At 41.8% G+C, this 144,179-nt stretch overlaps 1 protein-coding gene and 1 long non-coding RNA gene across 2 annotated transcripts; both read right to left on the bottom strand.

Annotated features, from left to right (window-relative positions):
* Positions 1 to 33,198: 33,198 nt before the first annotated feature.
* LOC143694465 (uncharacterized) lies at positions 33,199 to 74,483 on the bottom strand. Its single transcript, XR_013182950.1, has 10 exons — positions 74,395 to 74,483; positions 72,892 to 73,000; positions 72,119 to 72,292; positions 71,250 to 71,431; positions 70,749 to 70,849; positions 64,254 to 64,362; positions 57,383 to 57,525; positions 50,199 to 50,298; positions 42,253 to 42,313; positions 33,199 to 33,983 (listed from the first exon to the last, which is right to left on the bottom strand). It is a non-coding gene; the product is annotated as an uncharacterized LOC143694465 (long non-coding RNA).
* A 5,728-nt stretch (positions 74,484 to 80,211) lies between these two features.
* Positions 80,212 to 112,074, bottom strand: LOC143694464 (uncharacterized). The gene is made up of 4 exons (XM_077180928.1): positions 111,298 to 112,074; positions 87,751 to 87,899; positions 83,317 to 83,354; positions 80,212 to 80,386 (listed from the first exon to the last, which is right to left on the bottom strand). The coding sequence occupies exons 1-4, from the start codon at positions 111,524 to 111,526 to the stop codon at positions 80,374 to 80,376; spliced, it is 429 nt and encodes a 142-aa protein (XP_077037043.1). The 5' UTR covers positions 111,527 to 112,074; the 3' UTR covers positions 80,212 to 80,373.
* Between the last annotated feature and the right edge of the window lie 32,105 nt (positions 112,075 to 144,179).

Genomic DNA, 144,179 nt, shown 5'->3' with positions numbered 1-144,179 from the left:
TGATTCTGTTCAGCAGGTGACATTTCCAAGGCCCTGGCAGAGATAACTGCATTATCCAGGGGATGACACCTGGATCACAGCAGCCCTATGACCAGAGCAGGAGGTCTGGATGACAGAACTTGCTCAGAGCAGTCACAAGCTCAGATCAACACCAAATTTTCCACCGTGACTCATTCCGTGGCATTAACACTCAGGCAGCAGGACAGGAGGGTGTCTCCTCCTTCTAAGAGGTTATTTTTCCTTTTCTTTTTGACTTCTTCATTTTATTGCAGCTGACTTCAAGGCCAAAAGGTTGTGCATAGGGTGTTACAACAAAAACGAGGTTGTAACACTCGGACTTTTAGGTTAAAGTGTTCTTTGCTTATCACGTGTTAAGATCTTTCAGAAATGATGTAATGCACCAGGGACTGTGGTGCTACATTTGCAAACCACCTTTTTTTTAATCATTAATTGACATCATATAATAATGTCCAGCTCACTACTCCCAAAGTGATGGCAATTAATCTTGCAGGGAAAAAAAATGACATTTTTAGCTTTTAGCATAGAAAGGTCATAAACAGGTTGTCTTCGGTTTGACTGGATTTTAACCATCTGATCAAACTTTTTTTTTCTTTTTTTTTACTTTAACATTTCTTGAACATTACCTTGTTTTTTCTAACACTTACATATTTAAAGATTGCATTTAGGAGAGATAGCCTCAGCAATTTGGCAGCATTTAAAAGCACACATGTTATTGCAAACAAGTGTGTCTTAGTTACAAAGGAAACCTTTGCTGTTCTTCCATGACCAGCACTTTTCTTTTTTTACGTCTTCAGAAACTGTTTGGTGCACGATGAGTGACGGCACTGAAAAACATTGATTTTCTTTTTCTTTTTCTTTTTTTCTTCTCTCATTTAGGAGCAGGGTTTTGTTCTCAAACAAGGTGAACCACAGGGAAAAATATCATTAAATATTTTCTCAGTACTCCAGCTTGCCACAGACCTGTTAAGCATCCTGTCTTTGTACTGATCAGGCTGCTTGCAGTTTTCATGTGATTGCAAATCCGTCTCCCTCCTTGGCTCCTCGAGCAGGGATGTAAAGGGCTGTGAATTGTACAGAGTCTTCCCTGTGAAATTGTACAACCAAGGAAGATGCTGAGGGGTTATGCTGTGCATGCCAACGTCAAGTGTTAGCTGGAAAGGGCTGGATTACCGAGGAAAGAGAATAGATCAGGATATTAACTGCCAGCTATCGAATGATCACAGGATATTTTGGTAGTTGCTGCAGCAAAACTGAGCAGACCTTTTTAATATTCTGTCTTGTTTTCCGTGAAAGCTGTGAGGAGCACAAGAGGATATTTGATTTATATTTGTGCATTCCTGTTTGGACGAGGACTGTGAGAACCCAGTGGTTTTTGGTTCATGGGAGATCTGGCACATCGCTCTCTTGGTTTGGATTCAAGCGGGTTCACATCCCCCGAGTTTCACTTTGACTTTTGATTTTGAACAAATCCAAAAAAAGGCAAAACAAGGCCCTGATCAACCAGATAACTTTCTCATGATTTCCACCCAAAATTATAAACTTTGCCCCCTTCGCAAGTGAAAGACTGTATTCAAAACTATAGGCTTTCCAAAAGCTGTTAACTGGAGCTATTTTTATGTCAGCAAGGAAGATAACCCAAATTCTTCTGATTTTTCCAGAATGAGGGGCTCAAATATCCAAGTGATCTTCTCAGAAACCCTATTTACCAGAGAGGTAGTTCTGTGAGTAGGAAAAAATCAGAGTAAGAGCGTGAGGGCTCTCTTGGCCCCTTTCTTGAGAAAACACGAACGCGTTATTCCTACCTCCACCCTTAAATTCACTGCACTGGGCATTTCAAGAACGGGTTAAGCACAGCAGAATTTCTGGATATGACTCTGGCCAGAAGATGCCATTCCTCTAAAAGAAAGCTCTCTCGCGTTCCATGGGGTCATCTAAGATGGAAGCTTCACAAGGACTTTTGGATGCTTGTCAGGACCTTCTTGTAAATGCTGTGTCCTTGGCCAGTTCCAGAATGCCTCCCGTGTGAATCTATCACAGAAAATCATGCACACGGTTCTGGCCCTCGTTAAGAAAAACGGAAAAAAAAAAAAAAGATAATGAAAAGCAGGGAGATCTCTGAACATTCAGGATTAACTTTCTCAAATGTCCTCAAAGGAGAATCACAGAAGAAGGGTAGGGATCTATGGGGATCTTCTTGCCCAGCCTCCAAGAAGGTTCCATAGCCCAAATCAAACACCTCTGAGACCTGCTTATCCCAGTGGGCCCCTTTTAAAAAGTATCAATGCATAGTAAAAATGTATCATATAATAAAATCATTTTTAAAAAAACGCTATTTGCCATTTTCAATTTCAATTTGTTTCTGGTTTTATCATCAGGCTTTTCTCAGCTGATTGGACTCAAATAAGAGTTACATTTGTATTCTTTATTCTTTTTTTAACATGGGATTTATGGATTTGCTCAAAAAAAATTTTTAATGCTTTTCACAGTGGGAGTTTTTTATTCACCTCAACTCCCTCACCATTCTTTGCTATAAAACAATACGGCTGCATTTGCTTTTCCTATAAGGAAATAGAGGTAAACCACCTCACAATTTAAGCATCAAACTGCAGTGTTTGGACGCTTTTTCTTCCTCCCTCTCCTTATTTTCTCCTTTAGATTCCCTTTCCTTCTTTTGGCAGATCTGTCTTGGTAACTTCAGGGTGTTTGGTTCTCCCAAGCAAAAAATTACAGCATCTGGCAACTCTACCCAGGTTATCTCACCCATCTAACACTGGATTTTCAGCTGACATTTCACAGGGTGCTGGAATGTGCTCTATTATCTCTGTAGAAGCACTTTGAAAATTTGGATGGGATCCAGTTAGGGAGCCAAGAACAATACCGTGGAAATTACCTGACCAGTCAAGTCTATAAAAAGTGAGTTACAAACAGCATAAGCTAAAGCCAATAATTCTAACAAATGTTCCTTGGGAATCCTGTAAGTTAAAATGAGAATAATGAGGACATTATAATGCTTTAACATGAATATAAATAGCAAAAATATTAGCTCTCCTTGTCTGAAAAATCGTCAGATACTAATACTCAAGCCAGGTTATTTGTAAAATTGTTTGGGATCGTGGATGCTGGCAAGGAGAGTGTAACTTTGAGCTGGACTCAGGAACAACCTCGTGGATTATGAGACCCCCAAATGCACCAGGCAGCCCTGAGCAGTGCTACTGGAGCAGACCTCAGTTTGTGTTCCCATGACACTCAAAGGAGGCAAAAGAGGCACATTTTCCACAAGTTTGTAAACATAACAGCTTCCAGCAAAAGTGCTGAGAAAATTTCAGGGATTTGGTGGGGTTTTTTTTCAGTCACTGGTGGGAGCTGGGAAAGTGACTGTTGCAATAAAATGGACCATAGGCTCTTTATAAAACAGGATGAAATGTTTATATTTGGCTATTATGGTGATGGATGTTAAAAAACAAAGATAAATAAACATATTAATTATGTGTCAAACCGCAGGACATCTCTTAGGACACTGTGATGGGAAGACTCAAATGCTAGAGATAACTTTGCTTCATTTCAGTGTATTTCTTGATGAGCTTTATTAACCTTTAGGGACAAATTAATCCCAGAAACAGTATTTGTTACTGTGACCTTCTGTATTTCCTCCTTATACTTAAAGGCAGAATGATTCCATCTAGAAAAGAATCTAGATGATGGAAATATATACCATCCCAGTGACTTAAATATATCCCTGTGCTGAGATGGACCCAGAAATTAGTGTCCCCTGGTTCTAAAGTGCACTGGAAGCTATTTAGTTAAAGAAGGACAAGCATTTAACTCCATTCCTACTCCTACTGAGAGAATTTGAAAATCACTCAGCTCATTCCCCATAATTTCTCTCCATAGCCCAATAAAAAGGATAATCTTCTGTTTCTCAAAACCAAAATTCAGAGAGAAACTGCAGCCACATTAGAACAGCAGAAATAACTTTCTTATTCCTCGCTCCAGCGTATAGACCAAGTCCTTTAATTAACGCAACTCTATGGTCAGGCCAACACTTCTTTTTATAATTGCCGTCTCCTGACACTCAGTAATTTATTTTATTTTAATTCTTCAGGGTGTGTGAGTGTTCCAGAGTGCCCCAAACGAAGTGGGGGCTGTCAGAAGATGCGATGCTGCGTCACCGCGGAGCCGATGGCCACGAGCCAGCTCTGTCAACACTTGGCTTTGTACTGTCCGGGGGAGAGAAGCTGATTCTTCAGCAGTGCCTAATCAGTTTAAAACAAATCTGGAAGATGTTACTAGAAGACAAGATGAGATCCAGGCCGCAGCAGCCTCTGCATACAAAGGAGTGGAGGATTTTCGTTTGAAAACGAAATTAAAGAGGTGGAAACAACTCTTGACAGTTTCAACGGGATTTTAACTGGGGGTAAGAAGGAGTGAACTACTGGTTTGGGAAATGGGGCTACTGGTACCTAGAGAAAGGACCTTGTTCTGTCACCTCTGCTGCAGCAGTGATATCAGGGGAACAGATCTCCCAGTAAGCAAAGGAAAAGTTCCTGTATATCCACAGCAGCATTCCAATAAACAAAGGGGACTTCCAGAAGGTGGGAGAGTGACTTCCGCACAGGCCTGTAGTGATAGGAGCAGAGGAACTGGTTTTAAATTGAAGAAAGGAAGATTGAGATTAGAGATTTGGAAGAAATTCTTCCCTGTGAGGGTGCTAAGACCCTGGCACATTGTCCAGAGAAGCTGTGGCTGCCCCTGGATCCCTGGAAGTGTCCAAGGCCAGGCTGGATAGGGTTTGGAGCAACCTGGGATAGGGGAAGGTGTCCCTGCCCATGGCAGGGGTGTGGAATGAGATGAGCTTTAAGCTCCTTTCCAACCCAAACCATTCTGTGATTCCATGATTCATCATAGCCTGGTTAATTCTTGAAAGGAAACCAAAGTCAAATAATTTGGAGGGTCACAATGACAAGAAACAGTTACCTAATAAATCACAGGAGGTGTATATAGAAAAGGTAAATACGCACTTTTGATTTATGGAACAACTTCCATCTGAGTCCTTCAAAAGGTTTCAGAAACTAAATGTTTCCATATCCAGCACAGATATCAGAGAGCTCCACATTCATCTTTCAGTGCCTCATCTGGAAACCTCCTAACAGCCCTGGATCACACAGGTATCCCTGCAAAAGAGAAACTCTGATGGTTTTCTTTGGGATGTGTTTTCTGGAAAACTCTGTTTCCCTCTGACACCATGCAGTAAAGGAATGAAGGTAGAAAGCCAAAATTTCTCTCCTGCCTGCAGGCACCTGACCTGGCCCACAGAACATGACCAAGACACTTTGCCCTTGTAGGATTCATCTGCAAGGACTAGTGGGTCACTTCAGTACCCAGAAAGGGAATGGAAATAGTTAAGAAAGTGGTAGAGGAGCTACTGGAGCCTTCTCTTCCTGCTACAGAGAAGATGTGGCAGGGGTAAGAGCAGGATGTGTTTCTGGGAGAGCTGAGTGCTGGATTTAAAGCAGAAAACAGAAAAATACCTCCCAACATTAATTTAAAACCAATCAGATAAGGTGTTCTATAAAACAGCTGTTACTGGGAAAGGGGAGGGGGGCTGGGAAAGAGCTGTAGATCCACAGGAAATTCCTCCACCAAGCTGAAGGAAGCCTTTGGTATCTCTCATGATTGCAAACTCTGGGAAGGAGTCAGGAAGGAGCAGGAATGTCCTGCCTTTCTCACAGCTGCCCAGTGGGACCTGTGAATTGCCATCAGCTGCACCAGTACAGATAAACACTCAGGAGTCCAGGCCTCTTCAACCCCAAAAGATGCAACATCACCCCTTTTCATTTCCCCCCTCATCCAACATTTTAGGAAGATGAGATTTAAGTTATTTTCTTATTATTAAAGGGGAGAAAAACTCATAATGAAAAGAGAAACTTTCCTTATGGCAGGAATTCAGAGTACCAGGATGTGTTCCTCTTTTTTATCATTTCAGAAAAAAAACCCAAAAACAAACAAAAACAACAAAAAAAAACCCCAACACTCCTTTTTCCCTACAATATTCTATCCTTGCTGTTTTTCTTCTCTCAGAGATCTCTTCCCTCATTCCCATCACTTTGATCCCTACCCATGTTTTTGGTGGCATGGTCATTGGCTCCAAGGGAGAAGAGTTTATCTCTTGCCCTCTAGGGCTGCATCTATTAAACCTCCCCAACTTTATTCAAGTAAAGCCTGGTGAAACATTCCTTTGCTTGATGTGGGAATTAACCCAATATCTGAGTTGAGACAAATTCCTCCACCTCTCTGTAATTCATCTTTTTCACTTTACATGAGGATTTTTCTCATGGTCTGTGAAGCAGGTCAGATTACCTTAGATACTTTGTCAGTAGCTGAATGGATAGGGTATTATAAACTCTAATTTACAGTCTCCTGTAACTTACTGTATATAAAATACTGGAAGATTACAGATCTGCTTCAGCTAAACCCCTAAATGTCTGCAGCTTAGCCAGGTTTGGCCATAGAATATTTGCTTTTAGGGCCTGAAGGAACTCTGGCCTGGTGTCCCCTGAGCAGTGTGGGCCACAGTTTGAGCAGTTTGAGCTGCCCCTGTTCACCCAGCAAGGTCCTGGGTCACACCTGGATGTTTTGGGTTCTTGAATTTTTCTCCTTATGTTTCCTGAACCCACAGAATGTATTGAAGTCTATTAAAGCAACCTCTGCAGCCACTGCATGCAAGCCAGTGCTCAGGTTATACATGGGCAACCAAAAAATTGGTGCTCTTGCACCATGCTGCATTTTTTAATTAACACAGGGAACTAGAGCAGCTTTTAATAATGGCTTTCAGCCTCTTTCCTTTCCTAGAATCATGGAACGGTTTGGGTTAGAAAGGATCTTCAAAGGCCATCCCGTCCAACCCCCCTGTATTGAACAGGGACATCTTCAGCTTGGCCAGGCTGCTCAGAGCCCTGTCCAAACTGGTGTTGGATGTTTCCAGGGATGGGGCATCAACCACCTGAGGGGGACCTTTGTTCATTCCTCCTTGCAAATCAATCATTTCATTTTCCTCCTTCTCTTCTACTCTTTTCCTACATCGTTGTCACATCAACTTCAATGGACAGGAAGATCTGGAAGGTCTGAAATCCTCTGTTCACTCTCAGTTCACTCCCATCCCTTCACCCCCATCAAGATTCCTCATTGCCTACCACAGAAGACTCCCATAATAAAAATTAACACCACAACAGGCACTACCCTTGTTCCTAAACTAAATTAGATCACATCCCTGGCTGAGGGAACGAGGAGAGAGCAGACACTCATTGTGGCAGGAAAACCCTTGGCGGCTCCAGTTCATCTCATCCCAGCTCTGTGGCCGAAGCCATTCCAGCTGCACTGCTTACCTTGGGAAGAGGCAGAGGGGATGCTGCAGGCCTAGCTGCACCTCTCAGTTTGACTTCCACATCTCCTTCATCTCTGGGAGATGATCCCAAGCAGCTGCTGAATTCTCCATGATGAGGAGGAGCATGGGCTGATTTATCCTGCAGTTCCCAGCATGGAAACTGGTCTGTGGGTAAAGACCTGAGTCTGCAGCATCTTCCACCAGCACAAAGCATACAAGAAACCTTTTCATAATCATGAGGAAAAAGAGAGAGAGAGAGAAAAAAACCAAACAAATTCTTAAACATATTCAGACTCAGCTGGAATTCGGACCAAGAGATGGACTAGCTACTTACTTATCCCTGAGGCACATTCACCCCTCTCTATAATTAAGCTCTTGGGCTGTTTTGTTAGTGGTGAGAAGCAGGCTTTGCCAAAAGTCATCTGGCTTTCCCCCTTAGAACACTGACAGGTTTTTTTCCCCCTCCTTGCTAAAGAAAGCTTTCAATTTTCATTGCTTATGTGCTTTAGGTATAATTATTTTTTTTACCTTTCACGGTGTTTTTTCCTTCCCATAAAATTATACAAAAATGGTCATCAGTGAGCCTGCTGAAAAGACCATCCACCATACATTACAGAGAATAACCTTAATATTTATAAAAAAAAAAATAAAGACCATATTTCTTTTAAAGATCTTGCTCTAAACAAACTGAATTATTCATGCATAGAATTGTACAGCATTAGAACACCTGTTTTCAATCATGCATAATGTAAAATCACTCATTACCTCACAAGAGCCTCTACATCTCCAGCAATCAAATGGCATTGAAACAGAGGAACAGGTGCTTGGCAGGTGGATCCAAACAGATGTTTTAGGCTTGGTTGTCTTTTCTTGTACAGGTGTGGTGATCTTGTTTTCAACGGCATAATTGCTATTTGAATAGGTGATATTTAATTCTTACGTGCTTTAATATTTATTTTTGCTTCTTCAATTCCTTTTTTCCCCACTCTGCTAACTGCACGGGCTCAAAGCAGCTTATGAGATGTGGGAAAGCTCTGGACTGATACATCAGTGATGCAATGGAAATTACAGCTCCTCTTACTCCGACCTTCATGCCACAAATTCTCAACCAGGAGACGTTGTCCTTTTTCTAGACAACTTGAGCAAAACCACTGCAGAGACCTCTAGACTCTCAACCAGGGTCCAGCATCCTCTTCCTGAAGGATATTTGAATGTTGGATATATAGAGATAGGATAAACCTTCATGAAAACAATGAAACAGGAAATGGAGAAGATCCCTGCATGCTTTCGAGGGTTCAATTATGCACAATTTAAATGTGCGTAAAAACTCCAGCGGACTTAGTACACTGATATCATGAAGGAAAAATACATCACTGATGGAGAGCAGGGTTAGATTAGAAATTAGGAAGAAACTTCTCCCTGTGAGGGTGGGCAGGCCCTGGCACAGGGTGCCCAGTGCAGCTGTGGCTGCCCCTGGATCCCTGGGAATGTCCAAGGCCAGGCTGGACAGGGCTTGGAGCACCCTGGGACAATGGAAGGTGTCCCTGCCCAAGGCAAGGGGTGGAATGAGATCATCTTTAAGGTCACTTTAAGGTCACCTCCAACCCAAACCATTCTAGGATTTGATGGTTCCAAACCTTGACTCTGCTTCTCAAACTCCTGATTTTCTATGGGAGAGGGATGTGGACTAGTGGACCTGGCACTTTGCAAAAGCTGCAGGAGGCACTGAACCTGCAAGGCAAGGAAAAAAAAAAAAAAAGGTAAAAATTTGACATCTTCCCCTTGGAATTTAGAGAAAATTAATGAACAGTGGCCAAGAAGTATTTTGGTGCTCATCGCCTTCAAGCACCGACTGCTGGTTGGCCGAAGCCGATGTGTTCCCACTCCTGCTTCAGTTTCAACAGCAAAGTGGCAAATCATTAGAAACAGCTTTAAACTTGGCACCCTGACCAGCATCTCCAGAGAGCAGCCAAGGACTGAAAATCCAGGGTGGCAGCTTATTGCTCTGACAGGTCACCTGCCCTCAGCCTGTGTCTGCTCCTCGTGATCCCACACTGCAGGTGCAGAGGGATAAGCAGGGATGCAGTGACCTGGATGGATGCTCCATCCAGGTGTGTCCAGAGCAGAACAACTCTTCTAATCAACAATGATTAGCATGTGATGCTTGCAGGGTGTAAACAACGGATTTGTTTTGTGTCAAATCATTTTGTGTGTCAAGGACCAGAGCAGTAGCGTTTTTGGACCACAAAGTGCCACCACTGAATTCTTCCCTGTGAGCATGGTGAGACCCTGACACAGGGTGCCTAGAGAAACTGTGGCTGCCCCTGAATCCCTGCAAGTGTCCAAGACCAGGCTTGGAGCAACCTGGCCTAGTGGAAGGCTTCCCTGCTCATGGCAGGGGATAGAACGAGATCTTTGAGGTGCCTTGAGCCCAAACCATTCAATGATTCCAGGATTTCAGAACACAGAAAATAATTTGTGCAAACATGTAGTTCAATTATTCTGCTCCACTGTACCATATTATTTCACTGCATTTTTCAGTGTAAGAGATCTCATTGTCCTTTGAGTATAAGCATTTCCCAGTATTTTTAAGCAGGAATGGCAAAAGAACCTGATTCCCCTGATCAAGGGATTTATTCTGGATTTACCTCACTGAAGTAGGTGTTCATTTGAAGTGCAGAAAGAACAGTCAATGAATCTGTCCTGAACCAAGTATGACACAATTTAGATGACACCATCACATTAACAAGTAGGGTATTGAGACTGATAAGGACACACAAATATGTAGAAGCATTTATCTATACAGTTCACCCTTACAAAGACAAAAAGTACCTCCAGCATTCATTTACATGCTTATTCACGTGTAGCAATTAAAACATACAGGGAAAATATCTGACAAAAAGTTCTACTAGTCCATGGTAACTTACCTGTCCAAAGTCAGCACATACCTCAAAACAGAAACTTCCAGAAACAGCAGGTGCCTACAGTGATTTCTTTACCACCTCCTTCACTCCAGCACTTGGTCCTTCTCCTGGGCTCTCTCTGTAGTAACCAAATGGGCAGGAGGCTTCATTCTCAGCTGAAAAGCTCCAGAAAACTTCCCTCCAGCACACTTCCTCAGAGGCTGTGAAATTCTTGTATTTCTGGGTCAGATATGTGTGACTTCTGGTAGAAGTTACTTTAAACACAAGAACAGCAAAGAGAAACAAAGGATGTATCAGTGTATCCAGGATGAAATTAAAGCTCAGCAAACGCTTCACATATTCCATCAGGGATTATTTTCTGAACATTTTTCTTTCTTAGGAGAAAACATAAACTCTTACCTTTGACACAACAGGTCCATCTCGTAGCTCCAGCACAGCCTCAGCATCTACTGATGTCCCACAGTGTTCCTCCTTTGACCTCCCATCCAGCCCCAGGTACTGGAGCTCATCTTTAACCCAGGATGAGGTGGTTTGGGTTGTTTTTGAACATTTCCACAAAGAGCTGTTTGATCTGGAGTGCCTGCCTTCAGGAAACAGAGCTGCTCTCGTCCTCCTCTTAAGAACTTTTGACCACTTTTTGCTGCGGGATCTTTTCCCACATCCTTGTCTCCATGACCAGGCTTCAAAGGACACCGTGCTCTTCCCTTTGACAGCCCTCACCAGCTCTGCACCTCCTGGCTTGGAATGGGTCTGTGCAGCTTTTCTCCACGATACATTTCCATTCATTCCTCACATTTAATTTGTGTCTCAGCTGATCACAGAGGCAGCATGGATTGGCCTCTCCAGGATGCTTTGGATCAATTTTCTTCTCGCATGAAACATAAATTATTAACACCAGGCACTCAAACCCGACTTGCTCCCGGTTTCCTACAGTTTACAAAATACCTAGATGGATTAATAGCTCCAAAAGATCAGTGAGTGTGAGCTGTGTAAATTCCAGGTGAGAGGGGAACTCCTGAGATAAAGGACTAGTAATGAAAAACATCTTTTTCATTTATGGGCCGGTAACAGCTCTTTTGTGTCAAAAGCCTAAGAATCATTTAATATTGCTGTGGGTCTGCATATTCACCAATAAAATGGTCCTATTGCTCTTAGAGAGTTGTTACAAGGGGGTTATAAACAAAGAGGAGAAATTAAAAGGATTTTTCCCAGGTGCAAGGTGCTCTTGGTATCTTGTTTACCTGAGATGTGCACCCTGCAGTTCTTTCACTCAGCAGTGCCTCTGGAGCATGGTGGGCTGCACACTCTTCCCTAAGGGTGAGCAAAGCACCAGCTCACAGATCACAGAATTGTCAGGGCTGGAAAAGCCCTCTAAAATCATCAAGCCCAACTGTTAATGTAACACTGCCAAGCCCACCCCAAACCATGTCCCCCAGGGCCATATTATGTAGTTCTTGCTCACGGCCAGGTTGGATGGGGCTTTGAGCAGCCTGGTCTGGTGGAAGGTGTCCCTGTCCATGGCAGGGAGTAGAATGAGGTGAGTTCAAGGTCCCTTCCACCCCAAACCAGTGTGTGGTTCTGTGATTCTACCAGAGAACACAATTGCAAATTGCTCAGAGGAAAGATACAGCATTGCAAAATTGCAGCAAGCCTGTGACATCGTGGGGTTGATAAACTCCATTTAGTCGTGTTTTAGACTCTCTGACTGCAACAGAGTGACTTTACCTCTTCATCAGCATGGAGGGAACAACAACCACATGGAGACCAAACCCAGGCGCTGCAAACAGTTATTCCAACTGCTTAGGTGTGCAAAGATATGTTTAAACACATGTGTGTTAAAATATATATATATATATATATATATATATATATATATATACACATACACACATATATACAGAATCATGGAATCATGGAACAGGTTGGGGTGGAAGGGACATTAAAACTCATCCAATTCCAACCTCCTGCCATGGGCAGGGACACCTCCCATCAGACCATGTTGCTCTAAGCCCCATCCTGGCTGGCCTAGAACTCTTCCAGGGATGGGACAGGTCCATCTTCTCTGGCCAACCTGCGCTAAGGCCTCCCCACCCTCTGAGCAACAAATTTCTTCCGAATCTCCAACCCAAACCTGACCTCCATCCTGCAGCCATTCCCCTTTGTCCTGCTGGCAATAGGACATTCTCTACAAAAGCCATGAAAGCCATGTTTTTACACAGAAGGGAGCACAGTGTTGGACACCACTCCCCGGTTCCCCCGACGGCAGCGGGGCCGTGGCTGCCCTGGCAGCTCCTCTTTCAGCCCGACAGCTGCAGATCCCAGGTGGTCTGACATTTGAGAGAGGGGCTGCGGGGGAGATTGGAGGTGTTCTAGGGGAGAAGGAGGCTGCGAATAACACCGAGCCCTCATCCAGATGGAATCGTTCACGGAACAACCTGGGATACTCTATTACTGTCCATATGCCTCCCAGGTCTCCAAAGGCCACACTCCATTGATTTATTAGAAACCTGCTTCTTTTCCCCCAGCCTTGGTTCTTTCCCAAACAGGGCATAATGTGGGATTTACTGCCATCTGAAATGCTCCTTTTTTAAAAAATCAGTTCTTCGCCTAAGCTGGGCTTCAGAAATGCTCCAATAAACACCAGATTAGAAAGCATTTCGGGACGGGAGCCCCCTCTTTATGTAGCCTTTAAACAAATTTCTTCCTGCCACAATGAGTGATAAAACATTTTATAGGGCATTTCTATGATAAGTAAATGGCTGAAGGCATGGCACCAGTAGAATTAAAGCCACCAGATATAACTCTGCTAACAGTCTGCCTTACACTTATTTCTTCCTTTGCATATAAGCCTGGAAGAATTATTTTATTGTTTTAGCACTGCAAACAGTTGTTATTAGTGTATCTTATTTATAGCCAGTTCTTTGAGGCACTATAGTAATATAGAAAAATATCAGTTATTTCATCACACTGGTGAATTTAATGAACCTGAAGGTGTGTGTTATTTTAGCACTTGCTGCAGCTCCTGTGAAAACCCAATGGTGCTAAAATCTGTAAACCTGTCACTGCTTAAGTAATAACCTTGTTAAAAGCATCTTCATTTAACTTATTTCAGCTTTTGCAGAATGCAGGTTTTATTTTATCAGTGCAGGGAATAGGTGTTTCTAACCAAACCACTTATTGTAAATATAGTTAATTGTAGTTCATTAATTTATTCTCAGTGTTATTGCTTTTATTTTAACACTTAGTTTAAATTAAGTGTTGTCTAGAATTGAGTTCCCATTTTCGATTTTTTTTAAACAAACTCTTAATTTATATAAAATATCTTTGGTTAGAACAGTAAATTTTATTCTGCAATATGGAAAATGCTCTTTGCATTCATTAATATCCCTTTATGCTGCAAGAAATGAGCTTTCTTCCTTAACAGCAGACAGGAAAACAAAATGAGATTCTTTTTTTAATCTTACCACTGTGAAATTGGGCTCCTTCCTTTCATTTAAAAATATAGAGAAAATGAAATATTGATGGCATGTGATCCAAATTATCAATTGATCCCTGCAAATGCACATCTACAATTATCGAAATCCTGGCAATAGAAGAATGGGAACTCCCTGCTATTTAGCACCATTCAGCAGAAAGAGAAGTGTAATTTGCACCATCACTTTTTTTACAGCACCAATGATACTTCCTATATTATTACACCATGGAGTTGTTTGTGACAAATGATAAAAGTATCAGGTTCCCAGTAAATTATTACAAGGTGGGCAATTATCCACCCATTAATACTTTTTGGTTTTGAGACCTGCTGTGCTCCCTGGTGCTCCCTGGCAGACACATCCCAGGGGTACAGACCTCAAAACTGATGTTGGATGCCAACAGGGCCCCGAGCTCTTGGTGGCAGAGGGGCTCCGGTAAAATCCCAAATGTGTCAGCTGCTACAAAGAATTATCAGAATTAGCGATCCAGGATGCTTCCATTAGATTTTCATTTGATTGGGGGGGTCATTTATTTTTTTTTCTCCCATAATTTAGCTCTCCTTCTCTGTGTGTTTCTGTTTCAGAGTTTATTGATCCATGCTCCAGAGTAGGGCTGTGACAAATTTAAATCAGGGCATCATCATCCAAGAGGGTGCAACATCCCCAGCCAGGCACAAAGCTGGCCTGGGTTATTTCATTGTCCCTCACTACAACTTTCTTCCCTAATCAGTCCTACTTCACAAACAAGCTGAAAATGTAATTACCTTCATCCTTTCTTCCAGTTTTGGTGCCAAAACCCCTCATGGGATGCAGACCCATACCTGGATGTTAGAAGCAAGGTTGGGTGAGAATGGTCAGCAGGCAGCCCCAGAGGTGGGAATGAGGAACTGAATTGCAGCTGAAGGCACCAGCATCCCCCAAAGCCTTTATCAGCATCTCAAAACCAAGGTGGGAGCACCCAGGTCTGGTGTCCAGGATGGAACACCCAGATCTGCGCTTTGGTGCTGCCCAAAGAGGTGAGGGGTGGGAGGAGGAAACACACACTGCCTACGTGCTGTGTCCACAGCAGGGCCATTCCACCAAAAATTAGGTTTTGTCTCAAACCAGAAGAGTGTCAGTGTGCCCCAGGAGCTGCAGCAAACAGAGGAAGAGGAGGGCAGCCAAGCTGCCTGTGCTTCCCCACAGCACCAGGACTCAGGGCAGAAGTTAGGATGCTTCAAATCCCAACAGCTGCAGTGTGTCTTCAGGATCTGAGAAACCAGACCAAGCAATTGAAAAGGAATCCAGTTGTTTAAGCTTAGGCTGGGATTGTGTTTGTATTTGTTTTGCTTGTAACCTTTCGTTTCCAGCCTTCCAGCTAAAAGCCTGACCTTACGTCTTGCTTAATAAACCTTTTGAAAAAGCTTTATTTTATCATCCAGCCTGGTCTGTGCTGCAGGGAAGATGGATGGGAGGGAATAGGTGAAGCTGTGGAGGTGCAGAGGCACATCCCAAGGGTGCAGGGTGGGAAGCTGGGGTGCATCCTGCCCTGAAATGCTGTTCCACAGAGCCACGGGCACTCCTGTGAAGGGTTAGGCAGTCAGGAGAGATCCTCTGCTAAAGCTTCTCACAGCTCAGAATGCACTCACTGGAAAGAATACAGATGTCTGAGAGTGTGCATAAAAGGATTTAGCTGATAATGACCAAATGCAATTGAGATATTAAAGCAAATTTGAAAATGCAAGGGTTGTTTTGGAGCCTTGGGAGCTTCCCTGTGGCAGAGCTGGAGGTCCACGAGCCCAGCTTGGTTTGGGTCAGCATCACACTTCCTCTGGAGCTGCCACCTAACTCTGCTTCATTCCTCCCTGCTGTGCCTGTGAAACTGCAGCACGAACTCCTTCCTGCCCTGGACTCAGCTATGAGTGTGGGTAGAAAAAATTTTGGGCCTCTTCTGCTCCAACACAAAAAAATGTCCCATATCAAACATCCGGCCTGTCTGCAGGGGCCCTGCTCTTTCTCCTGACATCCTGTGCTGCCACAACTCACAGGGAGAAAAGACAAACCCAGCACGCACAAGATAACCCCAAATTTGATGCTTAGGTGCTGAATTGAGCAGTGGGAGGGAGAAAAGAGGCAATACCAATATCACCCTTCCTCCAGGCTCTGCAGCACAAAGCTGGGAAAGGGGGATTCTCCTTTCTGAGAACCAGCATAACCCAGCCCAGCCATGGGGTTTACACCCATTTACACTCTATTGACTTTGCCTGGTTTATAGCTAAGCTACAGTATTTATCCCCAGTGCACAAAATAATTCCAGGTAGGATTTCACATTTTCTTTTCAGAATCTAAAGCCAGCACAACACAGTTCTGTACCCACTGCTGGTACCAAACAGGAGTGAAGTCAATATTATGTTTATAGTTGTAGTGCTAAAAATGTAAGATTAAATTTAAAATTATGGAGCAGAAAATTTGAATTTAAGAAGATTTTTCATTAAGCCAGCATACATTTATCCCTCACACTGACACAACAGTAATAGCAATTTGACCCACATAACTTTTTTGTTTCTTAAGTTATACTATTACAGACCAATTACACGTTCTTTAAAGAAATGTTATTAATTATTGAAACATTAAAAAGCTGAGGTCATTGTTTTTCTGCACTTAGCATAGCTTTTAAGACAGATTATAGGGAGAGAATCTTTTGGTAGATAGTCTTAAAATATTCACCAGAGCTAGAACAATTTAATGAAATTCACATTTATTTCAAGGATTTTTTTAATTAAATCTATTGGTTGTTGGTATCCGTAAACCCTTAAGAATAAACACCTGCAGTGTTTTATTATGTAAAAAGGTAGTTTAATTGCATCATATTTATCACAGACAAATCAAGCCCTATTCAGAAGATAATAATGACACAGTAATTGGACCAGTAATTGGTTCAGGATGATTCAATATTGTACTAATAATCATAAATACAACTGTCTCCTGCTTTGGTACAAGGCTGACACGATATTATAGATTGGATTTGGTGCAATAAATATCCATGAACTGGGTCCAGTAGTGCCCAGGTCTTTAGTTCAACTGCCTTAGTAAATAACAGGTATCTAATAATGCAGCCTACGTGAGGAATCATTGTTTCCTGGAGGGGAACACAGGGAATTCTGCTTCCTTCTGCATCTGGGAATGGCTGGAAGTGGCATCCCTACAGGAAAGCTTCCTTTGGCTCCCTGTGTTAAGCATTTGCCTCAGAGATGATTCCACTCCAAGTAAACCTGGTCGTGCTCAGAGCCAGTTGTAAAGTAGATCTGTGTGGTGGAAATCTGGCTTTTCTTTGGCTTTTCACTTATTTGTTTGCCTTCCTGACAACTGGAGAAACAGCACGGTCCAAAGAGGAACAATTTTCCAAAAAAGGCCCTCAAACCCTCCATGGAGAACAGGATAACCCAAAACTGGGCACCCCAAACTCCACAGCAGGCAGGAGATACACACGGTGTGGTTCATCCCCAGTGGGCCATAGACTCTGGGGATGGCCACTGGTGAACCCCTGTGGGCCACCAGACCCCTGGAATCTCTTGTGTTCTCCACAGAAATCAGTGCTGCTGTTCCTTGCTTTAACTCTGCCTTTTCCCTGCATTTCCTGTACTTTCCCTGTCTGATCCAGAGCACCACCATATAAAGTGAGGGGTTTGTCTACTCCCTGCTGCCCGCCTGCCACAATGGGGGTCTTGCTGCAGCATCTTGTCAAGCCACGCTTCCTGTTTCAAATGGAAATGGTTTTCCCTTATAAAACCAAGGATTTTTTTTTTTATTTATTTTTTGCTTAGGAAAACACCCATTGAAAATAGTAATGATAAAAAGGCTGGTTTTGGTTCCTTACTCTCACTGAATGTGACATGTGACACTCAGGTCAGAGCTCCCCAAACACATATATTCTAAAATAAAAAAAGTTATTGTATTCATATTTCAGCAGTTAAAAAGAGATGTCAACATTTCAAAGACTCCACAACTTCACCAGATTTCACCGGAGTTTCGACCACAATTTTCCACTGTTTCCAAAATTTTCCAGGTAGACTGTCCTGATATGATTTGAGTACCTGGTTAATTTCAAGATTTCCTTGTTGTGATAATTAAAGCATTATTTATGGTATGACATAAATCAGCATAGTGATACCCAGCTTTAATCTACTTTTTTTTTGCACTGTGCATGAATATAGAATTTTTAGGAATGGGGAAATATTCAATATATAGAAATGGAGTATGGGAATAGATACAGAAATTTAGACGATATTGAAATTTTAGGGGAGAAGGAGGCTGCAAGACCCGTGGCATGGCTCCTCTGCCAGCACTGGGACCTTTCAGGGAGCCAAAAAGGGCTGGAGGCTCAACCCCCAAAACAATGGTCCTCATTCACCAGACACAGAAACTTACTTTTCATTGGCATGGAGGCGGAATGGAGATAACACAGCCCCGTTATTGCCAGGACAAAAGCTCAGGGTCCATGCCCATGGCTCAGCAGATGAATTGTAAGAGTTTACCTTTTTGCCCTTGATTTCTCTGCACCAGAAGGAGGAGCAGCCAGGCCCAAGTACCAGCCCAAGGTGGGCAGTGTGATTCTGACTGCACATTTCCTTGATGCCCCGACCCACTGGCTGATGCCTCCACCCCAAACACGGCACCTGGAGAGAAGGAGGGACGTGAAGAATTCAGTGAGTGCAGGCAGAAGAAGAGAAAACTCACATTACAGGAGACACATAGGGAAACCCTTGAAGATTCTATGGCAGAGCAGGCCTGGCATCGGCACTAAGGCTGAAACCAATCTGTACAAATGGAATTCCATGGCAGAATGGCACCAGGGGACCAGTTACCTCCTAATGGAGTCAAAGGGATGGAGCCCAAGCACACCAGTAAGGTGGCAACCAGGGGAAGGCACACAACACCCAACCATCCCTTTAAATTTTTTTTCCCCTTGGTGCTCCATATCCAAGCCATTTTTTTTTTTCCCTTTTGCCTGAGTCTCTCTTACCTTAGCCTTGCTCAGGGAGGAGGGAAAGGTGAGAAGACAGGAGAGCTATCGCTGTGCACAGCCAGGCAGGCAGGCAGCAGAGGTAGATGAACAGAATGTGTTGAAAGCATCATGATCCAGCGCCAGGAAATAACAGTTAGCATATCCCTGAATGACATTTACAGGAAACCTATGTTTCCTTTTCAGGGCCATAAGCTTCAACAAACTGGTGTGTTCAGTCAGCCCTTCCCCATGTACAGTATGGATGCCACAATTTTCTCAGCATATGCTCAGCTGCGTCCTTCTGATGGCATCCATGTTGGCGCCTTTCCATCTATAGGCATGGAGGGATGTCTTCATCTTCTGCAGGAGTCTGGGGCTACTGCCAAAGGCAGGGATCCAAGCACCGCAGGCAAGGAAAGTGGATCATTTTGGTTCCTGAATAAGGATTAGGCTCTGCAACACCTGAGCAGTGAAAATCCTGCAGAGCCTTGGTGGCCGGAGCCAGGAAACGCCGCGGTTCTGCGGAATATTGCTGAGCAGAGCCCTATTTAACCAAGGTGAATGTTTGCTGAAGAGCAAATTAGAGGAAATTTAGGAAACAAATGGCAAATAGGCAGCCACATGTAATGTCAGTATAAAGGCTCTGATGGGTCTGGCTCTGGTGTTTTCTCAACTGTAATAGATAACACCTTCATTATCTTTACTCTCCTCCAGCCCTCACCTAAGGAAAAACCACACAGCCTTCACTCCAAGAGCTCCTCTACTTATGTGAGGCAGAGATCCCTTTGATCTTTTGTCATATATGCTGAGGAGCCCAGTTATACACCATCCTAAGCACCAGCACTAGTCAAATCCCTTTATTATTTACTTCTTTATTTTTAATCGCAAACTGAAAAAAAAAATCCTTCTATTTTCCCCCTGAAGCTTATCCATTTCTTGTCTTTTCAGAGTATGGGCCAAAATGTACTTTTCTGACTTGAGAAAGGAGGATTTCACTGAAGTAAACAGGATACTCAGAATTAAGGGCAGGATTTTGTCTACACACTGTTTTATCCAATCTACATTTTTCGTCTCTAATACACTTAGGAGAGAAGAAGGGAATTTATTTGGATATTAAATGGCCCTGGAAATCATTCTCAACAAGGAATAAAACATTTCCTTTACATAAAATCACATTATAGAAAAAGTGTTCAAGTTAATTTAAGGAGAAAATTTAGAAAACAAAAGCCAAGTCACAGCCACACACACAGAAACTCTCCTCGCTCCTGCCTGGGGAAGAGAACTGAAATATTTCCTCTCCTCCTCCCTGGCCAGCTCATTTTACAGAAATGAGAAGGTAACCTTATCGATCAGCAGTGCATAAAAGCCAGGCATACACAAAGCAGGGAGAGGTGGGTGATACAGATGAGAATTTAAAGTGTTTTTATGGCTCTGCACCTGATCAGGAAAAATCTTTTTCACCTCAAACACATGAAAGTTGTCTCCTACTCTTAAGCCATTTTTCACCTCTTTCATCAAACACTTTGCCCAAAGAAATGATGACAACACATGGCTAATTAACAACAAAGAATAATTGAACTATGGCTCTAACTATCTACCTTTAAATCAAAGGAAGAAGGCAACCAATACTAAAATTTAATCTGTCCTCTGGGGCTGGAGACAGCTTACAGGTTCAAGTCAGATAGCAAATGTAGCTAAATGGCAGTCAGAAAAGATCATGTGACTGGGGGCTAAAAACTAATTAATCTCCATAAAGCTGTAAGTGAGGTAGGTAAGATGACTTGAAATCTGATTACATTATTGCATTTAAGGAGGGAAAATGCAGCATGTATTTTTCATGTTGATTTTAACCACCTGAGCCCTTAATGACATTTTGTACCTTGAAAGAAAACTCGTATTTCATTTATATTTTAAAAGACTTACAAAGATGCTATTGTCATCTGCACAGAATTTACAAATTTAGTCTAAATAATGCTGCCATGAATCACAGAGAGTGCATTTCTAAACTTTTTTTCCTGGTGTCAGCCAGAAGATTCCATGTAACTATGGGAAGCCATAAAGCCAATCATTTAACAAAAGCTGAAATAAATCTAAGGGAAAGAATAATTTTACAACATACTCAAATAGAGGAGGAAAGAAAGACCCTGCATTTCAACTGACTGCTGAGGATGCACATGCATTGCTCCTTTAATTTGTAAATAATCTCCAACACTAAATTTTGAATTACGTGGGAACACAGCATTGATTATGGTTTCTATTATTTATAAATTGCTACACAGAAAAGGAAAAAAGAAAACAAGAAAAACCCAAGACAAAAAAATATTCTAGGGTGAGAGAGCTCAATTCAATGAATTTAGTCAAATTTTGCATGGAATCAAAAAATTTAAATTGAATATTTTTAATTGTATAGGACAGATGTTAGAATACAGGAAAGGAAAAGGGGAAATGGTCTCAAGTTTCTCCAGAGGAGGTTCAGGTTGATATTAGGAAAAATTTCTGCACTGACAGGGGGGTTAAGCAATGGAAAAGGCTGCCCAGGGTTGTGGTGGAGTCACCAGCGCTGGAATTGTCCAAAGCATGAGGAAATGTGGCACTTTGTGCACATGGTTATGCTTGGTCCAAGGATGAAAACTCCATCTTGGAGGTTTTTTCCAACCTTAATGATTCTAGGAACAAAAAGGAAGAGAGAGGGAACAGAAAACTGCAACCACGTACCAAGCTGAAACCAACCCTGAAGTTAATTTTGGAGGTTTTAGTCATGGCTATGGACCGCTGTGCATAATCTCTGCTACTTGTGCAGCAGCATCCATGTTAATATTGCAGACTGAAAAACACCTCAGATACACCAAAAAAAAAAAAAAATCAAACTAACCTAGAAGCAGAGGCATTATCAGACTCAATTACATGTTTTGAAATTCAGTACCAGCAGTACCTGACAGCCTGTGCAAGGGGCTGAGGCAGGGACAGTTTTAGGTGATAAAAACCTGTACTTTTAAAATGTTCGTAAAATACTTGATATACACTGCTGAACAAGTATATAGTGGCAATAAATAAACAGCATTTAACTTAACAAGCACACATTTATAGGTATAATAATGGCATTTTGCACTTCTGCAACACCTTTGATCCCAGAATTTCCGAGTTTTTTTGCAAGGATTAATTAATTAAGCTTCAACACGCCCCTGCACCAGATGTCATTAAAATACTTTTTATGGCCTACAAATTCCACGAAAGACACGCTTGTATTTCATGTCTTATTGTGCCTCCTACCCAAAGCAATTGCTTTTCTCCTCGCTTGGCTGTGTGGTGGATGGGAAATGATGGAGGGGTCTCTTGCCCCACTGGGCTGGGAGGTTCCCTGACACCTCTGAGTCTCTTCTTGATGGTCAGGGAATTCAGGAGGTTCGTCCCCCTGTGAATTTGGGGTGTTCATGCCATGCGCCCTATCCTCAAGCAGCTTTGCCTGTCTTGCTCCTAAAGCCTCAGGTTTTCCTTCCCCGCCTCCTGTGTTGCTCTTTGCTATGACTGATCTCCCTGAAATGCTAAAGGATTTTGCAATTTTGCTATTTAGAGTTAAGAAGACATTTTTCCCGCATGGTGAAACTGCCATGTGGCTGTAAAGTGCCCCCACACTCCCCCCTTCCCCTGCTTCTTCTCTCAGGAACCAAATCATGACACTTCTTACATCTTTATTCCCGGTTTTGCCAGAACCCAACATGAATTACAGCTCAAACCCTCCTTGAGAGTGATTTAAGGTAGAGCAACTTGGCAGTAAAACTCTCAGGGTGAGAGCACGTGTTTGTAAAGTCTGGCACAGATGGATGCACCTCCTTGCATGAACCCTTAGCCTCCATGGGAAAAGGCAGAACATGGGAATCAGCTCCCAAACCTCATCCTCTGCTTATCACGCTTATCTGGAGCTGCCAGTGCATCTTTTCCTGGATTCTGATTAGTGAAAAACTCCCACACGGAGCAAAGTTTGGCTCCATGACTTATTAGACTTAGGAGAAGTCACACAGGCGGCTGAAATAAAGATTTTGTTGCTGCTGGGCTCTTCCTATCACCTTTCTCTCCTTCCTCCTGCTTCCAGGTACCTGAAGAGATCACAGTGCTTGTGAGGTTGTTGATTCAAAAGTCTTCTCTAACTTATCTATTATTTATAGAAACAGGTTGTGTTTCCTGGCCAGCAATCAAATTTAAGCAGAATTTGGCCAATGAGTTCAATTACTGGACATGCACATCACCTCCTAAAAGCACACCTGATGGAATTTCAATGTCACTTATGCCAGCCAACCTTAGGCTGATTGTCTCCAGACCTATTTATATTTTATCCTGGAAATAAAACACTTATGAGGAGCTTAGAAAAATACAGAGACTTACTTTTTAAACAGGCAGATAGTTACAAGGCACGGGGGATGTTTTTGAATTAAAGAGGGGAGATCTGGATTAGATGTTAGGAGGAAATTCTTGACTGAAAGATGTTGGAACAAGTTGCCCAAATTCCTCAAAGCACCAGGAGAAGGATCTCATTGAGATCTACCAGCCACAAACACTCTGATGGCAAAATAACCCTCCCAGAGGGACAGGTCTGTGGCCACAGGTGGTTTGGTGACACCTTGCACAGCTATCCAGGACACTTTTACCCTCTCACTGATAAATCACCAAGCAGGTATGTTCCGACATTTCCTGACCTGTACAATTATTTCTCAGGGTGTTGGGCACGGCCTGAGAGTTCCCTTTACCTGAGCTATGTTTATTTTCTGCTGTAGGAATGGCTCACCAGAAAGCAGCTCCAGCAGTCCTGTGCTACCCTCCAGACGCTGAGCACAGCCCAAGCCACTGCTCCTTCTTTCAGCAGATGTGCCGTCCATCAGGAGCTGCAGCTCAGCATTTCTCCTGTCACTGTGCTCACTTACTCAGGCCATAAAGAGGAGCTGCCTGACCACTGGACAGACACAACTCAGCCCTAAGCAGGGGTTTGTTTGGCTTTTCTACAGCCCTGTGCCATAACGTTTTGTCACTTTTGAGCTCCAGTGCAACTGCTTTTGAGCAAAGCCCTGCTGCCCAGCAGAGCCTGTTCCTTAAAAAAAGGTACTTTGTGCATTCCTTTTTTGGGGAAAATTAGTTTGTTCCTTCCACAGTGGAGTGAGAGGGAATCTCTAGGCCAGACTTCAGATTCCTGGCATAATTCTCCACCTACTCAACAACAGAACTAGCATGCTCCCAACACAGTTCGAGGATGTTGCAGTTCCATGTGCCTACAGAGAGTAAGAAAGGCAGGACTTCCCACAAAAAAAAGTGTATTTTCCTTAAGAGAAAAGAATCCTTTAAAAATAAACCATGGTTTTGCCTTTTTCAGGTCACTTAGATAATGTATCTGAGTCCAGCTGGGCAGGAGAAGTATTTGTACCATACGGAAGTTGGTACCACAGCTCTGCCTGCTTAAATATTTAATTCCACTAAGGTACTGTACAACCAAAATACCTTGGCTTAATTTAGGTTGCATCTGGAAACATGTCATTTGAGATGCCAAGAGGTATCTGTCTAATTTTTTGCTTCTCTCTACTCATGAATCTGCTATTTCTACTCCCAGGTTTAAAGTGTGTAAAAATTCAACTTTTTTCAGGTAGAAAGATAATGTTGTAATCCAAGGGTTGGCTCTTGGTCTGAACAGCCCTTGGTTTTACATACTGGAGCCAAAACATTAGATACAAATCTATCTGAAGGCTCCTTAAGAAGAAAGATGGCAAGTAAATTCTGGTTTAATATAAAAGCCCATTCAACTATTAATCACGATTGCAGATGATTCCTAATGCGGCATGATATCATTTAATTCCCAAAACCAGAGGAAGTGACAGCACACATTTTCTTGAACCCATGTAATGATATCATGTAAAGAAGTCCTTTCTAACCACTTCTGTGCTCAGGTCATAAATTACCAACCAGACACGTAGATTCCCCCTTTAATATTTTAAAGTCTCATTTTTGTGTATTCTTTTCTCTTGTTCATGCTTTGTCTTAACAAATACGCTTGGCCATAATGAAAATAAACCTGCTGAAGTCTCTGTGGCCTGAGACAAGCTATAACACATTTCTGCACCACGGGGTGGGCTCATGGGATACCTACTGAGAAAATGCATCCCCTCTGCGCATGCCCAGACTATTAAAATGAATTGACATGTTAATGCTGACAGGAAAAGAGCACAAGAGAGCTTGCTAAATTACTGCTCAGTCAGGCACTAGGAATTCCTGAGTGGCTAACTCCTGAGCAAAACCTGCAGCAAGGAGACAAGGAAGGAAAAAAAAAAAAAAAAAAAAAAAAGAGAGGAAGGAAGGAAGAAAGAAGAAGGGGGGAAAAAGAAAGGAAAAAAAAAAGTGGGTAAAAAAAAGAAACTTTATTGTCAAATGCAACAAAACAAACGAACACTAAAGGTTTGTCATGTTAGTAATGCACCTACTCATAAATCATATGGATTTTAATCATACCTGCCACCTCAGCCTGCTTCTCCCCTGAGAAATTGTTTTCTTTTTGCTCCCTCCTTCACTCGCTTTCAATTATCTGGAAGCTGTTTCTCCTGTTTATTTATTTATCTAAAGTTCACATACAGTATGCATGCACAAATTTCCTCTGGGGGCCTGAGCCCAGGCAGATCATACAGGGATGCGGTGGAGCGTGGCAGCTAAACATCTCAGATGAATGTACTCAGCCTCTGAAAACCTGCTTTGGACCACGGTGACAAGAGGAGGGGAGGACAGAAAGTAATTAGTGTGTGTACAATGATGGATTATGGCTTAATATTCAGGCATTTCACCTTTGCACTGCCATAGGTAGGCCCACAAGATGACAAACCAAGTCCGCATTCTTGCCAGTGAGGGGAAAAAATAGAAGAAAAGGTGTGTGTGGGGAGGGAAAAAATACCCACAGGATTTTCACTCCTTTGGCCGTGTCCCCTGTTCAGTGAATAAATTGCCTTGGTTGTTTTAGTTACCTCTCAGACCTTTTACAGTTTGGAAAATGCCAGATATGTGCACATATGCATCCATGAGAAACCTGAGGGGCAGCTGCTCAGTGGATTTCTGACAAGCTGGCACAATATTGTTCTTGTGTCTCACAGCTTCTATATGTAACTTTAGTACTACAGAGAAACTCACTCTTTCAAATTTTAAGGAGAGAGTGAACTGCCAGTGACCTTTTCTCAGCTCTGGGAGGTGAGTGTACAGCACAGATCCATCATCAGAGGAAGATCTTATAGACAACTTTAGGGGAAAAAAAAAAAAAGCATCAGTTTTGCAAGCCAGATTGAGAGAAAAATAGATGAGGAGATTTCAGTAAGGAGTTACAACTACAGGTTAAGTAGAGTTTTAACTCCAGAAATGAGTTTAGAGTCTAACTGAAGCTCTGTATGTGTATTAGGTCTATTGTAGCTTTTTCAGGAATGTTTGAAACTATAGTTGCTATGCAGGGTATTGCTCAATTAAAGGGACATCTAGACAGCTCTTCCATTTGGAACACTTGTAGAAATTAAATGGATCACGTGCAGTTTGACATTTTGCAAAATAAAAGAATAATTGGGGCACTGTATTGTTTTTGCCTTTTAAAGAGAAGAGTCAATGTGAATCTTAGCTGGAACCAGGATCTGGAATCTGGGTACAGATTTCTTCCCCCCACTGCTTTCTCAGAAAACTACTGATGCTCCAGTTAACCCTTGCAACACCACACACTCCCCACTGGATATTTAATACACCTCTAGCCTGATATTTTGAAGTAGTCAGAACTTATTTAGTCACATTCACGTGAGGGGAAGTAGTTTCCTGCTGTGGGAGATTCAGCTCAATATTTCCCGCTGAAGGCCATGACCTGGTTTTGAGCCAAGTCCTGTGCTCCATGTCCCTTGAATAAAGACTTTTTGGAGGATTTCAGCTACCTGTCAATGTGAGGAGTGGGATGAGAGTTGGTTTCTCAGAACCCCCAGCCTGTCCTGCAAAAGCCAAGCAGATCACAGACTTCCACACGTTTTTTGTTCCGGTGCAAACTCTGCCAAAACCAGAAAACCTTGAGATCAAGGGGTTTCTGGTGTCCCGTGGCACTTCAGCCCTCTCACATAAATCAAGTTCATGCTGTGGTCAGGGCAGATTGTTCACCAACTGAGGAGTCACAAACACTTCTGTGTGTGCCATCTTTTAAACATTTCAACAGCCCCGTTAAATGTTGTCGCATAAGCTAAAAATTAACCGTGAAGACACTTTTCCTCACATTCACTGCAGCTGAGCCTGAAACCAAATCCCAGATGTTCCCAACAAAAGCCATCTTGAATCACTACTTTCCAGAAAAGCGTTTCAGGGAAATCCAAGGAGGTGTCCCTTGTCCTGATTTCATGGGCACCGCCAGAGGCTTCAGTGGCATTTGGGGACCTTCAGTCCAAACTAACCCAGGGACATTCAGTTGAACTCAAGACAGCCACTGTCATGTGTCTATACAAGAAAAGACTTTGGGGTGATCTAATTTCAGCCTTACAGTACTTGAAGAGAACCTACAAGAAAAATGGAGACTATTTACAAGGGGCTGGAATGATAGGACAGATAGAACATCTTCAAACTGAAAGAGATCAGGTTTATGTCAGATATTAGGATGAAATTCTTCCCTGTGAGGATGGGCAGGCCCTGGCACAGGGTGCCCAGAGCAGCTGTGGATCCCTGGAATTGTTCAAGGCCAGGTTGGACACTGGGGCTTAGAGCAGCTTGGGATAGTGGAAGGTGTCCCTGCCCATGGCAAGGGCTGGAATTAGATGAGCAGAGTCTGTTTCCCTCTGTCTCTCTGAATTACCTGAGCCAGAATGAATCCCAGGTGGTTTCCTGTGATCACAACTTAGTTTTTAAATGCCATGAGCACTTTCAGACTGTGGCTTCTCCCACCTGAAGATCAAAGCCCTGAATGTATACAGTTCACCCAGAAATGCCATCTTCCTTGGTATAAACTACATATTGCACATTTGGTACAACTTTCATTTCATTTTGTATTTTCATTTGCAGTCTCAGATATCAAAGAAAGCCAAGCTGACAAAAGCCAGCTTGTAAACCCAATCAAGTGGAGTTTTCCACGGTTTACAGAAATCAACCCATAATCCACTTTATTTAAACCTCTGAGTGCATTAAAGTCTGCAGGTTGTCAGAATAAGGCAGAAGCATAGAAACACAGAATTGCTTAAGTTGGAAAAGATCCTTCAGATCATTGAGTCCATCTATTCTCCAGTGCTGCCAAGGCCATCACTAACCCATGTCCCCAAGTGCCACTTTTACACTGCTTTTAAACCCCTCCAGGGATGGGGACTCCACCACGGCCCTGGGCAGCCGGTTCCAATGTTTGACCACCTTGACAGTAAAGAATTTTCCCCTAATAACCACCTAAACCTCCCTTGGCACAACTTGAGGACATTTCTGTTCCCATCAGTTGCTTGGTCTGGTGTCCCCCTGCAGGGATGGAGAGTGGGTCTGAGGGATTTATTTCAGCACAGCAATCCCCCACAATGGAACACCCAGAATTAATTGGGACTTACCTCCACAGGTGTTTCTTCAATCTCTTTTTTATTTGGCTATGAGCTCTTCTACCAGCTGGTGCTCCCAATGTCACCCTTTTTTGACTGTTTTGTCTTCATGAATCTATAAGGGGTTGTTAGTTATCAGTCACCCAAATTTTTGCAAAAGAAGCATCTCTAGCAACTAGTCCAGGTATCACCAGCAATAAAATTATACAGCCTGGGACTTTTATGAGTTACATGGACCTAGATAGAGTAAAAATACCTCACCCTCAATTTTTTGTTACTACAATGCCAAAGTTTTGACAGACCCTAAATAAAAACAAACAACAGACAAAACAAACAAACAAAAAGTCAAACAAAATCCCCAAGCTCTTTAGCTTGCTTCAGTTTCTCCCAACATTGCAACAATGTGAGGTTTCCTTATGGTTGGGTGGAAAAATGAATAGTTACCATGGAAATTACCACAAATCTTCTTCTTTCAGCCCCCTTCAAGCTACAGAGCGCGTTTATAAAGACACTCATAGAATCTACTTGTCATTAAAGAACTTAGGCAGGAATAGAACTACGTTTTCCCAAGTTTTTACAATGTATTTCACAATAATTTTCTCTGCTCTCGTTCTCATTACAGAGGCAATATTAGAATGATAATGACTTACATGCTCTGTCATAGTTTACTACTCTGACCTTTTCAGTATTCTGCCTTTTGAAAGCTTGACAGGGCCACCTCTCCTGCTCGCTTTAACATGGCAGAGAGCTGGGACCAAGGAAGGAAGGGGATAACAGCAGCAGACACTCTGCCAAATTCTCTTAAGCTTTTAAATACCCTTCCTGCAACTCATCATTTCTGGGGTGCATTTAAACAGATTTCCTGTCTTTCTCCCAGCACTTTGTGCCCCTGGAATTGCACTGGTCATCCAGAACGATGGCTTACCCACAGCAGGTGCATTGGGAAGTGAGAGGTCTACACCCACACTTTGCTACTTGAATATCAGTTTGGCCTTTTGAATTATTCATCAGCTCAAGAACAAAGTCAGATTTTGGTCCCAGATGACCAGATGTCTGTTTTCTCAGCATGTGGAACTTTTTTGTGCGTTTTTTTTTTTTAATGTGCCATCACAGACCCCAGGCCCATCCCCTTATACATACGCAGCACTTACTTTATTTTGTAGGGTAGCAGACTTTTTCCAGCTGCATTTTCTGCTGCCAATTCCCCTGTAAATCATCAGGGGCATGAAGGAAGCTCCACAGGGACCTGCTGCACAGGTGTGGGGTCACAGGTAGACATGCTTGCATCAAGTGGGTTCCTCCCACTCCTTCATTTCCTAGAGCATAAAGGGTCAGAAGAAGACCCTAAAGAGAGTCATGGTCAACTCCCCTTTCCTTTGTGTACCTCTTTTAGTGGTACAAAGTTATATCCTTCTTGAAATGAGGGCACAGAAGGGCAGGAGCCTCTCAAACCAGTGGAAGGCTTGTGATGGAGGAAATAGTTGCTGGGATCAAAGAATTGCAGAATTGTTTAGACTGGGAAAGACCTCCAAGATCATCAAGTTCGACCTTTGACCAAACACCACCCTGGCAACTAATCCAGAGCACTGAGGTTGCTGGAACACCCCTAGGGGCTCCACCAGCTCCCTGGGCAGCCCCTTCCAATGCCTAATGACCTTTTCAGTGCAGAAATGCTTCCTGCTGTCCAGCCATGTTGTGGACAGTGAAAGGAGTTCCTGGTCTCCTGGGATGGTTGCTCCCCATCCCAACCTTTTGCTGTGCAGCACTGAGGAGCAGCCAGGCTGACAGCAACCTCTGCTTTTAGACATTCAAAGGGAGCTCTCAGCCTCCTGCTGCTCGACCTGACCTCCCTCAAACACTCCCGTGATGCTGCTCCCTGCCTTCCTACAGCTGAGGTGGGGATCAAGCCACTTTCACCCTTTCACATCTCCATCTCACATCTGTCCTCTCCAATATTACTTGCAGGTGTTTTGAGAAGACCCACACACACTTCAGGCTGCCTTTTTCCTCCCCCCTTTGCTCTGCTCTGAAACAGGCTGCCCTGTACATTGGACCTGCTCCTCGAGTGCCCCCACTTCAATAAAACCCAGGTGTTCCAGTGGGCTCCTGTCCCACTGCCAGGCATGTGCTCTGCACAACACCCTGACGTGGTGATGGAAGAGTTAATGATCTCCCAGCCTACTGCTGGGGGATTATTTAGCACACCAGGTGCCTGCTGCACTCTCACTGGCGAGGAGAGCCTGGGAACAGAGAGGAATCAGGGCTGCAGCTGTGTGAGAGAGGGGCCTGGGAGCTGCTGAGACGATCGGCATCTCCCCGGGACCCTCTGCTTTTACACAAACACAGGGCCTGAGCTGAGCAAGCCCCGGCCATCCAGCACCCCCTCTGTGGGGGCACAGCTCTGAGGGTCTCACCAGCACCCTCAGAGTCTGCTGGCACTCAGATTTGGGCAGGTGCTCATCACTACCTTTCACCTGTTGCTTGTAAAGCTGTTCTGCTCAAGTACAAACACTTCCCGTGGCTGTGGGGAAATATAAATGTTGCTATGACTTCGAGTTCCTCTTATCTTCACAAGAGTCAGACTTCAAGACACCTAGAAGCTCTTGTTGCTCTTCCTAGGCTCTCGTCTCCACGTGCAGCTTCCTCTTTCTTCTAAAACGGTTTGATTTTGGAGATTTTTTGGTAGATTTTGCGGGGTTTTTTCTCTAAAAAATACATAATTTGATACCATAAGTAACTCTTGAGTTTTCATTTCACGCAGGAAGAGTAACTGGAATTGTAAAAGTCATGGGACAAGGTGTCTCTCTTAGGCACCAACCTCAGGCATGAGAAGCTCAAGAGATGAATCTCAGAACTGTCCCAGGCCAGTGGGACTTCCCATTATCTTTTAATCTGAGTCAGTGGAAAGCTAACCTCTTATCCAATCCTGTATGGTTTGATTTGTGCAACTCATAATGTAAACAAAAAATAAATCTGTAGGGTTTCAAACAGCTTGCCAAAGAAAGGATATTTTTGACAATGAAAGTATTAAAGGAAAACCAATATGGAAACCTCATTGTGCCACTCCCAGGGAAGGAAGGTTTTGATCCATCTCAGCATCTTTCCTGTGCTTAAGTGTATCAGAAAAATCCATAGTGATAAACTCTCTATCTCTAAGAAAGTTTTGCTCTGAATGAGGTAATTCTGTTTTCTCTGGTACATCACCTCTCATCCCAGGGGGTTAAATATGATACACACAGAGAAGGCAAGGCAGATGTCCCTTGCACCAGTGCTCTCATTATAGAGATCTCCATCTACAGCTCCCCTGCCCTGGAGCAAAGACAAATGAATTCATGTCAAGAAAACTGCAAGACTTAGAATCATGGACTGATTTGGACTGGATGGAACCTTAAAGCTCATCTCATTCCAAGCCCCTGCCATGGGCAGGGACGCCTTCCACTATCCCAGGTTGGTCCAAACCCCATCCAATCTGGCCTTGGACTGGGATGGGATGTCACACTTCATCTCCTCTCTTTTTGTTTCCTTCCCTGACTTGTAAAATAAATAATAATTAATATTAAGAAGAAAATCAAAATTAAAAAAAAAAAAAACCACAAACATTTACTCCACTCCAGAGGATGAAAGAGCAGAAAAGAGAGTGATGGCACAAGTCCCCTAGGATCTGCAGTCCATGCAGAGAACTGTGCATACTCTTCCCAAGTGCAGCTAAATGACATTGTAAACACCTTTCTTTTCCATATTGGACACCCCAGGGCAGAGTCACTGCCTCCCCTCTGCCCCACCTGCTGTGACATCAGCTGGTTTCCCCATCCTGCAGAAGTGAGGTAGGTCCTCCCTAAAATGTGCTGGTCCAGCTACTACTGGCACGGAGTGAAGCATTCATGGTACGCCCTAAAGTAATCCCTAAGTGACTCTTACTACCCTGCATCCCATACCCAACTCTTTCTCCTTCTCTGTTCTCTGCTTCATGAGTTTCTTTTCACTTTCCTCAGTGTTTACTGTACTTTGAATAGTTCTGTGGCTACCATCCGTAGGAGAACCATGGGAACTGGCAGGCAATGAATGACTGGCATGCAAAAGGGGTTTTTTGGGTTTTTTCTTTCCCCTTCTTCTTCTACTTCTCCTCCTTGAAAACAACCCTGGCGAGCCATCAGATGAAAAAAATCCATTCTTCTGCCAGCTCCTGCCCAGTGCCAGTGTCAGGCTATTTAAAGCTCTCTGAGAAGTGGTTTGAGGAAAGGTAGCACCACAGCAGCAAATCTAGCTGCATCTTTCCCCTCCATATTAAAAAAAAAAAAAAAAAAAAGAAGAAAAAAAACCTAAACCAGAGGCTGCCGAGCTCTCTTTGCTACCAGGCTTGACTTAAGTTAAACATCCAAGCCCCTGACATAAATGTGCTCTGTAGGAATCTGTAATAAGGTACTGCAGTTAAAACTAGCAACTGCATTTTCGATGCGAGAGCATAATCCCCATTGTTACTGGGGAGTCTGGATCTTGCCACAACAGAGGGCTTTTTGTTATGTTACATGCCTACCAACCAAGTCCTTTTCTTTTACAGCTCCCTATGGTCGGGAAGGGGGAAAAGAGTGGATTTAAGTTTCCAGGGAGCTGTCGGCCTTTGTAATAAGGTACATGGCTCAGTGCTAGTTCACAAAGGGGGTTAGCAGCAGAGCTGTGGTGAACCATTCATCCTGCCAGCCAGCTCAGGTGAACGCGGCGCTCGCAGCCAAACAGGAGCATTGCTCAGCCCCATTCACCCGGTGCCTGTGCAATGTACCACAAGCTGGAAGCTGTTCATCGAGCCAGCGGGAAATTCAGGCGTTTAGCAAGTGCTGGAACCGAAGCTGCTGAGACGGATGGTGAAATAAACACAGGCAGGGTATCTTTCTCCTTTCTCATGCCTTTATTAAAAGTGATCAGCTCAGGTGGGGAAAACTGAAGGGTCCGCGCTCACGCCACCGCTCCCAGGAGTGACTCGGAGGAGGAGGAAGAGTGCAGCCTTGTCCATTGGTCTGTGGGCAGAGCTGAGCATTTCATCCTCACCAGAGCATCGGGAAAGATCCCTTGTTCTACTGCTTTGGTTTGACTCCCAGGATCCTGCCTCTAGCCAAGGTCCTCGGCTAGGGTGAGGGGCAAAGAAAGGGTCTCAGCGTCTCTGCAGGCTCTGGGCTTTGTTCCTCACGTCCAGACATCACTTTGATCTCTTAATTCTGTGTTGGCTCATTGTTTTTGGGGTCTTTTGGTAAGTTTGGTGGGGTGGCTTTCCCGTGGCATGCTGGCTCCGAGGCCATTTGCATGCCCTCTGATGTCCCCTCCTTTCACTGTCCCAGAAGGGTCATCCACCTGGCAGCAGGCAGGGTGTCACTGGACTAAAGGAGGAATTCTTAACCATCAACGACAGGTAGTTAACAAAAATGATTGGTAATTACAATAACAAACAGTTAGAACTCCACCCTGGCAGCAACTGGTCAGACCTGTTCACTCTGCAACTTTTTTTAAAAAAATGGCAGCTTTTTCTACTCATAACAGATGGTAATATCCAGAGCTCTGGAGCTGCGTGGAGAGGCCAGGCCAGGAGCAAGACTGAGATTGGAGAGAGAGGCTGGGAGTCACAGGAGGGTGGGATGAGGTGTTGCTCCTCTCCTCCTCCCTGGGAAACTGCAAGAAAAAGAGATGAGTTTGATTTATTTCCCATTGTGAACTTCAGGAAAAAGAGCAAAACTAAGAGCAGAATACACAAACAAAACAAAAGACTTAACCCTAAGGGAAAGGAAAAAAAAAAAAGAAAAAAGCCTATTCCCCGGGTGGAAATGTGATACTCCCCAGCTTGCCCACTATCAGCACTCTGAGACCCGCTCCCAGCTGCTCTGCATTCTTGGGTTTCATCACTCAAATCGGAATTGCAGGAGAGCGTTAACGCTGCCCGTGCTGCTCCTGCTGCTCCCCTGGCTCTGCCCCTGGGAGCGATGCTCAGCCACCACCAGAGTGATGCAGCCTGGACAGGTCAGAGCCCAGAGTCACACACACCTGGCAGGGCTACTGACCATGGGGTCCCAGACCACACACAAAAAAAAAAAAATTAAATTTCCATCAGGATGAAATTGTGTCTAAAATTGGCCAAACAAGAAGTTGTAGTGTTTATCCCTTTTGAGCTGTTGGGTGCAGGTGGAGAGCAAACCCATCAGCAGCCTTCTGATCCACCCCAGGAGCCCTGAAACAACAGGGAGGAGAAATTGTCCCATAAACTGCAGCTGATCACAACCTTTTACCTGAGATCATAGAATGGTTTGGGTTGGAAGTGCACTTAAAGACCAACTCTTTCCTAGCCCCCTCCCCATGGGCAGAGATACCTTCCACTAGACCACGTTGCTCAAAGCCCTTTCCAACCTGGCCTTGTTTGGTCACATCCCTCCAGTCATTCTTGACACCTCTGCTTCACTTGACAGCTCATTGAAAATATAAAAATAATTAAAAATATAAAGGTTGATATATATTAGTGATTTACAGAAAACATGGCACCCTGCCCTGTATTGAAATGTATATATTATTTCATGAAATCAAATAACATACTATTTGAGGGAACCAAGGCACCCTTGAGTGAAGACCCTTGCAAAGGAGAAAGAAGAAATCACTGCCTATCCATAGGGGGAGTTTGGTAGGAAATGATATTCCTTGTTTCCACTCAGATGCATTCTTCCCCAGCTCCACACTGCCCAAAGCCCCTGTGGTGCTCAGGACTGTTAGTGCAGCACGAGCGCTCAGTGCCAGAGCAAGTCCTGTTGATAAAAGGACAATAAACTGCTAAAGGTCTGCCTGAACCTTCTCCCCACCTGCTGCTCTTCAGGCTTTCCCTGAGGAGTGGGAAGAGCATCCCTGAGGCTTCAGCATCACCTCTTCAGTGATTTGGCAGGGCCACCTCCATCTTCCCATGCCAGGTGAGAGGGGCAGGGGTCACCCAGGCTGCTCATCCCCACCTGACCTCGCTGCCTCTGCTGACACAGCCAGCCCACCACAGCACTTCATGAACAGGGCATAGCAAGGAAATCAGACAGTGACCCAGAGCTGGCAGGGCATGGGGGGAGCACAGCTCCAACTCCAGCCGTGAGCCTTGGCTGTGGAGTGGGATTTACATAATAATTAACTCCGGTATTCTTGGACAACTCACTTTCTGTGCAACAACTGCAGATGATTCCCCCGTACACCCTTAAAAATCTGTCTAGCGAACAGATCCAAAAATCCAACACCTGTGTGTCAGCACGAACAGCTGTACACTTGCCACTGCTCCTCTCTCTGCAGAGGATGCCACATGCCAGTTGCTTTACTTAGAGCATGTGGGGAGGCCAATCCATTAGAGAGAGAACACAGCATAATTAAGAAGCAACATGCTTTCTTGTTCCTGCTGCCCTAATTTTTTTTTTAGTGTTTTTTTTTTTTTAAGTTTTTTTTTCCTCCCCCTACTTACTTTGTTTAAACAACTCCATCCACTTTATTCTGCTGATCTTCAGGCTTGCAGGGGTAGTGAACTTCAGAGGCAGGGTCTGTTTTCCCAAGTTCTCACAGCACTCATCAGCTGGCGTGTCAGGGTAGAGAAGCTTCCAGTTGAACTACATTTTTGCCTCTTTTTTTTTTTTATCCCTTTCCTTTTTTCTTTTTTTTTTTTTCTCCCTTTCCCTGAGAAATATCCTCAATAAGAAAGATCTTCTTGGAATAAATAACGGGAGACACAAAGAGTGCAGAATCTAAACACGCGCATTCCGCACGCTGTACGACGGCAACAAATGATTACATCCACCCTGAAACATCCACAGACGGTCATGTTTGTTTTCATTGCATTCCAGATATCAGTTGCAATCACTCTATATATATATTTCTTTCTCTCTCTTGCTTTGTGTGTGAGTGTCTGTGTTCCCTTTACACATGGAACAGAAGAAACATTTTGCTAAACTAAGCTTTATCTTCAAAACCTGTGCTCTGGCGATGCACACTGTGTATAAAAACGTGAGCTAAAAAGGGGGTTTAAATCCATTTGGAGCCATAATGTGAATTTATCTTCACATGAATAATTTGCACCAGTATTCCTAATTTGGCAAGCAAAGAGTGCAGCATAGCTTCACAAGCCATAGTACCTTTGTGCTCTTAATCCTCATGGGGCTACCTATACTTGTCTTTCTGTACATTGGATCAGTGCTAGTGGAGGTCTGAAAAGCATCTCCAGCAATCTTTAATTCATGTGATTAAAAATTCAAAAGAAGCCCTTGTACCAGCTGTTAAACTATGTTAGTAAGCTGTAATTCAGAGTTCAAATCCCAGCAAATTGAAGGTTAGGTTAACAGGATCATTCAGTGGAACTGCATTATATCGTAGCAACTAGAACAGTAGGTGGACTGTTTTATACATGCTCATTTGCAGAAGATAAACTAAGGATGAGCAAGCTCAGAGCACTGCAAACCTTGCCTTGGATTTATTTTCCCCCCTTTCTCTTTCTGTGACATGATTTTTTTTTAGAGCCTGGCAGATGAAACCAACTGTGGGTTTTGTTTAATCTTTGCACAGATAGAAGCAGAATAAAATCAGCATGAAGTGTTTTGTTTAAGATTATCTGGAATCTGAGCAATGCGTTTTTCATCTCTGGGACTAATTAGTTTAAATATTACAAAGGTGAAATGAGTTTGATGGTCTTAAGTCTACTGTTCATTGTCCTTCAGCAAATACAGAGAAAGTATATGAGAAAAGAAATCCACCTTATTTAGCACAGTTTGATATGCTTATTCTTTGCTCAGACTGGTTCCAAGGTAAACTTGCAGAAAGTCTGGAAGAATCAACCTTAAGTGCAAGTAAGGCTGAAAGTCTTATGTATGATTACAATTATTATTTATTATTAACACCACAATAGTCATTAGACTTCAGCTGAGACTGAAATGCTGTTGTGGGGAGTGTTGCATTAAAAAGTGACATTATTTGCTCCACAGTGCTTACAGGCTCTGCAGCTTTACAGAGCTTGCAGGGAGAAGGTGAGAAACAGGATGTAATTTCATCTTTAGTTTGCAGATGGGGAATTATGGCACAAAGTGTCTTTCCCAAAACCACACAGGAAGTGTGCAGAGCTAGAAGCTGAATCCTGATCTCCTGGAGGCTTTAACCAAAATACCATCCTTCCTGTCTATTGAAAGGATCACACATTATATAATAGGCTGTAAAGCAGACCTTTAAGGAGCCCAGACTTTAGATGTGGCCCTGTGCCTGTGGTACCCAGCAAAACAATTAGCCCAAAATATCCTCATAAAGTCTTGAACTCCATGATCTTAGAGGTGTACTTCAACCCTAACAATTCTGTGATTCACTCTTGTATTTCTGGTGACTTTGCTAAGGTGGGTTTTGTACAATAGAGGGAAACTGGAAAAGGAGACAAGCTGGTGGGAAAGGCTAGGAAGGGTTGATAACTTGCTCAGGATGGCAGGAGGGAGAGGAGCAGCAGACTTTTGTGGTTACAAGGTAATATTGGGGAAAAAATCTTCCCGATAAAAGCAGTCAGGAAAACTGTGTATTTCAAATTAAGAGGAAAAGATGCAAAAGGAGAAAATGCTGAGGACAAGAGTGTCAGGGATTCTGGTAGAGGCAAAGATGAACTGAAGAAACAGGTAAGGAGAAGTTTGGTAGGAAGAAAAGACAGGAGTTTTAGGACTACTCCTGCCAAAGTAGAGGAATTTTTGCATAGGTTACAAAAGAATCCAAATTTAAAAAATATATTTGCAATTTTGCCTGCTTGCTGTTGGTAAGATACCACCTAGTGAAAGCCCCAACAAATTTTGTTTTCTTTCTAGGGAGGCACTGACAGGTTGGAAGAAAGAAGACATCTGCTAATGCGTCTTTCGGCTGAGACGCCTACGAACTTTGATCGAGCAGCTCCTTTTAATTTCCCACCTGAGACAGCATTTCTCCTGAAATAACTGAGAGTCCTGGCCATTCTTCCCAATAAAGGTCTTCAAATAAATTTATAAAAACCAAACCAAACCAAACAAACAATTAAAAGCTGCTTGTGACCAGCAGGATTTCCTGCATGTGGATGATGTGTGGTTGGTTGCTGCCATTAAAACCCTCCAGTGACAAATCCCTCCCACTGTGGGTCAGATGTCATGTCTTTACACATGGCACTCCCCAAACAATTGTAATGCTACATCAAATACAGTGTTTAAAAATAACTTTGTCTAACCAAGGACTGAGTAAAACTTGTGAAGGACTTGGCCTCATAATTTGGAGTCATCATCATCAACAGGCTTTCACTTGGATAGCACCTTTCATTCAAAGATCTCAGAACACTTAATTTAATTAAGCCTTTCAACAATGCCATAATGCAGCCAAATGTTATAATAACTGCTTGTAGAGGTTTGAATCTGAGACAAAGAGAGGTTAAACGAGTCTCCCAACGTCCCAGAACGAATTAATAACATCGCCAAGAAGAGGCTGCAAAGCCTCCCTGCGAGCCATGCTGCTTCCCTCCTTTCCCACCCTGACACGGCTGGGTTTCTGTGCCCACTGGGCTGTGCTGAGGGTACCTCTGGAGTTCCCTCTGCTTCCCGGGGAGCCTGGGAGCAATCTGTGTGAGAAACAAGCAGCGATTGTTCAGCAGGCTTAGCTGCACCCTGACAGGGAAGGTGGTGATGGGAACGTCCTCCCCCCAGGAACAAGATGAGAAAAGGTCTCGCAGTGCTTTCCTGCACGCCACCACTTCCTCTGGGTTACCTTGGGAAGTGGGATTGTTTGCTGTTTTCCCATGGCTGAGAGCTGTGAGATCTTTTATGGTGCATTAATGGTCTCTCATAATCTGATTCCAAAAAGCCACGGCTGGGAGAGTACAGTCACCTTAGCCCCGTGTGGGGAATTGCCTCAGCCCTGAGGGAGGAACATCCTGTCCTCATACCGGCAGAAAACGCTGCACTCTGACTTTTTCTAGGAGGTCCCTTGCATTCAAACGCTGTCTCGTCCCGATTCCCTTAGCCTGGGAGATCTGAGCAGCATACAGGCTGCAGTGGTATGGCTCCAGGCCATACAGCACACACTAAGCATTACCATATGTCACAGAGGCAGCTAGACAAAATCTTCCCTGCAATGCGAAGAGCAGTGCTGGATCCATGTGCAGCTCCACCAGTTAAGACCAAACAGCAAAGGTTTTGTAAAACAAAATCGGTTTGGTTTACTGCTGAGCGTCAGCAGCTGCTTTCAAATTTACAAATGCATTTACTTTCTGCAGAACATAAATGAAAAGCAATTGATTTTCGAGCCACCTGCCAAGACCTGAGACAGGGATTTGTTTTTTCCCAGGCATTGCTGCAGGGTTTCAATCACCATGACCCACAGGTGGAGTGACCACAGGAAGGAACACTGGGACCTGCAGCTCCCACCCTGCTGCCAAAGGAGAGCTGGATCTCATGGATGTCAATAGCCCCAATCTCTGCAGAATTTGCCATTTATCACACCCAGGATTTCCCTGGCATGGAGGAGCTCCAAGATTAAATATTTGGCCCTTTTTGTTCTGGGGACAGGCACAAAAGTAGTGGAGGGGTACTGAAGGGGATGCATCATGCACAGGGAAAGTGGGGTCTCATCAGAAAGGCCACATCCCATATCCTCCCAACTCTACAATCTCACAAACACAAATATTTAATGTCATTCCCAGTCCCATATTTATAAAGGGTCATCTATTATCTGCTTCCAGTGGCTCCAAATTAAGCCATCTCCTGGGCAGGATTGATGCCACTCACTAGTGACTTGATACCTTCAATTTGAGGGTAAGATAGTTATTTGGGCTAATTTCCTAGTGGTAAAGGCCTGTGTAATTGAACAGTGTTGAAAATAAGTGAGGATGGGCAGAACTACAAACAAGGTCTGTGTTGCTGATGGTACCCATTTCACCAGGCCATTTAACCAAAGCCCATGCTCCAGGAATAATATGATGCTTCAAAACATCGACGTTGGCTTTTAAAAACAAGCCCCTGGTCCTTATTATTGAGAAGTTCAAAATGTGTTTACTGCAGAAAAATCAAAAGACAAAGAACAATTCCAATTGTATTTTTGAAATCTAATTATTTGAAGCATGATCTTGGAACATTGGGAGCTGAATGCAACAGTGTAAATTACACACAAATTCCTACAAAAAGGAAATTATGTGGGTTTAAATGACAGTATAATGGCTGAAGCTTATTTATATTAATTAAGCACATCAAAATAATATGTGACTGTTAATACATAAAACAATATTAAAATATAATGGCTGTTTTCTCTTAAAGGTTAAATGGTCTTGATTCTTTGCATGTGCAAATGAGTGTCATTGTCATTAATTGCTGTCATCTTGCTTGCTCACATTTCTTGGAAATGCAAGGCTGGGCACTTTTAGCATGCAAATTTAGCTTTAAACTCTTGGCCACCAGAGACCTGGGTCTCAGCAGGACCCACACAGGTAAAGCAGAGCCTGCAGATGAGCCCTCAGCACTGTGCACTGCGTAGCTCAGCTCACAGGCTCCACAGAAGGCTCTGAGCTCTGCAGATATTTCCACCCTGCCACAGTTCCCAGTCCTTACAGCGCACAACAAAACTCTCATCTTAAATTTATCTTAATGAGCTGAAATCCGCAGCCCTAACTGGCGTGCGCACGGCATGGTTTTAGTTACGAGATAAACAATTCACTCCAGCATCAAGGAAACATCGCTTAGCATTTTACGAGGCTCCCAAAAATGTTTGATAAACCCACCCTTCTGTTTGTTGCAACAGCTAGGGTAAAATAAACTCCCAGCACATCCATCCTGTGGCGGCCAGGCTGAGCTCTTTGTCTCAGCCCTGCTCCCACCCAACGCCCACCAGCTTCGCACCCAGCTCGGCCAAAACACCGCCCTGCAGGGCTCCTACAGGTGTTACATTTTTTGCTCCCCCCAGTGACCAGTTCCACTGTGATTGGACTAAAATAAAAATCTCCAAAAGCAATGTGCTGGCATGGCTGAGAACGTACATATAAGGCCGCTGAGGTCCGCACAGCGAGGATTGCACAATAACCCATTAAAATAAACATTTGCAACCACAGATAGCTGGACCGAAATCTCTGCTCTGATACAAATAACATCTGGACAACTTTTGTATGCATCTTCCAGCATAAAACACCCTTGAGAAAAAATAGAAGGCAAGCTAAAAGACAAAGGACCACTAAAGATTTTATTATGCTATGGGTGTGGTGCCATAAATTTGAGGGGATTCAGGCAAGAGTTGCCAAGCTTGAATTTAAACAGCATGTTGTTTTTAAAAGTTGTAACATTAGTGACGAACAAGTCAGTATTCTTACATAATTAATCCAGTGTGAAATAGAGTGACTGGAAGACATCCAGTGGTTTAAAAATAACTCAATCATCTTTAAGATCCACAATACTATAGGATTTAACATTAAGGCACAGGAAGTGAAGGCATCTTGGTACGGAGCATGCTGTTTTAATTCCACCAAAGCTTTATGAATTCAGCTTAACCCAGCTCACTGTACAACAGCTCTGGGCCATGCAAAGCCAGGGAGGTTCCTCTCAAGTGGATCCCAGGTTTAAGCACCAGGATTCTTCCCTCCACCAGAAAGAATTTTCTCTGGCTGGAGATGCCGTTAAAGAGACAAAAATAGGAATGCTCTTTTGTTTTGCAAAATGGTAATCCTTGACTGGGAAGACTGAGAGAAAAGACAAAGCTATGTGGGGAAGGTAATGAGAGTCTTCAGAAGATGTATAATCATGGGTTGGAGATGAATGGACTTCAGCATCCAGGGTTATTCCTTAGTGGTGTTTCCAGCTGGCAGCCAGCACAAGGGAGTCCAAACTGGAGACACAGCCTGAGTGGGGCTCAGTGTAATGATAAAGAAAAACAGCCAAACAAAACCCTCCTTCAACCTGGAGGCACCACTTACATTTGTAAACCGAGGGCCCGGTTCTTTAAGTTATTCCCATGAGAATCTCCAGCAAAGACACCTGTAAAAGTAAGATATGTCATAGTCAGTGTTCCTGCAGGCTGGATAAATTCTAGTGAAAGGTCCCTGGCCAAAATTGGCCCTTCTTAGAGAGGCACTTGACACACTGCTCACTCTGAAATCACAGAAGGCACCAAACACTTGTCCCAAGTGAATTTCCATATCTGAAGCATCACAGGCCTGCCCAAAACCCCAAGTCTGCACAAGGATATCATGTTCCTTGCAGCACAGAAGTTGGTGGGCATCCAGAAGAAGCTAAACCCTTTATTTGAAATCAGTCTCCAGAAAGCTGCTGGTCTGGATGAAGTAAGATCCAGCCAATTTTGAAGCATGTTTGATAGTGCTGAGCCAGATTTTGGCCAACTCTCCCATATCTGAGTCTAGTTACAAGCAGAGAACCTGTGTCACCTGGGGCCACCAGCCCGGAACCACCACCATGGGTCTAGCTGGACACCTCAAGGACATTTCATTATCCACTGCATCATCCCACTGTAAAAACCTACCAGAACCAGGATTGTTCCAAAGAATTTGTGAACTCCCAATAAAGGGAAATAAACCCTAAATTGGTGATGGAAGGTGACTCTTCCTCAGCAAAGCATTCCCACTTTCCCTGGCTTGACATAGAGGATGAGAGCAAATACATCAAAACTGTAATCTTGAATGATCAAAATAAATCACATACAATTGATTTTGACTAATGTAAAACTAACTGAATACATTTCTGGAAACAGTAGTTATGAATTAATAATAGTGATTAAGATGAATTAAATACACAGACTAAATTCTGCCCTACAACATGCTGACTTCCATGGAAACTGTGCGTGCACTTAGGGGCTGAGTCTAGCAAGTTAATTTTGAATTATTTTTATCTGTTGATTCAAAGTAGTTTGTTAAAAAGAGTTTATGTGACTAAATAACACGCTGTACCTATCAATGTTTATTGAGCTTTGACTATCATTTTCTCAAATTAACAGTGTATTTGCTTAACTATGCAAAAAGTGGCTTTGTGAAACTCATTATTGCAGGACTACAGCAAGTCTTGACTAAACAAGTGTGACTCAGAACAGTGTCTTCCTTTCAGTGGATAGGGTCACTTTCCAAGAATCATTAATCCCATCTCCTGTTTTGCACCTTGTTCCCATTTAGGTACCATGAAAAATTGAATCGACAAATTCTCCCTCTACTCTGATAGTATTATGTCCCAAATCACACCCAGAAATGTGATGAAAACTAAAATTTGTTCATATTTTTTGATATTTTGTTATATATATATCTCTTTTTATAAGCCTTCCCGTCTCGAAAATAGATATACTTACATGTAAACATATATTTTTTATGTATTTTATTTCTCTGTGTATATAGATGTGCATTTTCTCATATGTATTTGTCCGTCTCTATAACAGATTAATTCATTATGACAAACTTGTTCTTGGACTAGAAACTGTGTGAAATTTAGAGAAATGGAGTAAATTGAAATTCACCATGGGGCATTTCCTATGAGGATTAACAGAGGTACATATGGGAAAGAGAAAAGACTGTCTCAAGTTCAAGCCAACCAGGTGGAAAAATGGTGTTTAAGACTGGGCATGAGAACAGAAAGAAGGAAAAAAATCTATGGATGTGGAAGAAAATACAAAATGAGCAGTGTTGCCATATGGGTTTCTGGAAGGTAGCATGTGTCAGGTTAACCTGGTATCAGTTCAGATTAATTCTGATGAGAGCATCTGCAAAGGGGGACTTGTAGGTGAGCAGAGGAGAGCCTGTAGGTGTTGTCAGAGGAGATTAAAGGAGCTGGGCAAGCTCAGCCTGATAAATCAAAGGTTGAGATGCAGTTTCTGTCTATGGATAAACCAGTGGGGTTAAAAGAAGTGGGTAGAAGATTTGTAATTAACCCAAATATGAATGGATATAATCTGGCAATTAATGTGTTTTGGGAGAAGCCTGATAAAGGGGCCTGCAGTGTGAACTGTCCCACAGCTGGCCCACAAGAGCATGGGGATAAGGGATGGAAGAGAACAGCAGCCTCAGAGGCTGCAGGAGATGGGCCTTGACCAATCCCCAAATGAGATTATGAGCTGTGAGAGTGACCGAGTGCCCCTGCTGATCCCATCTTGTTAACTTTTATTTTTTTTGTATGGCTCCACAAATTTTTAACATTTACCAAAAAAAAAAAAAAAAATACAGCCAAAGTGACAAAGTTTATCAAGAGTGATAAAACCAAAATTTTTCCCATCAAAATTCCCCCAAAACATGGAAGGCTTTGGGGTGATCTAATTGTGGCCTTCCAGTACCTGATGGTGACCTGCAAGAAAGATGGGGGGAGACAATTTACGAGGGCCTGGAGTGACAGGACAAGGGGAATGGCTTCAAACTGACAGAGACTAGGTTTAGACTGGATATTAGGAAGGAATTCTTGCATGTGAGGGTGGGGAGGCCCTGGCACAGGGTGCCCAGAGAAACTGTGGCTATGCCATCCCTGGAAGTGTCCAAGACCAGGCTGGGCAGGGCTTGGAGCAGCCTGGGGTAGTGGAAGAGGTCTATGTCCCGTGGCAGGGTTTGTAATGAAATAATCTTTAATACCCCTTTGAACTCAAACCATTCTACTATTCTATAGTGGAAAGGAAAGGAAAGGAAAGGAAAGGAAAGGAAAGGAAAGGAAAGGAAAGGAAAGGAAAGGAAAGGAAAGGAAAGGAAAGGAAAGGAAAGGAAAGGAAAGGAAAGGAAAGGAAAGGAAAGGAAAGGAAAGGAAAGGAAAGGAAAGGAAAGGAAAGGAAAGGAAAGGAAAGGAAAGGAAAGGAAAGGAAAGGAAAGGAAAGGAAAGGAAAGGAAGGGAAGGGAAGGGAAGGGAAGGGAAGGGAAGGGAAGGGAAGGGAAGGGAAGGGAAGGGAAGGGAAGGGAAGGGAAGGGAAGGGAAGGGACGAGAAGAAAAGAGAAGAGAAAAGAAAAGAAAAGAAAAGAAAAGAAAAGAAAAGAAAAGAAAAGAAAAGAAAAGAAACAAAAGAAAAATAATAAAGTAAATTAAATATTTTCTTTTCAGTAGAAAATTCTCTCTTACATTTGTTTCTAGAGGCTCAAGGCAGAAAAGAGGATGCCTGGATGGGATTTATGCCTCACTGTCACTGGCTGGCCTTCTCCAGAGTGCTCAGGACATCACAGGGTCAGGGTTGGCCTCTGTGTTTCTGGTGTTGAACAGCTCTTGGTCTCACCTCTTGCTGAATCCTGAAGACAAACCATGTGGTTGGTATCTCTCTGCTGGATGCTAGCAGGAAAAATGTTTCCTCATCCATAGGGATGTCCCAGTCCTCCTTTTTGCCACAGACTGGACCAGAGCAAGGCCTGGCTCACGGCAAGGACGTTTAGAATGATTTCTTGGAGGTTCTGATGGCTCTTCTCCCTGGGAGCTGAGGGAACGGGTTGGGCAAATGTTGCTCCATGCTCATAGCTGCTCTTACCTTAGGCCAGCTGGGTGCACCAGATGCTCTAATTAGTTGACCATATCAGGACTTTTCCGTCAAAATTACTTTTCTAATAGAAAATGTCCTCTCTATGCAAAGGAAAACAGTATTTGGCTTGAAGAGTTTTCTCTCTATGTCACTAAAATTCAGCTTTCTTTTTAACTGCTTGAATTTTTCAAATCAATTTCAGTTTTATCAGCAACTTAAATTGTGAATTTCTAAAAATATGATATTTTTGGAAATCCTTTCTTATGAAAAATGTTGTGGTTTTCAATTTTCATCCAAGAGTTGGATTAATTTCTTTTCTAAAACCAGAAAATATGTAATGGGCAGGGATTTCCACTTTCTAGCCAGCCATGGCTTTTAGTGGTATTATTATAATTAGTTATTTTCATTCCTTTTATGTAGAACCATTCATAAATACCCTAAATCGTAGCAAGGAGTACACACAAGTAATTTTTTAAAGCACAGGGCAATGAAAAGCAGAATCATATTTTTTAACAGAAAAAAAAAATCAGTAAATTAAAACTTTGGTTTGAGATCAGAACTTGTACACCAGTGAATTTACTGGACAGGATAGAAGGTATTAAAAGCAAAGCTTTATAGTGAAATAATGAGCCTGGAAATAACTAAATGCATTTAAATGTTCCCAGTGGTCCCAACTTTGTGAGTTGCTAACATGTAGCATAAAGAGAATTAAACTTGGCCCTTGGTCCTCATGTCAGGGAAGGTTCTCCCATACAATTCCTAGATGGATACAAGCTGCATCTGACACAGGAGCTTGCTGCTGATTGAGGCCAATGACAAATCAGACAAATTAGAGGCCAGTGACAAATTAGAGAGAAACATCCATCATAAAATCTGGAGTTTTCAGGACTCTGATTCTGATTGCTCCTTGGAAACAACTAAGAAAAGAGTTTGCAACAGTGGCCTGGTATCTGCAAGTAGACACCACAAAGGGACAGCTTGGAATTCAAATTTTTAACACTGACCTGGGATTTAGATGCCAGGGTTCGACATTCCTATGTGGACAAGTAAAAGAAATCCAGGAGGGAGTCCCCAAGTGCAAAAGGCATATTCAGAATGAGGGACAGGTTTGTCGTGGGTGTCTCAGATGTTAATCCAAGTACCCACCATGGGAGCCAGGGACAAGCCAGGTGTTGATGCTACATCTGGATTCCCCTGAGCAGAACATCTGTCCTACAGTGGTTCAGCACACAGTATATGCAGTTAAACATGATGGTCCTGGAGCAGGCTGATAGCTGGCATTAACATGTGTGCATTTATAATTAAAGTTTCTGTAACTCTGTGGGTCCACAGGTTAGATTGACTTTGGCAAAATTAAACTGAGAGCATGTGGTTGAAAGGTTTGCTGCTGAAATATTTCCTTTCCTCATCAAAGCAGCATTAATCTATGGTATCTCTGAATAAAGGTGGTTAATAGCACTTTGAGAAAGGGCACTCCAATGCTGACACTGGTTTTGGTATAAATTATTCACTGAACCTGATATAAGCCAGGAGCTGGTGCTACCATAGTTTGTGCCCAGCAGAGAGGAGTCTTAGAAGCTGGTAGGAGACAAAACATCTTTAGAGGATGAACTAAATTTCATAAAATCACAGAGGAAGCCTTGAAAGGCTTGGGGTGGAAGAGGTGTCAAAGAGCATCTCATTCCATCCCCTTGCCAAGGGCAGGGACACCTTCCACTACCCCAGGCTGCTCCAAGCCCCATCCAACCTGGCCTTGGACACTGCCTGGGATCCAGGGGCAGCCACGGCTTCTCTGGGCAAGCTGGGCCAGGGCCTCACAAACCTTTGAGAAAAAAAAAAACATCCTCCAAACACCAAACCTACATCTCTCCCCTCTTTTAGTTTAAAACTCTTCCCCCTTGTCCCCCCCCCGTCACTGTATGCCCATGTAAAAATTTCTGGAGTAATGAGTGAAGGGGAAAAGTAAAAATGAAAATAGTCCCCAGGATAGAAAGGGGAAAAAAATTCCTAGGTACTATATTGCCTTCACCATTTGCAGTGGGAAGCCACATGAGTCACCCTGTAGCATCCCCATATGCATGTTAAATGTTCTACCCCTAACCTTTGCTGAAATCAGAATGAAGAGAAAAGCTTCAGTCCAACCATTAATAGGAAAAGTGATTATTTGCCTTTAGAGAAGATACCCACTGAAAAATGATGACATTATGTGCTCTTTACAGGGATGCTGCAGCTTTTATAGATGTCTTGGTACAATTCATTTCTGGGAACTGCGTGTGAGAGGGTTTTACCACTGTCATTACACAGAAGTGCTATGGCTGGGCTGGGAAACCTGCAGCATCTTTGGGGTTGAATCCCCTAAATGCAGCTGAAGAACAGCTGAAGTTAAGCTAAAGGCTTGGTGGTGAGAAAAAATTTTAAGAGTGTTTCCACCTGGCTGAAAGTGAAAATCTGAGAGCAGTGGCCACTGAAGGTACACAAAGGGAAATGAACTTGGCTTGGGAATTGGGGTTTGCAGATCAAACCAGACACTGAGCCTGCTTCAAAAATTTCAACAGTGACACACCTACTGCTTGTGCCTGTGCAATCCACGGCTTTGCTTCTTTGAAATAATACAAGCACCCTGTGTTTGTGAATTATCTAAATGCAAGCTTAAAACTGCATATATGGCTTATCCTTAAAACTGCCCAGGAGAGCCATGTAGCTCTTTCTGAAGTGACAACATTTGTTGAAAACATAACTTCATTAGTTACTCATAGTTAATAACCAGAATAGGGCATTTTTCCCTGCTTCAACACTGACATTTTTTACACTCTCAGTTTTCACTAATACCAAAGTCTAGACTTGCTCAGCACAGCTGAGATGAAATATTTCATGTGATATCAGCTTTTTGGCAGCCATTGGATTTGTGTACCCATCAAAACTTCATCTTCTGAGAAGAGAAAGAATTAAGAAAAAGTCATTTACCCAGTTAATTCTGTAACTATCGATTTCAGTGTAAACCCCTTCCTCTTTATAAGATTAATTTAGTTCTTCCCATGCCCCACAGAAAAATCTTGTGCCCAGAGAAAAGCTGCTGTGAAAGGGATACAAATGAATCTACTTAGATAATTGTAATTCCTGTCAGACACTGGCACCATGTAGTTCATGTTTTATCATAAGAGATCAATTTCTAAGGTTTAGCCATCAGTCTAAAGAGTACAAGACAAAATTTCACCCCCGGGACTGTAAAGAAGGCAGGGTTGACTCCAACCAACAAGATTGTACCTGGGACACGCAAGATCTTTGAATAAGAGAGATTTTTTGCACCATGAGAGTAAAAACATCTCCATAATCTCGTGGTGTTAGTTTTGAGCATGTGTTTTTCTATAAAGTGAGGATCTCTTGCCCCTGTGATCCATCAGTGATGGGTAACCAAGGCAGCAGCCATGAAACCCTGAGCTCTGCATTACAAAAGCCTGCCCTACATTTAAGAAGTAACATCAAACAAAAACCTCACCAGTTTCATGCATTATTGTAGTGGAATCACAGCACAAGGATTTCCCCCTCCTCTTTTTTCTAATCAAAGACTGATTAATTAATTCTCATTATCTCCATCTCTGTCACAAAGATAGCATGGTGACACTGTCACAAAGCTGTTGCAGTTTGCCTCAGGCATGGCTGTAATTTGGTGGTGGTTGAAGTGATCACTCAATATTTTTGTGGGTCTCATCATCCCCATGTCCACAAAAAACACTCCCAGAGAAGAGCTGTGTGCACCAGGAAATAGGTGGTGAAACCAGTATGAGCCTCACTCTGCCCAACCTCCAAATTAAAAGAGCAACTCACAGCCTCAGATATTCCCACAATTGCACCAAAGGTAGTGTCAGACCAAGTCAGGGAAGGAACCAGCTCAAAAAGGAAAAAAAATCCCTTTTGCACAGCAAAATGTATTCAGGGAAAACTTCTCAGCAGCTGCTGCTGCTACTGGGACAGAGGGAAGAGTGAATAAACCCTCTCTCGCAGCAGACTGCAGAGCAGCTCCCGCTGAAAGGGACCACATCAGGAAGCAGTGCTCACCACAGCCCCATCAGGGTGAGCTGGGACAACACCACGGCTGTGGGAGGACCTGGAGGACAGCTCGTTACTGTCAGTAGGGGCTGAAAGCATCCATGGACAATTGAAACCACATGGCACCAATCCCCCTCCAAGCCCAAGGTTAGCGCTGATCCAGCTTTCAACTCAGCCAGCTACATAAACCAGACGAGGTGCAGCGAACAATGGCTCACGCGGGTGTCCCAGTTTCCACCAACAGTGTCAGCCCCACTGCTGGTGACTCAGTTTGTTTCCATCATATGCTCTTTAGTGGCCTCTGGCAGCTTTATTTTTCACGCTCCTTTACCAAGTGAACGTTATCCAGCGGCAGCGCGATGAGAGCGCGCACGGAGCTCTGTGTGCAGATCATACCTCACAATTCCAGGTGTGAGGGTTGCTCCTCCTCTTCCCAACCCTTCTGGCTCGGTCTTGGCGCTCAGCTCAGAGCATGACATCGTCCCATTCCGCTGTTCTGTAAAGCAAAATGAACCAATAATAGCCGTGTAGAACATTAACAAAGAAATGGGCCAAAACCAGATATTTATCCTATGTATACATGTACCTGCCTTTTATTCAGAGCTGTGCTACATCATCTTTAGTGTAGAAGTAGCAAAGTACTCAGAGCAAATAAAATAAATGCATATCTGACCTCAGTGAAAAAAAAAAATTCTGCTTTCTCAGTGTAACATACCGTAACTTGAAGTTTGCTCTCCCAGCATTATTTGTTTAATAGAAATATTTTCTGTACCACCTTGTTCTGGCAGAAAGTCAGAATTTGCATTTATATGAGGTAGTTTATCAAATATAACATACAGAAGTCTGTTAAGTACACATTGCATTTTGTTTGTGAGAAAATCTGTTTGTATTTAATGTAGTTTTTAAATTAACCTTAATGAAAGCTTCTGAAAATTGTTGTTCTAAGCATTTGAAATATGCAACAAGAACTAGTGGAAGACATAAACATGTTTTCCATTATATGTTATCAGATAGTCCAAAATTACTACAAAAAGAATGTGGGACTATGTTAAATTAGAAAGATAAGCAAGCATTTAGTTAAAAGGCAAAGGTCTTTAGAAGAGCAAAGCATCTGACAGTTAACCCCAACATCTTGTGATCTCCTACCAAGAGCAGGACAGCACTCTCAGAATACAGTAGGGTGTTTTAACCACATCCATGGCTAAGAGAGAACAAAAAAGAAGTTGTGTTTCACAGAAATCCCATGGTGGGTGTTTGTTCAGTCAATATTTACAGAGTGGTAGCATGGCCATGGCCATTTTTAAAGATCTTACTCAACCACTATCAAATATGGTCTGCCCACAGTATTTATTGTCTTTTGAAAAGAACCAAACATATGAACTTCACAAACGGCCTTAAAAAAGAAATAAAAATGTGTAATCCCTTCAATTATGAAAATAGCATTTTTTATTGTCTTCTGCTGTCTGCTGATTTAATTTTGTCCTTTGACGGGCTGCTTTCTGTTAATAGTCACAAGGGTGGCTTCATGAAGAGCATAATGTAAGGAGCAAAAATCCCATTGGTATTATGGCTTTCTTTCCATCTTTTCCTCATATATCCAATTAAACATATTATAAAGAATAAAAGGGCATTGTGGAAAAATTGCCAAACAAGGACAGGCATCAACAAGACTTTCAACATATCATGTGAGGAGTGAGGCAAGCAGTACCTAAGCAGCTCGTGGATGAGTTGTTGTTACAATAATCATTCAAAAAGCAGCAATAAAACCATCACTGGTAATGATCAAGTAAGGGAAGGAAAATCTGACTAGCAACGTTGTCTTACTATTCTGGTAACCCTTTGCATAGAGAAAACTCAGTCAAATCAGGTTTTAATCAGGGTGATATTTTTCTGGAAACTCTTCCTTCCCAACACATTCTGGCACTTAACCAGTGCTTGAATACCATTCCCACAGCAAGTCTCGAGTCAAGCTTCGTTTTCATAATCAGCTGCTCTGGAAAACAGGGAAATCAAAGGGCTTTTCTCAGAGTACCATTGACTTCTCTGAGAGATAAAAAAGGGAGTAATACGCAGTCACCAACCAAAGTCTTCAAGATGAAAAGTTCTAAGCTCCAGGTGCTGGAATTATGCACGAATCTGTCCAACATAAAGGCCACCTCCACTGAGCATCAGAGGCTGCTCTTTGACTTCATTTCACTTATATTTTGTCACTAACACATTGGAAAATTGGATCATTTTCCATTTTACTTTTGAGCATAATATAGGCAGGTCAATCCAGCTGTCATCTAGGTCATGGAATACTGGAAATCCTGTTTTGGATCATGTCCTCAGTGTCTCGTTTAAAGGGAATGATTTCCTATAACTGAGTTACAGAATGTTGTGCTTGTAGGGTGGTCACAGAACTCCAGCTCTGCTTTGCATTAAAAGTGGAATTTTTAATAGCCAGGGAGGAAAAAGGAGAAAGAATTGAGAAGCTGCAGTATGAACATTTTGCATTAGAGACCAGCCCTAAATGCCACACAGGCCCATTGCCTGTCATGTCCAGGGTTCTGGGGCTCTTTTCAGTGATATCAGACAAAGGGTGGGTTGGAAACAGAAAGTTTGGGAGAGCCAGCCTCCCAAAGCCCTCCACCCTTTGGCTTTCCTGAGTTTTCTTGGAGGTTGTTAACCAGACATTTGCAGCCGTGAGAAGCGATAGAAGCTCTTGGATATTGCAAACTCCTCATTAGGAGGAGAGAAACTCTAAAAACTTACATTTCATGCTTTTGGCTTCCTAACCGAGTCTGGAAGGTTTAAAGGGCTTGACTCAGTTTCCCATGTTTGCAGGCTCCACACTGGAGATGGGATGGGGGATGAACAGAGCTGTTGTAGGAATGCTGAGAAGCCAGACTGGGCAAGGGCAGGACCTCGGAACAATAGCAAAGAACTTGGAGACATCTTCCACAAATAAGAAAGTTCTTGGCATACGCCACAGCCATGCTTAGGAAAGTTTCCTGAGCCTTTCCTAAATAGCTAAAGGAGATTCTTTTCAGGCTTTTTTTTTTTTTTTTAATTATTATTATTATTTTGAGAGCTGGAATGAACAGAATTTGCATACTCTTTCGGACGCTGTGGGGAGAGAGATGGAACCAAGATTTTGTGGATAGGCCAAAAGATAATTAAAGCAATTATATACTGCAAAGGAATATGTTATTCTATTCCTAAAGGAAGACTTTTGGCCAGATAGAACTGATGACAAATATTTATTTTCTTCTTTTGGCATTAATAGTCTTAGTAGGCAGTATTAGGAACACTTATCAGTATTCATATATGGTATTTAGGGTGGCATTTTTTATTATGTTTAGTGCAGAATTTTTTCACACGTTAATAGAACACCCATTTGTTTTAAGAAGATATTAAAGCATGGCTAATGGCAGAAAATAGGAGGAGCAGAGGTTTGGGGCAACTTTGGGAAGATCTGGGGCTGAATCCCTAAAGCCAAACCATGTAAGTTCAACACAATGGGGAGAATTACCTGGGGAAAAAAACCCACTGGAGCTGCAGGGTGATGGCCCGTGGCACAGAGAGGATACAGAGACCTTTGAGCAGGAAGCTATTTGGCAGCCTGTGTGCCTGAGCTGGCAGAGAGCAGCCAGGAGCTGATTTAGTCAGTGGGTAGGAGAGTGAGGAGTTGAGAAAGCGAAGGCGGTCCCAGTGAACTATCAAGAAATACCGATCCCGAGTTATTATGTAACATTAGGGTCAGAACTGCAGATAAGAGGCTGATGCATCACAGCCTTAGCAAACAGCCAGTGTTAATATGTTTGCATAGATAAGGCAGATTTGGCGTGGTGCACGGGCATAAAAATGAGGAGCCAACACGAGCTGAAACGGAGCTCAGAGCACCACTGCCAAGAGATGTAATTCTTGTCTTCATCTCCTTTGAATATCAAGGTTTATTTAGTTTACAAACATATGGGTTTTCAAAGCTATTACAACTGTGACATCGATTTAGAAGCTACAGACATGCAAGAGGTTAAGATTAGAGCTGGCCAGGAATTTTCTTACAAAACAGAATTTTGCTTTTTAGCCAGGATTAGTTAAGACAACTGAGCCTTACAACATCATCCTGCCAGGTGAAAAAATGACTCACTTGACAAGCACAGTGCTGCTGGGATGAGTCCTTTTAAACTGTGTATTTACATAAACATTTATGGGCTGTTATGTTTATTAAGAAAAGATGTGATAGGCAGAATTGCACCTTTCAGTTGCTCAGGCGAGGGGAGGATAGCTTGGGAGCCACTACCTTCCTTGGATTTATTAAAATGGTGAGGAAACTCTTGGTTCTCTGTACAGCAGGGTGGGTTATGCCTTCATGCCATGCCTTATACCCACTATAACCTAAGGTGTTTCAAAAGAGCATCAAAACAGAAAAAATATAAATATTTTTATAACAGAACTTAATCAAAACTGACATCTAGAAACCAAAATACAAAATAAAATAAACAAAGAAAAACTTGCTTCATAAAAAATTCTTTACTGGAACAAATGCCCAAATATTAAAATAAGAGAATCACAGAATCATTTAGTTTGGAAAAGACCTCCAAGACCAATGAGCCAAACCTTAATACTACTACTACTAATAATAATGATAATGAACAACACATCTGTCCTTTTAGCACACTAAAGCTCCTGCTACAAAACGAGAAAAGCAGCAGAGCCAAATCATCACTGCACTCTCAATCAAAGAATTTTGAACTTCAGCTCAATTCACTCAGATGCTGGGGATTATTTGGGCAGAACCTGAGATTACAAACCAAAGAGCACTGAGCAGCACATGTATATGCTCCAGTTATGAAAGCTGCTTAATGATTAAAGTCAGCTATGCTAAAAAAAAAAAATAAAAAACTGCAAAATTGATGTTGAGATCTGAAAGTATGTCTGTGGATTGACAGGGCAGAGGTTAAATCCAGATGAGGGTCACTCAAGCCTGGGGTTAGTCTAAATGAGTTCAGCATTAATGTTGGAAAATCCTGGTGCCGAGCTCACCACCTGTCTGCTGCGGAAATCTGAGGTTCAGCTCAAACTTGAGGGTTTCTTGCATTTTCAACACTTATGTGCTGCTAACCAGGGAGGAGGAAGAGGGTAAATCTGGCTGTTCTTTCAATTGCTGCTGCCATCCTAAAATTACTTTTGTCTGCTGCCTTTTAAAAAGGCACCATTTCTCATTCCAGTGCAACAGGAATCTTGTACTGTGCAAATATGACAGAGAGCAGGGCTTTAAACAGTGAATCCTGTCAGGAAAACACAGCACAACCTTCCCACTTTTGTTGCTTTTCTTTTCTTACACATATTTCCTTTATATTCTTATTTCCACTTTTTTTGCAAAATAGGTCTGTAAAAGCCAAAGGAGAACTGCCAATTTTCAATCCCAGCAGTGATGACAGAGCAAACATTTAGGTCCTGATCTCAACAAGAAAAATGCCTTACAGGCTCAGAACTGAGCTTTGTGTTACATCAAAGGGTTAAAATAACCAACACTTAAAGGAAAGAGGAATAGATCACTTACAACACATATCCCATTATTTGTTGAAAACTTGTAGGGTGGATGTAAGCTCGTTATCATTCACCAGAAGATAAAATTTGCTGCAGAAGGTACACACTTTGCAAGTGCAGAACAGCTAATCTCAGACCACTAATAGATTTAACCTTGTATATTCACAGATATTTAAAAGTGTTATGGTTTGAAGGTCAACTCCACTGTCTCCGAGTACAAGGAAAGAAAAGAAAGGAATAAAAATTAGAAAGAATTAATTCTTCAAAAAGTTTTTACAAATCAAAACCCTGCAGTTTCACACTGAGAACAAAAGAAGCATATTAAACACCAAAGTTTATCAAGACAAATTAGGTCCCAGTTTCAAATTTTCTTTAATCTTTTGCATCTGAACGTTTTTTTGCCTCATGCTGTTTTCCCTAGTTAAATGTTAAAATGAATTCTAGCCAATACCATTGACTTCCTCCCTTAAAAATATTGAGACACATAATAAAAAATTAATTACTTCCCCTAATTTCCGTGTGATTCTTTAAAAAGATGTAAAATTCATTTAAAGTAAGTGGTGACTTTGTCTTTGAAGATCACGACAATTAACATGGATCAAAGCTTAGGTTCTGTAACGATGATAGCTTATTAGCATAATGAAATTAACTTAGAGACAAGAATCTTTAATAGGTACAACAAAAACGCTTTAATAATACTTGAAGAAAATTATGTATTTGCTAGAAGTACAACAGTTTCAGACTTTCTATCCAATTAATAACTTGTTAATTAACTCCTTTTCCAAACAATGTGCACTTTAAGTTAACATCTGCCCATTGGATAACACTTTCCAATGGTATTTTTTTTTAATATACTGCAGAACTGCAACGCTGTTTTACTGGGAATTCCTTGTAGGACTATTCTGATACAGGGAAACAGGACCCAAATATAGCAATATGCTTTCTACAGCCAACCAATTAAAAAAAAAGAGAAGGCTTATTTCAAGGATGGGGAGGAGGAATGGGTAATTCCTTAATTCTGGCTGCATTGTTTGTGTGTAGTCTCAGATTTCTTTGCATTTTCAATGGGAATTATTTTCTGCTGTTTATATTCCCCTGCAAAGTGGCTCTCTGCTGATTAGTGCCTTATATAGACCTGATTTGGGAGCAATTTTCATATCTTTTAAAAATATCTATTTATAGTTCCAGGGTACAAGATTTTACAGTCCTCTTTCATAAGATTGTAAATCAATAACTATTGGTTTTGAAGACACAGAGAAGGAAGGTTCTCCACAAAAAAGTTAAAATAAAACCTTTCACATAGAAAGAGCGTTTTCATAGACTTTGCTTTGTAGTGCAGAATAGTAAGGGCTTTCAGCACTTGAATTTTTAATTAAAATGACATATTTTTGTTTTAGGGGCTTCTGCCTATAGAGTGGTATGGGGATCAAAAATTTCACAGAGCATTTTGCAAGTGGATTTGGAGAACACATGTGACTCTGCACTGCATGGGCTGCTCAGGCCAATGATGGAACAATTAAAGAGGCCTTATTTGAAACAAATGAGTTATTATATTCTGTTGGGTCAAGGATTCATGTTTTAATAAATCCCTAATTACAGTAACTTTTCATTTAATCTGGCGAGTTCTAAGCAAGTTAAGAATTTATGAGAGTTGGAATCAGCAATAAAAAATATGCCTGTCTGCCATTCTGCTCAGGGCCACACAGGTTGAACTCATTTTGAGGAGTTTGGGAGCCAGGAATGCATCTCCTGAACAGGGCACTGTGACATGATTACATCTATGTACACTATGAAATAGTATTGTGCATGTATAAAATAATATTGTGCATGTATAAAATAATATTGTATATTAAATTATGCATAAAATTGCATATAGAATTATTATGTTATAATCGTTATTAATAATAGCCTGGAAGGCCTTCAATCCCTTTTTTCCCAGAATTAAAAAAGAAACAGCAAAACCAACCAAATCCCCAGCATAACCATGAGAGCAATTTTGAGGGGGGGTTATTATTTTTGCTTTGGCAAACTTTCCCACCACCAACCTGTGAGTGCACAAAGCTTTTTGTGCACCATCCAGCCAAAACTCTTCCATCACTCCTGGCTGAGCTCAGGATTTCTATTTCTGATCATGTGTGGTGCTGGCCAGGCTCCTCTCAGCTCCTGGTATATGGCTCAATACGGACACCTTGGAAAAAAAAACCCAAAATTGACTCATAATTAACATTTTCACATGAAATTTTCAGACTTAGAACCTTAGCATTAGGATTTGCTGGTTCAACACCACCTTGGCAAACATTGTCTCCTCTAAAACGACACCCTTATGAGAAATAACTAATTAATACCCAGCAAACAAACATAGCACAGGCTTCACCATCCAATGAAACACCATTTTCTTTGGGATTTAAACAAGGTGCCACCAATAACTTACATGGAAACTGCATCACAATGGAAAGGAATCAATGAAACTGCTGTTTGCTGCACCCAAACAGGCAACACCTCTTTCCAAAGTCTGTGGTCTCTTTACTGAACATGAAATATGGAAAGTCCTGTGAATTACATCTGGAGCTAGCTGAAATTCCTTTTTTTTTGTGGTTGCTTCAGTTTGAAAGTTGCTAGGGTGGGTTTGAGGGGTTTTTTATTGCAAATCAAAATTTAGAATTTTTCAAAGCTTGTTCCAAAACATCTAAGGCTGAAAATCCTTGTTTAGAGACAAAATAGAGCAAGAGCTGAGCAGTGCAAGTTCCTTTTTGGGGCTGAGCTGTTCAAGAGCAATGGGGACAGCACAAGGGACATTGGTTGTGTCCCAAATTACCCAAGGGCTTCCAGGCCTACCTTGTTGCTTGGATCTGGGGCAATTCTGCCACCAAAATTGCTGCAGGGATGAGTAAAAGGAGGAGCCCTGTAGGCAGAAGGTTCACACAGAGGAGGCTGCCCCAGTCCTGGCAGGATCTGGGGCCATGCCCTGGGCACCTGAGCACCAGCTGAGCTCTCCACAGGCTGAGTTCACCCACTTCCAGCAGAATCTTTCTGAAAACAAAGACACTTCCTTTAAACTCCTGGATTTTGGCACACTAGGGTTTTCTGAGGTAAAACGTTTCCAAGCTGTAAATCCATCAGATAACTGCCCAGTTCCAAGTTCCTTGGTATCCAAGAAATATGATACAACCTTGGCTGGGAAGTGCAGTCTAAAGCATATCATCACCTATTGCCTTTCCTGCATCCATCCCATACCTATTTTTCCCTGGATGACTCCCAAGCTAAGTCTCTCTCCTTGCTCAACTAAATCCAGTGTTTCAGCTGTACAAGAAACTGAGTGCAGGCCAGAAACATTACAGGTTCTTCTAAGTAAGACATTATTATTCCTTACAGGAGGAAAAAGAGATCAGGCTCATCTCTAAGCTAAGAAATGCACTCACTGTTCCAAACTTTGAGTCAATATTCAGAGTTAGTTTATACATAAGGCTCTAGTGGAGATTGATACAGTGCCAGAAGATACTAAATTCTCATTTTTAGTGAATGACCACCACAAAGAGTTGCCAGCCGTGAGTTTCCTTTATGATAACAAAGAGCTTGCCAGGAAAACCCTTGGTAAAAAAGTAGTGCTGATAAATACATCGATTTAAAGATAACCAGTACAGCATTTTCTTTGTTCACACATGGTTTCATTTTTTGGTCAGCAGAACATATTTCCCTTGCCCAACTTCTCCTTCCAACAAGGTATTTCAGCCTTTTTCCTGCTTTGGAAACAGAAAAATCTATGACTAAATCAAGAGTAGATGATTTAGGTTGGCCTGATTGGACACACACAAGAGCAGGATTTGGCTGTCGAGAAATGGTGATGTAGCAGGTTTTTTGAATTTTATAATAGCTTTCTTCACCCATCCTACTCCAAATTATCTCCATAGAATTAAAAAAAAAAAAGGAAAGGTCTATTTTCCATTGATTATTCCCTTTGAAATATCACCTTTGCCCATCAATGAGGTGGTGTCAGTACCAGCTTTCTGTGATTTCTCTCAGTTGTGCCCTGGATTTGGGATTCTCTTGATGGCCCTGTTCTTCCAGTGATGCTGCTCCTGTCTGCTTTCAGAATAATTTCTCTTTCACACTTCATTTGCATGTTTTTCTCACTGCATGGGAAAAAAACCCAAACAAGCACAAGTTTCCTTGTCTCCAGCTTCACAGCTGAGCAAAGCATAAATTCCCCTTCCTTCCCATTCCCTTTACCCTGCTGTAGAGTTGGAAATGTTGCTTCAGACGTTCATGTGCAGCATTGTGGAAAACCATGAGCAAAAATCCTGGCTGTGAATTGGGAAAGTCTGAGCTGAATCTCTTTGGATAATGACCTGAAGGTCACACTGCACTAAAAGGACAGAACCCACCCAAGCTTCAGGTGGAGGCATAATTTCATCTTTTTCAATTCACCTCAGTTTAAAACCTTTAAGTTTTACTTGCAGATTTGGATGAATTCCACCTTTGAAACGGGAAGTTTTCTCCGGTACTTTTGTTTTTATTGACAAGGATTTCCTAAATTTCAAGTGCAACACAACAGACAAAGGAAAGAGCTCCATGGTGGGGTCAGCCATCAATTATGGTGATTTTAGTCACCACTCACAATTTAACTCTTTCTTCCTGCAAAAAATGCATCACTCACTGAAAAATTAAGGCAGAAACCACTTTAGAAAAGTTACATCACCCATTTAAGAAAAACAAACCATCTAGAACCTAAGTTATGATGGAGGTGCTCCTGCCTATACCCAGAATTGAGCTGTTACCTGCCCCTCCTGAAGAAGGTGCAGAGCAGGATGAGTCTCCTCTTCTCCAGCTGAACAGACCAAGTGGCCTCATCCACTCCTCGTGTGTCTTCCCCTTCTTCCTTCAATACATTTTAGCCTGAGTTTCACAGGTTGGGGTTTCAGGGTCCTGCCCAGCAGTTTTTATTTGTTATTTATTTGTTATTTATTTGTTATTTATTTGTTATTTGTGTTATACCAGCAAGAAAAAGGCATCAAGAGCCTGCTCCATGTGCACCCCTCACTGCTCAGTTCCAACCCGCAGCATTGCCCTGCTCCTCTTGGCCCTCATTACTGAGCACTCAGCATTCTCACCCCACTTGTCTGCTCTTTAATAAGAAATAAAGTTGTTTGTTTATTTTATACCAATTTAACTTGTCGTTTAAGATTTGCAGAATGCCATCAATCTCTGCCTCGGCACGTTGACCTCGCTTTAATTGGTGGGGCTCTAAATTCTGCACAGATGTTATTACTGTGAATTTAACTTTATATAGCAAGAAATTTGGGGCTGCCATATGCTGTCTTTTATGAGCTTGCAGTTTGCAATGAATACCCATGACTAATGCTTGTGACCCAGGTAAGCCCGTGATTAGGGAAGGTAAAAAGTTTACCCAACTTTATTGCAGCACTTTCAGTAATTTCACCAACAACAAATGAACACATCTCCCCTGCCTCTGCGTTGGTACAAAAAAAATTGCTTAGCTCTTCTTAATATATCTGTCAACATCTAGTGCCATTCTGGGACTCTCATGAGTCAGCCAAAATTTTCTGCATTCATAGATTGCATATCAGAGGGGATAAGATGATTTCCTCTGATATCCAGCATAAATCAGAGCTTTTTATGTTTTTCTAATGGTTTTTAGTTGTGCTTGGCTTTTATTTTGTTAAATGAACTGGGGTGAAACTTTTTGAAGGATTTTAGTAGGATTTAGCCAGGTGCTAAATCCAGAATTCAAATACATCTACTAAGTCTAGACAGAAGTAGAGAAACCAGAGATACATAGAAATTAGGAAAAACTTTATGAATTGCGATTTATCATAAATGTTTTAAATTTAATTCCCCCCAACACAACAGCTACAGTTTAGTGAAGCTCCAAGAAAAACCTGTTCACTGTGAGTGAACTTATTGGTCTCAAGGCCCGGGAGAAGCAAACATTATTTCAGTGAAAGGGAAAACTGGAGAGGAAAAAAAGTAGGAAAAAGCCAGTGGGTTTGAATTAGTCATATGTAAATTTGCAATGCAAAGTAGGAGAAAGTCTTCAATCAACAGAGAACTGAGGTTGTGGTACCTCCTCACTGCAGGAATGGAGTCAGGAAAACCTCACTTATCCCATGATAGAACTTTCCAGGCTTTCAAAAGTGATTACAAGGAGTGCAGCAGCAGATAGAGGCACCTGTGGATCAGAACTCCTTGCCCACTCCATTATTTCCATGTCTCAGCCTAACCCCTGCTGAATACTTTGCCCAGCCATCAGCAAACAATAATAAATTCCTGCTCACTGTCAATAAAATTTATCACAACCAGAAGCATAGGGGAAAAAAACCCCTGAAAATATGAATAAATCTGAAGCACTGAAAAGTTAAAGTTGCTGGTTAATAAGCAGGAATATTTTTGCAGCAGGTCCTGTGTTCCCAGCAGCTCTGTTCACATCTACAGAGTCAGCTCACGAAACAGGAATTGGAGTGTTGCTCTCATGAGTCACTCTGCTTGGAAACCTTTATATATTAAGAAAAAAAAAATCCCCAATCAAAAAAAAAACACCCACATGTTAAAAGTGTCTTAGCCAAGCATGTTATTTCTCTTAAATATATAACAAAACACAACTGTCCTCAAGGTAAATATCCTCTCTTTTATTGCTTTAGATCACTTTTCAGTGCTGTAATCATGTCATTAGGATTGCAGTTCCTGGCTCCAGAAGAAATAACCACCTAACTATAAAATTCTGGTTTCCCAGTCTATTTTGAGGGGACAACCAGAGGTCAGTGGGTCTGAGCCCCTGCCACTGAAACCAATGGCAGGAGGTTCAAGTTCTCCTGCTCCATGGTGTGTCCCAGGGAGAATATTTTTTTTTTTTTCTCAGCTGCAGCTTCTAACAGCTGTTCAGGCAGCTCATGTCATTCTTCTGAACTGAATTAGAGAGCTGTGTCAGGAAAAAAAGCGTGGACAGTCTGTGTCACCCACAGATGCAGCAACGTTGCTGCTGGTACCACCAGGGGCTTCTGTGTTTCTGGTGTTATCTAAAAAAAAACCCCAAAATTAAATGGGGAAAAAGCAAAGCTTCTTCCTTTGCCTTATAGGTGGAAATGAATTTGAACAATAAATCATTGAAATCAGTCTTCTACAGGTCTGTGTGAGGCCACCACAGTGATTCCAAGGATCTTAGCTTTTCCTCTGAGACTTTTTACCTTACTGTGCAATATCCTCGAGGATAAGAGCTCAAAATCTTTGTTTTCAGCCCTATTATAGCTAGAACAGGCTTACACTGTGGGAATTCCGTATTTCATAAGATATTGTAATGTTATGCTTTATTTTCATTACCTCTGGAGCCAGGAAAGTTGCATCTGTCATTAACTTCTGCAAAAAATAGGATTGTGGAGACCAAAGGATAACAAAAAATGATTTCACACCGAGAAGCCTCTCCCTGCAACAACAGCATTCATCAATAATGGTAATAGCAGGTGGCAGCAAGACACAAATGTCCTTAAACTACCTTTATGCATCTCTACACTGTTTTTTTGTCCCATCCTGCAGTCAAGATTTGGATCTGCCTTGTGGGAAGGTGCCCTCCCAGGTGGTCCAGATGTGGGCAAAATCTGCATCAACAGGTGTTAAATAACACATCCATAGACCCAATCAGCTCAGCATAACCCCAAGAGATGCTGAAAGCTACTTTTAATCCCAGGCACCTCAGCTCCTGCTGGGCCTGACCTACCATGGATGTGCAGATGAGGACTCCAATGGCCTTTAAATCATGAATTTATTTGGTTTTTTTTAAGAGCAAGATTGTGAGTATACTTCAATCCCCTTTCAAGGTGATTTTTTAGCACTCCAGTGTATATTTCCTGTGTTTCCTGAGGTCAAATCAGTGGCAGCTTTAATTGCACTTACAAGGAATGCTGCTAAAATGGGCACAGAGTCCTAAACTCAATGTTTTCTTCATTATTTTGCAACTTTGGGAGCCTGCCAACATCATTGCGAGATTTGGCATGCACTTACCTGGAAAGAATGAGGCTTAATATTTCATTTCAGCCTTGCAAGGTTTTCTCCTCCCGCCAAAAAAAAGAGCAAGCAGAGGGACCAAAAACACAGGCAAAAGGGCAAGGCTGGTCCCTCTGATGCTGGCATGGATCAACATGGCTCTGCAAGGGTCTGGGGAGCTCTCCTGGCAATCAAGAGCAGCTCCACCACAAGTGGCTGCACCTTCAGCAGCTGCTTCTCTGCTTTGCAAATTCGTGTGCCCAGGGAATATTTTCGCCTCCTCGTTCCTGGAGGATTGGTGGGTCACAGAATCATTAAGGTTGGAAAAGACCTCTAAGATCATCAAGTCCAAAAATTAAGAGGTGAGAGGTTTGTCACGCTTGGAGGTGCGAACTGCAAAGGCCGGGCTGAGATCCTCACCTGCAGCCCTAAAGCCAGATCTGTGTTTAACTCCTGCTTTAGACCTTTAATGCAGAAAATAATCCTCTGGCAGCTGTTACTTGGTGCTTGGAACCCACAGACTGCTTTTTTGCTGATTACTTTAATGTAAAATGTTCTGACAGCCTCAAGAAGGGGGTGGAAATAAAGCTTACCACCACCCATATCCTACAAGGGCTGCTATCCACCAGCACCTCAGTAAGTTAAGGCCAGGTTGGACAGGTCTTAGAGAAACCTGTTTTAGTGGAAGGTGTCCCAGCCATAGCAGGAGGATGGGAGAAGATGAGATTTAGGGTTCTTTCCAACCCAAACCATTATGTGAAGTGTCTCTGAAGTCAAGCTTCTGCTTTCTTGGGTTTCTTCAATAAGGATTCAACCCAGTCATGTAGGTTTCCTTTTTACTGGTTTAAAACAAGGGCTCCATAGGGCCCCTCTGGAAAATCAAGACATTGGAGCTGGGTTGTTTGTGGCTGGGATGGTACTTACACAGTGAAGGTGCTGCTTGGAGCCAGGACAGTTCCTGAGGAGAGCACCAGGAAAGGGAGACCCACTGCAGTGCCAAGGAGTGGATGCTTCCTCTGTCAGCATGCTTCAGCTGTTGAACACAAATATTTTCCTGGTTAGATTCCCGGAGCTCTGCTTCCCCCATCCACAATTCCCAATTTTCTCCATGCAGGCTGCAAAGACCAACTCCTGACTCAAGCTAAAATAATCTACCAGGCCTACAATTTAAGCACAGCTTATATCAAAACCTTTCTGTGGATCTGGCCTTCCCTCTGCAGCCACCCCACTAGAAGGATTCAGCTATTTGGGAAATGAAATGCTGCTCAGTGGGAACAAGGACGTCAGACACCGCTTCCAAGGGAGCGATGCCTCAGTATATTTTGGTTTAATATTCTTGTGTCAATGACACTGGTAGGAAATGGGGAAAGGTAAAAGCTCTGTGAGGCATGTAAACCAGGAATGGGAGTGTGACAGCAGAGGCTGGCACGGCTGTCACCAAGGCCAGCACAAAACAATCCCGAAGGACCTGAATCCCCACCAGCACTCCCGACCCGAGGAGTTAAATTTTGCCGTTCGCCTCGGCGGCATAAATCCGTAGCATTTTGACTGAATCCCATAAAAGTAAATCAGTGTAAGTGAGGCCAGACTGTGGCCCCACAGTCCTGCAGGACCAACGCTGGGAACAAGGGCCGGCGATGGCAGCTCCCGCCACGCTGGTGGCAGAGCACGGAGCCAGCCAGGGAGCAGCTGGGAGGCAGCCAGATGGGCAATGAAAGGGGCACAGCCAGCGCCTCAAAAAAATAGGTTTTTAATTGTAGGAAATTTTTGCAAGGCATAAAGTTGAGTTATTTTCATTTTTTTGCTCCAGCAGCAGAAATGTAAATGCTGCCGCTTGCAAAGAGAGTGGGGTTTTTTAGGTTCTTGTTGAGAGGTTGTGCTTAAAAAGGGGCTGGCATTAATCATCTCTACGTCAGGCAAGCTCAAAGGAGCACATCAGGCAGCTCCTTGGAGGAGATGATGGACAGGGGTCTGCTTTGCTGGCTGGTGTTTTTTTTCAGAGCTGGTATCGAATGGGTCCACGTGGCATGAACAGAACATAGCTCCAGATGGGAGAGCAGCTCCCATCTCTTGCAGAGTAAATCTGCTGTTTGAGACTATATTCTATGACTGAAATTTTATACATATGACTTTGTTGGAGCTGGGATCTCTTCCTTTGAAAATGTGCTACAATAATAATTGCATTTACCAGTTGCCAGTCCTTCTCGCAAAACGTGGGGGTTTTTTTTGTTCGGATTGTGAAATTAATTGTCTCTAGCTAATATAATTAAAAACAAACACTTCGGATTTCAGCAGAGGGAAAGGGGAAGAGAGAAAGAGAAGGGAAAAAAAAAAAAAGCAAACTGCAGCCCTGATTTTCTATTGACAACAAGAAAGCCCTGCCATCCCTGAACTGTTTAATTATTGAAATGAACTGTAACAGTACACTGGATTGTTGCCGAGGTCACCGAGTAGTGCTGGATGTCAAGAGGAAAGCAGCAGCTCCAAGAGCCCTGCAACGCCCCAGGCTCCGGGTGAAATCCCACACACTTTTTCTCAAGCATTCAGGCTCTGATAGGTAGCCTGATAGCAGGGCTGCTTTGCTGTTCTTACAGAGGTCCAACGGTGCTTGCTTGTTTTAAGAGGAGCCAAGCTATGCTCTGGTGACCACCGTGACGCTGTGATTCCCATGCCCTATCGCATTCCTCTTTCTCAGATCCCAGGCATTTTTTTTTTCCCCTACGTGCAGTCCAGGATGTAGACAAATGAATTCCAAGTGACCTATGTGGGGGTGGACTCTTTGGAAACAAACAACAAAAATAAGATATCTCCTGTCCTCACTTTTTCATTTGCTCGTTCCCTGGATACAGTTTATTCGTGGCAATGAAATACACATTGTGTCTCTAGAGTTAGATCCAGCAGCAACATCTTTACCACCCCCTAACCTTGGCTTTTTTTTTCTTCCTTTTATTTTTTTTCTCTTTTCTTTTCCTGATTTCCTATTTAAGCCTTTACAAAAGACATCTTGTTTAACATTATCTCCTCCTTTGGAAGTCAGGCTGCCCTCTAAAGCCTATCATATCAAGGCTTGCTATTGATTTAAACAATGTTTTTTTTACTGGAAAAAGTTTAGGAAACTGGAAGTTTTGTAAAAAAAAATTCTGTATCTGCACTGACAGGAGGATCTGTTGGCCAAATAATGACTCTGCTTGCAGGGAAAAGGAAAAACTTCTTTTCAATCTTTCATAGTGAAGAAAATCCTGTAGATACAAAAACTGCTAAAAAGAAATAAAACTGCAGTTGAGGAACAGACAATAAACATTTCAGATTGCTTTATGGTGCACTATTACAGGCAACTATCTTGCTTAAGTAGGCATAACATTTTTCACAGTATATATTTAAGGATATTTTTAATGGGGTAGATTAACAGCAGGGACACATAGCTCTTAAAGGGAGGGCAGAAATAATTTCTGCCCCTCCAGTGGCCTGATAGGTCACAAAAAAAATCTTTTAAAAATGGCCAGAAAAATGCACTGCATGGTCAAGCAGGAGCAGCCTCCAGCCCGCCCTGATGCTCATGTTGTGGGCTGCACACTGAGCCCATGAACAGCAAAAGCCAGGAGTGACCCTTGGAATCAGTTCTGGCCCTGGGGAGGCTGCACCGGGTTCCCAGAGCGTTGTTGGCACACCTGTGGAGGATGGAGCTCTGCAAAGTGGTGAGAGCAGCACTGGGAAGAGGTTCCTGCTGTGAGACATCACCCCTCTCCCAGCACCAGCGCCCTTGGAGCATCCACTGGCAGCAGCCCCTGGCTCCTGCTGTCAGAGTCAGCCCGTCCTCCGCACCACAGCCCAGATATCTGGGCCACCACAGCCCCTTGAGGACCTCAGCCATGCTCCAGAGTGGCTCTGGAGGACAGGGAGCTATGCAGTGACATCCCCTTGCCAGCCCTGCTAGACTGAACAATGGCAGGAAGAATAATGGGGAAAGTGCAGCATTGCGCTGGATTCCCCTTGGCTTCGTTAAAATCAGTGATGTCCCTCTGTTCTGGGTGCTCCAGAGCTCTCCTGGCTGTGCACAAAGCAGAGCTCAGAGTGGCAGGGTCTGGCCTGGCAGAGGGCTCTCAGCACTCCTGCCCTGCCCCTGCCTCCATGGCTGATGGGGAGGGTTTGCTGTGACCGTGTTCACAGCGGTTCTTGGATGAGGGAAGAGACGAGGATCTGACCCCATGATTCAGAAGGCTTGATTTATTGTTTTATGATATATATTACATTAAAACTATACTAAAAGAATAGAAGGAAAGGTTTCATCAGAAGGCTGGCTAAGAATAGAAAAGAATGATAACAAAGGTTTGTGGCTCGGGCTCTGTGTCTGAGCCAGCCGGACTGTGATTGGCCATTAATTATAAACATCCAAGATGGGCCAATCACAGATGCACCTGTTGTATTCCACAGCAGCAGATAATCAATGTTTACATTTTGTTCCTGAGGCCTCTCAGCTTCTCAGGAGGAAAAATCCTAAGGAAAGGATTTTCCATAAAAGATGCCTGACAGTTTGCCAGTTCACAGAACCCCAGAAAGGTTCAACCACAGGCAAACCCATGAGGTTTTGCCTGTTTCAAGATCAGTAAATCAAGAGATATTAGAGCAACAGCCCTGATAAGACTCATGGAAAGGACCTTAAAGTCCATCTCATTCCACCCCTTTCCATGGGCAGGGGCACCTTCCACCATTCCCAGGCTGCTCCAAGCCCTGGCCTTGGGCAGTCCCAGGGATCCAGGGGCAGCCACAGCTGCTCTGGGCACCCTGTGCCAGGGCCTCTCCACCCAACAATTCCTTTCTAACATCTAATCTAACCCTGCCCTCTGTCAGTTTAAAACCATTCCCATTTGTCCTATCACTCTGTGCCCATGTGAAAAGTGGCTCTCCAAATATTTAGCTAATTTTTTAACAGTCCAAAGGAAATGAGAGAAAACTGATTTTTATTATTCCCCATGGAGTAACAACTTGCTCTGTTCCCCAGTTTACTTTTACCTCCTTGGAAACACACACTATTTACTCCAGATGCTCCCACCAGTGGCTGGGTCCTCATGGGATCTCCTTCACCTTCCCTGGAATATGCAGAGTTTCAACAGAGGCAGAGGAGCTGATCTGTTTGTAAATTATGTGCACTGAGCTAAACAATTGAACAGTTAATTCCCCCAGGTAGCCAGTGACCACTGAATGTCTCTCTACTTAATTTGACAAATAATCTTTGGAAGGCTGGTAGTCATTTTAAATTTTTTTTTTATCTTAAAAAATCAGTGTGCAACTTCCTTCTGATGAATTTTTATTTTTTCTTTTAGTTTTTTGACATATTTCCAGTGGTCATCTTGTCTACTAAATTTGTTCGTCCTTTTCCATGCATCACTTTGGGAATCAGGGGTGGGAGGGAGGAGGGAGACTTGCTAAGAAATTGGAAAACATTTTACATTTTTTAAGTAGGTAAGATTAAGTGTTTGCGCCATAGTTTACAATGATAATAAAATAAATCTAGAAACTATTTCATGTATGAGAGCATGTGCATTAGAAAACATATTTCTGTAACAGATAACCATCTTCTGAACACCAGAATGTTGGTAATTTGTCAGTTTTTCTTTTAATTAAAACTGTGTATATAGTTCATGCTCTGTTTGATTCAGTGTCAACATTTTGGATGGGGGCTAAAACTGATTTCCTCTTAAATCTTTGCATTTCTCAGGACAACTGCTGAAGTGTGCCTCAACATTAAGCTCATGAACCCATGAGGTTTTGCCTGTTTCAAGATCAGTAAATCAAGAGATATTAGAGAGAGATATTAGAGCAACAGCCCTGATAAGACTCAAGACTTCTAACACTTCTGTAAATGCTCTCTTTACCAAAACTGCATCCATTTTTCCTCTCAGACAACCTGTTCTAATTCATTGCATCATAACCAAGCTGATCCACTGTAAAATGAATTAAAATTATGCTAGTTAGGAATTCAATTCTGAATATGTTTCTTAATGCAACTCATGAAATGTTTAAAGTGTTTAATTTTTTTTCTTTTTGTAACAACAGAAAAATCTGCCTGGTGTTTCTCTAAATAATTAAAAACAATATTTTCTTTTTTTTTTTTTTTTTTTTAATTTTCTGTCTTCCTTTCTGAAAATATAGAAACTTGGATGGTCTAGATTGGAACAGACCTCAAAAATCATCCAGTTCCACACCTTGCCATGGGCAGGGACACTTTCCAGTGGACCAGGTTGCTCCAAGTTTCTTCCAGCCTGGCCTTGGACACTTCCAGGGATCCAGATGCAGCCACAGCTTCTCTGGGCACCCTGTGCCAGGGCCTGCCCATCCTCACAGGGAAGGATTTTTTCCATATATCCAACCTAAATTTCCCCTCTTTCCTTTTGAACCCACCACTCCTGGTCCTGTCACTGCATTCCTGATGAAAAGTCCCAGATCCGGGTGAGTTTGGAGCCCAGCCCTCCTGAGTGTCACACACAGAGTGGAAATAACCACCACATTTCTCAAAAACACACACATCTCACCACATTTAGCTCCCAGCCCCAGTTCCTTCTACCTTGCCTATTTTAATAAATACTCATGGCACTCAATAAAATTAAAACATCAGTGAACAAAACAGATCCATATGAATTTTCCCCCAGGGATTGGGAATGGAGAGGAAGCACATCTGGTACAGGAGAGTCGTGTTGCTAACTGTGCTCTCTGATAGGTGACTACAGTGATAATCTCATTTATCTGCAGTGTACCTGAATGCTTCTTGGACCAAAACCCGGGAAAAGTAAAGGAAAAGACTGAAAAGGGAGAAAGCCCACTCAAAAAAAAAAGATGGCAACTTCCAGATGTGATCACCATGGCAGGGAGGTGCTGGATTCCCTGGGAATTACCTCAAGACAAACACGGTGAGAATTACTTTGGAGAGGATGTGAGGAAAAGCACACCATGAGAAAGAGGAGCAGATGCATCTTTCAAGCTCAGTATTCCTCATGCCTCTAACTTCACATGCCCTTTTACTAATTTTCCTACACTGATAATCTATAGAACCTAATTACACAAAGTCTAAAAAAGCTCCTTCCACGAAAGGCATAATGCTGATATCTGAGTCACGAGCACAGTTAATGTAATCTAACACATATTGCAGGAACCTACTGCACACAGATATTACCAATTAGCACATGATTTTAACAATCAACATTCATGCAATTAATAGAACACTTCATATTCCTTCTAATTTTGAGCTCTGCATGAGCATATGTTATCATGACGGAATGTGGGATCATTTATTTATACTGGAAGCAAGGCACCACATAGAAATCAGAGAGGCTGAAAGTTAGCCTGAAAGTGAAATAGGCTCAGCTTTGCACTGAGGAAAGAATATTATTAGTCTGAATTCTAAAAGTTGAACCTTTACCTCACCTTCTTGTTGATCCTTGCTGTCGGTGAACTTCTGGAGAGGAAACTGCATCCTGATTACAGCTGGGGAATACAGCAATGTGCTCATCAACAAGCACTCCTCTCTGAAATTGAAAGCTATGACATAATCATCGCTCAAAACAAAAAAAAAGTAAAATAGTAAAAGTAAAAAAGTAAATAAGTATGTCTTGCTTAGATATATATATATATATATAATATATATATGTATATATATATATTCAAAGACAGCAATAGACACCTTGTTTTCCATAATTATCTATTATTTTTCTTTACTGTGAACAGGAAAGAATCACTATATTTATAGGACAGATGAAGCATACAGAGATTAATCCCACATCCCCACAGCATTTAGCCACTCACTTTGAATACCATAGGATTTAGGAATTTGATACCTTTAGGATCCAGTCCTGTCTATTTTTATGGCAGCAGAAGAAGCAGGGAACCAAATGCCTGATTCCCAGAGAGGCTGCCAGCCTGCCTTACCTGTCTCTCTTTCCTCCTTGGTGCTGACACCAGTAAGAAGCAATGACACTACTTTAATTAGTGAAGTCCTCAATGTGTTACTGGCTCATTAAGGAGATGAGATGCTCAGTAAAGAAGGTGGTTTTTGCATGTAGGCTTCAAGGACTGACAGTGGCTGGAGCTGCTGCCTTCCCTGTCTGGTTCTGAGGAGGAGAACATCAAAACACAGGGGCTGTGAGAGCCTTTGCTCCAGAACTCCTTCCCATCTCCAGCTGCCTGGTTACAGAGATGTCCCTCATGTGGTTCCTGCCTCTGAGAACGTTCCAGCAGGCCTCCCCAGCCAAGCACATCCTTCAGGACCTGTGCCATGCCAGCATCCCACCACTCCGACCTTCAGGTCTGGAGGATCTCTCCTCTGATCCTGCTCTCAAGAGCTGCTGTCACCAGGGAGTCCCTTTCCCCCTGCAATGGAAGGTGGTGGCTGTCCCCTCTTTGCCTTTCCAGTGGGAACTGCATTAGATCCCCTTGGAAGAGCTCCAAGCCCAGCATGGGGAGGGTGTTGGTGCAGGGAATTCTCCCAGCAGCAGGCACCAAAGGAGCTCAGACTGCAGATGTAGACTCCAAATCTCTGTCTTTCCCTCTTTCAGGACAGGCTCCTGGGAGAATTTGGCTTACCAAACAACTGATGTGTATTTATCAACAGGAGAAAAGCAGCCATTCTCTGGGTAAAACTGTATTTCTAAAAAAATGTCATATTTATGTCTCCCATTGCTGTCTCCCCCCCATTAAGGCAGCCTTCACAGAAATGTTTCACTTTTTGGGCTGCTGCCATTCCAAACAAGAACAGATTAGAGCAACCTATAAGTTGATAAAGAAAAGAGAGATTTCACCTGTGACTACACCTCTCATGTTTATCTCAAGGGCTCTCCAACCCAGTATTGGTAAAAAGGTGGTGAATCCTCTCTGAAAGGATGTCAGCGTCCAGCTGTGCAATATCCACACTTGGAAATAGGGGTGCAGTTCAGTCAGTCCAGATTTCCATGACGATCAGGGCAGATGTACAGCTATAGAAAAATGAGAGGGGGGGGAAAAAAGGAAGTTCTCAAATTCAGTTTGTCTGAGGTAACTTCAGTGAAGGTAATAGAGCAATGTGAGTATCACTGACAGGGAGCTAAACTAAGCATAATGGTTTTACACTGAGTAAACCCATTAACAGTGTCCTTCCTGCCAAAAAGAAATCAAAATATACTTTTTTCCACCAATATCTTCAGTAAACTTCTATTTTTCTTAATCATTATTTTTATTGAAGGCTTTACTGCACAAAGAATCCAGGGGAGAAAAGGAAATCACATAATGGTGCAGGTTGGGGAATTCTCTAAAAATACGTAACTATGGCACCCTTGTCATTACCAATCAAATGTTCTTGATAAAAAGTAAAGTAATTAGCCTTTGAGAGGAGCATAAAGCTAATTAAAAATGACAACTTAGTCATCTCAACAAACAACAGCATGGAACCAGCCCAGAGTTCTAACTATAGCACAATGTGAAAACCTGACCTGCCACAACCACTTGCCTTCAACCCCTTAAGAGAAACCACAGTTTGTGAGAGTGAAACTCTGATAACCTTTTCCTTCATTGTAAAATTTAGGTTCATCTCACCTACCATCCAATATTTCTGTTTGTTCTCAGAGTTTCTTCATCTTTTTCTAAGAAAGTTTTGCCCGACTATCAGAAATTTTTCCAAGTGAAATGATGGAAATTTGTGTAGTCTCCTAAAAGGAGATGACAAAATATGAAGCATGAACATATGCATTGTCAAAAAAATTCACAAGTTGCAAATGAGTTGAGTCTCATAACAAAGTTGCTTGCTCAGAATTTATAAATAATAACCAGAAACAAAAAGAAACCACTGGTCTCTCACTTACAGAGCAACTGGGGTTCTGTCCTCTCACAGGTGGTAATTACAAGGTTTTAATTCAGTTCTATAGAGCAAGAATGAACATTTCTATGAATATTTCTTCATTTCTTGCCCTACAAAAATCTTTGTGCAGGACACATTATCAGAAAATTATTACAATTGCCACAATTTTTTCTTAGCAGGTGTATTTACTCACGTCGCAGGTACTGAAGGAAATGAGTTGCTGCATTTTCATGGAATCACAAAATGACTTGGGTTGGAAGGAACCATGAAGTTCACCCCCTGCCTTGGGCAGGGACACCCTCCACTATCCCAGGGTAATCCAAGCCCTGTCCAGCCTGGCTTTGGACACTTCCAGGGATCCAGGGACAGCCACAGCTTCTCAGGGCCTCCACAGGAAGGATTTTTCCCAATGTCCCATCCATCCCTGCCCTCTGGCAGTGGGAGCCATTCCCTGGCTCCTGTCCCTCTATCCCTCGTCCCAAGTCCCTCTCCAGCTCTTCTGGAACCCCTTCAGGCACTGTTTTTAAATTTTTCTCTTTTCAAATCACCAGGTTCAACTAAATGTTTCCTAACATGAACATATATATAAAATATATAATATATATATACATAAACAAATACATTAACTGCAGCCAGCAGCCTGTGGCACTACATTCCTTAGAGCTGAGAGTTCATTCTCTTTAAGAATTAGAGTTCTGGAATCACAAAATCATTAAGGTTAGAAGCAACCTCTGAGTTCATCAAGTCCAACCATCACCATAACAATGCTGAAGTGTCCTAGCCTAGAGTGTGTGCATACAACAGTCTCCACAAAGTTTTGGCACAGCTCCTAAGCTCATACTCACAAAATTAGATTTAAAAAGGATAAGCCATTACTGTGATGGGCCAAGCCCAAACACTGGCTCCTCAACAGGTCCTGCTGAGTGATGCTGATACTTCATCACCCTGACAGACTTTCCTCAAGCATGCAGGAAATACAGATTTATCCTCAAAACAAAGATTGACTGGAATAGGAAAAGAGGTAGAAGAGATTATGGTTAGGTTTTGAGTATCCCACACTAATCTTTCACTACAGTTTCAGTTCCTGCTTGCTGGGAAGGTCAGAACAGTGACTTAGAGAAGGCCTGAGGCTGCTGCATCGGAAGCACCCCATGAAACAGTGATTGCAAGGCAATGCAAGCAGTGAAAACTTAAGCTCCTTTGACTTACAGAATATATGAATATATGAGAGGGTAAAATACTTACAGATGTGTATCTAGACCAAATAAAAAGGCCTTGTAGAGACAGGGAAATATGTATCTTGTGCCACGCCACTTGCAGTCCTAGGAAAGCTTGAAGCAGAAATAAAATGTTTGCTTATACTCTGAATAAACTTTGGATGAAAAGAAATTCTGAGCAGCCGTGAACCTGATAAAGACCTTGATCCTGCTCTGTAATGCTTGGTAAGACACAGCTCAGGAAGGCCAGGAAGGCTTAGGAAGGAGAGTCTCCCTAAGCCTCCTCCACAGCCAGTGGAGAGAGGGATCATCCATCCCCAGCTGGAGTAAGGAGGGACTGCTCCATTCCAGTCCATGGAAGCAAACCAACACATACAGGCTGAACATCTTAGGCTGGGATCCCAAATCTACAGATCTGCACCTCTCCATAATTATTCACAAGCCAAATGTAACAACTTTCCTGAGCCCTGCTTTACGAGCTTTTCATTGAAAACATTTTCGGGGTGAAATTTTTCCTCCCGCTGAGTTCTCTGTCGTGAATTCGGTGGAATTTTGGGTTATTCCAGTTTGCTTTTTCAATTCTTTAAAGTGTTTTCTCAAAGATTTTTGTAAAGGCCTGTGTCTAAAAAAGTTTTAAAGGCCCTAAAGGAAATGCAGTTTCTTTTCATACGCCTACAGGACAAGCAGGTGTTCTGGTCTCAGACTCTTAGATGTTATAGGACATAAGGGAAGATAAGAGAAGTGCTGCTTTTCTCTTCCTTTTCTGCTTTCCCCAAGCAAAAATTAAAGTTTTACAGGGATGAGGTAGTAATCTGCAACACCTGCAAGGAGCAGGCCTCTACTTGATCTTTTGACATGCCATTTCCTTGTGTAGGGATGCTGGAGATGAAAATGAGGTATTTTTCTTGTTAGGAAAGGAGAAAAGAGTGAAGTCTCCACTTATACCTCTCCTTAGACCCTACAGGTTCTAAACTTAATTCCAAGTTTAACCTGGAGAAATAAATGGAAAAAATACTCTGTAAGGAACAGGACGGTGTTGGCAGCAGAGTGGATTCAGTGCTCTAATAGTTCTTTGTCCAGCTCTGATTTCTTTGATACTATTTATAAAAATGCAAGAAAAATGATGGACCACTCCAAACAAATTGTTACCATAAACCAACAGCAAACAGCAGAATTGGCCCTTTAAGAGTTGTGTGGAGAGAGGGAGAGGACTAATAATGTACCTTTCCTGGTCCTGGGCTATGTTTATCTCCCATATTTATTTAAAAGCAAATCAAAATACTTTTAAACAAGTCGGCTGGTTCCAAATTTAGGAACAATTGAACAAAGAGGAATCTGCTAATTCCAGATGGAGTGCATATAGTCCCTTGGCACTTATTACTTACCAAATGTTTCAGAAAGCAAACACATGACCTAAAAGATTTCGTGAGTGTGGGGTCCTCAAAAAGCTTTTAACAAGTCATGTATTTCCAACCGTATTTACTTTACCCACACACAAAACCCCTACTTCGTTTTCCTTTCCATTCTTTTTTTCTCTTTCTTTTTCTTTTTTTTTTTTTTTTAGGCAGACAATGCTGCCTTTAAAGACTATTTATGGATGATTCAGCTATCCCATCAGGGCAGGAGCTCTAAAGGTGTCTCCTTTGAAAGGCTTCAGCTGTGGAGCATCTGCTGCCTGCCAGGGCCACCTTCCCCGGCGGGTGCAGGTGTTTTGCTAAAGTGGGATCCTCCTGCCCAGCCCTGCAGGAAATGGGCACCCACAGATGGTTTCTTATCTCAGAGAGACACCAAATATTTCTCTGTTGTGGGTTTTTTTTTTTTTTTTCTTTTAAACCTGCTCCCTTGCACACCAAAGTTGTCCTGCAACACCCTGCAAGGCAGTGCCAAGCCACCATCGTGATGCACCTCCAGGCAAATTAATTGAGATTTTATTTTTTTTTTGTATGCATTTCATATGCGTTGCTGAGGTGTTTTAAATTAATTTAATGGGAAAATTAGTCTAATGAATGCAACTTGGAATTTTTTAGGGAGTATTATATTCCGTTATTATAATTGTTTCCTCCCCAAATTAAATACTTCAGGGGAAGAATAAAGTAGAAATTCTTGATTTTTGAGGCAGTTTGATGAAAGTTGGTGATTTTTCACCAGCTCACCTACCCCAGGAGAACAGAGGTGGCAGTGACATTGCCATCTGCGTCTGTCCCAAGCTTCTGGAGCCAGCAGCATGTGCAGGTCCTTGTAGGCAAAAATCCCACCTGGGTGACTGCTTCAGGAGACCTTCACTAAACCCCTTCAGTCTGAGAGGGTAAAAAGGTTTCACTTTCCTAGGTGATAATTTTCATGACACAGACTATAAAAACTTCAACATTTCTGCTGGAGGGATGAGCCCAGTCCTGCAAGAGGGGCAAAGTCAAGGGCAGCAGAGAAAACTACTTAATAAACATTTAATTCTCTATTGAGGTGATTTATTTTTTCTGTTTTTGCTTTCAACATTCTAGCATGTCTTTCCTTAGAAATCAAGTCCCTTCCATGATTCTCAAAGGGGAAAAAATCTAGAGGCAGTGAGTTGTGACTAAGAGACTGGAAAGAGAAATAACTTTTCATGACAGTAAGAACAGGTAGATGCAATTTAGTCTTGAGTTTTAGATGAGTTATACCTCTTCTCTTTAAGCTTTTTAATTTTTTTTCCCCTCTAGCTCTTGTTTTAATAACCTTCCTCCAGTTATGCTGCAACCCTTTCCTTTGGGCTTCTATGGCTGTCATTTTTTCATAGCCACAGACTCAGCCCAGAAAGAAACTGAGGGCAAATATTGTTATTCCAATTTGAGTAACTACAAGGTGAAATTTATCTGCTGACAAAGACTCTTTGTTCAGTAACTCTTCTCTCACTGTGTGCAGTGTGATAGTCCCTAAAGTTTTCCTACTGCAAATCCTTAAGCTGCACCAGCAAACTCAGGCAAACACGTTATTTTACATTTTTAACTGAAATGCTTTTTGTTTTTATTTTAATGAATCCCCTAACTCCAAGTTTAATTAAACTCATGTTTTTTAATTAATTACCAACAAATGCAAATAAGGCAAACTACACAAACATGTATTCACCGTTCCCTGATAGATACGTGGGTGGGGTTTTTTTAATCCTGAAGTGTCAGGATTTAAAAATCTCTAAGTCTTGAGGGTTACAACCCAAAAAATTCTTTTCATTTGGGGCTTTATGAGAATATTTTAGTAGTTCATGACAGGGAGCTCTTCTGCTTAAGGGAGGAGAAAGCAAACTGCAGGTTCTTTAGCTTTTACCCATGTTATTCTTGCTAAACAACAGTGACACTCAGCAGATTTAGGCCTGTGCATATATTATTACAAGGAAAAAAAAAAGTAGAATACAAGAATTTCATAGAATCACAGTTGTGTTCAACTTCCCTAAATGCTGACAATGTGGATTCATGAAATGCTCTCTCTGGTTATTTAAGTGCAGCTAAACCAGAAATCCTAAATGAAACACATAAGAGTTCAAGCATCAAACTCAAATGCTCAAAGCCCAGGAACCCCAAATTTAAGACATGTAATATAATCATGCTTAAATATTAGAAACTCTCTCCTCTGAGGACAATGCACAGTTGAATTACTTTTTTAAACTACATAAGTATTATTCTCAGGAGGAAATATTTCAAGATCTCATGAAATATTACTCTGAAGAGTTGCTTAGAAATGTCTTAGCTTCTCTGATCACTTTTTTCAGTCTAAACCCTGCAAAAGCAACCCGTCCCTAATACATGGGATTATTTAAATCATTAAAGCAAGCAGGAATATTTGTTTCTGCTCCCTTCCATGGATGAGTTTGGCTGTGTCCACATCTAGTTCAGCTCTATCTCACAGTCCCAGAGTGACCTGAATCCACACACAGAGATCTCGAGTTTGCTTAAAGCCTGAGCTCAGTTCTTGAGCTCGGGCCCTCCTGGATCCCAGCCCAGAGTCCTGGCTCTCTACACCCTGGACACAAAGTAAAGCCAGCACTGGAGTGCTCAGCAAGTTCCCTGGACAATGTATTTTCCCATCAGTCAGCAGGTAAGAGCTGTTTTTCCTACTTGGCAAAGGGTTTTCTTATTTGCAGCAGCACCACACACCTTTGGGAAACATAATCTGCAAGTGTTTGCAAGCACTCACATTTCCACGTCTATTTAGAGTCATTTTTTAGGTTATATTTTGAGTTTTATACATCTCTATATTTATATATTTACGAATTTTCATAAATTTTGTATTTTTTATGCACATATACAACTCTCTATGTACATATCCATAGAACCTCTTCTACTTCTCCCCATTCAAAACAACAGGCAGGTTTCTCCATCAATTAGCATGGGCTGGAAAGAAGAAGAAGAAAGAACTGACACTAAACCACCTTTATCTCCATAAAGAGGTTTCCTGCTCCCTAAGATGCTAAATGAGAATGCACAAGTTTGTGCTGCCTCTTTTCCCACCAAAAAGGCAATGAAACAACTTAAAAGAGAAATTAACAGCTTTGAGATCTGACTATATAGATAACTTTTGGGCTAGTAGGAGTTTTTCTAGCTCCCTGTCCCTCCATTTGCCCAGATGAAAAATGGGAATAAGCTGCCCCTAACGATCTTGTGCAAAACTTTAATTATGTTTAGCTTATCTAATTGATGTATTTTGAGGAGCTTGGCTAAAAGATGTCATATTTGCAAAGCTATTTGTTGTGTTTAAAGATATTTGTGCTCCCATCCTTGGGAAAATTCCTCACGTTCCCTGTCCTGCTGCACTTAGCAATGATCCTATCTTGATTGTGTTCCAGCTACCCAGTGTCAAAAATAATCAGGAATAGGCAAGATAAAGCACAAGAGTGTTCTGTGGAAGGCTGTGAATCCAGTGGCTCCTCCTTCCCCTCCTTGTCCAGTCTAAACACATGCAACCCTTTGGAAATGATAAATAAATAATTAAACCAGCAGGGCAATGTCCACTCGTCTCCTGAACTGCTCCTGTAACATGATAGTCCTTAGGCAGCCATGCAAGATTTATCATCAGAATTTCAAGGCCTGAGAAAGCCCTTAAAACATCCCACATCCCCCCAGACAGCTCTTCCAAAAAGATGAGGAAATAAAGATATTCCCTCTTTTGCTTTTTCCCGGTTTCCTTCCAGCCCACAGGTTGGCGAGAGGCGCGGGGACCGTCAAAACCAGCTTTGGTAAAAAGGGGTTTTCCTTCCTTAAGAAATATTGCAAACAGAAGATTCCCATGTTTGAAAGGTCAGAGGAAAAAAATATAATGCACTCATGAAGAGACAACCTCATTAATCGTGTTGTTCTTGGCCCAGTCAATAGAAGAAACATAAATGCTGTCAACACTGCACTGCTAGATAAAGGATAAAAAGTGGGAATGAAATGTTTTACTGCAAAGACTGCTCTTATGGTTTGAGAACATTTCTGGAAATAACCTGAGCTGAGAAAATGTTCCCTAGGAGGAATACATTCTGTGGGAAACTGTGTGGAAGATAAAGTTTGGTCAGTGACCTTCTCACTATCCTCTAATCACACAGCACACACTGCTCCAAAGAGAAAAAAAGGGATACTGTGCAGCTAGAGACACTTTACCTTCCCCACATTACATGAATTGAAGTGGAAAACACAAGAGTATCATAAATCTCTATTTCATGCCTTCAGATACTGTAGTGAAATAATAATCTACTGTAACTCACCGGGAAAAAAAAAAAAGTGACTTTTGGTTTAGGGCACTGCAATAACACCAACCGTGATACACCTTGGGTGAGCATAAAAACAAATGACTGGAAGTTGCTAAAAGGGGAACTTGCCTTTTCATCTGTGCAACGTTAGAAACGGAGAAAGAGCCTCACATTTCTCATCCAAGAGCAGGAATAACAGAGAGGGGGAAGGCATGAGGCGAGACCTCTCCCGTGCAGGCAGCTCCAAGGGATGAGACAGAAAAGCTCAGTTTAAATACTCGCACATTAATGCAGCAGCAGCAGCAGCATTCAGACACTGTATCTGTACAGACAGAGAGAGTAAATATTGGCTTATGTAGTTACTCCTGGGAAGATTAGGGAGACATCAAATATGGATGTGCCCAGCACTCCACACACAGGGAGGGTATTGGAAAACTCCCACCTTTAGATATTTGTGGGGAATATCGCTTTTCCTCTTCTTTTTTTTTTAATATTTTTTATTTGTCCTTTGAAAGCAGAATTACTGTAATTACTGTCTCTAAAAGGTGGTTATTTGAAGACTGGTGTTACACGCACGGAAATGTCAAAGCTTTTTTGGTTTCTGCAGCACGAATCTCGGGAATGCAGTGTGATCTTCCTGAAATGGCATTACTGGGGTAATGCCACAGCACAGGAGTTGGGTAAATATTTTCCTTGTGCTCATCAGCTCCTGGCTGTTGACAAATACACTACCTAGAGCAGTAATGCAGGGTAATGATGTCATTACTGGGGGATAAACATCGCAGCTGCCGTGCGTGCCTATAGCTCTTGCAAAATAGAGCTGAGGGTGAATTAGTTTGTGTACTCCACATCTTTCAAATATTTCACTAATCACCATAGAAATAATGAACTAATTCAGACACAGGCAAAACTGAAGTGCTCCAGTTCAAAATTACCCTTTTTTGGGAGGAAGGATCCTTAAAGATAAAGAGAGTGGAGTGGACAGAATGAAATAGCTTTGTGTCGCTGTCCCTTGCTGGTTTCCAATGGGACATGAAACAGAGAGGGTGCAATGACATATTCTGATTTTACTTCCATCCATCTGGAACCAAGAACTACCAGAAGTCTGACAAGACAGCCTGATTTCCAGCCAGATTTCTAGAAATGTTAATAAGAGCTCCTTATTCAAAAAGCACCTTCAAAACTTCTTAACTAGCAGGAAGAGAACCTCGGATGTCTCATCAGCCACCACAATTACTCCTGGAAAAAGACCAAGAAGTACCCTGCAGAATTCTCCTCCTACCAAACCTGTGAATGCCTGTACATAATCAAACCTACATACATCAAATCATAGAGATATATCATCCATACACAAGATAATGTAGGTAACTAGAGGTCAGGAATAAAACCTTTTGGAAAACCTGCAAGGGATGGACAGAAAGGAGCAGCATTTTAACAGATGTTCTCTTGAGAACTTCATTCAAAATAAATTTCTATATTTAAGTGTATTAATTTATATATTAAGGAGATCCTTCCCTTTGCTTAGAGCTTTCCAAGGTTAAACCAGGAATATCTCAGAAATCCACAGAGGATGGAGCACCATTTCCAGTGCTTTGGTCAGGTACATATCAGCTGCAAAACAAGCTCAGGACCACACAGGACCTGCAGAGGCTTTGGGGGGTGGTTTATGGCAATAGCAGAAAGTCACCAGCAGAATTTTCTCGCTCCATTTTGTGCAGTGTAACTTAATGGCATTATCGACATCTTCTGTGATATACATCCTGTGATCAGTGCAATTACTGCATGTCATCACCACTGTAAATTTACCCAGCCTGAAACCATTTTAAACTTAAACTGCATACTTAAGAACTACTATCCACCTCCTCTTTGTAAATTAGCTGTATGATTTATCTGTGGGAACCATTTCAAAAAGTATACATTCAGAAATACATATACCACATGATGTCTTTTCCATATGGCATCTCATAATTATTTTGCTGTGTGTGAACATGATGAAAACAGTTTCATAATTCTCTAAGGGTTGGGGTAAATTATTTCAATTAGACATATTTCAGAGCAAACATTACCTTAGGGTTTATTAATAATAGTACCTGAGAAGGAACAGCTGCCTTTTAAGCAGTGAGAGCTGTCAACTTCTCACTGCCCCCCTGTAGCACCCCTTTTGTGACTTTAAAAAAATGGTAGATTTTCTCATGCTTTACCTAAACAGAGAACTTGGCAGCTGAGACCTGGTTGTAATCCTCAGCAAGGGAGCTGGTGGGTGGATTTTTTTCTCTATAAACTCTTGTATAAACCACACCAGTCTCCTGGTATTTATTTTGTGTAATGTTGGAAATCATACACAGATCCAACAGGCCATGTAAAGGAGTTTTGTAACTTCCTGAAACTCTTTCAGGCAAAATCTTTTCTCCAACAGCAGTCCCAGGCTGTCAGGATAATATCATAATTTTTTAAGGGCAAGGTTCCTCAACTATTTGTAACAGGATAGTTTTGAAAATGCAAATCTAAATTAGATCAGCTAATTATTAGGAATTACTGTTGGAATTATTAAAAAGAAAATTAGCTCCACTGTCAGAGTATATGGACTGTTTTGCAAGCTTGCCCTGCAGTTTTCTGTATTGTGTTCCTTATTTACTTGTTTTTATATATCAAAACTCTGAAATTCCGGGCCTTGATTTTGAATGAGCAGTTGTGTAGGGATACCCTCTGCTCAGATCAGCCCACCTGCTTTGATGCTCTCCACAAATTCATCTCCCTCTTTGCAAGGAATACTTTAATTTAACTCACAAACGCCTAAGGATCCATGTAAACCCCCAAATCTGAAAGGGAAGTGTGCTGAGAGGCAGCCAAGGAACAGGCATGGAAAATCCCTGCCTCTCCTCACCCTCCACAGCATGCAGAGTGAATTGACCCTGAATGCACAGTCACTAAAGCTGGGTTGAAAAAAGGGACAGAGTTACATCTGTGGGCTAATAAATAATGCAGGTACAATCTCACAGAGGGCTGGTGTGACTGAACACTTGTTACAACCTGTGGGCTGCAGGAAAAGTGTTGTGAAGCTGCAGCTCTCAGTCAAAGAGTGGGAGGTGAGGGCGTCGGCCCTCCCCAAAATCCTGCTTATCCCAGCCTCACGCATGGAAGAGGGATGAAAGCACCCAGCATGGGAAAAGTGGAAATTTAAACTGAACTACCTCTAGTAAGAGTTAAACTTCCTGAGTTTTAAAATTAGTGTGTTGAGAAATCAATTCTCACCTTGGCTGCCAGTCTTTGATCCAGCAATGCTTGTGTGCCTGTGGGGAGCGGGATTCTCATTTAGTTTATCAATTCCACCACAAATATTTACACACACACACACAAAAAAAAAAAAAAAAAAAAAGCACAAAAAGTGAGAAAGAGCATGTTCTTATATGCAGAACTGTAGGGGCTGCACACAGAATCACAGAATGGTTTGGGTTGGAGGGGTCATTAAAAACCATCCAGTCCCACCCCCTGCCAAGGGCAGGGACACCTTCCACTGTCCCAGCTTGCTCCAAGCTCTGTCCAGCTTGGCCTTGGACACTCCCAGGGATGTGCAAACCCATGAAAGCCAATACCAGGATATCCAAAATGCTCAGTTATCACCCGGCCAAACATGATTCTTCCACTACGTCATTATCATACTTTCATTCTTTTCATCTCAACCACAAGAGGAAGAAAGCATTTCCAAACAGAAAAGAAAAATTGATAGGTAAAGGGATTCAAGCTACAAAATATTTCCTTCTGATTCAGGTCCTAGTATTTTTGCCTGGCTCAAGTTCAGGAAGATCTATAACTTTGTTGAGTAATTTCCAAAGGCCTCTTGCCTGTGTCTGCTCAGGAACACCTTTAGCTTTGAACTTGGCACTTTAAATATGAGAGAAGCCATTTGCTCCTCTGCCATCCCTGGTGCAGTGAAACCTGTGCATTTCTACAGAGGTTTTTGTCTGTCCCAGGCAGGTCCCACTCCACAAGGACCTTCAGCACTGGGTGCTCCATACTCAAAATTCTGGGCCAGACTCTCTGTGTCCTGCTGCAGTGTGTAGAAACCCATAAGAAGTGAATAAATGGGAACCCCAAGCCTAAAGCCTCTTTAATAAATTGAATTAACAAGCTTTTGTCCAATGTTTGTACTTTGAAACTGGTTTTTAATTTAGGGAAGAATATATTCCCAATCATCAATATATTCCCAATCATAATCTCTTTCCACATGTCAGCCAAGGAGGGGACAGACCTCCGACCTTTGCTTTCCTCTCTACTTAATTCCTTTATTTGTTCTCCTTCACTCACTCACTCACTCCCTAATCACACAATCTGTGTTACAGTTCACATGCTGCTGTACTTTTCAGAATCCCACCCTTTTCTGGGTTCAATTCTTTTTGGGCAACTCTCCTGAAGCAACGAAGCTTTCACACTGGCCCTGTCTGCCAGACATTTTCTCCCTTTGCCACTTGCCAATTCATTGGCTTATTTCAATCCAATTTAATAGAGAGGTAGAAGCCCTAAAGATAATTAAATTCCTGTAACTTCTGCAAACATTGGCAGCTGGAGACAGGTAGGGGAATGAAAAGAGGGCCTCTGTCACAGCAAAAACTGCAGTCATAGGTTTAGCTTGGATTTTAGGAAATCTTTCTTTGCCAAAAGGGTTGTCCAGGGCAGTGGTGGAGTCCCTATCCCCCCAAGGGATTTAACAGCCACATAGATGTGGCACTTGGGCACATGGCCTTGTGGTGGCAGGGATGGGGAATGGTTGGGGTCAATCATCTCAAAGAGATTTTCCAGCCTAATAATTTCTAGAAGGTTCTACAGGAACATTTCTGCTGGCCTGGGCTCAGACAAGAGGTTAATGTGAGACACAGCACCTGGGGAAACTGAGGCACTATGGCAAAGGATGGCCATGCTCAGATCCTTCATATCAAAACATGAAGGATTCAAATATCAAATCTGCCACTGCAGATTCGATATTTGAATCCTTCATCTTTTGACATGAAGGATCTGAACATGAGACTTCAGGAATTCTGCATCTCAGGGTACAGTGTTAACTTTGCTTCTCCTTCCCACAAAGTGCTGATCCTCAGGTCCCAGTTTCACCTAATTTCTGCAGAAGTGTATAAGAGCTGATGTGGTACCTGGTACCCAGGGAGGAGAATCTAATTCCAGATTCAGCATCTGTGCATACAGTGTTGTCCTCAGCCTGTAGTTTTTGAATCTGAAAGCCAATGACAGCAACACGGTGAGTGTTTGTATTGTTATTTGTCTTCACAATCACTTCTGGCTTGTGCTGCTCTCATACCTGCTCACAACATCATTGCATGAGTGACGTGGGTACAAACCTGAGCTCAGCAGTTGCACAATGTCCTTTATTGGCAATGGGACTCGGCTGGGAGTCAAGAGACAAACTTCCATCTGTTAGCAAAAGGTTGTGGGACTGTGAAAAGCTATCTTTTTTTTTTTTCTTCTCTGTCCTTTTTTTCTCTCACACACTTTGCCTTTTTCATTAGTTGGAGCTAAAAGTCCTTGAGCAGAAAGGCCTCTTTTTGCACCAGATGTTTGCATGAGCCTAACACATTGGGAGCATTTCTTAGCTCAGGTCCAGATGGGCTATTGCAAAGAAGATAATATCAAGACTAGCAAATACTGATGTTCTTATGTCTATATGACAACATCACCTTTGAAATGGGAACACTTGTCTGTATATGTTATGAGAAAACATTTTTACTTGCATATTTAGCTGTAACAGCCCCGCTGAAGTGCAAACATAAGATCTTAAAAGTACCTCCATCAAAATTAATGGACAGCCTGACAGAGATCAAACCTGTTTTCTGCAAAGAGATTAATAATCTCACGGCATCTAAGATTTTGCCATGCCTGTCTTTTTTCTGTTTCTCTTGCTCTGAGAGAAAGGCTGGACCTCTCCTGAATGTTGCCTACCACCCATGAGCTTGGCTCAAGACCCATCTGTAAATTTCATTTTCCTTTTGAAGAGACGAAATTTTCCTTGACGAAGGTGATTATCAGGTATTAAAGGCTAATCTTATAATAAATTTGTGAATTAGTAAGCTTATTTCTTAACTAGTCAAAAGCAAATCCCTCTTGCTCATACCTTGTTACGCCGGCATCGCGTGCTATCCTACCTCTGGAATTTAATCATTTGTCAGGGTAAAAAAATCCCGAGCAGAGATGTTTGCTCACTGAAATGAACCAGGGTGGCCAGGTTACTCCCCATAATGTGGAGTTCTTTTAAGATTTTTTTTTTAAATTTAATCCCAAAGGGCTTTTATTTTGTGTCAATTCGTACAATAAAGTTCTCTTTTATGAGGCTGACTTCGCTCATGTGTTGTTAGCACACTTAATTAAACTCTGAAATGCTTAATTCTTTCTGGGGCCCTAATTCTGTTCTATACAAACATTGCTGTGTGCCCTACACAAGGGAAAGTCAATGTAATTCGACACAAATTTCAAAGACCTCCCCAAAGCGTTTGTTTGTGTGTTGGGCAAAGGAGAGGGGAGGGAAAGAGCTGGTTGGGAATTCCTGGCTTTGGAATTGCCCCCGTTCTGAAGGTGAGGAGCGTCTGAAACACTTGGACCCGCTTCTAAATCCCCCCGCAGCCTGGAAGCACGGCTTGACTCTGGTCCAGCTGTACCCAAAAGCAGGGATAAATTATGCATGTGAGGGGCTGCAACAGCCTTCACATTAAATATTGATCTGCTGGTGCTGTGCCACGCTGCGAGCCCGAGCATCTCCAGATCCACCTGTCTGCTCCGCGGTGACGGCCGCTCCCGCAGGACCGGCTCTGGCGTGGCGCACAAAGCCTCCCGTCTCAAATAGGTGGGTCCAGAGCAAATCTCCTCAGCTTAATTTATTCCACACCCTTGCTAGCATAACAAGTGTTCCTCAGCCTCTGTGGATATGTATTCGAGAGGGAGCTGTCTGTCTACATTTGATTTTACATTTCCTTCGGCTGGTTCAGAGATCCATAAGCAAAACCTGGCACCCGGGGACGTCCAAGAGGATTGTGAATTCATGAACAATAAATGGGTTACAGTCAGACCTTAACATTTTAATCTCTGGCAGATAGGGTTTGGATAAGTGCTTTTGGGTAGCTCTGTGTAATAGATTTTTTTCACCTGCATACGTATTTTACTCGACTATTTTTGAGCAGAAGGATTTCACAGGGGTGAGGAAACAAAAAGTCTCCTCCAAGGGTGGCCACCTGCACTCTCCCATTGCTGGCCTGGCAGGCAGAGCTACCTTTCAGCCAGCTGGAGCACTGGAAACACATGCAACACCATTTTCAAAGGAAGGACTGGGCACATCATCCAACAAGAATAAGGAAAAACCTCTTTCCAATCCCACCACAGCACCTTTTGATCTCAGCCTCCTGCAGTGGGGGGCATGTCTTGGAATGCCCTGTAGCCTAGGAGACAGATCATGCCCTTACAAGCCTTCCTTCCCACATCTTTCCCTCAGCCTCCAACATAACATGGCCATTTTTTTGATCTGGAGGAATTTCTGCAGCCACAAACCACCCCTGGCCTCTATGGGTACTGCTGCCCCAAGAGATGGGAAAGCTGCACCCGATATGACCTGGGTTTCAAGCACCAAAAAAAAAAAAAAAAATAAAACATCCTTCCTGAGCTCTCCCTCCCATCCTGCAGCAGTTCTCCTACCTCCAGACGCAGGTCCTCGAGGCCCATCAGGATGTTGGAGGCAGATGTCTTCTCCAGCCCACTTGCTTGTCTCATCCACTTGTCCATGTGCTCCTTGTAAAGGTGCTGACCTTTGTTTGAGACATCAAAACTGTAAGACTGAATCAGACCTGTGAAGAATAAAAACGATTGTGAGTGTTAAGTAATTTTCCTAATAAGAAATGACTGTAAGCAGCTTTCCCAGCATTTGTGCATTATATCCAAATTTCTAAGTTATAGTGAGTCATCAAAACCATTTCCAATTATTTTATTAGATGCTCCAAACAAGAATCTGAGCAGCCTGACTGTATAAGAAAGGCTGGAAGGGTTAAAGTAAGGAACTTAATAACTCACTTTAGTTAAACATTTACAGTTAAGTCACATATTGAAGTTTTTCCACACCTGAAAACATAGAATCTTTCTGAAAATTACTTAGTAAAGAATTAGTGTGGCATGCCCATTGACTAGGTATTCCAGCAAGATGGAAAACTCTTACATGATCAGCCTTTACTAGATTTCCTTTCTGTCTTTTTTTTTCCTAATTGCAACACAGCCAAGAAGGCACAAAATTGGAGAAAACAATGCAATAAAGAAAAAATGGGAGAATCATACTTTCTTATTATTTTCACAGGAAGACTTGGGTTTAACTCTTGGGAGGAGGCTCAGCTCAAATGACATTTTCACACAACCAGCACCTCCTCTCCTATCTGTGCACTGAGCTGGGTTCAAAATAGCTGAATAGCAATAACTACCAGGCCAGTTGTGGATCTGACATTCAGAATTAAGCAGATGGCAAGCACAAAAATACAGTCTGGGTTAAACACTGACCACATTTGCCAGAAGCACAGACAGAGAAACCCCAGCCACATCCAGATCACAGGCAGAGCACATCCAGATCTACCAAAACAGTGAGAGCAGAATTCAGTATAAATTATTCTGTGCTAATAGTACACGGACATCTGACAGTATTTTTCTTTTCATGCCTTGCTTTTTTTTTTTTTTTCCTTTTTTTTTTTTCCCTTCAAAAGGATGGAATTTCACTCCGTACTGGACAGTTTGGCCAAGAGCTTTTTCCCAAATGGATTCAATCCCTTTTCTGAAGTGAGTGCCTAACACCAGTCTCCTGCCACTCCATCCAGCCACGCTGCTGGGTAGGAGGTGATATTTAAAGCCATGCCAATGGAACACAACAGGGGATAGGCAGAGCACAGGCAACAGAAGGAGGATTTTGCAAGAGCTCGCTGGGTCACGATAAACTCCTTCTCTGGCCACATCCAGTGTCCAGCCCGTATGGCTGAAGATCTTTGCTGGAAAGCCTTTGTAATTTATTTGGAAATTCACTGTGGCTGTGGTTTAACTCTGTGTTTTGGAGCTGTTCTTTAATTGATATGGGGCATTTCATCCTCCATAAACAGCAGTCAAAGGAGGACAGCGAGGCAGGTGATCAATACCAGTGGATGACCTGGTCTCTATAAGAATTTTACTTATACATCAAAAATTTCTGCTGGAGAAGAAAAAGCAAGTGCACAAGAGCTGTATTTATGAGGTTAAGAGAATCCTACCTTTGGCTAAGCATCAGTAAAAGCCTCGCAGAGAAACTTCTTTGTTTCTGGCACAAATAAATATTTATTATTGCACTGGGGAAAAAAGTACTCTCACAAAGCCTAACTATTTTAATAAAAAATTTAATATGTTTATTTCTTCCAGACAGGAGATAAAAAGCTGTCAGAGAAATAATGGTTTAAATTACAATGAGATGTTTCCTTGCCTAATCTTTCTCTTTCTTCTTTCCCAAAAATCTACGTGGCATGCTCAGAAATTTTATTTTTAGTGAGAAATGTCAAGGAAACACTTTATGGTAAGTGCCTGCTCTCTATTAATTCTTTTGTTATTAAATGTAGGAACATTAATTACCATTAATCATTTTGGCTCTAGTATAGATTTCCCACAATAAATTCTTTAAACACATATACAAACCCTATAATCTAATCAAGTAATTTTCTTCTACCTACTTGGAAGGGAGAAAACAGCAAGACTGTTATTGTTACTTCTATTTTTTTTAATTTTGAGGAGGTGGAGGAGAAACTGGCAATGGGACCTCTATAGGAACAGAGAAAAAAAACCCAATAACTATTCCTACAGACAGTGTATGTGCTTCTCAATAATAATCATGCCTTAGAAGAGTAAAGTGCCTTTATAAAATGTAAAGAAATTCAAAAAGGAAGAGATTTATGCAGCTCTAAGTAATCAAGGAAATATATTTCTCTGCAAAAGCAAAGATAATATTGAAATTTTGTTTTTCCTCGAGAAAATAAAAAGTAGTACACGAATTAATTCTGCAGCAATTAGCAAGGTGCTTCCTAATGTAGCTGTGATACAGCCCACATTTCCAGTGCTGACAATAAAGTCCACATTTAGTGACATAGCCGTAAGTTTACTGAGATAAAGAGGAAATGCAAAGTTACAAATACAGGTTGCTGTTGTGAAGGTAGTCACGGGAGCTTGTGCTCTGTTGCTTTTCACAGGGTAACACTGGGCTGCTGAACTCTTTTTAAACCTGCCATCACCAGATTCCCAGGTTTTCATACTGGCAGGTGCGTTTTTTAAACCACAGCGGGCAATTCTGCACAATAATGTTGTCATTACTCCTCAGAAGCCCTAATTTGAATGAACATGATGAATGAATACACTGAATTTCTCAGAACAAACAAGCTGCAACCTCCATCCTAAGCACGGAAGCCACGGTGTGACTGATTAAGTATGGATGCTGCTTGCCAAATCTCACTTTCACTTTTAAACTTTGTAATTGTTCTCAGAATGAAGTTTCCATAATGAACAGTTGAAGCCATTTACCTCAAATATTGATTTACAGCTGGAGGCCTTGCATTAAAACATGTCTTGGCCACTTTGGGCCTTTAGCACCAGTCAAGGTCTGTGCAGGCAGAGGAGAACAGCTCTGTGAGGATTCCCTTCGCTGGGATGTGATCCACACTTTGCACTCCAAAGTCCACAGTCATTCATCCAAAATCCAGCAGCTAAATAATACAGCCACATCCCAGCAGCTCCTCCAGTCCTCTCACCTCATGTTAAACTCTTTAGTCCATCCTTGCACAAGTTTAACAAACAGGTTTTAGTCTCTCCACTCATGCCTTTCCCCACTCCAGACAGCTCCCACTGTTTCTGCCTCTTAGCTTCAGCTTTTCTGGAGCATCTGATCTCCTCCACAAATTTCCCTTTGTTCCCTAGGATTCTGGTGTCCTTTCAGTCTTCTTTCAAGACATTTTAGACAAACATCATTTAATAAAGAACTCAGCCTTCAAAGAAAAGATAGCCAAACCTTATTTTTCTCTTTTTTTTTTTCTTTCTTCCAGAAACTCCCTGAACTGACATAATGCTTCGCAGCTGGGTCAATTTCTATATCATATCCTATTTCCTTTCCTAAATCTGTTGCCTTTACAGACTGCAAATGTCCTCTTCTAGCAGGCAGCTCTCAAGTATTTTCAAGCAACCTGCAGCTGCTGAGCTGCTCCAGGGGGTCTAGACCATCTATGTGAGATGTTCCCACTCTTTCCTTAATAAAATCCTCTAGAGGGTAAATAATGAGGGTCATCACAGGTGGTATAAATTCCTTTACTGATGGAAATATATTCACAAAGAATAGTTCCCAGAGATGTACAGAATCTTTGTGGAGAACATCAACAGAGGTGCAATCCTGCTGGACATTGGAGCAGCCTGCTCAGGGCACTGGTGGGGTCCCCATCCCTGAAGGGATCTAAAAGCTGTGTGGATGCGGCCCCTGGGGACATGGGTTGGTGGTGCCAAGGGGAATGGTTGGAATCCCTGACCTTAGAGGGCTTTTCCAACCTTAATATAACAATAAACCCCACGATTTGCCGAGGCATTGCTGGGAAAACCTGACTTCCCATCTGCTCGGCAGAGAAATCACCCTCCAGTAACGTGCCAGAGCGCGGCTCTAAGAAGGCAGGAATGTGAAAAACCTCCTTTTCACCCCTTCCATCCACCAGCAGAGCTGAGGGTAACCTACTTTCCCCCTGTGCTTGAGAGGAGCACAGGCACAAAGGCAGGGAGCACACGGTGCTACCTCACACACATTGTTTGATAAATTTCAGCACCCAAGTACCCGGCATCCCACGGCTTTCCCTCCTCCCAGGGTGTCATGGAGTTATTGACATTGACAGAACCAGGTTAACAGAGACTAAAGGAACACTACAAATTCCTGCCCCCAGCAGGAGCGATCGAATAATTGCTTTTTCCCCCCCTTTCTGCCTGTTTTTCTTGGTTTTTTGTTGTTTTTTTTTCCTGGTGTAAAAGTTCTCAAGCTCTGGACAGCAACAGGTTGCAACACAGGTTGTTTCCCACCATGCTGAAAATGTGCTTTGCATTTTGCATCCTGATATCCCAGACCCCTCTCAAAATGACTCAGCAAAGAGGTCAGTTCTGAGGTATCATTTTCTTCAGATGTATAAACACCAGCATTTTTAGAAAATATAATCTGAGATCACATATCATACATGTGTTTTAAGAAAAAGAATTAAAAAACCCAAATTTCAAAAAGAAATAGAGTTTTCTTAGTTTATCAATTTATCATAATTTATCCCACAGATAACAAAAACTCCTCGTCTCAATATTAGTCAGACATATCCAGAAAAAAAAAAAAAAAGATTTGTAATATTTACCAGTACTGCATTTTTAGTAAATTTAGTCATCTTATTCAAATCTTTTTCACTAGATTATTGTCACTTTCCAGGAAAAAAATAAAATAAAATAAAAAGAAAATAAAAGTGAAAAATTCAAGCATTTCCAGTTGCTGCTGTAGAAAAGACAAAATGCCTGTGACTTAGAGAACCTGTCACAAGTTATAAGGGTAAATAGAGCACAGTTTTATATCTTCGGGAATAACTTCAAATACACAGAACAGCCCCCTGGTTTTAATCTTATTTTTTCCCTTAATAATTGACCTACATAAGCAACCAAATCCTTGGTACACTATAGTGGCATAATTTAAATTTCTCTTACGTGCACTGTAGAGTTGTCACTGAGGTCCCCAACCAATCATTACGGAAGACTGAGGGCTGGAGTGATGCTTTGGTTGCTGCAGTGTTTAGGGGGGGGGGAAAAAAAGGGAAAGCAGTAAAAAAAAAAATCCAAACCCTCTAGAAATGAACAACCTGGTGGAGGTTTCAATCCATTAGCAGCATTGAGCTTGCCAGTTCTGTACTGCAGCATTTGACAAGGCTCTGAGCCAGAGATTAAGGCACGTCTCCTGAGGAAGGAAAAGAACAGGAGCTTCCACACTTCATTAAGGATATGTTTTATTTGCAAACTGCCAACCCACAGAGTGGCACTGACTTTTGGGTCATGGAAAAGGTTGCAGTTGTGCACTTGAGCCGTGCCAAGCTGAGTTGGATAATGCTCCTAAAAAAGCAAATCAAAGAAAAATGATAAGGAAAATAGGGAAATCCACTAGTACAAACCACCTAAAATAGGACTTGAAATGTAACTTGTGCTCCAGTCAGGATTTTCCTCCTCAAAAATCGTGCTAAAGCAGGACAAGAGCCCAAAACAACAGGGAGCGGTTAACTACAAAATGCATATTCAGGCTGTGTGTTTTTCTTATAATTTAAATATACATCCTCAGATTTATTTCATAGTGATTGCTTTAAAAAATGTTAATATCCCTATAGAATCAAGCCTTATCTCTATTTGATGCTCTGCCAAAGACTGTACTAACATTCCACCACTGTACACATTTTTTTTTTTTGCTAAGCTATTGTTGTTTTTTCCTGGCTTGTTTTTCAGAATCCAAATAGAAATACGTAGTTTATATGGTTTAGAGCATAAATCATAAATCACTCATCATAAAGGGCCAATTCTTGGAGTCTTTATTTGTTGTTTGCACTGGCAATTTCCCAATCATTTTCACAAGGAGCAGCATTTGAATAAAGAAATGGTTGCCAGTAAAGGTAAATTTTCTCCATTCCAGGAAAAAAAAAGATTCAACAATAATATTCTGGGTTATGTTCCAGATTCTCTGCACTGACATTAATAGGATAGTTTGAAATGAAAGGTGCTCAATGGCTAAAGGTAAGAAAAAAGAGTGCCCATGGGACCTTCACTGGGAAGCTTGCCTAAGAAGATATAAATTATATTTCTGGAATGTCCATGACCTATTTCCTTGGATTTGAAATGCTCCAACAGTGATCACCAACAAAGCTGTGATTTGATCTGCCTGTGCACTCACCTGGTCCAGCTGCAAACACCACTGCAAAACTGGCAGAGGTGAAGGTGGAGCTCTACAAAAATCAAAGATTATGGTTCTGTAACATCTTCAGTGCCTAAAGAAACCAAAGCAGTTACTTTTATTTTTAATCTGTAGCTGAAAGAAGACCATTTATGGACAGAAAATGCTTCTGCTGTAGGTCCTTCAATACTTAAGAAAATATGAATTTCATAGTCTATTGCTGCACAGAACAGCAGAATTTTTAAAGTACTTTAATTGCCTTGGTAGAACTTATCTTTTTGTCCTTCTTTTTTTTTTTTTTTCCTCAAATACATGCAGATCTCAGGGTATTTTCATTTAACATGTCCACACATGTGTTTACCAACCACAGTTGACTGGCGGTTCTCCCCTGCTGAACTTCCTGATTTTTCCCTGTTTCACCACTTTTGATGACATTTTCAGCTAGAACTGGTACTTTCTGTGTAGCCCAAAATTACAAGATGTCATGGGAGCCGTAACTGGCAGCAAAAGTAGCACCCTGGCTCAGCCCAGGCAGAGGCTCAGGGAAGCATCTTTAATGAGATCAATGGAATATTTGCTTTGCCTCTCCTCTCTGTTAAAGTCATGCAGAGCAGGGACAGACAACAGCTGCAAAGACATTGGTCTTTTTTGGTCTTCTCCATTCAGGATAACCAAACTTGTGACCTTGGAAGGAATAGTTAAACTGTTTGTAAGACTGAAGTGGATAAAATCATCAGCCAAAATAAAATGTTCGCCCAGAGTAGAATCATGGCATCTCCTCAGTCCTAAGAGTTGAGCGAGAATCAGTGATTGGGAAAAATATCAAAAGCTTACAAGAGAGAACTTTTGAACTGTTGGCCAACTTTGCTTTGCTCCTATAAATTTTCTTCACTTGCCATGTTCCATTTGCATGAAACAAAAAGAAAAAACAACTAACAACAAAAACACCAAACCTATAACCATCAGTTAGCTCTGTGGTGAGGTGTTTGTCTGCCAACCTGAGGTCAGAAGCAGAGCTGGGATCCCAAAAACGAGGCTTTGTATTATAGCATTGTATTTTTGATGCGGTATTTGAGAGTCAATTACTGTTTCCATTATAAACCCTGTTTTCCAAGGGTTTATACCTCAACCGTTTTCATTTTCATCATGCTGAACTTGGCATATGAGCATTATGGGTTCACAATTTTTAAATAGACCAAATGAGGTTGGCCCATTTTTAGATACAGAGTAGTCAGAAACTGTTTGTCAGTTGGTTTTGATTTTTTATTCTTTTAATTTCACAAACTGAACTGTAGTTTCACTTTTAGAACTACATTACTTCAGAGAATTAGTCTCTGTGGTTGTGTCTGATACCTCTCAGCACTTCTAAGAAAAATTTAATTGCATTTTTTCGTAAATAAAAAAGCCTGTTGACAAAAATTCTCCCTTTAAGAGCTGATTTTCTTTGTGTAATTTCAGATGCCAAGGCTCCCAAGCCATATATCCCTCCAGAGGCAGCTGCACATCAAGCCACTTTTACAGCTGAGAGGTGGATTTTAGCCCAGTAACTTACCTCATTTTGGAAAACCGGGGGGCAATGCATCAATTCAGAGGTCAACATCTCCAGTCATAATCTTTCCGGTGACTTCAGAAAGCTTTGGACCTGAGAGACCTGGAGGAATTGTCTCACTGTTTCCCCCACCAATGACTCAAGGTTGACTGTGCCACGTGGGGCAGAGGGAGGGCTGTCTCCTGGGCCAGGTGAAGCCCAGAACAGAGTGTACCCTTGATAGAGACCGAAATCCAGATGGCCACTGGCTGCTGAGCCCTCCATCTGGGGCTGCGTGTCACTCAGTAATTGCACACAGCAGATGCTAATTGCTTAAAAGCTCCTTCAGCTTAGAAAACTCACTTTGCCAAGGCCACGACGAATATTTTTCTTTGACTTCAATTTCCATGCATTCCTTCCACCTGAATTTCCTGCATTTTTTTCTATTAATTGAAGATAGCTGGAATCACAGGGCAATGACACAAAAGTTTCACAACTTGGCTGTAGAACTGTTGGACTGACTCATATTCAGCTCATCCCTGTGAACGCCTGTTTCTGGAGAAAAGGTTTGTTTCGTCTGAAGTACAAAGAACTCAAAGTTCATTCTTACTAGAAAGGTTTCTGGTATTTTTCCCCAACAGAGCTGCTCTGTAGTCCAAAATCAGAGCAGATTTTGCTCTCTATGAGCCAGATCTCTACTTTAAGGTGACCAATAAAACCTTTAACTTGTATAACAATTCCATGTAATTTTTTTTTTTGCAAGTCATTCTTAGAGTACACCGGTAAGATCTGCAAGTTGGATCATACTAACGTGCTTCATTGGGAAAATGAATCACAGCAAAGTTGTGACTCACCCAGAGCCACACAGAGGATCAGGGTCAGAAACAGGAGGAGCACAAACATTCCAATTCCCACTGCTGTGGGTTGCTTTCCCAACACACAAACTGAGCAGAAAGCAATTAGATTCCAGTCCAAACTTTGCCATTGGCAATCGATTTCAATAAGTTCTAGGACAAACCACTACTCCTCACTCATCCTGGAGGAAGTCACACGATTTTGTCACCTCTCCTTACACCTCCCATCGCAGCAAGGTGAGGCACCAAGCCAGTAGGCAACACCAAGCTTCATCACTGCTGCAGTTTGCATCATACTGTCAGGTGGATCCAATTTTTCCCACATGTGACTGACAGGATGCATTTCAGGGGTGCAATGCAGAGTTTTGGGCTGCCATCTTCCCTTTCACCCTCTGTGCAGGATCACCACGGGCTGTGTGTGCAGAGAGTGCTTGCCCGGATCATGTTTTTGTGAACACTGACAAGAACAACTTTCTTGAAAGCTATCAAAGGCATCCTCATTATCCTTTATGGGCTGTGTAGAAAATGTCTTCACTGTTAGACATTTAACTGGAGCGCAGCAGAATGATTTTGCTGGCCCCCTCCAGTTCTTCGGGTAAAAGCTCTGTTCATAATCAGTTTCTGCTTTTTTTAATGACCCTCAAGAGGTCCCTTCTGGTACACTTCAGCTCCCTTTCTAGTGTCCCATTGATTTTACAGACTTTAGGAACTTGCTCTTAACCTTCTGCTTTTTCCCTGGATCACTGCTGAATGATTAGGCACTGCACAGCCCTTTGTTACCCAGAACACTGAGAGTGATATCTGGAGAATTAAAACACCAGTTACAATAACATTTGCTGGGGAAAGAGACTGTTCTTCTCTCAGGGCTATTGACCCCATTTATGTGCATGATTTTCTAAGAGGACAAGAATGACTTCAGACTCAGAGAAAAAAATATAGGAAGGTCTGCTTGAGCACAAGATTGAAATCCACTCAAGAGCCTTGTACTCTGAATTCCAGCAGCAAAAGTGGAAGCATTTAGTGTTGGGAAGGGTAGGCCAGAGCCTGGAATATGGTGGGCAGTGTGCAAGAATAAAAAGTAGAGATTAAAGAAAAGGATTTTAAAGGATTTTCCAACTAAAGTGTTTCCAGTTATCTGATTTGATTCACATGGAGCCACAGCAGTGCCAAAAATGCATGCTTGTTGGGTTTTTTTGAAGTTGGAGAAGTTTGAGAATTACTTCTTAAGACATGCCAGGTAAATTCAAAGAGAGGGATGCTTGATGCAAGGACATCCTCCTAACCACAGAATGGCAGTGCCACAGGCTGTGATTAAATGTGCTGTTCCTCCCAGAGACTCTGATCCTTCTCAGATGCTCTCATCCCACCCGAATCCTGGTGCAGGAATCAGAGAATGGTTTGGGTTGGAAGGGACCTTAAAATCATCTGATTCCAACCCCCCTTCACCACGGGCAGTGACTTTCCCATGCAATTTTAGGACTTTTTTTCTTTGCCATGCCCTCCCCAAGTACCACATCAAACTTTTCCAAGGTAGATCAGTTCTTTGAAAAAGATAAAGGACCGAGCTCTGATATCATCCTGCAAAATTCCTCATCCCCCCCCTCCCCAAGATTTCCCCAGGAGGGTGAAGTTCAGGAAACTCCATTTGCATCAACAGGTTTGAGCCAGAGTGCAGGGATGGCTGCAGCCCAATTACTGCCTGCCCTCAGCTGCTGCTGCCTGGCTGAAAGATGCTGGGAGGGGGGCAAAAATAAAAAAAAAAAAAAAAACAGCCAAGCTTAAAACCAGGGAAAGAAATCTCATCGTTGTTGTGGTTGTTGAGATGCCAGCCGAAAAGGAATCATTACAAAGAGGCTGATACTTTCAGGGGAAACAGAGGACTCACCCGAATGATCCCAGTTAAGGGCCTGAACAGAGAGGAGACTTTAACAGCTCTTTGGAACTGGTGAGTCTCCCTGCTTGGCTGGGTTTGAATTGTGTGTTACTGCAGTAACATCTCACAAACAGGGACACCCCTCCTCTTAAAAACTGTTTGCTCCCGAAATAGCAACGCAATTTAGCAATATTTTGTATCAAGACAATTACATTGTAGTATTATTGTAGTCCTAGTACCTCATTAAAACAAAAAAATGTTAAATCCTTGTTTTGTTGAACACAAGAGATGAATAGTAAATATTGATTTAGAATGAATGCAAACATTTCCCTAGGAGTGGATAATTACAGCCTTTCTATGCAAAACACTTATATTTGAAGAAGCACTTCACTTACTTTGCCATGTGGTATACATTCTTTAGTACATTTTAAATTATACGTTGTCCTGGACAGTGTCTGCTCTATAATTTCTTGTGTCTCTACACCAGAGTCAGTATGTAATTTTAAACTGCAAACTTTCTGCCAACAAGAAAGGGAGAACAAGCTTAACTCTTTCCCTTAGCTGGGCTCAGAAACCAAATCGGACTGCACACAGAGTCCTACGAGCAGCGAGCTCAGGGCTCGAGCAGCAAGGAACAAGTTGGGAGTAGCTGGAATTTAACAAAGATGCTGCTCCCAGCAGTCCTCGTTTTCACACGGCATTTTCTGATTACATCCGAGGATCCATGTGCTCCAGTTTCCAGCCAGATCACAAGGAGTCCAAAAGTTTGAACAAAAAAACCCCTCGACTTCCAGAGAATTCACAAATGAACTGAACACGTGAAAAAGAGCTCTGAGGTTAAGCACATTCGAATGTGTATCTCAAGGAAATAATTTATTCTACTTATTTTGGCATTCAGATGGGCAGTTCCTTTGCAGACTGACATGGGAGAGGCTTGGCTCTTTCTAAGGAGGGTCAGGCTTCCATATGGTGCTTCATGAAAGTAGAGGACAGAGTTTACACTCCAAACCCCATAGCCCTTGTCAGGCATTTTAAACCATGTACATCTATTAGGTTGAAAAACTGCAATATAAATTCATAATCAGGCAACATGAATGTGAACACAATATGCCCCTAGTAACTTGAGAGATTAATCCAAATGAGTTATGAATTTTGTTATCTTATATAACCACAAGCATCCTCACTGCATATATTTCATGGACCAAGTTTTCCAAACCTGGGACCCTGCACCTAAATGACTTTTTTTTTTTTTTTCATAAATATTCAAGCCCTCATCTCCTCATCCCAAAACAGAGACAAGCTTAAATGGATATTTAAACTCATCCTAGTTTAAGCAGCATTTAAGGATGCATTTAGAGCCCCCTGACACATCATGCAAGGAGAGGGTTCTGTGTGCTGCTGGATGCAGAAAGTTCAGGCCCCACAGAAGATTAGAGACTGTGGTTAATTCGTTGCAGTAATGAGCAGAGCAATGGTACTCAAAGGAAGAGCAAAGGAGCGTTGAATGTGATTCCAGACATTGACCACAAATTGCATTGAGTAACCCAGCACAGCCCTGGCAGGAGGCTCTTACATGTGCCATATACTCTGGATATCTCCAACTTTTACAGAAAAAAAACTTACAAAGCTGCCTGCAACTACAGGACAAGAGGAAACCGACTCAGCCTGTGCCAGGGGAGGTTCAGGTTGGACATTGGGAAGAATTTCTTCACTGAAAAGGTGATCAAGCTGCCCAGGAGGTGGTGGAGTCACCATCCCTGGTGTTGTCTGAGGAATGACTGGACGTGGCACTCAGTGCTCTGGTTTAATTGAAGAGGTGGAGAGCAGCCAGATCATCACCTCCAGTGATGCTGGAGGTCTTTTCCAAGTTTTGTGACTTTCTGTTCTGCAATTCTACAGGTCTTAAATCCACACATGCACACTCATGTTTGCTCTCAAAGCCCATCCCAGCGTTACTCCTGCAGGATTTTTAGCCGGGGAACCCATGGAGTATCTACTACTGTACAAAAGAGTTAAATACAGGTTCAAGGGAATATTGTTGTATTAGGGCAGAGGTGGAGAGAGGGGAAAGAAACTAGATAAATTTGAAATAAAGTAGATTTTACTATTTCAAAATAATTCCCTGGAGGGGGGAAAAGAGGAGAATGAACAACAACAAAAAAAGAAAACAAACAAACAACAACAAAAAAAAAAAAAACCCAAGCAGCATATCAAAATTGAAACAGCAAAAGATTGCTGGGAAAAGCAATTAAATGCTGATGCCCCTTATTTTCTCCAAGACCTTTTTCATGAGCCTCACACTTCACCCACCACCAAACCCTTTCCACACTGAGGTTTTCTCCAGCAGCTGATCATAAGGAGACAAATTTCCCTAATGCGTGCTTCCTTAGGCACAGCTTTGTACTTCCCGAGAAGCTTAGCAGAGCATTAAGGCAAGAGACTTCAATCCTGTGGGCAAAGTTATGTGTCTACAAGGAAAATATTCAGCCTCCCCACTTGGCACTACCCCTGTGCTATTCGGAGGCAGCCCCATCTCCCCAGCAGCACCCAGGATATTCCTGCTCAGAGAGACTGAAGAAACCTTCCACTGGAATTAACTGGCTTTAAAATTGCCTCTTCCCTTTGCCCCCTATTCCACGGATTTGCAGAACCATAGGGGAAAAGACGACACGAGATAAAAATAAATGCGGCCACTGCGGATCCAAAATCAAGGGGAAAGTGTCAGGGCTGTGTTTTGCTTTGGGTTTTAGTGGAGACAAAATAACTGAAACTACTAGGAAAGATAACGTATGACTAAGAAAATTCCCTGAGCAATCAGAGGATGTGTTTTCAGCTTTTTTACATTCTAGTTTTATTTTCTCACAGCAATGAAATAGGATGAGATTGGAGTCCCATGACCAAGCTGGCGCAATCCACGCACCCTACCTGGATAATCACGGACTGTAAATCATCATTTTATAAGAATTTAACTTTTCAGCTTCCAACATAATCAAACGTGGTGGTGAGGGGGGCCACTAATCACGACAAAAAATATACTTCAGCTCCTTTCTTGAAGTGCCAACTCCAATAAGTTCTCCGAGCGAAATTAAATGCATGCTCTTATTCCAAACCACAGTTTCCCCCTGGGATGGCCCAATCTCAAGTGGGGGCTGAAAGGCCAGTTGAACCACAGCCCAGGGTTACACCCATTTTTGCAGTTTTTTTTAACTACTGCATGTAGTATAAATTGTATCCCAGCCCACTCAGTGACTGTGCTTTCCAGCACTGGTAATAAAAAAAGATGTCTTCATAGTTTCCACATTCCAGCACTAACGAGTGGGCCAGTCCATATCTTCCCTCGGTTTCTCACAGTTTTGTGTTTGTTTGTTTTAAAGGCTTCTCTGCAAAGCTAAGGGCAGAAAAGAAAGAAAGATCTGGTGTGTGGCGTGACGGTTGGCGCCGAGTCTGAGAACAGTAACAAAGAGTCATTTTAGAGTAGAAATTAAAGTGGAAAAGACCCATTAGCCCATGTGCTGCGTGTCCCTGCCAGCGCAATGCTTTTCCGCAGGCTCAACACCGAGCTCCCTGCTCCTGCCACCAATGCCGAAATCGCGACATTTCAGTGCACAACGCACATCCCAAACCCTCAGAGAGGGTGTTCCACCTCCTGAAGCCTCCCAGAGAGCGGGCATCTCCTCTCCAGTGCTGCAGGGGGCTGGGAGGACCCTGGCCTGGCCTGTCCTCCAGCAAAGGAGCCGGCCGTGGTGTCGGCGTGCCAGCTGCTGCCCTGCCGCCGCACCGGCCAAAGCAAACATCACACCATGCAAATTTATAACAAAAAGTGGAGCAGAGGCCAAACACAATGCCCTCCTGGTGGGAGGAAGTGTGGAGACAAGACTTTTTCCTTTTTTTTTGCCTCCCCCTTCTTCTTGGAAGGGAGGAAAAATGTTTCTTGGCTCCTCACTGTGAAATACAGCAGTGGCAGGGGAAAGGGAGCAAATCCAGGCACTGGCTTCTGCAGATATCGATCACTGTGCACTCTGAAGTGGATTGTGACCTTTGGCAACCTCACCCCCAGCCAGAGAAAGGGGTCAGGAAAGACTATCTGAGATGGAAATAGCCATTTTAGTCACTTTTTAACCTTGCAGTCCCTCAGCAGGGTACGAAATCCTGGAGATCGTGCAGGTTCTGCAACACAAGGCAAGTGCTGCAGCAGGGTGGGCAAATTGGAAGGAGAGGGTGGAGTGGGGTCAAGCTTTTCCATCCCAGTTCCCAGATCATCTCCAGAAAGCTGATGGCATAGAGGGGAGTTAGAAAGGGTGAAGTCCTTTGCCTGTGGCATGAGTCAGATGTAGAGGCAAGAGAGAACAGTGGAAGCACGAATGGGTTCACACTATTGCAAAAAAAAAAAAAAAAAAAAAAAGGAAGAAAAAAAAAGAGTAATTTTATGCTTTAACAATACTGGCACTCAGGAAAGATGCAGTTCTTGAAAGCTGTCATGTGTTTGGGACTCCAGTATTCCCCTCCAGACACATCCATCCTCCATTCACAGGACTGATGGCCAACGCATTCAGGGCTAATTCGGCGCATTCCTGATCCCTGGGACCCGCTCTGCGTGTGCAGAAGAACTTCTCACAATGCAGGCAGTTGATCTGCACACACTGCAGGCTTTGTCCAGGACTTCTCCATGTCAGGCATCCAAACTGGAGCTGCTGAAGTCCGGAAACAGCCCAGACAAATAGTGAAAACACTATTTCTCTGTATGCAGAATATTTTTAAGCAGAATAAGGGCACTGGGATTATGCCGGCTGTGTAGGGGAACTATCTTAAAAGTCCACTATGACAATGTAAGCACTCAGCAGACAGGCCAGCCAGGGAACAAGCCTGTATCAAATGATAATCAAGGCTAGGAGAAGCAAATCTGAATTTCCTAAGCAGAGAGAGGGCTTGCAGGACTGGTGGAGACGGTACTTACCATACGAAAGTGTTAACAAGCAGTGAAAGAACTGAAGCGCATCTAATTAAAAATGCATACCAAGGCATAAAGACAGAGTATAAGAGTAAACAAATGGCAGAGACCAGATTTGTTTGCAATAAATGAAGAGGAAAACACCACACAATGCAAACTCATCCAGCACAGAGGATACGGAGGGAGGCGGGCAGGCAAAGGCACCGCTCTGCAAAAACCTCCCAAAGCAAAGTACAAGGCAAGAGAAAAGCACGTGGTGCACTCAAGCATGGATGAGGGGGAACAAAGGGCTGGAAATAGTTCCAAGACACCATCCCTTGTAGGAATATTTGCCGTTTCCAAACAGGTACTGCACTGCAATATGGTTAGACCAAAAGATGCTGCCAAGCAGAGCTCCAACTCAGCATATGAACAGGCCACCACGGGACACAAAACAAAACAAGGCCTTATGGGAAAGAGTAAATCTTAATATTTCTGCTGTAAAATATCTAGAAATAGGCAGGAAGATACTGATTTTGTCTAGGAGGTTGGGGATGTCATGAAAGAGCCACTTCTGTTCAACTGGCTGGATGCACAGAGTTTGTGGGTATTTACAGGAGTGACACTGCCCCATCTGCATTGGATTTTCAGAAATAAAAAGACCTTCAAATCTTAGAATGATTTGAGTTGGAAAGGACCTTAAACCTCATCTGTTCCCACCCCTGTCATGGGCAGAGACACTTTCCATTAGACCAGGTTACTCCAAGCCCTGTCCAGCCTGGCCTTGGACAATTCCAGGGATCCAGGGGCAGCCACAGCTTCTCTGGGTACCCTGTGCCAGGGCCTGCTGATCTTCACAGGGAAGATGTGCCATTAGAAGAGCTCTTGCATCCAGGAAATACTGACACCCTCCACTGCTGGTGTGTTCATCATTCCTGATTCTGAGCAATACTGGAAAACAAAGCCCAGACACTCTGCCAAGACTTGCTATGTCACACCTTAACCACAAGGAAAACATGGGCTTTCCAGGGCCAGCAGGAACTCAAGCCCTTTGGCAGCAGCTTGTCCTGTCTTCCCTCACCCCAGTCACAAGGCCACCTTCCTTTTCCCAATAATTTTCATTCTTTTGGGTCCTGCAGCCCTAAACAATGGTGATCACACCATTTCCCAGAAGCAGCGTTTGCTTGATTACTGCAGAGCACTGTCATCTGTTTGTTTTTTCAACACACGATAGGCCACTGCCTTCTTCCCCTTGGGATTCCCAGCCAAGCGCAGTTCCCATCCAAATGGGGATAAAAGTTCAATTTTATTTCACGGTTTTGTCTTCCTTACAACAAATCTTTTCTGACAGTGTTTTCTGACTGCTAAACTGTTTCGTTTTGAGCGATTGATCTAAAGCATCTGTCTTTGAGATTAAAAGCAATGTTGAAGGGATATTGCAACGCTGCTCCAAAGGTGTGGAAGTTTTTGAACACCAAACTAGTAAGCAACAGGAGGGAACTTTTAGGAAAGCTCAAGCACCTCACCACTTGGGTTTGCAGCGTGCATCTTTCCCCAGAAAGTTTTGCCAACTGCCACATAATACAGGAAGTCGGGCTTCAAAATATTTAAGGTTGCATTTCTCACTATTTCCTCCTTATCGTTTATAAGACCCACATTTTAAAATGTCAGCCTGCATATGGGAATGTTTAATCTCAAGGATGCTGATCCTTTGGGAAACTTTTTTAATCTTCTCCTAAAGTTGGGGGATTTGTTGGGGTTTTTTCCCCCTTTGCTTCTCTCTTCTCTTAATGTTTTGCTTCTGTTTAGGCTGTACCTTTTTTCTTAGCTGCTTTTAAATCCCCCCAGCCTCAAGCTGTTCTTCCCTTAAAGAGGGAAGTCCTTAAAGAGGACTTACATACACCTTTTGTAATGCAACTGAAGGCAGGAATATTGCATCCCCCTGATATTTTAGTTTTCCAAGAAATACAACAAAATGATAAACCAGCAAATTTAACTCAGAACATTTAAACTGTGAAAGTTTGTGTGCAATGGATGCACAGTTTTAGTTCTGCAACAGGCCTGAATACCAGTCCAAATGTTTGGCATTACATTTTTGTTTAAATTCCATTACTTCCTCTTGCCCATACTACTGCATTTATTTTTAGTGCATGTGTTCCTTACTGCCAATTTAAATTCATTTAATGTTAGGCACACAACAGTTTTTCAATACCTTTCTGTTATTTGGCTGTATAATTAGCTCTCCAAAATATGATTTATTTTATTTTACTTAAGTTTTGGCAAGAAAGCAGGGGGAATGGGGGGTTCTTCAAACACAAATTTACTACTGGCAGCACTGCTATGAAGGGCATGGAGACCAGCATCAGAAATCCATCTTATTCACAGAATGGGCAAATCCACTGGGGATTAAGTGTAGCCCCTCTCCACCCTCCCCTTCCCTGTCCCCCTTGGCTACTCTCCATTTACCAGCTCAGACATGGAACTGGGACTTATTCCTTGATTCAGAAAAAGGAGCTATTAGAAGGCAGCACCAGTTCCGAGTGTGCTGGACCACATCCAGGCAAAATTTGTTCATTTCTTAATAATAACAACATCACATCCTTCTAGGTCATTAATAAATAAAGGGTTTGGAGGGGCAATAAAAGGATTTTTCTTTTTTCATTTACTAAATGAAACTATTGCTATAAAGGCCCTACATAATTCGCAGTAACCTGTGGTATCATAATAAACTGTGTTCTTTGGCCCCAAGCTCATACAGTGCTTAAGAATATGTTTAACTGAGGGAATGAATATGACTCCCATTTAGAAAAATAAAAAGAGATATTTCCCTGCCTTTAGGAGAACATATGTGCCAACATTTAGATATTTGGGCACCTGTGCACCTTGGCTCCTGGAAACAACCAGAGTGAGGTCAGTGACAACCAAAAGTACCAGATTCTGCTTGTTGAAGATGATATTTTATATGCAAAGCTTTCTTTAGCAAGCTCCTAATCACATCAGGAATGGATTTGAGATACCTTCCCCCAAAACACCAGTGGACCAAAAAGAGCAGGCATTTTTGACAAGTGTTTTAGGCTTTCTGCTTCAGGCTAAAGGATCTGTCTGTGTGGATGGGAGCAATCCTGGACAATGAACAAAAAGCCAGTATCACACCAAAAAAAAATAAAACAAAATCAGCAGCTCCAAAAGCTATAATGAAATAAATTAGATTTGCTATAATGAAACTGACAAATTATATAATGAAAAGTATGTGTGTGTGTATATATATACACACATATATATATGCTGGGCATCAACAGACAGCCATCCCACACACCAATGCTGTTGTCTCTAGAACAGATCCTTTTGGAGTAGATTGTTTTCTGGGAATAGTTTTCTATGTCTTCTGATAGGGACCTTTAAAGGCCATCTAGTCCAAGCTCCTTCCAACAAACAGGGTCACCTTCAACTACACCATGTAGCTCAGATTCCCATCCAGCCTGACCAGGAGCAGGGCAGCCACCACTTCTCAGGACAACCTTTTTCACTGTTTTACCTCCCTTATTAAAAACTTCCTTATTTCCAAGCTAAACCAACCCCCTTTCAGTTTATCCCTCATCCCATCACAGCAGGCCCTGCTAAAAATTTTCCCCCATCTTTCTTATGGGGAAAAATATGCAGAGTCTTGACCTTTTGGTGTCTGGCAGCCTGAGGGTGTGGTGGACACCGTGTAGATCCTGAGGTGCCTGCTCTTCCCTCTGTGTCCTCCTCTGATGGAGCACTGAGTGCAATCACGTGTGTTTTGGATTATTAATCTACACACAAGAATGCAGTCCTGAACCTTCAGAAAAAGCCATCCCACTCATGGTTTTAAGATTCAACATGACCCTGGATGAGTCCTGCCCTGCATCCAGCTCATCAGACCCTCCAGGAAGAGGTGAGGCTTCAGGGTGACAGTGTGGCTGTGGAATGGGGTCAGCTGCTGCCTCTCCCAGTCTCACCTTTCCTGTGTGGAAAACAGGATGTCACTCAGTGATGTCTCATGTCTTTCCCCCAGTCAGACTGAGAAATGGGGACACTGCACATCCTCTTACACCACTCAGCTGCAAAACTGGTGTGGGGCTTTGAATAATTAACAGCAGCCACCAGCCCTGGCTGCTTACAGGAGTCATCAAGAGAGATTAGCTGGAAGCAAGTACTGATGCTCTTAAACTTCTTATGTCTACAGCTGGCCTTGTTTTTTTCCCCTCCTGTTTCATTTAGCACCAAATTCTCCAGGTGCTTACAGGGCAGAGCTGTACCAGGGCTGGTCCCTGCTGTCACCCCAGAGCTCTGTCCTGCTCAGGGGCTGCCTCACTGCAGCTCTGCTCCCCACGTTGGCACAACTGCCCCAGCTCAATGCTACCAAGTTCAAATTCCCTGGATTTTGTTTTCTGTGCCATAAAAAGAACATGGTAGCTGCAGTCCATCACGCTAAATCATTTTAGCACCTCCTTTACCCTCCGTAGACTTACAGTGCTGAGAGCACATTTGTATTTTTCTCCTGCTACTTTGGATTTATACAAAAAATGCCCCAATTTCCATTTATTTGTGACAGAATATTGCCTGTCTTCTTGTTTTATCTTTTCAGCTTAAGAAAAATAACATAGGACATGATCACCACTAACAAGACAGCACGTTCAATATAACTTCTCCCGCTGTGTTGTTTTATTTACCAGCTTTCAAATCCCTAACCTTCCTCTCTCCAACTTCCTTTTAAATGAAAGGATCCTCTTGTCTCTGTGAAGTTCTTATCATCTGAACTGGTTTGCGTGTTAAACTTTCAGCATCCATTTAATCAGTGATGGTTATTCTGCCTAATGACTCCTATACCCCTGTTAATACTCTTTTATCTGGCTCTAATATTTTAAGATCTTGTCTAATATTAATGCTAAATGCTAATATTAAAGATTTGCTACTAATATTTTAAGCTCTTGCTGGTAGTGTACTAATGTTTGGGGAGGTTCTTGGGAGTTCATTGTATTGGAAGGACTGCTGGATAAATTTTAACAGCCTTTGCGAGTATTGCATAGAAATCTAGGCAAAATAACTGGAATAGAGGGACAGGTTTCAGCAATTTATTTATGGAGTATCCTGCCAGCAATGAGCTCAGAATCAGGTTGAAAATGTATGTGTGTGTGGGCATATGAGTGTGTGCCTCTCTGCATCTCTCCAATAAAGCAGGATAGAGAAAAATAACCCAAATAAACCAGGACAGAGGTAAAAAAAACCCCATTGTGAGGCAGGGATGGGGGACACCTGCAGCCTCTCCCATCGGGTTCCAGCCAGTGCTGCCACTCCAGGTGATGCTGCAGGGACAGGGAAGGAGGTGGCTGCTGTCCCACAGGAATCCCAGCCCTGAATTGCAATTCCTTCAGTATTGCTACTTCATCAATTTTTTCTATATACCTACAGACAGCCACATTTATCCCTTGGCAGTAGAACATCCTAAAGGTTTACAGAGGAATAGGGAAAAAAAAAAGAAAAAAGATTTAAAAGAAAAAATTAAATTAAAACCTCCCTTATTTCAATATCAGTTTATTAACATGAACCTCTGCCACATGCAAAGGGAGAACAGAATCCACTCTGCCTCTGAAGAACAACCTCCTCCACTAAAAATAAAATACAGTGCAGCATTTATTTCACCACGGTTTAAGAGTTAATGAAAGATTTGCACCTGTACAGCTGTTGCAGACTGAAACGAGCTTGTGGAGAGAATGTGTTTTCTGGTTGAGACAGTTGTAAATGCCTTGAGTAAAAACACTGAGGACTGCTAATGGATAGGTTTATTTTAAAGCATGCCATCTGCTATCAATCATAGAGAAGTATAGGAAGCAAGTTTGGCTGTGCTCCCTCCTTGTGAGCCTGATAAAGATACGGCTGTGGTACTCTGGAACATTTAGTACTCAAGAGAATAAAACATCAAACCTACTCAGCAGCTCCACTAACAATAATAAAAATGCCTCTGCCTAAAGGTGACATTCTGAATTTACGATTATTTGTGTCTATAAAGTGTATTCTTTGGCTCCTGACTCATTCTGACTGTCTCACTACAAGAACAATACATTAAGCCTGCCTGAAGTAAATGGAAATCCTATCCTTTTATTAAACCAGCAGCCAGCACCTGAGATGTTCTTATGCCCTGTAGGACCCAAAGAAGGTTTTCTGCTCTGAGTGTTAATTCTTTTGGCAGGATTAAAGTCAACTGCAGGGAAAATGCTTATTTGTACACTCAGAACTAAGCCCTTCTCCAGGTAAATGTACTTTTAAAAGAATAAGAATAAAAACGAGAAAACCCAAGGCAGATTCTGAATATGCAAATACACCGAGCAAAGGCTGCAAAAACTGCAATTTACCCAAATAGCTCATATTTTATGCTACTTAGCATTTGAGACAGGAAAAGCTTACCCTGTAAGAACCTGCCCAGGAAAACTATGCACAAAACTCCCAAAAGGTGTGTGCCAATCCTCCTTCCTAGCTCTGAACTTCACATCTGCTGGAATTCTCCAGAATTGAATCCAGGGATTTTTTTTTCTTATATATATTTTTTTTTTTCCTCCCTTTTTTCCCCTACCCTGCATTTTCCCCAGAAAAGGCAATTGGAAGATGCAGAGCTGCTTCCCCGAGATACACGAGCATTTGGTTAACTTCTGAGGCATGAATCATTCCCCTGGCTAACACCACATCCCTCTTCTCTCACTCACACTCTGGTAACTCCACTGATCAGGGGCTTTTGAGCCTGCCTGCTTAAAAATAATTAAATATATAACCCTTCTTGGCAAATTCACCGGATATAAAAACCACTTAGCAATGGAGCACACCGGATCCGATCACATTGGGTTCCTATCTGCAGCTTAACAAAATTCCCTTGCAAGCCTGCTGCTGATTGGAAAGCATTGCTGTGGAAGCTTGGGGAAAACCCACCTGGTGATCAAGCTCATGAGCCTAATTAAAGTTTGTAGCAGGAAAAAAAAAAAAAAAAAAGTGGGAAAAATTAGAAGTGGGAAAAAAAAATTAGAGCAGCAGCATGGAAAAAAGAAAAAAGGAGTAAGCACTAGGATAGGAAAAAGATAAAAAAGCAATGGGAAAAGTGAGCTTTTTTTTGAAGTCTGCTCTGGAAAGTGACAGTGATTTCTTTCAGTGCCCCCCACAGCCTGAATTCTTCACACGGTGGGCCATAGGTTCAAGTAGAAAAACAGAAGGTGGAGATTTAGACTTATAAAGTTCAAAAATATTAAATCAATGCTGATTTTGGGCTGTAGTCACCATTTTGGTCCTCAAGAGCTTCACTGTCTTTAAAATCCATGGTCAAATGACCACTGGTATCAAAGGATATCTTTAATCCCTTTTTCTGAGGAGCAAAAGAACTAAGAAATAAGTTTCTAGGGGAGGATCAAAACTAGTACATACTTGGAATGAGTAAGATGAAAGATCATGAAAAAAAATTATGAGACTATAGAGACAGAGGAAAACCACAAAGATAGAGAAGATTGTTCTACGGGGAAGTGGATAAGCTCTGAGCATGTTGGGAGCAGTCTGCCTGGTCACTTGGCTGCAGAAACACAGAAATACTGGAAACAATGCAGGAATGCAGGAAGGCAAAGCTCAAGTAACAGGAAAAACTGGAAAACAGGCAGTTATCAAAAGTTCCGTGCTCAGCAACACCTGGGGAATAACTCCTTGGAGGTACTTCTCACCTCTAGGTGAGGATTTCCAAATTATTCCCTTTCAAGAGCAGCACCCCATCTCATAAGGAAATAAATGTCAATGACCATCTCTCATTACTGAGCTCTGTACCAAAACCAGTCTGTTCCATGCTCCAAGGAGAGGGACAGCGAGTCAAACAAGGGCACATCATAACCCCGAGGTCACCGACCAGGCACAACCATTAAAACCTCCAGCAAAAAGAGTTCACCAAAACTCCAGCTGATCAAAAAATTATTATAGCATTGAAACTTTCACAGAGACGTAGCTTTTTCTCAAAAAATGTCATTGCCAGGATTTTAAGTCTGGAATGAGGGTCTTGGATAGCCAGAGGAGAGACAGAGGAAGCCAATCCAGACTCACCCATAGCCTGATGTACACGCCCAGGGATGGCGGGAGGTCCTGGTCCAAATCCCAACTCTGAAGACATTCCCAACACTGCTGACAGCATCCAGAAGGAAAGACGTGCTCCATAGCCTTGTTCCACGACATTTTGCAGGAAAAAAAAAATATAATTCCCAAGGTGGGTTTTTTTTTTCTTTTCTTTCTCATGAGAAATGGAAATAAATGAAAAGGTTTGAAAATTTTTCATGGCGTAGACTCCTGTCCATGGCCAGCCCTAACCTCACACTGCCCAGAAGTTCACAGGCACTCTGCTCCTACCAGAGCTCATGTGGTGAACTCCCCATCTTTTGCACAAACTTAACAGGATGATTTTAGACTCGCACAGAACATTTTCCTGTGAAAGCTCGCAGGCTCGGAGCAGCTTGTCACCAGAGTTCAAGTCCCTGGCACACAGTTCATTGCAGCTCTAATGAAAAAGCACAATGATGGAGCCTGCGTTGCTAAGATTAGACATTAGTGGCCATATCAAGAAGAGAAATACCTGCAGATTAGCAGAGCAATTTGCTGCTCTAAATCTGAACCTTCTAATCTCTCTCTTTTTTTTTTAAGTAAGTAGCAGCCCATGAATATGGGAGCAGAATTAAAACTGCATTTACTAAGTGATTTCTAAAATACTTCAGCATGTGTTTTAGAAAACTGACAAGTCATTAAAATATAGTTAATAAACATTATTCAGAACTCGTTGCTTTAGATTAACACTGCTTTAAAATCACAGGCATTGATTGGTTCAGTGCACTTCTGCAAGAGGAATTCCAGCTGGTGTCTGTACCCTGTGGAAGGGAACACGATGGGCAACTCGGAATTTACCTTTTCTAACTGCAAAAATATTTCAGAAATATTTGAAAAAGACTTTAAAACTTGGCATCCTGGCCACTGAGGGCATGCATGGAGACTGTAATCACAGGTAAAACCATGGGAAGACTGAAGGGTGCAACAGACTGAGATAGCTGGGGTTGCTCAGTCTGAAGAAGGTTTTGGGAAGACCTTAGAGCCATCAAGTGCCTACAGGGACTCCAGGAGAACTAGAAAGGGACTTTGGGCAAGGGGAAATAGCTTTAAACTGAAGAAGAGTAGATTTAGATTAGATTTTAGGAGGAAATTTTTCCCTGTGAGGATGGTGAGTGTGTCCAGAGAAGCTGTGGCTGCCCCTGGATCCCTGGAAGTGTCCAAGACCAGGCTGGATGGGGCTTGGAGCAACCTGGGACAGTGGGAGGTGTCCCTAGCAGATAAGCTAGAATAAGATGAATTTTAAGGTCCCTTCCAACCCAAAACATTCCATGATTCTAAGAAAACTAAAATAGGAGCAGAGACAGTAGCACCATTTTCAGTGACCAATTCAAAGGAACCTGAAATCATGAGCCATTTTTGATCAAACGTAGGTGAGAACCATCATGCACAGCTTTCACTGATGACAACTTTTTAAAATTTATTGTGTGACTGTCAAGAGATTTTCTCTTTTAGAAGCTCTGCCCTGAGCCAACTGGAGCTGACTGCTTTTCTTATTTCATGCAACCATGATCAGCTCAGATACTGTGGGAGAAACAAACTCAGGCACAACTCTCAACTCTGGACCATTGTTGGTGACCTGAAACCACCAGGTGAGCTCCACCATCATGTGCCCACCCTTCTGCAGAGGACAGCAAGCTGGTTTTGATGTGTTTTGCTGATATTTTGAAGGAAGGGGAAGGATTTAGTGAGGTATTGGTATTTTGATGAGGGTTTGACCAAACTCTCTAGGCAGCCCCTTACCCTGTTTTACTTTTTTTATCCAAGTGCTGCAGGTCAAACTCTAACAGGAGAGAGCTGAAACTGAGAAGAGAGACAATGTGTTTCAAAAATGAAAAATTGCTATTCATAGTTGGCTTAGTAATGTAGCTAAAGGGGAAAAAAATCATGGCTCAGTCAAAATTGTGCCCATCTAACTTAAGCTAAAATAAATATTTGTAAATGCTCTTAATGACCATTTTTAATCACTTGCAGGATTTAGTGGCAGCTTTCTTTTGTTTTGTTTTTTTTTCTAATAATAAACTACTTCATATTCAGAAATGTTTGTAACCTGGTGAATGGTTTTGATTTATGACATCTCAGACATCAGAATTCTGGATTTGAAAGCTGAAACATGAGGGAGATCCAGATCCTCCAAATGATTTTATTTTTCATTCTTTTAAAATTACTTGGAGTGCAAAGTCTTTCAACATTTCATATTGCTACTTATATTGAAGAAAGAATAAAACCTTGCACCCAACTAAGATTGTTTCAGTGATACCAGCAAATTTGTGCTTTGAACGTTCTTAGGAAATGGGTGTGATTAAACCCATTTTACCTTCCCTGATCCAGGGTGTCATTTTTTGGGGCCACAAATCTCCATGAAACTCTATAAACCTGCTCATTTCCTCCCTTCACCATTGTGGCTTGGGCATGTTTGCTCCACAGGGCTGAGCAGAGCAAGTGCTGGAGTCACGGAGTATCCCAAATTGGAAAGGACCCACCAGGATCATCAAGTCCAGCACCAGGAAGCTTTAGCAGAAGGAGAATCTGAGAGAGATGTCACACACATGAGGGGGCTGGGATTGGAGCAAGGGTGAAGGGTGACTCCTCCAGTGACACATCTCAAAGCAGCAGGGACATTTTGAGGCTGTGAGAAGCTGCTCTGAAGAACACAAGGAATCAGCCTGTTTGAAAAGGATAAAAAAAAAGAAAAAAAAAAAGAAAGAAAGGAGAAAAACAAATCTTTAAGAAGCTCAGAAGTGCAGCTCATGGTCTTGTTTTCCTTAGCCCAGCGGTGAAGGAGAATTGTTGTCAGAAACACAAGTATTTAAGCAGCCTATGACAGCAAGGAAACAAACAAGCACCTCTGCCAGTGGCCGAGGAGAGCTCAGCTGCTCCCTGCGAGCCAGAGGGATTCACATCCAGCCCGGATCTGGGAGCAAAAACCCCTCTCCCCAGCCTCTGTAGTACCTATCTCATCAAACCTCAAAGCTCCTGGTCACATGAGAGCGTTCCCACTTGGATCTGGGCTGGCTGGGCCCCACGTGGAGGGTGGCAGGAGGCCCCGCTCGCCGTGGGGCTGAGTCACCGTCCTCCGCTGCTTCCAGCCCTTCCAAACAAGCCAGCAGTGCACAAATATGTGAAAATATCCCTCGCCCACTCCCAGCCATGTTGAAAAGAAACCTGTTGTGGTTAAATGACTCGGTCAGTTCTTCAGGGATTTTCCAAGGTTTCCTATAAAAAGAAATCTGTGGGAAATGAGTGATTGCATAATCACTAACACATGCCAATTCATCTAAGCCTATTATCTTTTATGGCATTTTGTACTCTATTGTCCTTACTCTGGTGAGTTGCTGTCTTACAATTCTTTTCTTTATTAAATTATTTGCACATTTTGCTCTCTCCAACCCTTTTGCATCAGTGGGATACTTAGCATCTCCATAAGGAAAGAAGTCAAAGGCAAATGGTCCCATCACCTTTTCTCACATAATATTTTTCCCACCTTCACAGGAATAGCTCAACAACAATCTCAGTGAGAATGTGAAGGACCTGTTCAAGTGAGAAGTTGTATTAGCTGGGTCTTGATGCCACTAAAAATAAGTTTTTTCTTAAGGAATATGCATTTTTACAGAGGTTTTCTAAGGTCCCTGACAGAAATGACCAGTATTCATAGTTTTAAAATTACATAGTCCCTTGAAAATGCTGCAAGTTGCCTACAGGTCATAATTTCTTCGAAACAAACCCCAAGTGCCTTGGAAGTCTTAATTACACTGCATTTCAATTGGATTTAGGCTGCTAAACCACAGATTTTAATAGGAATTTCAGATCTTTAAAAACCTTTTGATTTTTGACTTTAGGACCCTGACATTGCCTGAAAGCCAACCAGGCATTCACCTTTAGAATTAATATTTAATCATGTTTTGAGTGGGTTTTTTTTTACTTTTGAGTGGGGCTTTTTTTCAGTTTTGAACTCTTCCCAAGAACAACAGGTTCATAAACATATGAATCATGGCTAAGCACTCACCTCTCCACAAGGTGTGGCCTCTGGCACCTCTTCATTTTTAAATGAGGGAAAAGTGGAGAAGACCTGTGTGACTGAGAAGATACAAGGCTTTTTTTCCTAAAATCCCAGGTATTGAGAGGAATTATCACTGATGACTACTAACCACAGAGCTCTAAGACCTGAGAAGAGCCCAAATCAGCCGCAATAATCTTTACCTTAAACAAAGAGGTAACTCCCCATAATTTTAATGCGAGAGAGGAGACTGCACAGCAATAATGGGCTCTAGGAACATTCAGGCAGAGAATAAATGAGCTACAGGTTCACTGGGCAAGGCCCCTAACCCTAAACATGAGGTGGGATAGCCAAGCTTTGGTTATACCACTCATCTCTGCATTGAAAATCCAGTTCTTCAGAGCGGATCTGTGTGAATTTTCCCCAGAAGTGCAACAGCAAAAAAAGGAGAGAGACCTCAGGTCCCAGACATCTCAATTCTCCATCTCCCAGTGCAGGGCAGCTCCACCTTAGGAAAAGAAGCAGAATTGGAAGGGTGGCCTGGATGTGAGACAGGAGGTTAATGGGAATCAGAGCTGGTGGTGCTGAAGACAGGAATGAAGAGGAGCAGTGATCAAAAATCTTTGCACTGAATAACAATGCAAAGAGGAAAAAGCTCTGTTGTTACACAACATCCTCCCAGCCATGCAAACCCTCAGTGTTCCTGCAGCAACTGCAGCAAAAAGCAGCTCTGTCCTCTCTTTTGCCATTCTTGAGATAAAAATGTCTTAGACTCCATTTCCCATTGAAGAGGGAAGAAACAGCCAGCAAGTCCCCAATTTACTGACAAGTTTTACCAACTCCAGCAAGTCAACAGGACCTACTCTTCATTCACCTCTGACTCCCTGCAAGCAAGAGCAGAAAAGTTCTGTAGCAAGAGCAGAAGCCTGTCAGGCCAACAAAGTCTCTACAAATCAGATCAGCTTTCCAGGAAAAAAATATTATTTCCATTGCCCACATAAGCAGGATTTCGCTGACAGAAATACCCATTTTGGTTCTCCTATACTATTTTAGGCGTTCCTTTGATACGTGCATTTCTGAAACCAAATTGAATTTTCTTTTCATCAGAAATAATTTGCAAGACTATTTGGCAACATTCACAACCTGCAAGTGTTTTCTTGTTGTCAAGGGCTCCTGAGGATCTCCAGCACCTGTCATCCTCTGCCAGCATCAACCTTTCCATATGGGCAGGTCTCCAGAAAAGATTATGGGCAGTGTAAAATCCACCCATCTTAAATCACCACTTCTCTGATGTACATCAGGGCTTCAGAGAGGAGAGTCCATTCAATTTTGTTGCTCCTTTCTTCATTTTCCCTTCAAAAACAGATTTACTCATATTTCTATTGGTCTTGTAAGATCAGCTCTGTTTTGGTTTTTTTTTTTTTTTTTTTCTATTAGCTAACTATTCAGTCCATTGGTAACATTTAAAAGCGCTTTATCAGCCTATATAATTTTATAATCATTTTGTTGTTTTCACTGAAAAAAAAAAAATGGAACTAGTCAGACACCTAATGCTACTTAAGTGCAAATAGATTTTTTTGTGGTTGAATAATAACATCTGTTTTGATTTTCCAGCCACAAAAGTGCGTTTTATCTGGCCTTCCTTTATTTGAACTTTTCACATCTGCTCAGGCCTGCTTCCCATAAACTAAATACCAGATCCTTTCACAATGTAGGAAATTTACCTGCACCAGTTGTTGTCCCAGCTCCAAAGACTTCTTTATAAAAATGTCAAAAGTCTAATAAATATAATCTTAGTGCACTGTGTATTTATTAAATATTGCTATTTATTTTCCTCATCCCAAATAGTTGATACTCACAGATCTAATCCTGAAAAAAATATTTTAATGAATGAACTAATTTACATTTATGGAATAAAGTACATTGTGGGCTGGTGTCCCCTGTTCCTCACAAGATTTAGAGATAAACTTGTCACAATGCTCTATGTCATCAGCTACATATTCAATCAGAAATTATAGGGATGGTCAGATGCATTGTGCTTTCAGCAAATAAAAGAAGTCATGACCCATTTTTTCATAAGCCATTTTCAAGGTTATCTACAAAGATTTGGTAGTGAATTTTGAATTTTGAATTATTCTGGTCTCTTCAGAGGTGAGAAAAGTCAGAAAAAAAGATAAAAATACTAATCAAAACCACTTTTACATTTTTCTTTTTTTTTTTTTAAGTAGCTATTTAGTTTCTGATTGTAGTTCACATCCCAAAACTTAAATATGTTTAGCTAAAGGAAAAAAATTAAAGGGAATGATATGAAACTTCAGCTGAAGCAAAAACAGGCTTGAGGGGTTGGAAAATACATCCTGGGCATCAGATGAATGTTAAGGATCATTCTTTGAACTCAGAGCTAAGGAGAATTCTTCTCTACTGATGTGACCAGGAAGATATGCAAAAAAAACCACCCCCTCATCAGCCTCTTCATAATATCTGCATCTATTCAGCATTTCTTGCCACTGATAGAGAGATGTGTCTTGAGAACTCCTACGTCCCTGGGCCCCGTGCAGCTGTGTCTGCAGCAAAACTGCAATATTGGGCCACTTTCCACAGACAGAAAACTCAGCAAATGGCTCTGCAGAGCAGAGGAGAGAGCACTGATGGCAAAGCTGAGGATCCAGGTTTTCCTTCTCTCAGCACACCAGGAGCATCTCTTCTCTTCAAAGCCTCCTGCCTCTGTCACAGGGAAGAGACGGAATTTGATTCTTTTATGTTGTTTTGAATCTTTAGCAAATCTTGGGGCCTGCAATTTGGCAATCTCATCAAATACAGCTTTATCAACCCAAAACACCCACCTGCAGCAGTGTCTTAAATAGACAGGAGATAGAAAAGTACAAGGAGGACCACGGAAATTTTGGGAAATGTTGGATGGGAAAGGCAATATCCGTGCACTGCCCTTGATTTACACCTTGATTTTTTCCATCTGCACAAAGGATTGAAACTGCGTCATGATGGAACAGTTGTGAGAATCACAAAGAATTTAACAAGTCAAAAATGGATTAAAAAGCACTTTATGGCTTGTTAAAGAAATCCCCCTGTTCCTCAGAAGCATTTTTAGCATCTTATTAGTGGTATTTGATCTGACTAACATATTGACTCGTCATTTGAATAGGAGATGAATCCTTTTTGATGGACCACAAAGGGAGTATAAATTCAAATGAGGCACTTCTCCAAATTTTTATTTAAGCATAACCCCAAAGAGCCCATAACATCTGTAAAGGTTTTTTCTGTGCCCCACAAAAGACTATCCTAATGATCTTTTAAATCTTGGGTTTTTTTATTTTCTTTAGAAGTAATCATTGCATGTGTATTTAAATCAAATAATAATGAGTTGGAAGCTCTCTTTTACCTGTTTTCTGGAATGCCATACATTAATTTCACTTAAGAAAATACTCTAAGCCAATATAACTTTTTTTTTTTTTTAAAACAATCTGTCATGGAACTCGTACTTCAGCATGAGTTGAATTCATCATCAGTCTCATACAAAGTAGTTCAGAACTTGACAAATGAAAAGCACAAAACATATCAGAGAAATATGCAAACAGCCTCATGCCTTTCAATCAATCTCTGAATGATCTGAAATTATTTTGATCTATCCAATCTATACTGTTTAGGACAATTTCAGTGTCACCAAGACAGACACTGCTATGGAGTTAGTATGTAGACCCATAATTGGCTTCCCTTTGGCAAAAGCCAGAAAACTTGCTCCTAGTCATTTTTTGGAGCAATTTTATACCATCTAAGAATTTGCACTTAGGAATAAGTTGGAGACCTCCAGCTCATTTTGAAAACAGTAATTTATAGCTACACAGACATTATGATTTTACAGTGTTTTGATAGTTACGCCTTCACTATCCACATGGAACATTTAAAAACGGATTAGAAGCCATTAATCTTGGAAATATGAGGGGTTTGTAGCCTGAAGAGGAACTCAGAGCATTTGCAGTCTAAGTCTCTTTCTGCACCAAGGTGTATGGTGTTATTGAGGTACATTATCCTCTTCTAGAACAAGTCAAGAATTATACTGAAGCAACTCTTTTGTGGTAAAAATACTGGATAATAAATCAGGGACCTCAATACTTTCTCACGGATATTCTTATTGACCTTGGACAAGTATTTAAGCTGGAAACCATTTTAGGCAGTTCCTGTCTCTTGTTACAATCTCCAAGAGCACTCAGTCAATCGGATCCCCATATGCAATTTCATCCTTTAGGCACAACAATAATCACAGCCTCCCACTTCACTGAAAGTCTTTAATTTTAAAACTGAAGTACCTTAGAGACAGGTCAAACCAAGTCCTTGTATTTTACACACCTGTGCCTTGAAATGTGAGGGAGATCCACTCCATCCAGGTCTTTGCAGCAGGCTGTAAATTCCTCCAGAGCCTGACCTGAGATGCTGGGTTCAGCCGTTCCTAAACTCTGATAAATGTCAGGTCCAAATCCAAATCTGGATCCCAAACTTGTGGTATGGGCCCATCTGTACTTGAAAGCAACATTAAAAAAAAAAAAAAAGAGGAAAGCTAAGATCATGAATATTTCTATTTGAATACTGCATACAACAGATTTATGAACTTAAGCAGTTACTTTTTTTCTTTGTGAAATCAAAACTACCACAGGATTTCCCGTCCATATATACCATATGCTTTTTCCAACTTTGTTTAAAATTCTTAGCATCCCAATATGCTGAAGCTTCTGAGCACTACTGAGGTGTTGCAGGATTTTTCTGCAAGCTTTATCAACTTTTCAAACTGCACTAGTCAAGAATTAACTTTTGTATAGGAAAAATGAATTTTATCTATTTATTTCTGCAACATGGTAATGAATGGTGAAAGCATCATCTGCAATGGAGCCCTTGGGGAACAGCCTGAAATAGGATTAATTCTCCTAAATGACAGGGTGTTTATGTCAGTGTAACTGACTGTGTGCATTGGGTCAAGAGATGCAAAACCGAGTCCTGCCAGCACAAGCCTTGCAGGATCTTTTGAGTCCAATCTTCATTTAGAGCCCAGGCAGAAGCATGACAAGTGAGACACCAACAACACTAAAGGAAACTTATAAATGTTTGCAAATTCATTTTATGGATTAATGACCCAACACATAAGAATTGACATTTCCAGGACAAATCACTTCTTTATCCTACTGGTATTTCAGCAGTTTTTGCTTATGCCAAAGCAGGGGCGAAGTTTTCCTTCTTCAGATCAAACGAGATCTAAAATCTGGGAAGATTTAACAGTAAAATAAAAACAATGGGGATGTAAATGTTAACCATCTGCATTTGTTGCTGCTATTTCTTATGATGTGATATCTCCATCAATGGCATTATATTTTTACTTTTGTTATCTCTCATAACTTTTCATTCTATTATGGTTAATCATTGATAAACAAACACTTTGACTTATAAAGTGGCAATCATCTTGTCTAAATTTAACTGTGTAAAAGTCAAACACCTACTCCGAGCTACTCGTGAAGGCTCCTTCTATAGATAGTGGTGACAGATTGGCATTTTCAGAGAGAGACTTATCCTACCTGTCTTACACACTTGTTTTAAGATGGGATTAATCACTCTGTGGAAGTACTTTCTTCTTTTTCTTTCCTTGGACTGACTTTAGTAAAAAAGCAGCACACAAGTTTTGCTAACAAAAAAAAAAAAAAAAAAAGGGAGAGAAAAACCCCAGGAGATTATTTCTGAATTTGAATCCACAGAGGTATTTAGCCTCAAAATTACAGTTTCCTTATGATGCAGAAAGTTTCCTCCTAAAGGCAGATGGGAAAAAGGAAGGTGAAGAGAGACAAGAGCACCGCCTTTATAATTATATTTATCACCTTCCCTGACTCCCTGCCTTAAGGGCTGGTGAGAAGCAATGCTAAGGAGAACCAAGACACAAGGGAATAGCAGACTTACTTTACTCTGCATTGTTTTACCCAAAGAAACCATGGGGATTGTCATGGTTTCCCTCTGGATGGAATTCCATTGACAGGAAGGTTTTCCAGGCTTTGGCAACAGAAAAGGGCTGGCCAGCAGCTATTCTGCTTCAGCAGAAGCAAAGCAAAACCAGCATCTCCCTTTTTCACATGAGATCAGCTCCAGCTCAACACAGGGAGGGACCACACACCAACCACGGCTTCAGGACATGAGCCTTAGGAGGCAATTCAACAGAAACTTCTAATACCCTTCACATCATTCAAATGAAAAGATGCTGATGCTGAAGAGGGGAGAAACATTCTTCCTGGCGTCTCTCCATTTGAAATTCTGCTACAGTGACAGTATCTGGATTAGACTCCAGGACAGTATTTCTGAAACAGCAGGAACCCTGCTTACTGCATCAGTTTTAAATTATAAGCCTTCCAAAGATGTCAACACCACTTTCCTGGAGACTTTCCTGAAATTAAAACACTGAGTTTTTCCCCTGAGCCTTCACAGAGTCCTATGGATCCATCGCCCGGTGTCACCGTTCGTATCGTGATTTGCCTATGCTGGGTCACTGCTACTACTTCATTTCTGCTCCATAGTCAGCCTGGCTCTTTGATGTTACTCAGTCACTATTTCCTTTCCCTTTACTTTTATCTCTGTCCTGGCATTCTTCCTTTAAGCATCCTCTCTACCAGATGGTCTCCATCTCTCCTTCAGAAGTGCCCAAAATATTCCTACTGCCTCCTCTTGATCTTCCCCCAGCAGCAAACCTCTTCATCCTACAGAGCTCAAATACCAATGGATTTCTCCTCCTTGCTGCTTCTTTCTTGCACTTTGAAAAGGAATTCACTGGAAGCAGCTAACCTCCAATCCTCATTATGCACGATGCACTCATTTATAAGAGTTTACCCAGGAGAAAAATTCAGACGGGATATAGGCTGCTACAATTGCGTTTTTTCAAGTGGAAGCACATCTGATGTCTGCGTGCCGAACCGGAGCTCCAGTTTTTAAAACAGGAGCTCCAACTTTTGCATTTGGAAATCCATATGAATCCTTTAATCTGAAGGTCAAAACAGCTTTTATGAAAGATACTGAAAACAATGATACTTTATATTCGCCAGCATAATTATATAAAGATGATTCAATATCGTAGAATCGTCAGAGGATTCGGAAAAGTCTCTGTGTTATGTATTTTTAAGATGGGGTTTAGACAGTGTAAGATGAGGCTTCAGAAGTTTACAGAGAGGAAAAAAAAAATTCTTGTCACAATTTATATCTTCCTAATAGGTCACTGAAACTCTGAGGATAACAATTGCTTTTACTTGCAGTTGGCAGTGCGCTATAATCAAGAATAAAGCTCTAGATATTTTTGTGGAAGTACAAGCACTTACTAAAATGCAGCAGCATAATAATGTATTATATATTATACAAATACAGCGAGGTGGGATTTGTGTTTGTCTCTTTGCAAGAGAAGAAAGAACTCTGAAATGACCTTCTGTTCATAAGTTTCTTTGAAAAAAGCTTGGCCTGAAACCACATCACCACTATTGATATAGTCTGTTTCTGTACATAAATCTTAAATGTAAGCATGGCTTCAAAAAATAACTAAGCAATCGCAAAGCTTTACTTTTCAGATTCAATTTCATTCAAATCCTTTACTGAAGTCCCCTTGGCACTGTCACTTCAAAATCAGGATAACGCTGCATAGTGTTTCTCAGTTTCAGTAAAACAAAAGCCTTATTGAATAAATATGTGTGAAAATGTTGCAAACAGAACCATCTCAGCAGCCACCACCTGACCAGGCTGTGGTGACCCTCCCTGGTGACCTGCGTGGGCTCGGCACTCGACTTCTTGGCTTCTCCCAGCACTGCTAAATTCCACTGTCTTTGTCCTTAAAACTGCAGCAAAACACACGTTTTCCTCACAGAAACCTAAGAGCAGGCTTTAGACATCAAGGAACAGCAAGGTGACCTAGGATTTCCATATGCAGGAAGCTGCTGATCAAATGGTATATCCTTTTTTTTAATCTGCTTCTTGGATCATGAATACAGAGGAAACCTTGTGGTTCTGCTAATCCCTTAACTCTGGGTTTGTAAGGAGAGCTTGCAACATTACCCCGTCTTGGAAATGTAAAGGCAGAGTAAAATATCCAGTATTTACTATTTCATGTCTCGTTCTGCTCTAAAAAAGGATGACTCAGGAAGGTTTTTCCTTTCTCTACACATCATCTTCTGCATATCCTACGTTTTTCCCTGTAGTTAAAATATTAGCTCAGGCCCACAGAACCCGTTATTGCAGCAAGACAGCCCCACATGCCAAGGTCCCTGTGATCAGGTTTCAGGGCTGTGAGCTCAGGTATCCAAACCCTTGAAACCAGTCACCCAGCAATTAACTCCTGACTTTTGGGCACTCCTTGTTGGCAGGAGGCACACAAGGAGTGCTGGTTCACAGCTGACTGCACCAAACAGCCACAAATCAGGACAAGGTCCACTGAATTAGATTTGATTGTCCTTTCAAAAAGGTTCTCCTATTAATTTGCTGCAATTTGTATTTCACTTTGTTATCAAAGAGCTTCAATAGAGCAAATAATCTCACAAGAAAATGTAGCAGGTGAGGTGACAGGGATTTTTTTTTTCTCTTGTGGAAGGGTCATTTCAACATGTTTGCTCTAAAAAGCAAGAATTATTGTCAGATCTATTTCTGACTCATTAAGGTTAGTTAAAAAATAATTACAAAGTAGTTATTGAAAAGCAACTTCTAAAGCTGCAGAATAAGAAACAACAAACATGCTGCTTATAATAAGTACGAAGAACTGTTGTAAAATTAAACCTGTTGAGTTTTAGGTACCAAAAATTGAGAGAGACACCAAGTATTCAGAAAATATCCAGGTTCTCACTGAAGACCAGAAATATCCAGCAGGAATGACAGCACAAACTGGTAGCTGGGTTGAGGTACTGCAATTTTATCTCACCTGAACACGAGGTGGTCCCAGCTCTGCCCAACCCCCTGGCAGTCCTGTGTCTGTGAAGCCAGTGCTGGATTTCCCCTCAATCCTCCCATTTCTAAACCTCTCATTTCCACAACCCCAGCCAGGAATGAGCAGTGCCCAAATCAGGTGTGCAGAGCCCAGGGAAGTGGCCTTGACACGGGCCAGGGTGAGGAGGGCAGCCTTCACTTAATAGTGGGACAGCTACAAAAACCTGATGCTTCACACTTCACACCGTGATGGGAAGCAGATGTCCGAGTCCTCGCTGTTAGAAAGGGCAGATTAAAAAAAGAAAAAAGGAGGGAAAAAAAAAAAAAAGATCAGTGAATAAATGCTACAAATTGAGGTAGGGTCAGCTCTGCAGTGTAGGAGATCAGGCTAGACAGAGGCAGAAATAATTTTCTTGCAGATTAGAAGCAGATAAATGAGAGAGAGAAAGAAGGAAAACATGCAGTACAGAAAGGAAGATAAGAAAGAAGCTGTTCATCTTATGTATGGGAACCAACTGCTGCATATGTATTTCCTATGCAGTTTTAGCAACTATCCCCAAGATGTTAATCTGAAACACTTTACAGGAAGTGGACCATCTATTTAATTTAAAATGTTGCTTGGAACACTGCAGGATTTTCAAATAATTCAGTTAAAGCACTGGACACTCAAATCTGCTCAGCAAAAAGGCTTCAGCCAGGATTTTGAATTTCACACATAGATGTCCTACATAGGAAAAAAATGCATTTAAGCATTCAAGTTGAGTTGTTTATACTTGCATTTCAGCATTTTTTCTAACATAACTGTTCACTGACAGCATCAAATATAAATTACACATGCATGACTGTGGTCATCCACCACAATTAGTGAGGGTAGGCACCTACCAGGCCCAAAAATAGGGGGTGTTTCCAATGGAATTAATAGAAAAATAAACAACCTGTAAACCAAGGTGAATTCTTGTTCATAAATTAACACAGAATAGCCCAGTGGGAAATGTGACGTGCAGTTTTCACACATGGCAGAAGTTTGCTGGTGGTTGTGTCCATTAAAGGTGAAGGCTGTGTTACCAACAAGCACGTTTTCATCTGGCCTTAGACTTAGAAATAACAGTAAAAATCAAACACAAACAGTTATTTTCTTCCTTTTGGGATTTGGCACATGTGCTACAACAGACATAGATGGAAACTTCTAAAATAAATTAAGGAATGTACTTGTCAGTTTATTAATCAAAGTTTACCTGCTTCACATTACATGGAGACAAATTAAACAAGCTACCACGGTACTCGGAAAACATCTGCTAACAAAGTCAGAAGTAATGATAAACAAACTTGAGTTCCCTTTGTGGTTGATTTCCATCCAGCTGCATTTAATTATAAAAGAGCTATCAAAGAAAGCTCCCCATTAGCAGCTAATTCAGAATGACTTCAGAAGAAAATCCCAGAGCCTCCAGGTGATATCTCTCCAACAACTTTCTCATCTCTGCAAGTGATTGAGAAGAGCTGAATTAGACCAGTTTAGTGATCAGTCCTCCTGCTAACTGCCAGAGTAGAATGAAGATGATATATCTTTTCAGTGACTGCCTGTTTTCAAAGTAGGACCTATAAGATGTAGCAGACTCTTCCTTGCAAGTAATCTCTGCCAAAAGTGTCGGTGCCAGCCAGAAATACAGAGATAACCCTGAAAATTGCTGTATGCATTTTCTGAAGCAGAGCAGCTGCTGATATCAGGCAGAAAGGGAGAAAATTTGTCGCTAAAAGTTTTTTAATAAAGTTTCTTTGACTTGGGTATTTTCCACAAAGAAATCAAAGATATGGGCATTTATAAATATCTAATTCTGGTTTAGAGCAATCAGGAATTTTTGTGTTGATGTAGCCTATAGTCCCAGACTCATGCTCTGAACCAGATGGCAACAGCCTTATTATGGTTTTTAGTCTTTTTTAAATTAATTATAAATTAATAAAGTTATTAAAATATAGCAGCCACTCTTAAAAAACTATTAAAATCATGAAAAAAACAAATACACCAGGCTTCCCCTGTAACTTCTTAAATTGAGAAATTTTGGTAATTTTATAGATAGACAACCAAAGCCAAAAGAGTGAGAGATTTTCAATGCACCCAGATTTATGAGGAATTTTTATAAAATTCCATGAAGACCAGCACTAATCACACACCCCAAAAGATCTCTGTGTATACATCTCAGTAATGCACAAGCAACTTGTAGCAAATTCCACCTGGGAGCTTTGGACAACAATGCTTGATAAACCATAGAAAGACTTTTCATTTTTTTTCCCCCCCTGCCTTATTCTTCCCGTACAAGACAGCAATGGGTAATTCTTGCCTGAAAGCTCACTGCTGCCTGGCCAGCAAGCAAATATGAAATCAAAAAACCCCGTGTGCCAGATCTGCACAGCTGTATTTGTGCTCCCGCGGCTCCCGGAGGAGCGCACACCACATGTCGGTTCCTTGACTTGGGGTGGGTTGGTGAGGTGTAAGTTAAAAGGGCAGCTGTATACTCCGGGAAATTTTCCAGATTCATTTTCTACCGATTGCTTTAACAACGCCACAAGCCACGCTGGGTTGGGATGCTGGGTAGCACAGGTAGGAAGTAGGAAAGCTTTTGCTACAGCTTCTTCTTGATCCTGGCCCCCAGCTCTCTTGAAAAACTTCTAGGATCCTTATAGGATTTTTTTTCCCTGCAAGAATAAAGAGGTTGGCTCTGATTGCTGCTATTCTAAGAGGTTAAGGGAAGAAAAGAAATTGTTATATATCCACATGGTAATCAACCAAGGTTTCGTGCAACTGTTGCACTTGATGTGGTTCTTCCAGACTCTTCCAGAAAAGAGTTTATTGATGTACCTGGCCTAGAAGTTGGAGAGCCAAAGGAAGAAAATGATAACACAGTTTAGCAAACCCTTTGTTTACGTAAACATCCATCCACAATCTGTGTCTGGTGGGGTGAACATACGGCTTTAATTTTACCCTTGGCACACGGATCAAACAATGTTGCCAATATCTATTGTTCTCCTCATAACAATATGCCTGGTGGTTTCAACATATCCTCTCCATTAGCTGGCTTCAGATCAAGCATTGCTGTGTATGTGCTTGTGTCTCCATAAAACTGGAATATGGATCTCTTTTTCTTGCCTTCTTTGTACCAAATGTGTAAGAAGGAACACAGTTGAGAATGGTGGTCAGCCGTCCCCGTGAGTCATGAGAACAGCTCGCCTCGGAGCGCGCGGCAGAGCAGGCACCGGGTGGGAAGGAAGGGTTGGATTGGATTTGAAAAGCCATGGCCATGTAGCTCAGGCTTTTCAAAATACCAGAGGAAGTGGTGAGTCAGATCCTTATCCCTTTTTATTTGGGCTTTAGCAAACCTTTCTGGATTTGGTCCATCTCTGATCTACACGAGCCCTGCTCTGGAGCATGGACACACCACAGGTGGCTAGGAAAAGGGTGATTGGAGCTGCTTCTCCTTGGATTTTCCCTCTCCTTTCTATTTTTCAGTTTCCCTTCCTTTCCATTTGCTGCAGAAAGCCAAAATAAAGATTTTTTTTTTTTCTATTAGAAATTTCCAGGTTCTATAGAGGCAGCGTAACAGAGGAGATTGGATCTGAGGAATTCCACAAGAAGAAACTTCCAATGGACTCCCAGAGCCAGGGTAGCTTGACAACTCCATGCTAATCTTCTCAGCTCCTGCCTCAGCCTCTGGAGCAGCAGCACTGCTTTCTTATGCTTCCAGCAGCAATCAAACTTGACATTTCTCCTCTATATTGTGCTGTGTTTTAGCCCACACTTCCAAATGTTTGATCCAAAATTCACTCCACTCAGTGGAAAGAATCTCATTGCCTGGAATATACTTTGGGTCTGGGATTGTCTTTCCACCTGATCACTAAAGCCTGATTTATATTTGATAAATCAGTGAGAAAATAGAGCTTTCTGATTTCTCTGGTGCCATTTTCACAGTAATGGAGAAAATCTCACTGAAGAAACATTATCACTGGTAAAGACAGCAATTATATCTGGGCCATTCAGAGAACTTTGGTGGTTTCTTTCATTCATGAGATCTTGTTTTCTAAGGCTGAAAGATGATGTTAGAGAGGAAGTGGCTGAGAAGGGTTGATGGTGCCTCAACCATTTCTCCTGCCTGGAGCAGAAGCTGCTGCTGGGGGTGGCTGTGCCCCAACACCCTTGGTTGCTCTGGGGCTCTGCATGTGGCATAAAAAGATGAGTGAAATCTTGTGGGAGCTCTGCAAGGAGGCAGCTCTGGGAGATAGCACAGTGGTGATCAGCACCACCAAAAATAGGGCTCTGCAGGCCTTTTTTTTTCCCATGCTCTCATGACACTCCTCCTCACTGGAAGTAGTAATTCTGAAAAGCTTCAGCGTTTATTCAGTATTTCTGTTCTTCCTGCTGCACCATTTCTCCCTTGCCTGTTTCTCCCCAGTTTTTATGTTTTACCTTCTGAATATGCTGAATCCAAGCCCAGTGTTTGAATGATTTCACTGACCCTGCCGTTCTGCATGCCAGCACAGATACATATCTTTTAGGTTTACTTTTATCTATGCTAATTTCACTTCCCCCTCACGTTTTGGAAGCAGAGAGCAACTGCAAGGCTTCCTGTGCATCCCAGGCTACAATTTAAGGAGTTTAAGGAGAATTAAGCTTGATGCTGCTCGTGCTCTCATGTATATTCAAGCACAGCTTTTGGTCTCCTCACCACACATGTGCTCCAGCCTGTTCTCGACTGTCACAGTGATAACATTTCTATATAAACTCATTCATTAAGACTATCAGACTGTAATTATCTCTGCTGTGCAGAACGAATGCAGGTTTCCCCCTGTAATGGCATGGCAAGAGAAGGAGAAGAAGGAGAAGAGGGGGTAGAAGAGCACTCTTTTTTTTTTTTTTTTTGAGTGACTCATTTGCTCTGAAAGCCATGGAAGTTCTGGCATTATTAGAAAGATTAAAAGTAACATCCAGGTCCTAACCCTTAGTGGCTGATCCCATCAAGATGCAGAATCCTTCCCTGAATGAATCATGTAGTGTCTATAATTTTGATATATATTTTTGGGTCAAACTAAAACTAGGGAGTTATTTCCCCTAAAAACATGTGTGGGAGGTGGGGACACTGGGAGTCAGCAGGAGAACAGACTCCTTTATAATTCAGGCCTTTTCTGGAGAAAAAAAGCAGTGCATTAACTTTGAAATTGTCTAATACCACAGATTTATTTACTATAGAATTAATTACCTTTCTTGAAGTAATTAATTACCTTACTTGAAGTGGCACTCATTGACACGTGATATTTTGTATAACTCTCCACTGTGCATAAAAATACAATATATTGTAATATAAATTGTAGCTGTTATTGCTTTAAACCCCAATTTAATCAAGGGATTTGACAAATGTAACCATAGACTGATTACCTTTTTTGTCAGTATTTTATGTTAGGACTTTGTCAATTTTACCATCGGTTTGATTTCATTCTGAAATAGCAAATTATCGTCATAAAAATACTCTTGTCCTAATCCATGCAGTTTAAAAAATGTTTAATCCACCCCGTCCATTGCCACTTTAGGAATAGAACATAATTTGAGTTTAGATGCAGTGAAAACTGCATAGCTCAACACAAGCACATAGATCAAGCATCACGGTTACTAGAGGGTTACTACAGGGTTATGTTGGATTTGGTTCTCCTATCTGTGTCCAGCAGTTGCTGGAGCTCTGCTTGGGATAGATTTGAGGAATGAATAGAGCTTTCTGACCAAACATCCCTGGTGAACTCCAAAAAGGCCTGCAAGTCAGGGAATTAAATCAGTATTAAGCCAAACTGAAGCAAATGCTGGCATATAATTAACAGAGCATTGTCAAAGAGAGCTCATGGTTTAATTTTAGTGGGGAAAATATGGTATCTCAGATACCATGATATGGGTGTTTGTTCACAGCCACTGTACCTGTCAACTATTATTATCCTGATGCTGCCGTATTCCCTGAACTGTTTTGATTTCTTAACAAGAAGAGAATTTTCTCTGATGTGCCATCTGTAAGGCACAGTTTACCAAAGGAAAACTTTATCTCAAATTTTTAATAATTTTCTGTCAATTCCAATAAAATCAGATATATTTTTATAATACTTACAAAATAATAGCAAATGTGACTCACCACATGTGCCACTATTTCATTTGATATCCTTCTTCTCCCACTGACTTTTCTTTCCAGCACAAAATGCAATTTAAATGTCAACTTGAACTAAAAAAAGTTACATTCCTGAGGAGATTACTGGTATCTCATACAATCTGAAATAATTCTACTTCTTTCCACTACTTTACCTGTTTTCTTCTGTTTTCGTCTCTCATTGTGAAGGTTCTAAAATTAACAAATGGTGGAAGGGATGAAATAATGCACTTTTTGATTGCATATAAGTGACAGGACAAGTCATAGAATTGGTTTGGGTTGGAAGGGACCTTAAATCTCATCCAATTCCCTGCCATGGGCAGGTACACTTTCCACTGCACCAGGTTGTTCAAAGCTCTGTCCAGCCTGGCCTTGGACACTTCCAGGGATGGGACAGCCACAGCTTCTCTGGAAAATTTTTGCCAGGTCCTCACCACTTAATTTCTTCATAATATCTAATCTAAATGGACAAAAAATACTCCAAATCAAATGTGGACAGAGAATGTCCACACATGAGGTGCAGGTCTGCTTTGCTCTGTCCAGAGATGATGTGCTTGGAAATTCATTCAGCATTGTGAGAACATTCACATTTTTATATTTTGGATTTACTTGGAGACTTTCAGGTTCTCCTAGGAAAGTATCACTCCTACACACAGATGTTTGCACTCTCCATAAGGTTGTTTTTCATTGGGGCAGCACCACAGGCATTGGATACAGGGCCCACCAGCCTGGATTTTCCCTTCAGGGATATGGTACAGGAAACTTCTTCAGCTCAAGCTCACTGTCACATAGTCAGAAAATAGTGATGGCAACCAACTGCCCTAACTTAATGCCAGAGTTCAAATCCCTTCCCTCACTGCTGAATTTATATGCATTTTTCACTTCCATAAAAACATCTCAATCCACAACGCCAGAGAGCTGCCATGATCTTTCTTTCCTAATGATCACTCTTCCTCTGAAATTCCTAAGAAGACTGCTGAATGTCATCCTCAGCTCCCTGTAATGTTGCACAACAGGCAACATGGGAAAGCTGGGAAAAAGTTCTGCTGACATCAGTTAGACGTCAAAAAGTTTAGTGCTGAGATTTAGCCCTAATCTCTGTGTCTTAGTTCCTTAATTCCAACACTCCTGGTGCTCCCCAGTTTGTGAGAATACACAATAAAGACTGAGAAAACCAGCTCCTCCATATTTTTTAATCATAAGAATGACTTGGACTGTTCCACTTCAAGAGAAATGAGGATTATGATATCAAGCATACTGATACTGCTGTACCAGGACTCACCACTGCCTGGCTAAGAAATGATGGAGATGATTCAGCCTTAATGAAAATTAGAGGTTCAATATGTCAAAGACACCAAAAGCGCCATGAAATGTAGGAAGGAGGCTCAGGTTCAAAACTCACCTGGAATTGCCATGGGAAACAGTTGCTGGAAAAGCCATCTGGAAAAATTCCTCCAAGAGAAGAGTTTTTGGTCAGCCTGCCTGGGCCCTTCATCCAGTCTGAATACAGAGTTCTCTTACAGACACAAAAGGTTCAGCTGTGCCACAGATTTTCAGGATCTTGATGGTATCTGCAGGAATGGACAAGACCTGCATCAAGAAATGTTGACCAGATTTATACAATTATTTTCTAATGAAATTATTGAAAACTGTGGCTAGAGTCAAGTTCTCTATACCCACACTGACTTCAAGGGCCCTTTGGACACCTGAAAACCCACTCTTCTTTTTCTGGAATTCTGTGCGTCATTCACCATTGTCACCTGACTTTTGAAACAAACAGGTGATGACAATTTTAGCTCTCAGCTTTGAATCTAGCCTGCACTAAAAACCCATCCTTTGCAGAGAATGGAGGATTATCTTTCAGAAAAAAAAAAAAACAAAACAAAACAAAAAACAGGCTTCAGGATGCGTTTTATTACTAATTTTTTGGCTCAATTTAATGAAGATAGATATATCTAAGGTTTAGGTAGATAGATCTATGTTCCCAAGAGGAAAGGTCTCCTGCAGCCCCTGTATATTCCAGGGATTTGTAGGGTTGCTCTGCTCCACGGACAGATGAAGAGCACCTCGTACTGCCTGTATTTACCTCTCAGAGGTGTTGGAGGCTGTAATTAATTACTGTTTGTAGAACCCATTGAGATTGTTAAAAAAAGGCACTAGAGAGCGAGTGGTGTTATAAATTATTACACTTGAAAACGTTCAAACTCTTCAGCCTTCCACTGCTTGCCTTCACACAAACGAAGCATTTCCCTTTCTCCTCCTGGAATAAAATTTGCCCTCTTGACATGCACAAACCATTAGAGAGGCTGTGCTTACAAGCACCTAACAGTATTTTCTCAAGTTTATTTTGACATTGACTTTTAATCAACGTGACGATGATTGAAAAAGCCAGTCCAACGTTTCACTAAAAGGAATATTAAAAGTGCATTGATTGTGTCTGCAAAGATATGCAATTAAAAAGTATAAGTGCTGTTATTTAACACTTGACTTTACTTATTTTGAACTCTTGTGGCCCTGTTGTGTACATGGTTAAATGTGCAATGCTGTGTGTTTCAAGTAACTTGGCTGTAAGCAATTTTATATTTTAATGAAAATAATTACAGTTTGAGTAATATGAAGTGTATCTGAAGTATAACCCCTGATGCTACTTCCCCAGAATTAGCTGTGATATAAATTATCATGATTTATTACGGTGACTCTGTGCTTTATGTGTTTATAGGGGATCCTGGCTAGCAATGATGATTCTTAACTAACAAAGAATTGCATTTCAAAAGCAATTTTTTCTTGGATCTCATCTGTAATTCTTCCCCAAGTGATATGATTTAACTGTGCTGCAGTATGTGCTATTGCAAAGATGGCATTATTGTGCTGTCATTTTGACAGCTTACTTTAATTTACACCATTTAATGGGTGAATACATTTTTTAAAAATCTGGTGTTATTCTTTCTTAATATACCATATGCCATCGATCCCACATGCACTTTGCATAAGCACACCAAGTTACAGAGTGGTATAAAGCAACCTATGTGTCATGTACAACCTCTCCTTTGAGTGACACATCAGAAGCTCAGGTCCTCTCTGTTCTTCAAGGATTCTGTGGATCCTGTGACATTTCTGAGCCTCGAGCTGAAATATGCTACACGATACGTGATGTCCCCACTGGCATCTGTCCACCTCAGAGATGGGCACTCTTCAGATACACTGCACAAAAATAAATCTCTGAATGTCATTTGCCTTTGCTAAAAGCAGCTATATAGAAAGTGTAAAGACTGTTGTAATTACATTACTGCAAAGGCCAGTATCTGCAGCAGCTGGTTTCAATTCCAACCACTATTTTAAACTATTTGGTCAAACAAAATCTCTTCCAGCTCCTGACACATTTTGCCAGCTAATGGTAACTACTCATCAGCACGGGCAAAGGTTGGACAATCATCCCCTTTGTCTTCTTTTGGGGAGGGCAGCCTGATCATTCCTGCCTGGGGAATTTCAGGGTCACCTCCAAAGGAAGCAGAGAATACAGGGGTTTGATCCAGGCCTGTCCACACCTTTCCCATGAATGTACACCTCATCTCAGCAAACACCAGCTTCAGCAGGGCTTTCCCATCCAGATTCCTTTACTTAGCCTGCTCCTAAAGGATTCTGATACCACCAAGGCCAGGTTGGACAGGGCTTGGAGCAGCATGGTCTGGTGGAAAGTGCCCCTGCCCACACAGGGAATGGAACAAGATGAGTTTTAAGCTCCCTTCCAACCCAAACCACTCTATGATTATATTATTCTACCCATGTTACTGCTCAGAGGATGTCACTGAGAGCAACCCCTCCTCCTCAGGATGATCTGTCACCCTGGGTTCATGTTCTGTGTGAAAGCATCTCCACAGCTCCCAGGTCACACCTGGCTTTTCTCTGCCTTGTTTGGTCCTGTCCACAAAAAACCCCTCTGCTGGTTCACTCAGAAAAGCTTGCAATCCTGGCCCAGCAATAATCTCTGAAGGCTTCAGAAAATCTGCTGTGGGACGTTATCTCAGAAGAGGAAAATTTCATTTGGGAAGCAGCCCAATTTAAGAAGAGAATTTCATGACAGCGTGGAAAGCAAGCTGATGAGCTCCAAGAACTTAACTTTATTTGGTGGACTTTTGTCTGCCTTCCAAGGACACCTAAGAGTTAAATAATTTAAGACTGTAAGAAAAACAACAAAAAAAAGAAGATATCCTAGTCATTCCATTTTCCTGTTGCAAATATTATTTTTGGACAGAAATGCTGCAAATAAAAGAGCAAGACGAGCTAAAGATTCTGAGCAAGAGGTATCCAAGGTTGAAAAGGACTTTGTTGACATGAACTGAAGAAATACAACATACCTTTATACTTACTTAGTTCTTTGATGTTGTACATGATACCCAGTATGGCATTACAACCAACTGTACATGTCATAAAAGTACAGAGATTCCATGTGGAGTGAACCTGCAGTGAATTAATGCCTCTGTCAAGGTGTATCCTGAAATGTATTATACCATCCTTGCTTCAAATTCCAGTTTGCATATTCCCTGCAACTCACATGACCAGGGACCATAAATCACTCCAGCAAAAACAGGAAACAGATTATTTTGAATTCCATCCCACTGATTAACAGTAGATTTGGAATGAGAAATCACGTGAAATATTTAGAAAATGGTGTGCTTTTTAAGAAATAGCTATTGTGGAAAAGTGTATAATTCCCTTTTTTTTCCATGTTAATTTAAGGCAGTAGGGTTTGGGTCCGGAACAAAAATCTAATGATGAGTGGCTGAGGGAACCGGGGTTATTTAGGCTGCAGAAAAGGATGCTCAGGGGACATTTATAACTCTCTACAATCCTATGAAAGAAGATTTTGATGAGGTGGGCTCAGTTTCCTCTCCAAGGTAGCAAGGGACAGGACAAAACAGCCTCAAATTGCACCAGGTGAGGTTTAGGTTAGGTATTAGGAAAATGTTTTTCATGGGAATGGTTGAAAAGTATTGGAACAGACTTCCCAGGAAAGTCTGGATGGAATCACCATCCTTGGAGTTTTCAAAAATAATGTGGATATTGCACTAGGGGAAATGGTTTAGTGGATAACGTGGTGGCAGTGCTGGGTTGATGACTGGACTTAAGGGTCTTAAAGGTCTTTTCCAGTCTTAATGATTTCACAATTACACCTGTGTCTCACCTAAAAAAAACTGCTGGGAATTTTACATGCCCAGAAATGAGGCATTTGTACCTAACAGAGCAGCAGATGCTGACAACTGACACACACTTCCGGCACCTACTGAAAAGGACCAACATCTTAAATTATCTCCAGGTGCTATGGAAAAGCTGCAGACCTCTGAACAGCAGGTCAGAAAACTGACACAAGCGTGATTTCTTGGGGTTTTTATGCATTAGCTTGAGTGGCCACTTCAGACAGAAATATCAAAGTGAAACAGTAAAGAAAATGCAGCCACTGCTCTATGTTAGGAAGGAGCTTTAAGTTATAACAGGACTTTTAATCATTATTTTTTGCAGAAGACATCTCTGAGATAGGATTTGCCCTGGACTTCTCTGTAGGAATAGAGAAGTTGAAACTTATAAATCTCTAGCAGAAATCCTACAGAGTGGAAGGGGCAATGAACACCAACTCCCTCTTGCTCCAGAGCAAAAGGAGCAGATGAGAAATTTTACAAGTTGGACACACGGCCCCTTGACCTGTGTGATACTGGATAACCCTCTGCAGTGTCAAGCAATGGATCATCTTACCTGCTGCTGCAAAACAGACTTCCTTATGTGCTTGGAAAGGACATTTCCCATGTCTGAGACAGAATTCCTGTCCTGTTTCACCTATGGAAAAAAATCATAACAAAACAGAACCCACAAGCAAACAAACAAGCCCCACAAAGAGAAAGACAGCTAAACAAATAAAACAAAACCAAATCAGATCAAAGAGAAACTTTACAGAAAATTGAACTCAACCACCAAAATATTTCCCAAACCAGGCTTGACAAAATATATTTCTTGTTACATCCACCCTTCTTTCAGTGTGGAAATGTGTTAGAGTCACAGATGCTAAAAATTTTAGACTTTCTATACTAACAAACTCCAACCCTTAGGAAAACACAACATTTAACCTAGAGCCATAAAAAAACTTTCCAAAATTAATTTATAACACTCAAATTATAAGTATATAATTTAATTAAAAATATAAAATATTGCATAGTAAAAAATTTAAAGTTTAAAATTTTAGAATATAGTCATAGAGTCAAAAAGTATATAGAATATTATACATAGAATATGTATAAAACAAAATAAATTTTTTAAAACAGAAACAGAGCTCTGGAAAATTTAACAGAACTGAGAGGCCCTGATGGAAAGGAGAGTTTCTGGACACTGAGAAAAGCATTGCAGCAGATTGGTGCTGTATCATATTTGTTTCTGATGGATTTAGTTGGTCAGCCCTCTTCCTCCTTCCATGCAACACATGCACACTGATCTATAGCACACACATATGGTCACCAGCATAGAGGCAGCAAATGCCAGATCAGATAGAGAAAGGGTGAATTTAAGAGATTATAAATGTCTTTTCATAATAATATATGTTCAATACTGTCACTAAAGCAAGAGTGTCCAAAGACAATATGAACACTTTTCTCCTCTTTTATACGATCATAAGAAAATAATTTCAGTTCTATTTCGGAATGGCTTTGCTGCATTGCTAAAAGGTGATTAAAAAGGCAAAACAATTTTCATTTTGAATCTCTAAGGAGAACCATTGCCCTAGTGAATATCAGTCAGAAAGGTTCTTTCCTGCCAGGAGGTCATGAAGAGGTGAAACCTTTTCAGTGGGAAGGAGGACAGGGATGTTGTTGGTGCAACACATCCTGGCTGTCACACAGAGGGGGAGATGGAGGCCTTGTGAAATCACTTCTGTGTCACCTCTACAGCTGTGTCCAGCCCCCTCTTTGTGGCTTCAAACATGAGTCCAGCTTTGTGTATCTGCAAAAACCCTCTCACAGAAGCATTTCCTTCAAAGAGATGCTGAGATTTGTTTCATCAGATAATGCTGCAACCCTGTCTAACGCGACGCATGAAGAAAGAGGAAGCTTCCCTAAAAACATTCCAAACTCCTCTTTTGTGCCACCCACGTGTGCAGTCACGACTGAAGGACAGAGCTGCATGTGGCTGGGGCCTGGGGAGGAATCAGCCCAGCAGCCCCTGCCAGGCTGCCCAAGGCAGAGCAGGATTCCCCCAGGGCCTCCCTTCCCTCCCCAGCACAGAGCTCAGAGCTCCTTGGGTGTTCAGCACAATAAAAACCTGGCCACAAGATTTAAAATCAAAGGCACTGAGTTACACACCCTGCTGAAAATCTGGCACTTTGCTGGAGTGTCGAAACGCTTCTGGTCAAAATATGGCCATGATCACTAAAATATTCAATTGCTTTTCATAATCAGCAGTATTTACTCACATAAATAATTTTATTGACTCCGGTCACAGGAAATGCTAATTTTGTGTGACACTGGGAAAGACTTCTAAGACCTAGGAGACAACCATGGCATAAATATTTCAAAGACAGAGCTATCTAAGAGTGTATCACTACAGCTTCAGGGGATGCAAACCAGAGTCAGTGCTAGTTCTGTAAATACTTCTGCATCACCTCATCAGTGTGTGGGACCAAGAGGTAGACTTGTATCCCTTGGAAAATATGCAGAAGCAAAGAGATGGACGAGAGAAAAATGGAGATTTTGTTTTAGATGATCTTTAAGGACCTTTCCAACCCAAAACTTTCTCTGTTAGGAACGTATTTATGAAGCACAAAACAGTGACACAGTGCCTGAGAAAGGATAAACAAATTGTTGCTCTATGAGTTTTGCTTTTGTTCAGCTTCAAAGAAAGTCACCCAGTTGAGACATTCAACATTTGAGTTTTAAAAGGATGCTCTGGGATGATGGACCCTCATTAAGGGCTCAGCTCTATAATTAATCAGCTAATGCAGATATACTTCATGTCAAACCTCTGCTCTAGCATATTTGTAAAGCTTTTTCAAGCAGGGTCCTGGGTCAGACCAGACATAGCAGCATTACAGTATTTTCTTTAAGTATTGCCCAGCCTTGGAAATACAGCTGAGCGTCTTGGATTCTTCTCATAAAGTGAAAAGGGCCATGTGTCTTGTAAAGACAAGCCCCAAGGGAACTGAGGTAAAGTATTTTTGTAGCCTTAACACAAATTTTCCTTGTGTTTATGACTTCATTATTTTAGTGGGTGTGTTATTTCAGTGGGTTTTTCAGCTACTTATTTTCTATCTTCTTTATGGTTCTCTTTTTTGTTTTTTTCCTGTCTACTTTAAATAAGGAAAATGGACTCAACAGATGATGCAGAGGTCTTTATAGCAGAGCTACTGGTTTTCATTCCTGTTTCCTGAACCTCGAAGAATCATGTGCTTAAGATGCTCAAAGAATATTTTTGTAACATAATATTGAAGTTACTGTTGGTGTCTGGTCAGTGTAAGAGCTCCCCATGTGAGCAGAGGTGAAAATTTTAGGCATCTATCTTCTGTTAAGTGTAGTGAAAGAGTTAAGACAAAATGAATTAAGCGAACACAACCGACAAGAGAAAAATTGTTTCTGATTAGCAGGAAAACCCAGGATTAGGATGTGGTTACTCTGTAATTGCAAAATCTGATCTTCAGTAATATCTGGCAGGGTTTTAGAGAAAAAAGCAGTGAAAGGACTGAAAACTAATACTAAGCTCGTTGAAAGTGAATTAATCCAAAATACTGGTCTCCATACCTATGGAGTTGGCCCTACCTCTGCAAAAAGCTTGGAATTGGTAGGAGTGGCCTGGCAGAGCACATCTGCCTGGCCTGGGCAGAGGGGTTTTCTCAAAAATGCCCTTTTTTCTAGGTGCAGCTTCAGCCAAAGTGCACAGAGACAGCAGCCATTGATCAAGCAGAGCTGGGCCAATGACCCATCCAAATTGTTGGGTTATTAATTATCACTTCTGCTTTACCTGATGTCAGCTCACGTGCCATATCTGCTTTACTGGTAGCTTGGTTGCCTAATTAACAGTAATTTGGATTTTAACTGAGCCTGTGAGTTCCCTGTAAAGCCTGTGCTTGGGGACTCCAGTGATCACCAAGTTGCTGGTCAAAGTTTTGATAAGAAGTAATGCTTGAGTAAATCCTGCAAGCCATCACCCTAAGGCAAAGTAATCTCATGGTAGGGATGGCTGAGTAAAATAATAGGAAGCATGGAGCTTTTCTCAAACCTAGAGCCAAATCTTTTACAAGACATGAAGTTCTCATTTTTCTTCTTTTTTTTTTTCTGTTTTAATTTGTCATTGACTTCTTGTCCTGTGTCAGAAAAAAAAATAGAAATACCAAAATATCAAGACAAAAGTCTGTTCTTGGATTCATGAGAAAATCCAGAAGGAAAGGAGATCTCATGAGAAAGCCTGTTTGCACTACATTTTTACATGCCTTTCAAAGTGTATGCAATGGCAAAAAAAAAAGAAAGGTACAAAAGCTAAAAATCAATAAAACCTGATAAGTTTCTTTCCCTACCAAATCAAAAGAGGTGATGCCATGCACTAGAACCTGGCAGAGTCCATGATATGCAGTCTGCATCTTCAGCAAGAACCTGTGGACACTGAGCTATCCAGTGCTCAGCTCTTCCAGCTGGAGCTATCTCAAACACTCTCTTAATGTCATTCGAATATATTAAAAACATGATGGAGAGGTAAAAGTACCTACTACAGGCATAGGAAATGTTCAAGGCAACAGGCAGAAGTGAGTTCAAAGGAGAGCAGATAAGTAATCTGCTGTAGTTTATGTTTTCCTGTTTCAAAAAAAAAGAAAAATTGCAAGAAAAAGATAAATGTCATAGATTTAATACATAAAAGAGTTTGGTAGGAAACACACATGCATGACTGACTCAACACAGACTAGAGTGAGGAATACTGCCTTATGGATTTTCTTAAGGGGAAACCAAAAAAATGCACTTCCCCACTCAAAAAAATGCAACATAATTGAATTTCACACAGACAGGATTGGACTTAACATCAACCAAATAAAGATGCACAAAGCAGATCATTAAAATTAAATAAGAATGTAAAGTCTATCACTCACCTCTCCTCTGTGGCTTGATTTCTCCTTTTGTTTCCTTCTGGTTTTGGAGTTTCAGAAAACATTTGAATTTAAAATTTTCCTCTTATACACAGGACTGTCCACTGCACTCTATCTATGCCACATTTCTGCTGAAGGACCTCAGCCTTCATGAAATAACCCAATTCTGCTTGCAGGCCCTTTTAATTAGACAGTCCTTGTTGAGTGAGATCCAACAAGTGGAAAAAAAAAAGAAGGATATGTAAAAAGACATTGGTCACTAAAAAAATCAAAACAGCAGCCAAAGGTGCCTACTCTGCAAATGCTGTGGTTAGAAAATTTGAATCTCATGGAAACCAGCCTTGGGCTTGGGCAGGAGAGCTCAGCACTGGCTATAAATGATTTATGCTGATGGTCAGGACCTGGCCATTGGGCTGGACAGAGTTTCTCACCCCTTCCTTTACCAAGAGAATCTCTGAGCCTCTTTTTGTATGTGGTGCATCGCTCAGGGACCCGCTGCAATAGGGTCATGTGGGACAGCAGCCCCATAAAAGTGGATATTGGTGCCTTATTCACACATTCACCTGATTTTCCTAGAAAAGCACCAGTGAGGGAAGCTGCTGCTCACTGTGGTCCAACAACCTACCCAAGGGTTAAAATATTGATCCTTACCTACAATATAATGTAGCTTGACATGTTTCATCAAGCATGTCGTTCTCACTCCAGTTCCAGAGCACTTCTCAGAAAAGTAAAAACAGCAAAAAAATCCCTATGATTGCTACTAACATGTAAAATATATTTAAATAAACCAAAACAGCAGAGAGAAAAAAAAAAAAAAGTATCATAGCACAATAGATAATTTAGCACCAAACTTTAAACAAATAGTGCCATTTGCTTTTGAGGCAGCAAAAAGAGTTTATTATTTCACTATTTCATCTCACCTTGTGTCATTAAAATATAGGACACAAGTAGTAAAACACAAAGTAAATATGTACATATCTTTACACCATGTAGGGCAGCTATAAATCTTACTCTTTGATAACAGCTGTACTATAGCAATCATTTGAGTAGTGCAGCTGCCACAACAATATCAAATTTTATAGTTAAAAGGCAGTCAAAACTTTAATGGTACAGTGGAGGTAGATATATATTGTGCTATAAATAAACATTATCTAATGAAGAAATGAAACATGTTTATTTTTCCTTGACATATCGTTCAAAATCATATATCTTTGCTGCTGCAAGCTGCTATAATAGCAGCCATTATACTTCAGCATGTATAACGACAAGGTCTGCAGTTGGGCTAATTACGCCGGATTTAAATGAGGGATGGGAGAACTTCAGACAGCGTGGCCTTGCAAGCAAGGCTTTCATTTCAGCAGAGCAGTATCTTAAAATGTTATCAGAGCTAGCATGTGCTGGCAGAGGTTCTGAAGGGGCTGGGAATGCAGTGAGAAACGAGTGGGTTTTCCCCTCAGACGATGACTTCTGCTGCGCTGCTGTGACAGGGTGTAATCGATCTGGGGAGCAGGGGACCATGAGAACTGATGTGCTGCTTCAGTCACTGCCACATTACTCACATATGAAAAACCTCTGAAAGGATCCAAGAAAGCACATGTTTAGTGCAGGCAGGCTCATCTCCCTCCCGAGGTAATAATGTGCCTAAAATGTGGTTTCCATGAATTCACTGAGGTCTCTGCTGCGCTCACATTCAGCCTAGGGATAAACTGATGGCACCTATGGAGACATTCACCTCCCGCACAAAGACTGAGTGAAGGCATGGGAATGATTTCAAATAAGCTAGAAACATCTAATATTGAAGAGTTTTGAGAGCACAGCTCATTACGCTATGCAAGGGAAGGCCACAAAGCATTGTCTAATGTTCAGGTGTGTGTTTGTGCAGGAACTTTCTCATGAGTCAAGAGTGAACTTCTGAAAGACATCTCCCAGTCCCTGCTGTCCATCTCACTGCAAAGAGGTGTCTGGAAACCACTTCCTGGGTGCCCTTGGAATGGCATTAAAATGCTGATGCACACCAAAGACAAGCCCAAAGCAATACACAGTGCCAGGAAGACAGTCCATGGGACACGTCCAGTCCAAGGCTAGCCCCAAAAAACAAATGGGATTGATTTGAGGCCCTCATCATCAGCTCCATCTCCACTGCTCACTAGGATCATTAAGGTTGGGAAAAAACTCTAAGGTCATTGAGTCCGACCATGAACTCAGCTCTGCAGGTGCACCACAAAGATGTTGCCTCAGACTACCAAATAAAAGACCAAAGCTCACAACTACAGTATGTCACAAGATAAGAAAGAGAGCTGTGGGTGACAAAACAAAAAATATCCTGGGTTCCTGCAGCACCAGGGAAACTGGCAAGTAAAATTCATGAGCTCCATTCCCTTAAAAATCCTCCTTAGGAAGCTCTGATTCCCTTCTTCACATCATAAAATTCCCCCTGCCAGAAGGGAGATTACCATCTTGCCTGGAGTTTGCCTCCTGCTCAGTCTGGGTTTCTCTGAAGGTGACACATGGGCACCCTGGTGGGAATTGCTGCGACCCAGGGGAGCAGATCCATTGGAGAGCAAATCCCTGACAAACAGCTTATTACAGTTAAACTTTGTGCATGCCCACCATTGGAGATCCTCAGGGTGCTTTTGCTTGCCATCAGCAGAGCATTTATCCAAAAAACCCCATGAGATGCTATAAAATAAACCCAACAGCTGTTAGGAGAAGATGACAAATCCTAGATACCTTTTTGTCACATTGCAACCTCTACAATTTAGTCCCTGTTTACAAACAAATTGCTGCAGAAAAATATTAAGTCCTGGCATTTAGAGAAGCTCTAGAAATTACTCACTCCCCTGGAATTCTGCATGACAAATTAGGACTACTCTTCTACTCCTAATAAATGTAGCTAGAGCAAAGTTTCATAAACATTCTTGAGATTTCTTCTGTAACAGCTTTATTTTGGCTCCCCACTTTTCCTGCTTAAACAAATTGTAAGGTTGGCTGATATTGTCAAAATACAGCACTTCTTATGAACCAAGAGTCATTTATTAATGTAATTTATTGAGCTGGCATTGTAAAACATAAAATCATATTTTTACTGTGGGACTCACACACACTAAACAAACAAACAAAAAACAGCAAAGAAACCCCTCATTATCCCCAAGCTAAGAATATTTTCTTTTAAAAGTCAAATTATTGCAACTGTGGATCTGTGAGTAAGATTACGTGCTTCCAGAACTGGCCTTTCAGAGGCCAACAGGGTAAGTGTTAATGAACCGTGCAATGTTGGGTAAGAACAGAACAGATGTTTGCACAGCCATCAGGTAGACCTTTGTTTATATAAATGCACCACAGTAGATAGTACCTAATACCTTTCTCATGGCTTAAAATAACCTTCCCACTAAAAATACAAACAGGCTTTTCCCCAGTTGTGAACATGCTTAAAATCTAATTAATACACAGCCGACTGCAAACCCACCAAACTGCTCAGGCAGGGTCGGACCTGTCACCCAGCGTCACCTCTTTCATGACACAGTCTTAATCTCCTCCTTTGTCCTTATATTGCAGTTTTTGCTCTAAAGGTTTCTGCACTAAAAAAGTGGGGAGGTGAAGCCATAGTTCAATTCAATTTATTTTT

Source organism: Agelaius phoeniceus, chromosome 7, assembly GCF_051311805.1.
Source record: "Agelaius phoeniceus isolate bAgePho1 chromosome 7, bAgePho1.hap1, whole genome shotgun sequence".
NCBI lineage: Eukaryota > Metazoa > Chordata > Aves > Passeriformes > Icteridae > Agelaius > Agelaius phoeniceus.
The sequence above is the reverse complement of the archived record's forward strand: the minus strand, read 5'-3'. Positions and strand labels throughout refer to the sequence as shown.

Coding starts and splice junctions, on each gene's coding strand:
- LOC143694464 (XM_077180928.1), bottom strand. CDS start 111,526: ATGAAAAATTTTCAAACCTTTTCATTTATTTCCATTTCTCATGAGAAA. Junction 87,900..111,297: donor GCGTGTACATCAGGCTATGG/GTGAGTCTGGAT, acceptor TATTCTTCACAG/GTCTGATTCAGTCTTACAGT. Junction 83,355..87,750: donor TCGAGGACCTGCGTCTGGAG/GTAGGAGAACTG, acceptor CGCTCCCCACAG/GCACACAAGCATTGCTGGAT.